The sequence below is a fragment of the Corvus cornix genome, chromosome 4A, assembly GCF_000738735.6.
Source record: "Corvus cornix cornix isolate S_Up_H32 chromosome 4A, ASM73873v5, whole genome shotgun sequence".
Lineage (NCBI taxonomy): Eukaryota > Metazoa > Chordata > Aves > Passeriformes > Corvidae > Corvus > Corvus cornix.
The window spans coordinates 19,838,270-19,970,789 of record NC_047058.1 but is presented as its reverse complement, the minus strand read 5'-3'; the positions used below and the strand labels follow the sequence as shown (position 1 = coordinate 19,970,789).

At 58.4% G+C, this 132,520-nt stretch overlaps 12 protein-coding genes across 18 annotated transcripts; 10 read left to right on the top strand and 2 right to left on the bottom strand.

Annotated features, from left to right (window-relative positions):
* The first annotated feature begins 1,744 nt into the window (after nucleotides 1–1,744).
* UTP14A (UTP14A small subunit processome component) lies at nucleotides 1,745–7,648 on the top strand. Its single transcript, XM_039572284.1, is given in 15 exon segments — nucleotides 1,745–1,804; nucleotides 2,044–2,108; nucleotides 2,307–2,371; nucleotides 2,484–2,626; nucleotides 2,718–2,873; nucleotides 3,775–3,894; nucleotides 4,208–4,302; nucleotides 4,405–4,528; nucleotides 4,611–4,688; nucleotides 5,130–5,472; nucleotides 5,625–6,082; nucleotides 6,463–6,650; nucleotides 6,718–6,817; nucleotides 7,156–7,330; nucleotides 7,333–7,648. Coding segments are annotated over 15 exon segments (2,358 nt in total). The 3' UTR covers nucleotides 7,521–7,648.
* A 28-nt stretch (nucleotides 7,649–7,676) lies between these two features.
* LOC120412044 (basic proline-rich protein-like) lies at nucleotides 7,677–18,598 on the bottom strand. Its single transcript, XM_039572263.1, has 8 exons — nucleotides 17,132–18,598; nucleotides 15,622–16,819; nucleotides 11,357–11,505; nucleotides 10,338–10,508; nucleotides 9,388–9,561; nucleotides 9,085–9,228; nucleotides 8,481–8,670; nucleotides 7,677–7,783 (listed from the first exon to the last, which is right to left on the bottom strand). Exons 1-8 carry the CDS (start codon nucleotides 18,596–18,598, stop codon nucleotides 7,677–7,679), a joined length of 3,600 nt encoding a protein of 1,199 aa, XP_039428197.1.
* Nucleotides 18,599–24,668: 6,070 nt separating this feature from the next.
* BCORL1 (BCL6 corepressor like 1) lies at nucleotides 24,669–42,208 on the top strand. Its single transcript, XM_039572227.1, is given in 15 exon segments — nucleotides 24,669–24,825; nucleotides 27,305–27,395; nucleotides 27,643–29,704; nucleotides 29,707–30,209; nucleotides 30,504–30,678; nucleotides 31,153–31,233; nucleotides 31,389–31,841; nucleotides 33,296–33,525; nucleotides 33,634–33,840; nucleotides 33,919–34,085; nucleotides 34,217–34,362; nucleotides 35,222–35,299; nucleotides 39,544–39,697; nucleotides 40,758–40,857; nucleotides 40,859–42,208. Coding segments are annotated over 15 exon segments (4,710 nt in total). The 5' UTR covers nucleotides 24,669–24,739; the 3' UTR covers nucleotides 41,036–42,208.
* A 2,830-nt stretch (nucleotides 42,209–45,038) lies between these two features.
* AIFM1 (apoptosis inducing factor mitochondria associated 1) lies at nucleotides 45,039–59,666 on the bottom strand. Of its 2 annotated transcripts, none has more exons than XM_039572116.1 (16): nucleotides 59,564–59,666; nucleotides 58,323–58,465; nucleotides 55,607–55,700; nucleotides 54,470–54,582; nucleotides 54,252–54,382; nucleotides 53,595–53,685; nucleotides 52,799–52,883; nucleotides 52,286–52,362; nucleotides 51,317–51,425; nucleotides 50,567–50,674; nucleotides 49,653–49,741; nucleotides 49,432–49,572; nucleotides 48,779–48,921; nucleotides 46,605–46,729; nucleotides 45,897–46,093; nucleotides 45,039–45,252 (listed from the first exon to the last, which is right to left on the bottom strand). In XM_039572116.1, exons 1-16 carry the CDS (start codon nucleotides 59,628–59,630, stop codon nucleotides 45,181–45,183), a joined length of 1,785 nt encoding a protein of 594 aa, XP_039428050.1. In that variant the 5' UTR covers nucleotides 59,631–59,666; the 3' UTR covers nucleotides 45,039–45,180. The 2 variants fall into 2 exon arrangements, with proteins under 2 accessions (XP_039428050.1, XP_039428051.1); XM_039572117.1 differs by lacking the exon at nucleotides 58,323–58,465 and adding an exon at nucleotides 57,401–57,528.
* Nucleotides 59,667–60,042: 376 nt separating this feature from the next.
* MARS2 (methionyl-tRNA synthetase 2, mitochondrial) lies at nucleotides 60,043–64,026 on the top strand. Its single transcript, XM_010403327.4, has 2 exons — nucleotides 60,043–60,475; nucleotides 62,779–64,026. The coding sequence occupies exons 1-2, from the start codon at nucleotides 60,092–60,094 to the stop codon at nucleotides 63,979–63,981; spliced, it is 1,587 nt and encodes a 528-aa protein (XP_010401629.4). The 5' UTR covers nucleotides 60,043–60,091; the 3' UTR covers nucleotides 63,982–64,026.
* A 1,992-nt stretch (nucleotides 64,027–66,018) lies between these two features.
* Nucleotides 66,019–69,630, top strand: RAB33A (RAB33A, member RAS oncogene family). Its single transcript, XM_039572139.1, has 2 exons — nucleotides 66,019–66,557; nucleotides 69,129–69,630. The coding sequence occupies exons 1-2, from the start codon at nucleotides 66,333–66,335 to the stop codon at nucleotides 69,585–69,587; spliced, it is 684 nt and encodes a 227-aa protein (XP_039428073.1). The 5' UTR covers nucleotides 66,019–66,332; the 3' UTR covers nucleotides 69,588–69,630.
* Nucleotides 69,631–69,800: 170 nt separating this feature from the next.
* RBMX2 (RNA binding motif protein X-linked 2) lies at nucleotides 69,801–72,264 on the top strand (the record flags this gene model as incomplete). The annotated part of the gene is made up of 6 exons (XM_039572261.1): nucleotides 69,801–70,024; nucleotides 70,107–70,222; nucleotides 70,303–70,354; nucleotides 70,420–70,549; nucleotides 70,650–70,830; nucleotides 71,381–72,264. Coding segments are annotated over 6 exons (1,110 nt in total), but the record flags the coding sequence as incomplete, so codon positions are not given.
* A 287-nt stretch (nucleotides 72,265–72,551) lies between these two features.
* SLC25A14 (solute carrier family 25 member 14) lies at nucleotides 72,552–79,976 on the top strand. 3 transcript variants are annotated; one of them, XM_039572275.1, is made up of 9 exons: nucleotides 72,552–72,682; nucleotides 72,779–72,926; nucleotides 73,690–73,784; nucleotides 75,836–75,921; nucleotides 76,767–76,862; nucleotides 77,199–77,323; nucleotides 78,398–78,533; nucleotides 78,884–78,964; nucleotides 79,533–79,976. In XM_039572275.1, the coding sequence occupies exons 1-9, from the start codon at nucleotides 72,619–72,621 to the stop codon at nucleotides 79,572–79,574; spliced, it is 873 nt and encodes a 290-aa protein (XP_039428209.1). In that variant the 5' UTR covers nucleotides 72,552–72,618; the 3' UTR covers nucleotides 79,575–79,976. The 3 variants fall into 3 exon arrangements, with proteins under 3 accessions (XP_039428209.1, XP_039428210.1, XP_019143724.1); XM_039572276.1 differs by having other exon boundaries at nucleotides 72,609–72,682; nucleotides 72,779–72,852; XM_019288179.3 differs by lacking the exons at nucleotides 72,552–72,682; nucleotides 72,779–72,926; nucleotides 73,690–73,784 and adding exons at nucleotides 74,203–74,428; nucleotides 74,562–74,691; nucleotides 75,284–75,320.
* A 2,646-nt stretch (nucleotides 79,977–82,622) lies between these two features.
* Nucleotides 82,623–83,602, top strand: GPR119 (G protein-coupled receptor 119). The gene is given in 2 exon segments (XM_010403144.4): nucleotides 82,623–83,258; nucleotides 83,261–83,602. Coding segments are annotated over 2 exon segments (978 nt in total).
* A 2,451-nt stretch (nucleotides 83,603–86,053) lies between these two features.
* Nucleotides 86,054–110,836, top strand: ENOX2 (ecto-NOX disulfide-thiol exchanger 2). Of its 4 annotated transcripts, XM_039572067.1 has the most exons (15): nucleotides 86,054–86,089; nucleotides 93,476–93,607; nucleotides 94,224–94,355; nucleotides 96,379–96,534; nucleotides 97,246–97,452; nucleotides 97,923–98,156; nucleotides 98,972–99,184; nucleotides 100,673–100,779; nucleotides 102,863–102,977; nucleotides 103,985–104,166; nucleotides 104,714–104,821; nucleotides 105,637–105,693; nucleotides 106,662–106,770; nucleotides 107,014–107,099; nucleotides 108,407–110,836. In XM_039572067.1, exons 3-15 carry the CDS (start codon nucleotides 94,259–94,261, stop codon nucleotides 108,536–108,538), a joined length of 1,803 nt encoding a protein of 600 aa, XP_039428001.1. In that variant the 5' UTR covers nucleotides 86,054–86,089; nucleotides 93,476–93,607; nucleotides 94,224–94,258; the 3' UTR covers nucleotides 108,539–110,836. The 4 variants fall into 4 exon arrangements, with proteins under 4 accessions (XP_039428001.1, XP_039428002.1, XP_019143689.1 ...); XM_039572068.1 differs by lacking the exon at nucleotides 105,637–105,693; XM_019288144.2 differs by lacking the exons at nucleotides 86,054–86,089; nucleotides 93,476–93,607 and having other exon boundaries at nucleotides 94,208–94,355.
* A 721-nt stretch (nucleotides 110,837–111,557) lies between these two features.
* Nucleotides 111,558–122,083, top strand: ARHGAP36 (Rho GTPase activating protein 36). Its single transcript, XM_039572335.1, has 11 exons — nucleotides 111,558–112,330; nucleotides 114,554–114,723; nucleotides 116,363–116,425; nucleotides 117,404–117,660; nucleotides 118,197–118,392; nucleotides 118,930–118,985; nucleotides 119,142–119,292; nucleotides 119,768–119,907; nucleotides 120,249–120,419; nucleotides 120,630–120,727; nucleotides 121,530–122,083. Exons 2-11 carry the CDS (start codon nucleotides 114,609–114,611, stop codon nucleotides 121,657–121,659), a joined length of 1,377 nt encoding a protein of 458 aa, XP_039428269.1. The 5' UTR covers nucleotides 111,558–112,330; nucleotides 114,554–114,608; the 3' UTR covers nucleotides 121,660–122,083.
* A 2,455-nt stretch (nucleotides 122,084–124,538) lies between these two features.
* Nucleotides 124,539–127,908, top strand: LOC104691592 (regulator of cell cycle RGCC). Its single transcript, XM_039572327.1, has 5 exons — nucleotides 124,539–124,645; nucleotides 125,229–125,384; nucleotides 125,997–126,077; nucleotides 126,367–126,429; nucleotides 127,371–127,908. Exons 2-5 carry the CDS (start codon nucleotides 125,231–125,233, stop codon nucleotides 127,376–127,378), a joined length of 306 nt encoding a protein of 101 aa, XP_039428261.1. The 5' UTR covers nucleotides 124,539–124,645; nucleotides 125,229–125,230; the 3' UTR covers nucleotides 127,379–127,908.
* Nucleotides 127,909–132,520: the final 4,612 nt, after the last annotated feature.

Here is a 132,520-nt window from a genome sequence, read left to right as displayed (position 1 = left end):
GCTGCGGCTCTGCGGGCGTGCCGGGATCCGGAGGGGAGAGGGCGGAAGGGAAGGGTTAGAGAGGAGACGGGAGAGGACGGGAAGGGAGGGGACGGGAGGGACCCCCGCGCCGCCGCTCACCCGGTGCCGGTGCCGCTCGGGCCGCGCCGGTCGCTCCCTCCGCGCCGGGAGGGGCCGCCACGCCCCGCGCCCCACCGGGGCGGAGCCGCCACCGCCATTGGTCCCGCCGCGCCCCCCGCCCCGCCCCGCCACCTCCCGCCTGCCTATTGGCCGCGCGCGTTGTCACTCGGCGGCAGCTCCTCCTACCCCGCCGCTTCTCGCCTGTCCATTGGTCACCAGCGCTGTCACTTCGCGGCGACTCCTCCCGCCCCGCCGCTTCTCGTAGGCCCATTGGCCAGAGGCGCTGCCACTCCGCGCGGTTGGCCCCGCCCCGGTGCGGACAAGGGAGGGCGGGGCGGAGGCGGGGCGCGGCACGTGGCGGCTCCGGCCCGGCCCCGGCCCGGTTTGGCCCGGCCCGGCCCGGTTTGGCCCGGCCCGGTTTGGCTCGGCTCGGTTTGGCTCGGCTCGGTTTGGCTCGGCTCGGCCCGGCGGCTCCCGCCACACCTCCCGGTGCAGCCCCCGGTGGGGCCCGACCGGCGCCGCCCCCCATTCCCCTTTTCTTTTTCGTTTTCTCGCACCGGGTGCCCACAAGCACCGGGCTGCCGAACCCCAGCGCCGCGGGGAGCGCACGGGTTGCTGCCTCGTGGGTTCCCCGCCCGCCCCATTTCCACATTTTGCACAGCAGTTTTCACAGGGTCTTGCACACGCAGCCCCTGGGGTTGGGTTCGGAGAACCCCCCAGCATCCCATCCCCGGCATCCTGCCATCAGCATCCCATCTATCCCTGGCACTCCGCCTCGGGGCATCCCTCCCTGGCATCCCACCCCCGGCATCCCTCCCTGGCATCCCACCCCCGGCATCCGTCTCCGGCATCCCACGCACGGCGCTCCCCGTGGGCACGTGGCTGCCGGCAAAGGCAGGGCCCGGAGCGTCAAACCCGAGAGGAAAATACGGAACTTTTCCCGCTGTTGTTGCTATGGAGACGCGAGCAGATGGGGAGCAGCTCGTTATCCCTCTCCCTTCGGCGGGCCCCTGCCCTGAGCCCCCCTGTGCGCCCAGTTCGGGATGGAGAACGACAAAGAGGACGAGGAGGATGGATGGATGCTGCGGGCACAGGTGACAGACACCGGCACCTCCCCGTAGCTGAGAACTCCGGGAATTCGCTCCAACGATCCTTTGAATCCCGTAAACCCCAAAAACGCTCCCTGGAGCCGGGGCCGGCCGGGCGGGAGGAGCCGTAGGTGAGGGAGCTCCGTCCCCGAGCCCGCGGCACGTCCCGGGGGAGAACAGCGAATCCCGGAATCAACGGGGCTGGGGGCACGCGCGAGGGTCGCGTACGGAGCGGAGACCCTCAGAGCTGCTCTGGCCCGCGGTGGGCACCGCCGGCTCCCGCTGACCGGCGACCCGGGGGCGTCCCGGGAGGGGCAGAGCTGTCCCGGAGCCCCCTCCGGGGCCGGGCCGGCGGTGCCGGTGCCCCGGTCCCTCCCGGGCCCCCCCCGATCCCCACCGGTGCTCCCGCTCCCGCCCCGCCCGCCGGGCCCGCTGCCATGGCAACCCTGACGTCACGCGGGCGCGCTTCGCGGCAGAGCGCGAGGGCCCGGCGCGACACTCGGTGGCGCTTTGCGGCAGTGCCGGCGTGCGGAGCCATGGCGGAGGAGGACCCGGCAGCGGCGGCGGCCGGGAGCGGCAGCGAGAGCGACGAGGGGGTGAGCGGGGCCGGCAAGAGCGCGACGGGCTCTCCGGGCGGCCTCCACCGCTGTTTGCGGGGCTCCGAGCGCTCTCCTGGCCGGGGTGGACGGCGTGGCCTGGCCGGGGATGCCGGGTCCGGGCCTCGGCCGGGCGGCGCCGTGGGGGCACGGGGGAGCGCCTGGGAGCGGGCGCGGGGGCCGTCCCCGTGGGCGCGCTCTGCCAGGCCGGGCCTGTGACCGCGTGTGCCGTGTGGCAGGAGGATGGCGAGCGGCGGCACCGGCAGCTCCTGGAGGCGATCAGCGCCTTGTCCGGACGGAAACGGTGAGCGGGGAGTACGGGCGTCCCGATGGCTTCGGCCCCGGGGCTCCTGCAGCAGCCGCGCCGGGAGAGGCTGCCCAGGGAGAGGGGCGGGTGTGGCGGTTCTCGGCCCCTGCCCTCGGGCACCGGTTCCAAACCCTGCAGAGCCCCCGAGGGGGACACGAGGCACCTCTGGGGTTTTTTTCTGTCCTTCTCTCGCAGGCGGAAGCTGGCGGAGCGCTCGGAGGCGAGCGGGCAGGTGTCCGAGTTCAATGTCACCTGCAAAGGTGAGGCAGGGAGCTGGGCAGGGCTCGGGAGGCCGGGACGGCGCTGCCCACCGAGCGCTGCTGCGAGGGCTGGGACAGCTCCCTCACCTGGCAGTGCCACACCTGCGCGTAGGTGCTGGGGAAAAGCTGGTTCTGTCGGAGCTGCTGCAGCCCATCCATCCCAAATCCACGCTGGGCAGCGTGAGGAAGGAGCTGGCCAGAGTGAAGCGGAAGGCAGCGGTGGAGCTGCCCCTGAGCAAAGAGGAGGCCAAGAGGGTGAGTGCAGGGAGCCAAGGGGCCCTCGGTACCCCCCTGCCGCTCCCGGGGGCCAGCATGGCCTTTCTCTGCCCGTCCTGTTCCCCTCCAGGTGGTGAGGGAGGCCGCCTACGTCACCACCTCGAAGGACGTGGGGAAGTGGCAGCAGGTGGTGGTGCAGAACCGGCGCGCGGAGCAGCTGGTGTTCCCCCTGCGGCAGGACATCGCCACGGTCACCCCTCTGGAGAGAGTGACCTCGGCCTGGAAGGTGGGCACTGGCGGTCACACAGCTGGGCCGGCTCCGGGGCTTTGGCCAGGGTGCTCCAGGATCAGCTGGGGCAGGTCGATGTCTCCTGGCTGCGCTGGGAGCAGCGGTGGAGGTGAGGAGGGCCCAGCCTGTGGCTGACGTGCTGGGCAGGTGCCCGCTGGGCTGGGAGGGTTAAAAGGGCAGTCAGTGTTCTCACACAGAGCAGGTGTGTCAATTCCATCTGGGACAAGCCAGGTAAGGTATGAGCAAAGGGTTTGGAGCCTGCTCTGTCTCCTCTCCTCCTTGAAGCTTCTCAGGGCCAGGCACGTGGGAGTGTTCCTTGGCCACAAGTGCTGAGATAGAGGGGGTTGGTTTGCCAAATCCTGCACGCCTGGAAACATTCCTTACAAAAGAAGGATGTGTTTGGTTTTGAATGCGAGTTCCTGTGGGGTTGTGCTGCTGGCAGGGAGTCACTGCCATCCCTGGGAGCTGTCAGATGTTCAGGTGAGGGAGGGGCAGCCCCTGCTGAGCTCCCAACAAACCTGTCACTCACATTGATCTGCCCCAAGGTCCCTTCCTGTTTCGGAGGGACGTGGCATTGCGTGGCCTGGAACTCCTGCTCCGTGCTCCCTGTGTGGTGCCGCCTGGTCAGCACTGCCTGGCCACTGGGAGGCCATTTCTCCAATGTGGGAGGAATTCTACCTGCCCTCACCTGGCCACGGGGCTGGGAGAGTGCCCAGGGGCTGTGGTGTGGGACTCCTGAATGGGGCTGTGACCACCCAGTCCCCCAAGGGGAGACAAGGGGGGGACACTTCTCTGGGCCTTCCACAGACCTCCTTGGGGGCAGCAGATGGGGACATCCAGGGGAGCATTGGCCCTTGCAGTTCTCCTCATCCTCTTCCTGTGTCTTCTGTCCCAACAGGCCCGAACTCCACTGGAGCAGGAGATCTTAGGATTGCTCCACAAGACACAGCAGCCCATCACAGACCCGCTGCTGACACAGGAGGAGATGGCCTCGCTGCAGGCCATGAGCTTGGAGGAGGTGAGGCTTCACCCTGCTGGGCCCTGGCTCTGGGGGCTTCTTCCTTGGCCCCAGCCCTCAGTCTGTGCTCCCCATCCCTCACCCCATGTTCCCATCCCTCACCCCGTGTCCCCATGCTCCCATCCCTCACCCCATGTCCTCATGTTCCCATCCCTCACCCCGTGCTCCCCATCCCTCACCCCATGCTCCCATCCCTCACCCCATGTCCTCATGTTCCCATCCCTCACCCCGTGCTCCCCATCCCTCACCCCATGTTCCCATCCCTCACCCCGTGTCCCCATGTTCCCGTCCCTCACCCCGTGCTCCCTGGCAGGCCCGGCGCCGGCGGGCGGAGCTGCAGAAGGCGCGGGCAGTGCAGTCCTACTACGAGGCCAAGGCCCGGCGAGCGAAGCGGATCAAGAGCAAGAAGTGAGGCTGGGCTGGGCACGGTGGCAGGGCTGGGCACGGTGGGAGGGCTGGGCCCTGCCCTGCCCGTGGGCTGCCCAGCCCTGAGCCGCCCCTGTGCCGCAGGTACCACCGCGTGCTCAAGAAGAGCCGGAGGCGCCAGGCCCTGAAGGAGTTTGAGCAGCTGCACAAATCGGACCCCGTGGCAGCCTTGGCACGGCTGGAGGAGCTGGAGCAGCTCAGGATGCAGGTGCTGCCTTGGCACCTCTGCCCCATCCCTCAGGAGGGCCCTGCTCCTTGGGGAACTCTGTGTGATGCTTCTCTTCCCCCAGGAGCGGATGAGCCTTAAGCACCAGAACAAGGGGAAATGGGCCCGATCCAGGGCCATTATGGCTAAGTATGACCTTGAGGTGAGATGGGGCCACAGAAGAGTTTGGTGGGAAGGGATCTTAAAGCTCATCCAGTTCCACCCCCCCGCCATGGGCAGGGACACTTTCCACTATCCCAGCTTGCTCCAAGCCCTGTCCAACCTGGCCTTGGACACTGCCAGGGATGGGGCATTCACAGCTTCTCTGGGAACCTGTGCCAGGGCCTCCCCACCCTCACAGGGAAGAATTTCTTCCCAATATCCCATCTGTCCCTGCCTTTTACCCGTGTGCAGTCACTCTCCCTTGTCCTGTGCCTCCAAACCATGGTATAAAGTCTCTCTATCTCTTATAAGCCCATTTATGCATTGAAATGCCGTGGCAAGGTTCTCAGCACTGCTTGGGGAAGGGGGGGAGGCTGAGGTGGGCAGGGAAGGTTGGGAATGTTGTCTCTGCCCTGGGTTAGAACCTCTCGGTGTCCCCCAGGCCCGCAAGGCCATGCAGGAGCAGCTGGCCAGGAACAAGGAGCTGATGCAGAAGGTGCAGGTGCAGCCACCTGAGGAGGAGCTGTGTGAGGTGCCCGAGGAGGACACCACAGCCCTGCCTGTGCCCACCGGGGCCAGCACAGCTAATCCCTGGATGCTGGGCAAGCCCAGTGGCCCGGCCCCAGAGCCTGAGGCACAAGAGGGTCCCAGAGATGGCACAGTGCCTGGTGCGGTGGAGAGCAAGGATGAGATGGAGGAGGAGGAGGAGCTGTCAGAGGAAGAAGCTCTGCTGCAAGACTTTGAGCAGAAGCGACGGGAGCGGACAGGGAGCCGTGAGGGGCATGGTGAGGAGCTCAGGGCCCTGAGCTGGGTGGGCTGGGAGTGCTGTGGGGCTGGACAAAGGAAGGGGGATTTGGGGACAGTTTCTGGCTGGTTTCACATAGCTGTCCTTACTCTGCTGCCCTGTGGAGTGACCATCTCTGCCCTCAACATGTAGGTGCTGATGAGACTGAGGCCAGTGCTGAGCGGCCCAGGAACAGCCCAGTCCCCCCAGTCTGTGCTGAGGAGCTGGGGGACAGCCCAATCCCTCCAGTCTGTGCTGAGGAGCTGGGCGACAGCCCAGTCCCCCCAGTCTGTGTGGAGGAGCTGGTGGGTGTGGGGCCGGAGCAGCCCCCTCAGGCCCAGGAGCAGCTCCTGCTCTCAGAGCAGCTGCGCCGCGTGCAGACCATGGAGGATGTGGAGAGTCTGGCCAAGGAGGAGCTTGTAGAAGAGCAGGAGAAGGCAGTAGCCCCGAGAGCAGGGAAGCGAGCGCAGCGGCAGGAGGAAGGCAGGGCTGGGGACAGACATAGCAGGAAAACACCAGCCAAGAGGAAGATGATCAGCCTGGAGGCTGTGCTGGATGGGAAGCCCCAGGAGATGGACTGCTCCAGCCTGCCAGTGGTTCTGGAGGAGGAGGTGAGCAGGCCGTGCCTCCCCCGTGCTCCCCAGTACCCAGAACATCCAACCAGTAATGCCCAAACCATTAACTCCCAGTAACCCCAAACCATTAACTCCCAGTAACCCCAAACCCTCTCTTGGTAACCCTGGACTCCCTCCCAGTAACCCCAAACCTCCCTTCAGTAACTCTGGTAACCCCAAACCAGTAACTCTAAACCTCCTCCCAGTAACGAGAAGCCTGAAACTAGTAACTCCCAGTACTCCTAAACCCCCTTACAGTAACCCCAAACCCCACCAGTAACACCCTTCCCACTCTCCCCAGTACCCACAAACCCTCTCCCAGTGCCTCCCAATTCCCCCAGTAACCCTTAAATCCACTCTGCCTTGTCCTTCTGCAGGAGGGGGGCATCGAGCAGCGCGGGATGATCACGGAGGCCTTCGCTGGGGATGATGTGGTCGCCGACTTCCGCCGGGAGAAGCGCAAGGCGGAGGAGGCGGCGAAGCCACAGCCGGTGAATCTGGTGCTGCCAGGCTGGGGCGAGTGGGGCGGCACAGGGCTGAAACCCAGCGCCAGGAAGGTCAAGAGGTGAGTGGGGGAGAGCTCAGGGATGCTCCCAGCCCCGTGCCAGCCCTGACCCCTCACTTGCCCACAGGTTCCTGATTAAGCCGCCGCCAGCGCCTCCGCGGAAGGACAAGCACCTGCCCCACGTCATCATGAGCGAGAAGCGCAACATCCACGCAGCAGCACACCAGGTGGGGACACCCGGTCTCCGTGAGAGCTCCGGCACCTGGGCGAGCCTGCGGCATTCCTGTGATCCCTTCCCAAAATGTTCACAGTCCCTGCCTGTAATCCCTGCCCAATGCTTAGCTTCCAGCTTAAACAGCTCGGAAATGAAGGAGGAGGGATGTACAGGGCTGCTCCCTTGGTGGTGGTGGTTGTTCCAGCCCTGCTGGGCTCTGCTGGCAGCGGAAAGGGAAGCAGCATGTGTGTGGGTCCTGGACAAGTGGGAAGGGGTGGGCATTGGGGGCAGCATGGGCTGGAAGAGCGGGGCTGGGTGGCTCGGGGCCGTTACCCCTGCGTGTCCCCACAGGTCAGCGAGCTGCCCTTCCCCTTCGAGCGGCCCCAGCAGTTCGAGCAGAGCATGCGGACGCCCGTGGGCCCCACGTGGAACACTCAGCGTGCCTTCCAGAAGCTGACGGCCCCTCGCATCATCACCCGCGCCGGCCACATCATCCAGCCCATCTCGGCCGAGGACGTCCCCGACACGGCCCCGGCAGCGGGGCCAGGCTCGGGGCAGAGGCCATGCCCAGGAGGAAGGCTGTGCCCGGGCAGAAGGCTGTGCCCGGGGGGAAGGCTGTGCCCGGGCAGAAGGCTGTGTCCAGGGGGAAGGCTGTGCCCGGGCAGAAGGCTGTGTCCAGGGGGAAGGCGCAGCCCCGGCGCCGCAGAGCGCAGTAGTTCTGTGCCTGGAGCCTGGGGGCTCCAACTGGAGTGAGCAGAGGAGCCAGGAGCAGCTCCTGGTTCTGTCCAGTTCCTTCTACCTCTTTCCCTGCAATAAAACCCAGGGCTGCCCTTTCTGTGCTGTGTGCATGGCTGCCTTGGCAGTGTCTGGGGCTAGGTTGGGCTGGTGCCCTCCATCCTGTCCTTGGGTCCACGCAGGGTCAGGTGCTTTGGCTGAGTTGAGGGTAAGAGCTTGGTCAAGGGCTCATAGTGGGGCAGGTCTGGGAGCATGGTGAGGGACTGGAATAACTGCCAACATCTTGTCCTGTGCCATTGTCTTTCATATCCCCATTTTTGTATCTATATAGATTTTTAAGTCTTGGCCAAAGGGGCTTTCTCCCCACCTTGTCATGCTGAGCCTGGTCTCGGGGGTGTTTCTCAGGTCTACCTGCACTCCCAAAGTACCTGCTCAGCCCTAATGAACCTGATCACCTGGAAATAGCTCTGTAAGGTGCTGCTGCTCTGCACATGCTGGGAGCTGGCTCTGCCCGCGGGCAGCCCTCACTTCTGCTGCCCCCTCCGAGCCCGTGCTCTGTGCCCAGCCACCCCTCGGAGTGTGACAGTGAGATGCTGCCCAGGGGTTGGGTGGTGCACCCAGCACAAGTGGAGGGATGTGCCAGAGCCTTACAGAATGGGCAGGGATCCCCCCAGGCGTCTCCCCGCACTTCCAGCGTGGGCTGTGCTTCGCGCCAGTTGGGGAAGCACTCCCCGGCCCCAGCGCTGGAGCTGGAGCTGTTGCTGGTCCCAGGAAACGTCCCTCGTGTCAAGGACGCCTCCTCCCACCTCGGCCCCGCAGCCCGCCCCGGGCACGGCCTGTCCCCGGGGCCACCCTTCTCCGTTGCCACTGGGTCAGACCAGGAAAGGGGGGCCGTTCTGTGGGGCCGGGGCGCCGGCACCCCCCGTGCCGACTGCGGGTACCCCGTGACTCCCGCAGGGCTCTGGGTGCTGGCTCTTCCTGGGCTGCGCGGGGAGCGGGGGCTGCCGCGGCGCTGGGGCCGTCGGTGCCGTGGCTTTGCCGGGGACCCAGCCCGGGTGTCTCTGGTCCCTGCTGCACCCGGGGCGGGGGGGTCAGAGAGCGCTGGCTCGTGATGGGGCCACGGTTGTGTTGCTTGGGGAAAAAAAAAAAAAAAGGAAAGGAAGCGGAGAGCATTTCCGTGCCGTGACGCCGAGAGCCCCTCGCGAGGCCGGTGGCCCCAGCAGAGCCTGCGTCCCTCTGCCATGGGAAACCTTCGCCCCCGGCGATGTCGTGAAGTGCAGGGGGGGTTCGTGTTCCTGTCGTGAAGTGCAGGGGGGGTTCGTGTTTGTTTTAGTAAAAGGTGAAGCGCCCTGAGCAGGGGGAGGCAGCGTCCCCTGCCTGCAGCCGCCCCAGCCCCCGGGGACTGAGGCCAGCAGATCCCTGCGGCACCGCTGTCCCTGTGCCTCTTGCAGGGGCCCTCCCCGCGCCTGCCCCGGCCAACGGCTCTGCCTTCCTCCTCCCCAGCCCGGATAGTGTTTGGCTGGACACGATGGGCTGCCCCAGTACCCAGCCCACCTCCTCAGCTCCAGCCTCGGCATGCTCAGGGTACTCGGGCTGGAAAGGGTCAGGGGCAGCCAGGACCAGGCAGGCAGAGCAGAGCTGGTTCGGGCTCAGCAGGACCTGCAGAGCGCTGTCCTGCTGTTTGCCTCTCTGCAGGGAGGGGAAACCCCCCACGTGCCTTCAGTCCCCGAATTTGGCCCACCCCACGGCAAAGATGCTGCTGCCGTGCACGGTGCCGCCTGTGTCCCTGAGGAGGGGAGCACAGCCCCGCGAGGTCTGGCCCTGCCCCAGCCTGAACTGGGACCTCACCAGCTCCGACGGGATGCTCCCTGCAGGGCCGGGAAGATGGTGGCACCAGGGTAGTCCTGAGGTGCGGATCCTGCAGAGCACCGAGGACGGCAGGTGCAACACCAGCTCAGGCCTCGGTGGAGCCAGCGGGTCTGCAGCTGTCACAGGCTGGATCACCTGGAGCAGCGACAGGACCTGCCGAGGTGCAGATTCCTGTATGGATCCCTGCCTCACACAGAGCTGGTGGGTCTGGCAACCGGAGTGTGGGTGATGCTCAGCGTGGGAGGGAACAGCTGTAGCCACACAGCTGGATCTGCCTCATCCTGTGAGGAAAAGCAGCACTGGACTGGACTGGACTGGCTTGAACAGTATCCAGAGATGCTTCAAAAATAAACGGGGACAGCTTTAGCATGAGCTGCTGGGTTGAGTGGGAGGGACCCTGGTGCGGGGGGACCGCTGGTGCTGACATCCCGGCCCCTCCAGGCTCCCGCTGCAGCACAGGCTCCTCTGGAGCCCCCACATCGAAGCAACGCTTGTCCCTCTGATTTCTCTGCAAAAATGGATTTACTGGGCCCAGGAGTTTGGGGTTTTTCAATTAATAACCCATTTCAGGTCTGCTGCAGGAAAAGGGGATGCCAGGGATGCATCACCCCCACAGGAAGTGGGGAAGAGCCCTTTGCAAGGGGACAGAAACGGGCCGGGGAACCCTGGCACTGCTGCGGGTTGGGGTGGCTCCCTGCGGGGACTTCCCCGGCCTGATCGTCGCTCTCCCCGTGACAGCAGGGCCGGCCGCAGGCTGGCAGACAGTGTGCGAGTCGGGGAGAACCTGGACAAAGCCCTGTTGTCGGTGGCCACCGCGTCGGCCACGGGAGCCCCGGGGCCGCGGGGCGAACACGCAGCCCTCCCTCGGCCGCCCCAGCGCCGCGTCCCCCGAGAGCCGCGAGCGGCTGCGGTTGCTCTTACTGGCCTACTTTCCGGGCTACGTCAAAGCCGGGCTTACGGAGCCGGGAGCCGCGGCGAGAGCGGCCGAGCTGCTCCCGGTGCCAGCGGGGAGCGGGGACTAATCCCGGCCCGGGGCCGCCCAGCCTGCCTGGCACACGGGCGGTGGGCAGCGGAGCAGGGCCGGCGGCGGTGCCGTGGGGCTGGGGACGAGCACGGCCACCACGAGGTCCCCCGGGGCAGGGACCCACCCGAGAGCGAGGGCCGCTCCAGCGCCGGGGAGCTGCCGGTGCAGCCGGGCTCCTGCACCCGGCGCCCCGGGAGGCCAGCGGGAGCGGGTTGGAGTAAAAGGCAGATTTAAAATCAACAAACAAAAGGCTTTTGGTCCCTGTTTTTGGGGGGGTTGGGGTTTTTTTGTTTCTTTTTTCTTATCTTTTTTTAATGCAGTCTATAAATAACCTGTAAAATATTTCGTCTGGGCTGTTTCTGCAGCTGAAATCTTGTCCCTCTGGCTTCCCAAGCTCAGGATGTGAGTGCGAGCACTGGGGCCATCATGGAGCACCCCTGGATTCCTGGGGTCCTCCTGTACCTTTGCTCATTGGGATCGGGGAATTTCCGTGTCCCTGAGCACCTCCAGCCCCCATGGGCTGGAAACGGTCCTGTCCAGAATGGGCCTGAACTCCACTCTCCTGGGTGGGAGAGGGGCTGAACCCCCCCCGACCGGACAGAGGCGAGAGGCTCAGCCTGACAGTGCGGGACAAACAGGGTAGGGGTGGTAAGTCTGGGGTTGGAACGTCAGGCTCAGAAATGCTCTTCCCAACCTGTCCCGTGCCGGGGACAGGGCTGGTCCCTGCTCTCCGGGTCTCTCAGTCTCCATCGCCCCGCACCAGGGGCGCGCTGACACCCGTCCCTCCCGCCGCGGTACCCCGTGCCCGGCGCATCCCGGCCGCATCCGGGCGCCGCAGCGGTTTCCGTGGAGATGGCATCTCCCAAGCCCGCACCGCCCGAGCCGGGGGTTTCCATGGAGATGCCGTATCCAGCACGGCACAACCTGAGCCGGAGATTCTGCCGAGATGCTGTAGTCGGGACCCTCGCCCCGCAGCGGGGCCATTCCCGGGGACGTGGGTGGCCGGCGCCCGCCGTGGCTCGGGGCTGCCTGTGGTGTCGCCCACCGCTCCTCACACCAGTTCGGTGACAGCGCTGGGACACCGATAGCTGCAGCTCTGAACATCCTGGGGGAGCTATCACCAGTCTTGTCACCCTCCAGAGCGGGAACCCACTCACTCGGGCTGTGTTGTCACATTCAGGGTCTCCAAGAGATGGCGGGTCCCTGCCTGTACCCAGCTGCCTCGAGAGGAAAGGGGGAAATCCCCGTGTCCCCCGATGACTTTGTCCCAGGCGCCACCCTGCAGCTCCCACAGTGACACGTCAGGGTGGGGTGTCAGTGACACCAGGTGGGGAGCACGCACCGTGCTGCACTCCTGCACCGGGGGGTCAGGGGCCCCAGCCCCGAACCAGCAGCATCCCAGAGCTGGGGGACACCTGATCTGTCCCAGCAGCGCCAGCGCGCCAAAAACCTCCCGGGGGAGGACGTGAGGGTCCCCAAAGGGCAGGATTGAGGCCAAGCTGAAGGGTGAGCAGAGGCAGATGTCCTCCTGGCAGGCAGCTGTGTGTATGTGTGCCCTGGCCAGCGTTACAATCGCAGCTTCGTTTGAGCACAGCTACCGCAGAGGTGGCACCTTCCATTCTGCACACAGCAGAGCTCTGGCAAACCCCAAGCTCCCGCTGCAGAGACAGGAGGGAGAAGCACGGGAACACCACTGGGACACACGCTGGGACACATGCTGGGACACACTCCTGCCCACTCGGTGCCTGTGGGAGATATGGGGCCAGTTCAGCCCCCGTGTCCCTCCTTGCCTCAGCCCCCTCCACGCTCCTGCTCCACCTCTGCTCCCGACTGGACCTTCCTTGGCCACCCATGTCCTGCCCAAGCCAAGGCCATCTGGACCCTCCACGGGGGCTTCTCAGCTGGCAGAGCAGCAGCAGCCGGCAGCCTGGGGGTGATGCCTGAGGCTGGGCATTGCTGGCCATTCCAGCCTCCAGCTCCTGGGGGGCCTCAAGCCCCCACACAGCCTGGCCACTGCCAGGACTGCCAGCAGCACTTCCAGCATCCCCAGGCACAGGCTGTCAGATGCAGCACTGCGGTCAGAGTCCAGCTCTTTGTCTGCTATTATAATTAGGAGCCCCCGGTGGCTACCGAGGCCGGACCTGGGGAGCTCAGGGCTGGGGAACTGACACTAAAGGAGCTGGAATCTGGCATGGCAGCCTGGGAGCAGGGGCAGGCCCTGTTCTGCCCACAGCCAGCTACTCTCCGGAGCCTCCTGCTGCATGGAAAAGGGCTGGAGCATAGCCGGCGGTCACCCTTCTCACCCCTGCCAGCCCTGCATGGCTCCTCACCTGCTTTCTGGGGGGCCTCCCCTGGCATCCCAACCTCTGCTCACCCACTGCATCCTCCTCCCCTCCATCACTTTGCCCTTGCCCTCGCCAGCTCCTCCCTTGGCTCCCAGGCACAACATGGTTCCTCCCAGCCTTATCCTGGTGATGCCACATTCCCACCCATCAGTGGTGCCCTCCCAGCCCAGGGCTTCTCCTGGGATGTGGAGGGGGAGGGCAGCAAGAGGCAGTGTGTGCTTGCTGACTCCTGTCTGTGCTGCTCACCATGGGCAATATACACTTCTCCAGCCAGCACGGAGGTCTGGAGTGGATAAAGAGGAAGAGGCCAATCCCAAGCTCCCTTGAATGGTCCAAGAGGAAGCCACCCAGAACCTCAATCCATGAAATTCCCTTCCTGAGGCAGGAGCAGCCTTGTTTTGGCCCCAGCAGCTGGGTTCAAAATGTCAGCCTCTGAGCTCACAACGGATCCAGTTTCTCACGCAGGAGGTGGGACTCTGTCCCATGTCCCTCGTGAGCGCCGGATCCCTTGGGGAGCAGGGGGAAGAGGGGCCGCACAGCAGGACAGCAGGCAGCAGCCTGGCCTGTCATGTGCCCAGCAGGACTCATGGCCTCCCTGGCCCCGAGTGCCAGCAGGGAGGACAAGGCAGCCACTCTGACATTGCCGCCTTCTATCTGCACTGCCAGCCGTGCTGCCAGGGTCTGTGGCTGGAGCGGGGACAGCCCATGGAATGTGGGAGGACGAGGCTGCAGTTAGAGGTGACACCTCTCAGCAGTGCCACTGCACCAGCCAAAACCAGGTGAGCTCTGCCCACCCCAGAGGGAGCAGCCCCGAGGATCCTTCTTCAGAAAAGTCCCAAGAAACCCAGTGAGAAACCTCCAGACCCCACAGCAATGGACACCCTGCTCCTCCCAGTGGGACACCCGTCCCCTGGCTTCTCAGCCACAGCCCCACCTTCCCAGTGGAAGCGGAGGTGTCCAGGGCAGAAGCAGCCCTGCACATGGAGGTGACACGGAGCACATGAGGCATCACCTCATCCATCCCTCTTCTTCTGGTGCCAGGAACTACAAGCCACCTTTGCTGCCACCAGCTGCCACCACCCTGCCAGAGGAGAAGGCTCTGTGATCCCAGCTTGTCCAGAGCCTGCCAGCCTGGCTGCTTGACCACAGCAGGCCCCAGTGTGATTCCCAGAAAGGCCAGGGTCTCCCCATGGCAGCCTGGCAGGAGCAGAGTGTGCCATGCCCAGCTGGGTGCCTGAGCCAACACGTTCTGGTTTCTGGCTCAGGGAGGGGGCGACGATGTGGATTCTGCCCAAAAAACAGCTGGAAGGGGAGAAATAAATAAAAAAGAGACACAAAATGGAGCAGTAATGACAAAAGCAGCAGCAACAGTACTGCAGGCGAGGTCAGAGCTGAGCGCTCAGGCCCTGGTGGCCCAGGGGACCAGAGCAGGCAGGGGACACACGGGTCAGAGGCTGCCCTGAGCACTCGGAGGGCTCATGGGTGCCCTTGGACCTGCGGAGCTTGGCAGAAGCCCTGCTGCCCGGGAAGGTGGTGTGGAGGAAATGCAGAGCTGAGGCTGCCCACAGCTCGGGGGTCCTGGGGATGTGCCCCAGGATGGAGGGGAGGTGAAGGAGCCCCCAGCTCCCCCTGTGGCATAAGGCCCGGCTTGATTCCCTCGAGGAATTACCAATGGGGGCTCCTCGTTGTATTTTTGCTGCAACAGATCATTCCCATTGGCATTTCTTCAAGTTAGTCCATGACTGGTACCTGATCAGCTCCACTCCATGATGGAGAATGCCCCTTATTCCCCAGACTTTCCCACTTCCCTGGAACATGAGAGCCGCAGAATTTTTCACCACCACTTTTTAAAGTTGTTTGGTGCAAATTATCTCATCCTGAAGATTTTAAAGGTTCTAATTAAACAGGGCAGAGCAGTGGTGTGTCAGAGGATGCGATGGTGGGATGCAGAGCTCTCCCAGCCAGCACCATGCAACCCTCAGTGCGATTCCTGCAGGGATGGGGTGAGGCAGCTGCAGGATGAGGCTGTTACTCAAACTGTCTGTTTTTAATTGCACCAGGATGCAAATAAGGCAGGTCTTTATGAACCTGGGGTCATGTGCCTGTCTCAGGCTGTGCCAGCCTGGCTTTCTGACCATCACCCGTCCTGAAATGCCTCTTGGAGCATCTCTTTTGCCCACAGTCTGGCTGGAGGCAACAGTGGGAAAAGGTTCAATATGATGTGGAGAAGTGGAGTAATTCCCCTCTGCAGGAAGAGCTTCCTCCCTCACGGCCTTCCTCAGTGGAGCCCTGGCTCTCTGCCTTCCCACGGTTCTGGCAGCCCCATGTTTCACCCTGCCACCCCTCACGGTGCTGTCTACAATTCCCGAATCTCATGCCCCACAAGCTCAGCACTCTTCTGCCCACAGACCCCTGCCCCAAACCGCTCCTCAAGCCCCCACACCCCCAAAAGGGGGGACAGGCCGTCCCCTGCCCCAGGCTGCTGTGGCCTTTTCTGCAAAAAATAGAGCTCGATCGCTGTGTAAGATGTTTTTTCCTCTCCTTAGGCACTGAAAAGGTTCGGGGCTGAGGCTGCAGAGGACTCTCCCGGCAGGTGACACCAGGGTGTGGCTGCCACCCCAGATGTGCCATCTGGGGGTGGCCACACCCTGGAGCCAATGCCCACCTCCCGGAGGCCCTGGCCATGGCAAGCCCTGAACTAAGAAGAGACTTTGCCATCCGATGGACCAAACCGGGGGAGGAAACCGGTCCTGCAGGGGTGAGGGCAGCACGGACCCCGCGGAAGATCATCAACGGAGCCCACGGGGGTCCGAGCAGCACCCCACGGGCGCGGGACGGTGATACCCGCCAGCCCCCCCGGCGCCCACGCAGGATCGCGGGCCGCGGTCACCACAGCACCGCCCCGTTCCGAGCCCACCCCGCAGCCCTGCGGGGCCCGGCCCCGGGAAGCCCCCGGCCCCTGCCCGCCCCCGGGGCCGCTCCACGCCGGAGCGCGGTGCCAGCGCACGGGGACGGGGGAGACGGTGGCGGCCCCGCGCCCCCCGCCCCGGGACCAGCCCGTCCTGCCCGTCCCCGAGCAGCCCCCGCGCCGCGGGCCGGGGGGGCCGGGTCCCGCCCTCCCCTCCGGGTCGTGCAGGAGCGGGGACCCCCGCGGCCCCCCCCAGCTGCCGGTACACGGGGGCCGGGCGGAGGGGGGCGGCGGGGCCGGGCGGAGGGGCCGCGGGAGAGGAGCGGGCACGGGGCGGTGCTGCGCGGGGCCCGGCACAGCCCGGGGCGGCGTGGCCGGGCAGGGCCGGGCCGGGCAGCCGGTGCCCGCACGGCGGGCCGCGCCAGGGCTCTGCGAGGCCGCCGGTCTCCGAGGCCCGTGCGGGTGCCGGGGGCGGCGCGGCCCCGGGCCGGGCGAGGCTGTCAGCGCCGGGGCGGTGCGGGACGGTGCGGAGCGGGCCTGGCCGGGCACCACGGGGGGTGCGGCGGCCTCCGGGCCTGCGGGCCCCGGTGCCGCGGGCGGGGGCCGGTGACAAACTTGCGGCCGCCGCACCGTGCCGTGCCGCTCGGTGTCCCGCATGGCGCGGGGGAGGCGCCTCGACCCCCGCCCGGGGCCGCCCCCGCCCCGCAGCGCTGCGCGTCCCGCGGGGCATCGAGCCGGGGGGTGGGGGGGGCGGGCCCGGGGGGTCACCCAGCGGCATCGTCGCCGGGATGGGGGCCACACGCCCACCTGGGCTGGGCAGGCGGGTCCGCGTTCTCTCAACCGGCCCGGCCCCGCTGCGCCCGGGGACACCCACCCCCTCCGCGGCCGCGCCCGGCGGTGGGCACCGGGCGGGGGGTACCGGGCGGAGGGCAACGGGGCGGGGGGCAGCGGGGCATCGGGCACCGGGGCTGAGGACTCTAGGGCTGGGGACATCGGGACTGCGGGCACCGGGGCTGCGTGCGCCGCGCTCGCCGTGCGCTGCCCGTCCGGCTCTGCCCGCTGTCGGGCGCCCAGCGCTGCCCGGGCGTGGAGCGAGCGCCCGCCCCCGCTGCCGCCTCCTCCTCCATCCTTCTCCTCCCCCCGGTGCGGAGCGAGCGTCGCTCCCCGGTGCGGGAGCCGGTGCCCCGGCGCGGGGTCGGGCGGGCGTGTGTGTGTGTGCGGGGCGTGTGTGCGTTGGGCTCCCCCCGTGCCGAGCCGCTCCGCTCCGTGCCGTGCCGAACCCCGGGCGCGGCGGCCTCCCGCCCCCCGCCCCTCCCGGGGCCGCGCCGGGCGCGGAGCCCCCTCCCTCCCTCCCCGCGCTCCCTCCCTCGTTCCCTCCCCGCGCCCGCCCGTTCCCTCTCCGGACCGGCCCCCCCTCGCGGGCCGGGGCGCGCGGCACGCCGGGACCCGCAGTCCGCGGGGCGGCTCGGCGGCTCCCGGCCCCGGCGGACGGACTACGGCTCCCGGCAGCCCGCGCGGCCGCGGCTCGCTCTCGCCCTCACACTCCGGCTGCCGCTGCCAGTGTCTCCTCCGCCGCCGCCGCTGCCGCCGAACCGCCGCTCGCAGCGCCCGGGGTCCGACCCGCCGCCTGGGGCAGGGGCCCGCCCCGGCCCGCCGCCCCCCGCCGGCCGCCCGCCTCGGGAAGCAGGTGCGTACCCACCGCCCCGCGCCGCCCCGCGCTGGACCCCGGCCCCCGCTGCCCGGGCACCCCGGGCCCGCGCCGCCCCGCACCCACGGTACACGGGGGCAGGCGGGGGGGAGCGGGTGGCCCGACCCCCCCCTCCCGGCCGTCCGGACGGGATCTCCATGGAAACGGTCCCGGGACACCCCTGGGGGCGGCGGTGGGGCGGCGCGAGGGGGTGTGCGGGCTGGGGGGGACGGCGACGTCCTGCGGCGGGACAGCGGCGGGGGCGCGGCGGGCACTGACAGCGCCGGGCGGGGGGCAGCGGGCGGCGGCGGCGGCGGCTCCGCTCCCCGCCCCGCGACGGCGCGGCGGTGCCGCTGCCCTGCCCGGCACGGCTGCTCCAGCTCCGGCACCGGCGGCACCTGCCGCTGCCGGGGCGGTGCGGGGGTCCCGGGGCGGGGCGGGGCGGCGGCGAAGCGCGGCGCTCCCGGGGCGGTGGTGGGACGGCGGCGCCGGGCGCTCGTGGAGTTTGGCGGCGTGGCCCGAGCCCGCCCCGGCCGCCGCCGTGCCCGGGGCCGGTTCGGCTGCGGGCGCCGACCGGCCGGGTGCCGGGCGGTGGCGGAAGAGCCCTCCCCGGGGGCAGCGCGGCCGCCGCCACCTCCATGTCCGGGGCTGCCCCGGTGCGGCAGCGCGGGGGCCCGGCCGCGGCCGCCGGGGCTTGCGGGACGCTCCACCGGGGAGCGGCCCCGGGGGCAACTGTTGAGCCGGGGGCTGCGGGAGCCGGCGCGGGGCAGCACCGCGGGGCCTGGCCCCCGGCAAGGCTGCGGGGTGCGGGGCGAAGCCCCCGGGAGCGGCCGCGAGGCCGCCGTGTCCCGGGCAGGGGGGGCTGCCCGCCCCGCGGGGCCCCGGCGGCGGCGCGGGCCGTGGGCCGTGCCGTGGCCTCGCGGGGCTCGGGAGCGAGACGTGCCGCGCCTCGGGCGGGGGGCTCGCCGGGGAACCCCCGCGGACCCGGCCCCGGGGCGGGCTGCGGCCGGGGCCGGGCGGTGCCGCTCCGTGCCGACGCCCCCCGGCGCCCGGGGCGGGCGGCGGGGGCGGCCGGTCCCCCGCCCGTGCTCACGGTGATGGCCGGGCAGCGGCAGGACCGGGTGAGGGAGGCGGCGCTTCCTGCCGCCCTCACCGGAGAGGAAACTAACCCTCCCGCGGCAGCGTGTCGGTACCGGGAGGGGTCCTGGCTCCTCGGCGAGCGACATCGGTGCCCTCATCCCAGCCTGGGTGAGGCCGGTTCAGAGCAGCACCGGGAAAAGGTCTACCAGGCTAAAATAGAGACGAAGTGAGTTTCTCCTCTCACAGAGCATCCGCTCTCCGGCATCCTCATCCCCTGGAGTCTGGGGATGAGTGCCAGGGCAGGGCTGGTGCATCCCGTGCCCTTCGCAGCTCCTCTGCATCTTTTTGGCCCTGTCTGCAGCAGCCTTCCCTTCCCTTTCTTCTCTTCCCTTCCTTCCCTTCCATTTCTGCTGTGCTGCTTCCATTGCCCTGGCCACCCTTTGGGTTTAGGCGGTCCCACTGCCAGCACTGGCTGGAGGCTGCGTGGCACCAGTCGAGGACACCGGCTGCATCGTTGTCACCTGGGTCTGAAAGCGCATTCCAGGTGTCAGAGCCCAGGCTCCTGCGGGGTTTGGCCTTCAGAGCTGCCCTTGGGACCTCTGGGCTCTGGAGCACCAGCCTGGCTTCTTGGCGTGGGAGGCTGCGCTCTGCTTTTGGGGTTTTGGATGATGTGCACCTTGTCAGAGACATTTTTGAATGTTATCATCCCTTAATGGCTCTTTTTCAGTCCTTAAAAATTTGTGGGCTTTGGTGTGGACAGCCTGGTTGTTGCAGGCAAGCCAGGGTTTAGTGACACCAGTTGTCCAGCAGCTGGGACCAATTATCACAGCGCTGCCCAGTGTGCAGCAAACTTTTTATTTTTTTCTGAAATAGGGATGGATTTTCTCTTTTTTATTTCCGATTCATCGTGCTGAGGATCTATAATTACGTGTGGTGTTACTGTGTCTTTAAATCAGCTTAAGCAAATGCGTGTAGGCAAAGCCTGGCTCAGCTCCGCAGCGGCCGGGGCGGCTGTGCAGGCAGCGGGGACCAAACCTGGCTCGGGGCCGCCCTCGCCGGGCACCGCTCTGCCCAGACAGCCCCAGAGGTGGCCTGGCCCATCCTTGCTGGATTTTGTGCCACTCTCATCATTCCTGGTCCATTCTTCTACAGTTTCTGACCTCTGCATGAGTGGTAACATAAGATAGACTGTTCTCTTTTTTCTTCCGTTTTCTTGTTTAAATTTTTCCCTCGTTGCATATTGTGCCCACTGCAAGTCCTGTGATAGGGCCGCCATAGGTTTTTTGATTTAATATCTGATTTCAGTTTTAATTTTTTGCCAGCAGTTTACTCCACAAGGTTTTCCAAAACCATGCTTGGAGCCGAGGTGCTGGGGGCAGGTCTTGGGATTCGTGCTCGCTCCGGCCCTCTGCACCTCCAATGGACACCAGACCATCACATATCGAAACAAATAGAATTCCTTGCCTGCGTTACTAATGGCAACGAAGAATTGCCAAAGTGAACAAACTATGGCAAGGGAAGGAGACCTGCCTGTCACTGCAGACCATTCCCTTCTGGCCCACCTGAGCCCCAGGAAGAGCTGCAGGGCACATCCCCCCTCATTCCGCTGCTCCCGCTCCTGTCAAAATGGCCAGCTGTGCTCTGAGCGCTGAATCCCACTCGAGTTTCCAGCAGCTGACCTCATTTTATATTTTGTAGCCATCCAGGGGATAGAACCCCCTTCCTTCCAGGTTTTGCTGCTCTGGGAATGAATGTTTCAAAGGTGTCTCCCGCGGGTGTGTTTCCAGGGTCAAAGTGCATTGCTCCCGGCCTTCCGCAGTGGCCCCTGGCCGCAGGAGCCACACGGTGCTGTGGGAGGGCAACCATGGCATCCTCCCCATCTCCTGCTGCCAAGGGATGTGGGAGCCTTTCTCCTGTTCCATACCCTGAGGCTGGGAAGTCCTTTTCCTTCTTCTGTGCTGCTGGCCCACTCAATGCAGCATGGATGGAGGCAGCGTTTACTGTGTCTATAAAGGCTCTGGAGCAGCTGAGCTGCACCAAGTGACCTGCACTGGGATCCCTGGAGTCAGCTCATGCTGTCGCTGCCACTCATGCAGGGGGAAAGGCAAAGCTGATGCTCTTCCTGGGTGAACTTGGGCCATTGGCTGAGCTCCTGTTGCCAGCAGTGGCGCACGTGCTGCTGGTTGAGTCTTTGCTCGGTGCTCTCCCAACTGTGTTGGGGATGTTGTGCCTGCCCTGAGCCCAGGCAGAGGGAATCCTTGTGTTGGGGCGTTGAGAAGACTGGCTGCTGGTGTTTCAGTACCTGTCACCCCACACCTGCCTCGGCAGGGTGCAGCAGGACAGTGTCCATCTCTTGGTGTGTGGCTCATGTGCTGGGGCTGGCATGGAGGAGAGGAAGGGTAAGCACCTTGAGATCCAAGTGGTTTTAGTACTTGGAAGTGCACAGAGCAGGAAAATACATGGAAAGCCTCTTGTGGGGGATCAAGGCAGCATGGTCCTACAGGGGGATGTGTTTGCACTGTGGAGAAGTGATTGGCACAGGCTGTCTGTGGGAGGAGCAGGGAAAAGCCCCCTTCCTGCACTGGTAGGCCTGGCTCTGCTGCAGGTGCTGTAAGGTGGATGCTGTTGGAGGTCACGGCTCTGGTTAATCTGATCAAAGTGAGTTAGACCAGGTGGCAATGTAGTTGTGACATGTGTGAGGGCAAACACCAACAGCACCAAATTCCCCAGTGTGAAGCAAACCCTTGGCTATCCGTGACTGGCAGGTTGGTGCCAGCCCGAGAAGTTGCTTTATGTGTTTGCCAATGCAAGCACTTGAGGAGCTGAGAGTTGTCAGCTCCGGGATCTGATCAGGCCAAGGGATCGCTGTCACTGGGACAGGAGGGTGGCTTGCAGAGGGTGGCTTCAGAATCCACTTTGCAACCCCTTTGGTGCGTTAACGCTGGGGTGGGAGGTCTGAGCGTGAGGGGCAGCGTTGCTGTGGGAAACAATTAGGCAGCCTCATTTCAGGCAACTCAAGCTGGGATCCCCAAGAGCCAGGGAACAGACAGGGTTTAACCAGGTCAGCGTGGAGATGGCATGGGCTTAATTCTTGTCAGCAGTGGGAGCTGGTAGGTGAAGGCTGCAGGAGCCTGTCCTGGAACCCTTGCTCAGCCTGCCCTGAAATGATGGTTGTCTTGGTGCTGTTGGGTTTTCATTGCAAGGAGGACTCGTCTAGAGATAATGGTTAAAAAATGTCCATTCCTGAAGAATTTCATCTCAGGAAACTTGTTTCCATCACTGTACAGCAGTATTTCAGTAGAGTAATTTCTTGACTTAATCCAAGGGAGCTTCCATGGGTAGCCAAGTCATCGCTAACCTGAGTAAAAGCGCGCTTTCACTGCAAGGAAAACATCTGCTTTGCTTTTCCTGGAGCCTGGAAGAGGCAGGCTTGCAGAGTAGCATCGTTTCCTTTTGCGAAATGATGAGATGTATTGCCTTAATGAACAAAATCCCCTTTTCTTTTAATTCACCATATTAGCTTCATTGCAAACCTCTCCGAGGGCTTGTTGTTGGAGGTGAGCGTGTTCAGCACCTTCCTTGCTCACAGTTCTTAGGGCACGTTTTGTTTCGGGAGGTGAAGGTGCTTTAATACCATGTGAGCTTCCCCGCACAGAACGCCTCGATGTTCTTGCTTCATTCTAAACTCGTTTTCTTTGGCGTTAATTAGAATTGGCTGAGCACCTATTTAGCTAAATCAAAATAAGACTGTGGTTTCGTATACACTTCCTTTGGCAGACGCTGTGGATTAAGTAGAGCCTGTGCCAGGCTCTGCCCTCTCTCCCTCTTGGTGAAGCTGATCTAGGAGCTGGTATGGGTTAAAACCAGTCCAGCCAGGAAAAAAAAAGAAAAAAAAAGTGTTTTAAACAGAGATCAACTCCCTGGTCAAGCTTACTGCGATACTGCAGGGCTTCAGTGACATGACTGAAGGGATGAGGGGAGAGAAGGGCTTCAACAGTTTCTCAACAGCTTCTTCTGCTCGAAGACAGGCATGTGAAGCCATGCCCTAGTTGTGTTCTCCAAGGGTTTCCTACGAGTTTAATTACATCCCTTTAATGTCGCTTCCAGCTGCACCAGTGTAGATGGGAGATCTGCTCGGTTTCCTTGTGCCGACTCGGCTGACAGCGTTCTGACCCAGGGAGGCTGCAGTTGCTCTCCCTGGTTCAGTGTTGCATCCGGAGGCTGCTCATCCCTGCATTTCCCAATAAACTTCCTGGTCTGCCTTTTTAAGGATGCTGTTGCTCCACTGGTTTGTGCTTGAACCCACGTCTGGTGCTTGGCCCCTTCTTTATTCCTTCTCTGAGTTCATATCTGGATTCTTTTTCTTTTCTATTCTTCGTTCCCTGTGAAATGCCTGTCTTTGGCTTGTGTCCCACCTCGTCTGTAGAGGATAGAGGCCAAGAATCCACGAAACAGTGTTGATCTCTGTCGCTGTGTCCTCCCAGCTCTCTTCTTGTGGCCATCGTTCCAGCTCTTTTGACCAGCTCTTACTCGAGCACTCCAAACGTGCTATTTCTCCCAGCTCCTCGCAGCACCCCGTTATCACTTCTCCCTTGGCAGACCTGTTCCAGGGTCACGCCTGATTTCTGCTTGTCCCCAACTCCACGTTGTGCAGCCACACGCATCCCGTTCCCCCGTTGCACAGAACGTCCCTTTTGATTCCTCCTGGAACATCTGTCCTGCTGCCGTGCTTGGGGGGCAGAACCTTCCTCCTCCCCTTCTTTCAGTTTAGCCTAAGATGGTGAAATCCCCGCAGATTGTTTGTTCCCCTATTTCCTTTATGTTGCATTTCTCTCCAAGCATCGAAAGACTCCTCCCCTTCCTGCTCCAAGCCACCTCGTTCTCTTTGGGTATGACCCTGCTCTCTGCCTCGGCGTCTGCCCGTCTCCCCATCGCTACCGAGGATTTCTCCTGTCTCACAGTGTGTGTTTTTAGCAGGTTTCCCCTCTTCCCCTGACCTCTGATTTCCGTGCAGTGTTTGCTCACTTGTGCCCTCGTACGTGCAGATGGGTCCGTCTCTTTCTCTTTGGCACACCAGCTGCCTTGCCCCCGTTTCTCCCGTGTGCCTGGCCCCTTTTTCCTCTCCCGAGGATCCCCCCCGGCACGTTCAGGCTGCAGCGAGGACACCCGGCAGCAGCTGCGTTCGGAGGAGCCTCTCAGTCCTGTGCCTTGTCCCTTGAGCTGTTGGCCGGCAGGTCCCTGTGTGGCTCCTTTCCTGGCACAAGCTGCTGCTTGTCCCGTGCAGAGCCGGTGTCGCCAGGAGTTTGTCAGGGAAAAGACAACTGACAGAGATTTGGGATCACGTGCTGCTTCCAGCTAATTCCCACTCCCACCGCTGCACCGAGAGCGTTGCCGTGGCTCTGTGCCTGCTTTACCTCCAGGGTTTAGTATTTCCCTGAACCTCCTTGACAGCATCTCTCTCCCTTTTGCAGTCAGTCCTGCTTGGTTTGGCTGAGTCCACTTGTTAGCACAGGAGATCCTCTTTTCCTCCTCTGCCTTTTCCCTGGAGCAGCAGAGCTTCTCAATGCTCCAACACCCAGCGCTGCACGATTGGCTGCAGCGCTCTCCCCTGAAAGCTCCACCCAGCTGACAGTGCCTCATGGATGCTCCCGAATCTCTGGATTCCCTCATGTTTTCCACCCATAACTCCAAAGAAAACCAGCACCTTCCTCACAGAAGGAGGGGATAAACCCTTGGCAGCACCTCTGGCAAACCCCTGATCCCTCCAGGGGCCCTCAGTTGAGGAGAGACCCTCCTTGTTCGAGGCTTTGCCTCTAGGACCTGCCATGGGCTGCTTTAGGAGAGTCCTGTTCAGCCTTGAAGTTTCCGTGCTGTAAAAGACCATCACCTTGTACAGCTCTGCTTGTTGTCTTCTGGTGCTGGAGGTTCCTCTGGAGGGAGAAGAAAAGTAGGGGGAATGTTTCAAAGGATGTGTGAGTGTGTGAAGACGCTTGTGTGAAACTCTCAGGGTAGCCAGTGGCTTTTTAATTTTAATAAAACATTGTTTAATGAGAGGATGAGTGGACAGTGGATTCTGTCCAAAGGCACTGCTAATTCCTCCTTTTCCAGACCTGTGGCATCCCTGGACGTTGTTCCCCATCTGCCTGGCAGCAAAGCTGGGGATGAGTTTTCCAGAAGCACGGTTGAATCAATCATCCTGGGGAGAGGTCCCAAGCCTCTGTTTCCCTTTTGCAGGCAGAGTGGCCCCTCGAGCCCCAGCAGGTCCTGGAGGGTGAGGAGCAGCTGTCATGATCTCTACGGCACCTCTGTACAGCGGGGTGCACAACTGGACCAGCACAGAGCGGATTCGCATGTGTGGCCTCAACGAGGAGAGGTGAGGTGCGTGGGCGGCGGGCAGGGGGAAGGAGGGACGAGAAAGCCACTTAGGGATCTGGAGAGGTTGTGGGAAAGGGAGCTGGTGCTGACTCAGCCCCTTTTTACTGGGGTCAAAAATGGCCTGAAGTCCAAATGAGCCACAGGGAGGAGTTGGATGTATTGGATATGTTGGCATTCCGGGAGGGTCCCCACATCCCATGCTCCAGCAAGGAGTGAGCTGGAGGTCTCGCAGAGGATCTGTTGCCCGTGTGTGGTTATGTTGCCTCCATGGCTTTGATGGTGATGAGGCCAAGTTGTCTGCATGTGCTGTTGGCTTTACCAGACCTGTGCTCTCAATGGCCAAGAAAGGGAAAGAGTTTGAACTAAAAGCTTTTAGTGACCCAGGAGGGTTTGTGCCAACCAAATGATCAGATGGGAGAGCTGTGAGATGCCACCAAACAGGAGATTAGGGAGGATTAGTGGCTGGGAGGTAGGATCGATCAAGCCAAGCTCTGTGGCTTTGCATCGCCTGTTCATTCCTGTGGCTCAGGGGTCTTATTCTCAGAACTGACTCGTGTGTGGCTTCCTCAAGGCCACCGTGTCTCTTCCATGCATTTGCCAAAGCCAGGGGAGTTTTACGTGCACAGAGGCAGCGTGTGGCTGTCATTGCTGGCCGTGAGTGCCGAGGGTTTTGGCGGACGTCCCCCGAGGCCGGTGCAGCAGCGGTGGGCAGGACGAGCCCCAGGTCTGGCTCGGGCCGAGCTGATCTGCCGCCCGCAGCACCGCCGGGCGCCCTGTGTCCCGCAGATAAGGGCTGCCATGGCGTTACCCGCCGAGCCTCTCGGCGCTGCTCCGAGCTTACAATAAACGTCAAATTTTGGGATATCTGGGCAGGGCGGGGGGCTGCGTCAGGCGCTCTCGCGCCCACGATCCCCATCTCATTCCTTGGGCCCCGTCTCTGCGGGCGGCATCGCGCACCGCCCCGGGAGGAGCCCCGGGAGGAGCCCCGGGAGGAGCCCCGGCAGGGGCCGGGCGGAGACCACGCACTGCCCTCGGGGCTGCTCCGGGGCAGCCGAGGGGAGCTGGGCAGGGGATCCCGCCGGCCCTGCGGGTAGCGGCGGGCGAGCCGCGGGCCGGGAAGCGCCGGGAATCTCCGGGAAGCGCCGGGAATCGCCGGGAATCTCCGGGAAGCGCCGGGAGCGCCGTGCCCGGGCGGGCCCCGCGGGCGGGCGGCTGCGCTCGGGCGCCCCCTCGCGCTCGGCCCCGGCCCCGCTCTGCGCCGGCCCCGGGACCCCGCGACCCCCGCGACCCCCGCGACCCCCGCCCGCTCCGGCCTCTCGGGCCGCTCGCCCCCCGCCGCCGGCTGCGCTGAGACGGCTCGGCCCCGGCCGCCATCCCCGCCCCGCGTCCTGTGGACGGGTGGGCCGGGGAGCCCTGAGAACGTGGGAGCCCCTGGAGGGAGGGACCGACCGGGCTGTCGCTGACCCGAAGGTCGGTGGGGATGGCACGGAAACAGCGCCAAGCAGAGGCCCGGCACTGGGGTACAGAGCAGCGTCCTGGGGCTAAGGCAGCCCAGAGCGGGGTTCCAGTTACAGGGGAACAGAGCAGTGTCCAGGTGCAGAGGATACGGAGCAGGTTCCTGGCACTGGGGGAACAGAGCAGGGTCCTGCTGCAAGGGGTACAGAGAAGGTTCCTGGCACTGGGGGTACGAAACAGAGTCCCAGGGCTGAGGCAGCCCAGAGTGGGCTGCTGGTGCTAGGGGTATGTAACAGGGCCCCAGCACTGGGAGTACAAAGATGAATAGTGTGCTCACAGCTTGTGTCTGTGACTGCTGTGCAAGCCCAGGGTGTAGGGAGCAAATCCGGCTGAAATGATGTCATCAACAGAATCCAAACTTGATCTGTTTTGTCCTGGCACCAGCAGCTTGTCCCAAGCAAAACACCAGGGAAGTGCTGTCTGGTGAATACCACCAGGGAAGGAGTGTCCTAAGGAGGTCACAGTCCTTGTCCTGAATCCCGGCTTTCCATTGAGAAATCACATTCCAGAGACAAAGGGTCCAGACATGCTGGCCAGCAAGACACGGCACATCGGGATGGCCGTGGACACCCGCTGCTCCTGTCCAGGCCTCCTGAGCCCAGAGTGCTTTGGCACCAGAGGGAGATCCCCACTGGCAGCTAGGCTGGGCTGGGGGTCCCAGGGCAGGGAGGAAGCAGGAGGAATGGGAATGAGGAGGTACCTGTGGAAGAAGAGACAAGCAGGATGAGACTCAGGGGAGGATGGAAAGGTGTGGTGGGACAGAATGGGAAACAGAGGGGACAGGAGCAGGTGTGTGGCACCAGGCTGTGATACTGGGGAAGGCTGGGCTGGCCCATGATGAGGGTGGAAGGTGTACAGGAAGGTGTACAGCTGCTCCACTGTCCCACGCAGGGATGGGGGGGGGGGGGATGCTGAGAGGGTATTTTGGGGTTTCGTAATACTGTGTCTTCTTCCTCACCTAGGAGAGCCCCAATTTCTGATGAGGAGTCTAAAACAAGCAGCTCCCAGCACTTGGGGTCTCAAGAGTTTTGTGTCAGCAGCAGCCTTTCCGAGGTGGGTTCTTTGCCTGCACAGCTGGGTCCAAGAAGGCCATTCCCTCATGGAATAGGCCAAGCAGGAGCATTTTCCCTAATGGATTCCATGGCTTGTTGAGAGGGATGCAGTGAAGCAAAGCGGTGCTCTCCTTTGGGCAGAGCTGTTTGCTGCTTCTGGCTCTGTGTCCTGGGTGGGCAGATCCTTCCTGCTTCCCTGGGTGCCACCTGCACAGCTCCCAGCAGCACCTTCTCCCTTCTTGTTGCAGGTGGAGCTCACAGCAGTCAGCGGTGGTGGCAGCAGTGCCCAGGGGCTGGATGCTGATGGCAAGGTGGAGGAAAAGCTTGGACCCAAACTGGAGGAGCAGCCACCTGATCCCAACCCAAACCTGGAGTGTGTGGGAAAGACTGTGACAGATGACGCCCTGGGCCCTCTGGCAGGTCAGGGGGATGGCAGAGGGCAGGAGCCAGCAACCCCCAGAGCTGTGGAGCAGGAGAGCAGTGGTGCTGACGCTGCCTGGACACCGGCAGATCCTCCCAGCGACAAGCAGGCTGATGCTGCCCCAGTCTGCTCTGTGGCTCCAGAGAGTGAGACTGCTGGGAATGAGAAAGCCCCCCCGAGCACTGCAGCACAAGGGCCAGGCGTGCTCGCAGAAGGGACGTTGTCTGTGGTTGTCTCCAGCTGCAACACCTCTGCCTCCACTCCCGCCACCTTCACATTGAACAGGGTTTGCTTTCCCCCCTCTCAGGCCCCTGCTATGCAAAAGCTGCCCCTGTCCTTCCAGGCTGGGGCTGTGCTGAGCCCGAGCCAGTCACTGGTGTACATCCCCCCGCCCAGCTGCGGGCAGCCGCTCAGCGTGGCCACGCTCCCGGCCACCCTGGGGGTCTCCTCCACACTCACCCTCCCTGTCCTGCCTTCCTACCTGCACGAGCGTTGCCTGCCGGGCATTATTGCTTCCCCAGAGCTGCGTTCCTACCCCTACACCTTCTCCGTCACCAGGCCCTTGGCTTCGGATGCCAAAGTGGTGTCTGTGGAGGTGAATCAGCTCAGCTGCCCCCCACCCTCGGGCGGAAGCAGTGCCCAGGCTGCGGCTGAGAGCACTCCCCTGTCCAGCACCGGCCTGGCCCTGCCCTCCAGCCAGGCTCCGCCGGCAGCATCGGGCGGGAGCGCTGCTCCCTCCTCTGGCACCGCCGTGCAGGCCAGAGCCCCGGCAGCTCCCGAGCCACATGCACCGGGGGCTGCCACTTCCCTGTCTCCTCTGAAGTCCCCTCCCCAGCTGGAGCGTGAGATGGTCTCATCCCCGGAGTGCAGTGAGATGCCTCTTGATCTCTCCTCGAAGTCCAACCGCCAGAAACTGCCTCCGCCCAGCCAGCGCAAGACCCCGCCCATGCCCATCCTCACGCCCGTGCACACCAGTGGCAAAGCGCTGCTCACCACCGTCCTCTCCAAGTCCCAGCGTGCGGCACAGGCCACGGGCAGCAGCGTCACCTCGTGCCTCGGCACCACCCCGCCCTTGGTCATCTTTCCCGAGTTCCTGCGCAACGGTGAGCAGGGCTCCTGGGTGAAGAACACCACGCTCATCAGCACCATTCCCGGCACTTACGTCGGCGTCGCCAACCCGGTGCCAGCCTCGCTGCTGCTCAGCAAGGACGCCAGCGTGAGCCTCAGCAGGGACCCGCGCCACCTGCCCAAGCAGGAGCCCATCTCCATCATCGACCAGGGCGAGCCCCGCAGTGCCGGCATTCCCTGTGGGAAGAAAGCCAACCAGGTCAGCACGGAAGGACAGCAGGATCCTGCCAGGAGACTGCTTCACGGCAGAGTTGCTCCAGGAGCTCCTTTGTGTCAGTCCAAGGACATCGCCACCTGGAATCCCGTCCAGGGAAGTGTGTACCCGCGATGCCCCGTCAATGGAAAACCTTCCAACCCTCAGCTTCTGCCCCTGGGCTGGTCTCCTTATCATCAAACCCCGCTGCTTTCCATCGGCATCTCCACGGCAGGACAGCTGCCCCCGAACCAGAGCAGCCCCTGCAAGCCAGCCGGGGTGGGGGAGCTCCCGGCCTTCCCGAGCGTGCAGCCCGCCGAGCCCAGTGCGGCCGCCCAGAGCCTGCCGGAGGGGCTGCCCCGGCTCCCGCCTCAGGAACAGGATGCTGCGGCCAAGAGCAAGAGCTGCCGGGCCTTGCCCAAGCCCTACGAGGAGCCAGCTAACCCAGCCCCACTGGAGACAGGTCCAGCTCTCCAGACCAGCGCTTTGGATGGGAAGGGGGGGAAAGGGAAGCTGGACAACACTCCGAAGAGTCAGGAGTGCACTCAGCCGGAGGCTGACTCCGGTCAGTGGGCAATGCACAGACTGAGGCTCCCCAGGGGAGCTGTAGCCTCAAGCAGTCGGATGCAAAACCCAAAAACCAAGTGTTGGCGGCATATTTGTCACATGACCTGCCACCGGCTGGGCAGCAGGGCCTGCGGATGGTGCCAGAGGTGCCCACGGATGGCCAGCGCAAGGAGCCGGGCTGTGAGGGCTCCCAGGAGCCACCGGCCACGGAGCCCCTCCCGTGTGTGCAGCAGGTGGATCTGTGCAGGGTCAAGAAGGAGCGAGTGGAGTGTGATGTGTCCTTTCCGTCGGTGACCTGCCTGCGGGCCGGAGCGGCTCCTCAGGGCTTCGCTGATGCCAAGCTCAAAGGAACGGGGCAAATCAAGCAGGAGGGTGGCACACGCTGCAAGGGCAAGCGGCAGCATGACGGGGACGCCAGGCAGAGCCACAAGAGACTGAAGTGCCAAGGCCAGGACAGTGAGGAGTCCCCAAGCAAGTCGGGAAGCAGGAGCGCGCATGGCCGGAAGGTGTGTGGGACGGGTTGGGACATCTCACGGCAAAGGTGGGGCTGGGGGAGAGGAGAGAGCTCTCATGGGGGGACAGCTGAGGGCACAGGGCCTCCTACCTGTGCTCCTGGGCATTGCCTGGCTGTGGGGGAATGTAGCTGTGCTGCAGGTTGTCCAGGGAAAAAATGTATCTGGAGTGTCAAAAAAGCTGGAGGGGCACCAGCATAAGCAGTGGGGATGGAGTTTTGTCCTTTCTGTGCTGCTCCAGCTCAGCCATTGGAAGCTCCAGCTTCAGCCTGTGTCTTCCCTTCACAGTGGCAAAAACACCATGACAATCCACATGAGCTTGGCAAGCAGGAAGGCCGGGAAGGCCGTGGCAGCCTGGGTGCCATCACAGATCACAACAGCCTCAGGGTAAAGCGCAAGCGTAGGAGGCCAGCGAAGACGGAGTGCCCATCTCCGGCTCACCGCGGAGACAGCCACGAGGAAGGTACTCTGGGGAATGGCAGTGGGTTCCTGCAGGGTCAGGCTGCCCTAGGGGCCAAACTGCTGCTCCCCTGAAGCCAAATGGCCTCTGGAGCTGGGTTGGGATCCAAACTAGAGCTGCAGCATGATCAGACTCCCAGAATAGAGGAGGTTGGGAGGGATCTTAAAGCTCATCTTGCTCCACCCTGCCGCCATGGGCAGGGGCACCTTCCACTAGACCAGGTTGCTCCTGGTCGAGCCTGGCCTTGGATGTTTCCAGGGATGGTGCATCCCCCACCTCTCTGGAGAACCTGTGCCAGTGTTTTATCACCCTCATTGTCAAAAACTTCTTCCCTATATCCAATCTAAACCAACCTCTGCTTGTTCAAAGCCATCCCCCTTACACCATTGGAGTAGCCCCTGCTATGGTGACACTGCACTGCCCTTCCCACATCACACGTCTGTGGTCTGTTTCCTCAAGGCTTGGTTTTCCCCACAGGTTACTTGGAGAAGAAGCCCAAGAACAACTTCAGGGATTTCATTCCAGTGGTGCTGAGCAGCCGGACGCGCAGTCAGTCGGGTGAGTTGGTGCCCAGGCTCCCAGTGACAGTCCTGCTTGGACTGGGAGCATTCCCTTTTCACCTGGCCTTGTCCCTGCATTTTGTCCTGCTTTGAGGCTTTGCCTTGTGGATCCTCTTGGCTTTTTTGTCAGCTAGAAATCCCACTTTTTTGCAGGAAGCATTGCTGGCTCTTCTGCTGGTGTGACGGGAGAGTGTGATGTGAGTGGTCAGGAGATTTTACCATTGCTGGAGGAGGATCAGGAAGAAGAGGAGGAGGAGGAGGAAGAGGAGGAGGAGGAGGAGGAGACATCCTTGAAACATCGCAAGCTGCGTAAATCCCACAGGACATCCCGCTGCCACAGCCGCAGGGACAGGGACAGGGACAGGTCTGTGTCTGAGAGGAGCAGCTGTCACACGAGGAGGACCCGGGAGCTGCCCTGGAGAGCGGAATCACCCAGGCAGCTGTGGGAGCCCAACGAGGAGGAGGAGGAGGAGGAGGAGGATGGCCACATCAAAAGGAAGAAAAGGAGACGGCAGAAAAGTCGGAAATACCAGACAGGGGAATACCTGACTGAGCGGGAGGAGGAGCAAGTGGGATATCCCCACCGGAGGCGGAAATCCAAAGCAGGTACAACCTGGGAAGGGCGTTCTGGTACTAAACTGGGGACCAGCATGGGAAGTTTTTGTTTTGTCACGTGTGGAATTTTGGGGATTTGGTTCTCAGGATTTTTTTTGTAATGATGAAACTCCCTCACTTTTAATGACTTGGTGGCTGCAGCACAGGCTGCTTCAATTGATCAGCTCTTCTTTCAAAAACATTTACAGTACATTCCAGAGCAGTAAACAGCAATTTATGTGGCTAATTAGACACTGATCTTACCCTCGCATTAAGACAGAGGGCGTGGGAAAACGACAGTGGGACGAGGTAGCACAGTGGAATATTTGTGGACAAGCAGGGCCCCTGGGAGCCGTGCTCAGCACTCTGGGCTAACGCAGGGGGACGCGGAGCCATCCCGATCCAACTCGGCTGCTCGTGGCTTTGTCTTGCTGGTGAGGGCCACTTACAGACTTGCACCAGGGAGCACAAGGGTGAGAGAATTAGAAAGGGTGGAGTGATGGGGGAACCTGCTCTGTGGTTTGTAGGTGTGAGGAGGAACACGCTGTGCCCACCTGTGCCCACCTCTGTTCTGCCACTGCTCCTGTGCCTTCCCCTGCCACTGCCACACCCTCTGTGAAACCTAAATCCATGATGAGCACGTCCCTGAGGGCAGCAGTCCCTGCGGTCCCCTCTCCCTGTGCAGGGACAGTCGAGGCCATGGGATCCGTCCGGCAGTGCACAGGGCTCAGTGTGTGTGGCAGTGTGCTGGCACTTGGCTGTGGCTCATAGCTGTATCCAGGGTCACACAGCTGACTTTGGGGGCAAAGCTGTCATGGGCAGCACTTGTGCCAGCCCTCTGCGTGTTTGGGCTGTGCCCTTGGAGGGCATGAAGTGGACACGGCCCTGTTGCCTTCTGCCACATCGGAGCTCAGACTGGCACTCCTCAAGAGAGGCGGAGGCGCTGCTGAGATGCTGTGGGGAGCAGAGGTGGCTGCTGCCCTCCCAGCAGCCGGTATCTACTCCAGCATGGTGTTACACTATCCTGCAGTGTCTGGGAGCCTCTGTCAGACCAGGAACAAAGTTTCAAGTCGGCTTCCTGGTGTCTTGGCAACTCAAGGGCACTCTCAAGATGCCTCCTGTTCAGAACAGGAGCCTGGAAGGAGCTTTGAGTGCAGCAGCATTCGGGAGGGTTTGCCCCTGCCCTGGGGCTGGATTTAGAATCATGGAATCCCAGAAAAGTTTGGGTTGGAAGAGACCTTAAAGCTCATCCAGTTCCACCACCTGCTGTTCCACCACTATCCCAGGCTGTTCCAAGCCCCGTCCAACCTGGCCTTGGACACTTCCAGGGATCCTGTGGCAGCCACAGCTTCTCTGATTCCTGTGCAGCTGTCAGAGATGGGCAGTTTGTCTTGCCTGGTGGCAGAGGTCTGGGTGACCTTCGGTGTGGTACCTGAAGAAGCTCCTCATTCACATTTCTCCTTTAGATTGTAGGCACCGGAAGCAGAAGGAGTCTGGGAAGGGCAAAGGCACAGAGCTCCAGCTGAGGAGCAGGCTATCCCCATCCCCCCGGAAATCTCAAGGACGCACGGACTTTCGGAATGGCTTCTTCCTGGAGCACTCCGACAGCTCTCCTGTCCAAGAAGAGCTGGAGAAACCATCAGGAAAACGCAAATGTAAAACCAAACACCTGGCAGGGATCTGTGACGAGGGGAAGGTAAGGCTTGAATGGATGAGGGGAACACATGAGGGGAGAAGAGGGAGAAGGGGACTCCTGTGAGTCGTGGCCACATGTGCCAAGGAGTTGTATTCCTTTCTTTCCCAGGGGAAAGGCTGCTGCAACCAGCCCAAAACGTGCTCTCTGAAGAAGCCCCAGGACTTGTGGACACTTTGTAAGTCCCATCGGGCCAGCCCGGGGAGTTCCCCTGAGTCGCCCCCGGCCCAGAACGTTCCTCCTGGAGCTCGGCGGCTGATTGTGAACAAGAATGCGGGGGAGACGCTCCTGCAGCGAGCAGCTCGCCTGGGCTACAAGGTGAGTCCTGTGTCCTCCTGCGTGTGCCCCTGCTGCCCCACCTGGGCTGCTTGTCACAGCCGTGCTCTTGTTGTGCAGGACGTGGTGCTGTACTGCCTGCAGAAGAAGAGCAGTGACGTGAACCACCACGACAACGCGGGGTACACGGCCCTGCACGAGGCCTGCGCGCGCGGCTGGATCGACATCCTGCACATCCTGCTCCAGCACGGCGCCAACGTCAACTGCAGTGCCCAGGACGGCACCAGGTGAGCCAGGGGCAGGGTGGGGCAGGGAGCGGGGTGGCTTCTCCAGGTTGGTCATCACTAAATTGATCTTAACCCAAACCAGAGCATTTCCTTAGCAAACTCCCGGCCCCCTTCTGCTTCTGCCCTTGCAGGCCTGTCCATGATGCAGTAGCGAATGACAACCTGGAAACCATGTGGCTTCTCCTTTCCTATGGTGCTGATCCCACTCTGGCCACGTATTCTGGGCAGACAGCAGTGAAGTTGGCCACCAGCGATGTGATGAAGCGCTTCCTCTGTGGTAGGTGCCAGGCCTGGGGTCACAGTGCTCCCATCCTTCCCCTCTGGCAGCATACAGGGCCAAGTCTGGGTGTCAAAGGGCTTGAGCAGAACCAGACTCAATCTTTAGCTCTGTCCTGTCACACAAGCATGTTTTTACCACCCAAACTTTAATTGTAGAATTGTATCTGTTTCCTGTATAAGATACAAGTCACTTTTCAGTTTTCAGCGTGCAAGGAGACGGCTGTGCTGTGGTCATACAACTAAAGACAGTGCTCTGCTTGGAGATGCTGTTCCACAGTCCCTGGTTCTACTGCCTCACCTAAGTGAACAGATTTTTGTTGCCAAATAATGCTGCGAAAAGAGCCCTGCCCAAATGCTGCTGCTGCTGGCAGAAGGGGCCATTTTGGATCCCTGTGGCCGCGTTCGGTGCCATTTGTGTACACACAAGACGAGTGTTATGGCTTCTCCACAACAGCAAGGAAGGGACAGCCAGAGGTGGTTCCCAGACAGAGACAAGACAGAAAATCTCCAGTGTTGAAAAAACTCTGTTTGCCTACAGCCTGTGTGAGCTCCTCCAGGCTCAACTACTCACACAGGTTTTGGGGGTGGTGATTTGGAGTTCAGGACTGCTCTAAGAATCTTTCTTTCCAAGCCACTTCACACTGTTGTTTCCCCTAGTCAGCTCCCATTTCCTGGTCGGGGGCCTGGGGTGATGCCCACTCCTGAGTGGGAACACCCTTCCTGCAGCCGTGGTTCAGCTTCTGCTGTAATGCCCAAGTGGGAAAAGCAGCAGGGTGAAGCAGCTCCCCCTGGATCTGTGGGTATGCACACTGGGATGATGCTTTGAGCCGTTAACCCTCTCGATTTCCCCTCTCTAGATTACCTGTCAGACCTGCAGGGCCGCAGTGACGGAGACCCTCGGACAGCCTGGGATTTCTACAGCAGCTCCGTGCTCGGTGAGTGCCGTGTGGGCCGGGTCAGCGGCAGCAGGGCAGGAGGTGGTGCCGTGTAAAACACATCATTCCCTCGGGTTTGGCCACATCCCTCCCCACTCATGCTTTGGTTAGAGACCTTGCCATGCTGATACATGCTGGGAGTTGCTCCTGGAAGGGACTTCTTTGGGAAGCTGAATATGTGCATCCCTTGAAGTGCAGGACTGGGCACCAGGTGCTGCTGGTGACTCCTGAGGGTCTTTGGTTGTCAATCCCGAGCATGTCATTCTTGTAGCAGTTCTTGTTGCTCCCCTGCTAGCCAGTCACCAAGGAAGGTAAAGGACATACTCATTCCTCCAAGGTGTACAACTCTTGAACTCCCAGGTTCCCAGAGCTGCCCATCCCTCTCCTCTGCTTTGGAGGGGAGATGTTCATCCAGGGGAGGTCCTGTTCTTACACCACCAGGCATTTCCCAGTGAAGGGCTGACTTTTGCCTTTACTGTCACTTCCTCAAAACTGTGGTTACAGTGGAAGAAGTTCTGGATCTGGCACGGGCCTGTGGCACACTGGAGTCCCTCCAGCCTCTTCCAAGTTCAGCGCTCCCGAGCCCTCCGTAAGGACTTGGAGTATTTATGCCGGCAGGCTGAGAGGCTGCTTGTTGGTTGTAGTTGCTCACCTCCATAACTTCTAACATCCTTCTAGAAACAAAAAAGATCTGATACATTGAGGAGGGTGCTCTTGGTAGAGGACTTGTCCTTGGAGGACCCTGATGTCTTTCCATTCCAGAACAGGAGAAATTCTGCACTCCTGAGAGCGCTGTTTGTAGGCTGCTGCACCTCAGCCCTGCCAAGGGAACAGTTCAAACCTCAACCTCCTTCCTCAGAATTTCTCACTCTCAAAGCTGTCACAAGCCTTTACAAAGAAAAATAGCTGTTCTTTGTGGTATTTTTAAAGATACTACCCCTTTTGATTTATCACTGATTCCCACTTGGATTTCTCTGATAAACAAGGAAGGAAGATGGTGTGTGAATTTGTGGGTAGACGAGTGTGGCTCTCTTTGGTCACTGCTGAGTTCCTGGTTGCCCAGAGAGCTTTTTGCTTGAGTTCTGGTATCTCCCTGTGTCCCATTTGTCAGTGTCCCTTCCCTCTGGAAGCTCCTGGCTTGGGATGTAGGCTGCTGTCTTCCCACATTTCAGTCCTCCACCCCTACAGGCAAAACCAAAAGGATTGTTTTTTCAGTAAGCAAACCATCACTGACTCTTAGGTGTTCCTTGGGGGTGGAGGGGGACTGGAATGCCACAGTGATGGCAGTTCACTGCTCAAAGGGCCTTACTTGGAGCCTTGGCTAACACGTGGAAAATCTCCATAGGGAGGGCTAAGCATTGCACTTCTTTTCCTGCCCCTGGACCTTAGTTGAGCTTTTCAGAGTATTTCTTCATTTGAGGGTGGTGAAACACCACCACCTCTGTGAAACACATCCAGCCTCTTCCCGTTGAAACACATCTTTCCAGGTGAAACATATCCAGCCTCTTCCCCTTCCACTTCACACTGAGTTCTGGCCACTAGGGATGTGTCTCTGCTGGGTCTCTGTCACTCACATGATACCTTCTGCCAGGTTTTTCTTCTCTCCTGGGCAACCTGAAGCTTTTAACAAGTCAGACAATCCCACACTGATCTTCCTCTACCCTCCCCTGGAAGCATCATTTCATCCTTGCTGTCATGGAAAGTTCCTTCCAGTGTTGGTTGGGCTGATGTTCACACTTCAGGTGCTTTAACAGAGGTTTTTCCAGACATGGAATGATGATCCCTGGAGAAATGTAAGCTGCACAAAAGGTTCTGGAGCCCTGTGGCTTTGATGTTACTTGTGGGATATTTCCAGCTGTGGCTGAGGCGGATCCCAAGTTGAAGCTGCTGTCTGAGGGCTGGGCACGCCATCCCTCCTGCTGCCCCATCCACGGAGCATTCCCAGTGCTACCTTTGGGAGGCAGGAGCTAACCCAGCTGAGAAGGGATCCCTTACCCTGCCAGGTCTGTTTCCAGCAGGCACAGGAAGGGACCCTCCTCCCCATCCTCCTGGGATCAGTTTACAGCAGCAGCAGCTGCCGTGCCAGCCCAGTGCCTGCGCTGTGCCGGACACTGCCAGAGCCACAGAAAAAGCAGGATGCCCAAGCCCAGGACATGGGGCTGGTTTCTTTGCAGCCTGTTTACTCTGTGTCCTGAAATGTCCCTTTCTGGCTTGGGTACCTCGGCAGTCGCCTCGGGTCACCTGGAACAGGCACAGCCCAGGGCAGGAAAGTACCTGGTTCTGCTCTGGAATAACTGAGCTGCTCTCAATCATCACAGGCAGCAAACAACTCTCCTCCTCCGGTGGATCAGTCCTTTGAAATCTCCCTTTCCATCAGCTCCACCAGCTGAAGCACTGTACATCCCTCAGGATACAGGAGAAATCCCAGGCCCTGCTTGAGCTGTTCCTATTCTTTGAGGCAGGAATGCTGTCCACATTTTCCCTGAGGTCTGCAACTCTCTGGGGGCAGAAGGATAATGAAGGAAGCCAGGGTGTGGGATCTCTGTGGTGTGGAAAAGTCATCAGTGTCCTGCACTTGGTGCTGCTGGAGCTCCCTACAAAGTCCCAGTCCGGGGTTTGTCTCCACCTGGGACAGGCATTGTTGTGCCTGATTGTCTCCCTCAGTGGTACAGAATGTTCCTGTCCTTGTCCCAGCCTTTGCACGGGCAGACAGACAGGACTGAGCTTTCAGGACAGACACTGGGCCCTATTTTTGCCACGTTAAATGCATTTAATTATTTTTTTTCTGAGTTGCTCAGGAAATCTGAGGTTTTTCAGTGATGGCATCTGAGCTTTGCCAGCAGCAACAATGGATCAATAACCATGTCACTTATTTTTGTCCTATTCTACAGCAAGTTTTGACAATTACAGCACTCTGTTTCTTAGAGAATTTTTTCCCTTGGCAGCACTAGGAAATAACTATTTTTCCCTGAGACCCTGCCTGCACCAGTGTCTCCTGTCACCTGCTGTTGTTCCTCTGTTGGAATCCCACTCGTGCTGGGTGAGCAGCTGGGTGTGTGAAGCTTCCTCGTGCAGCACACCCGAAGATTTTATTTTTTTCAGTCTTTTCTCTCATGTGTGGGGTTGAACTTTTGCATGATTGGTTTATTTGCTCAGGGGCACACTGGGCCTGGCTGCTCTCTGTAGAATCTGAACTCTCTTACCTGGAAGTTTTTGGAATTCTCCTGTATTATCTCAGAGGGATAAAACCACTCTGCAATAATTCACACCTCTTCATAATAAAATCCAGGCAGCAAGCTTCTCTTCAACAGGAGCTGTTCAGATGGGTAAATAGGAAGATTATCTGGTATTAAATGCTTTTGGATCCAGCCTGCTGTTCTCCATCCCCTCTGGACACAGATCCTGCTGGATCTCAGGTGCCTCCTGGAACAGCCAGGCAAATTCTCTAAGTCATTGAATCATGGAATGGTTTGAGTTGGAAGGGACCTTAAAGACCATCTTATTCCACTCTTCTACCATGGCAGGGACACCTTCCACTATCCCAGGTTGCTCCAAGCCCTGTCCAACCTGGCCTTAAACACTTGCAGGGATGGGGCAGCCACAGGGAAGAACTTCTTCCATATATGCAGCTTAAATCTCCCCTCATGCTTGTAGCTTGCTTGGATTAGTCTCTGGTGGCACAGCCTTGCTGCCCTCACTGGGATGGGTGCTGGCTCCCCTGGGTCACCTGCTGGAGGTTCTGAGGGTGGGATCTGGGTGGAGAAGCTCTTGAGGAGCAGAGTGCTTGCTGTGCCTTCCTTGGTAGGGCCTGTGCAGGCAAAGCCTCTCTACATCCACCTCCCACCTCGCTGTTCCAGGCTCTTCCAGGCTGAGGAGGTCTGTGCTGACATGGGAGAGGGCCCAAGGTCATTTTGGAGAGAGTCTGGGGTCTGCCAGTGGGGTGGCTCATGGTGCAGGCTGTGCCCCATCCCAGCTGTGGGACCAGAGCACACCTGAGCTTCCTGCCATGACTCAGGGTGTTCTCCCCACCTCATCTGGTCAGTGAGCAATCCCTCTGTGCAGAGCAGCAGTGCTTGCTCCATGTTCCTCTGGGACGAGGGGCTGGAGGGGAGCAGGAGGGGTGCGGTTCTCACCTGGCTGCAGGAATGTTGCGGGAACGTGCCCGTGGGGTCGTGGCAGTGGCCAGGGAGTGCCAGCACTGGCTGGTGTGTGACTGAGCAGTGCCAAACTCTGTCCTGTTGCAGAGGGCAAGGACACCATCGGCTGCGACCTGCTGCTCAACCCTCCAGGGAGTTCAGACCAGGAGGAAGAGGAGCAAGAAGCAGATAACTTCATGTTTGAGTTCTCAGACAAGCCGCTGCTTCCCAGCTACAACCTCCAAGTGTCGGTCTCCCGGGGGTGAGTACCTTTCCCTGGAGCAGAGCAGGACCACGGGTGGCTGCGGCCCTGGCACGGGTGGCAGCACGTCGGTCGTTCTGGTGGGGTTAAGAGCTGCTCGTGGATCTCAGGTGGTTTTTTTTCATAGAATCATCACAAAATCCCAGAATGGTTTGGGTTGGGAAGGGCCTTACAGCTCATCCAGTTCCACCCCCTGCCATGGGCAGGGACACCTTCCACTGTCCCAGGCTGCTCCAAGCCCCATCCAGCCTGGCCTTGGACACTTCCAGGGATCCAGGGACAGCCATAGCTGCTCTGGGCAGCAGAGGGGAAGTTGTGGCTGTGGCACAGGGGAAGGTGGGGAAGCAGCACCTGTCTTGGCACAGCCTGGAGTGTTCTTAGGGAGCAGGAAAGGCTCATCAGGGCTCCCCCCACCCTCCATGGCCAGGCACATCCTGCTGCTCTGCATGTCCCTGTGTTGTGCCTGTCAGGGAGCTCCCCTCTCTCATCCCTGTGACCCTGCTCCTAGCCCCATTTTCCTTCAGCAGCAACTCACACTGATGGCTCTGAGAATTGTTTCCCTTCCACTATGGCTAAATCAGTCCCAGCACTGGAACAACCCTGCACCCCCTGTGACATGGTGGCTGTTGTTGGGGCAGAAGGGTGACTTGGAAGAGGCAGCAACCAAAGTACCGCCCCTCTGTTAGCAAATTTCTGTGCCTGCCAGTGTTTGTCCATGCAGAAGGACACATGCAGCATGCCCTCCAGCAATAAACCACACTAGAAGCTCCATTTCCTGACATGTGGCTTATTTCTGGCAGGGAAGCTGCCAGGACCTTGTTGAAGGCAGGACTTTCACACCACTGTCCCTGCCTAGCTGTGAGTGTTTTAAAAAGCTGTGACCTGCGAGGCTTTGATCAAACCCCAGTCCGTGGGCTCCTGAGGGGAAGCAGCACATGGAGAACAGTGCCAGGGGCAGAGGGGAGGGCCAGCATGCCAGGAGGCGGGAGACAGGGGCGTGGGCACGGTGCCTGCAGCCTCCTCCACCCTATAACCCGCTGTGCTCTTGCCATCCTCGCAGGCCCTGCAACTGGTTCCTGTTCTCTGATGTGCTCAAGCGGCTGAAGCTGTCCTCCCGCATATTCCAGGCCCGCTTCCCCCACTTCGAGGTGGCCACGCTGCCCCCGGGCAGAGTTCCAGCGCCAGGTGTCCCTCAGCCAGGTGCTGGCACAGGAGGAGGTGCCGGCAAGCCCTGAGCTGGCGCCGGGCACGGCAGAGACTGTGGAGCTGGTGCACTACGAGCCCGAGCTGCTGCAGCTGCTGGGCTCGGCTGTGGAGTACCAGGCCTGGAGCAGCTGACGGGGACAGGCCACTCCCGGCATCACGAGGCAATAATAAGGACCAAGGGGAAGCAGCTCTCTCAGCGCCAGCAGCAGGGACCCGAGTCTTTGAGCAGCCGCTCCTCCTCTCCTCAGGGTCTCCGCCAGCTGGGGAGGGAGGACCCTCGACTCCAAGGACTTCCCGAGGTCCCTTGGCCACGAGCAGTGGCAGTCTCTGCCGCCGCCTCATCCAGCTCCGGTGGGTGATGGAACCCCGTCCACGGGGCTCAATGGGGCAGCGAGGGGTGGGAGCCGCCGCCCCTTCCCTCCGGACCCTACAGAACTGCGCCTCTCTGTTTGCCCTCCCCCTCCCAATGTCTTCCATAGTATTTATTTAATTAGTATTTAATTTGTAATGTTTTCTTTGTTTTTGCTGAGTCTGTATCACTGTGATGGTGAGCTCCGGGCTATGGGATGAGGCCGTCCCCCGCCCCTCTCCAGCGTGCCCCGAGGCCAGCCAGGCCCAGGGGTTCCCGTCCCTCCCTGGCAACAAGCCAGGGGACAGCCCCTTCCCTTGTCTTTGGAGCTGGCTCCTGCTGCCAGCGCTCAGCCCCAGCCGGGAGCCAGCCCCACTGCTCCATCCTCTCCCGGGCTCCTTCCTCCATCTCATTCGTGCTGCTGCTCCCTGTCCCCGGCGGCTGCCGCCCGGGCAGGCGCAGCCCGCGGCCCCCAGCGCGTCCCCCGCTTCGGCAGCTTGTGCCCCGCCCCAGGCTCTGTCCCCACGGCAGAAGCCCCCTCCTCGCCCCGCCGGTGTCCCGGGAGCAGCTCTCTGTGCGGGAGCGGGAGCGGGTGCGGGCGGGCTGCTCCGCCTCGGGGCCGGTACAGTTTTATTGTACAGGTGCTAACAGGACTGAGGTCGGGACAATCGGGGGATTTCTGGCTCTTCTCGCTCCGCAGCGGGAGCCTTGGGTGGGTTTTTCTGTTGGTTCGTTTTTCTTTGTGTTGTGTTTCTCCCCAGCCAGGGCAGGCGTTTCCCCCCTTGGAGCCCCGCTGCCAGCCTTCCCCCGGGGGCCTGGCAGCACCTTCTTTAAGCCGAGGGTTTTTTGCCTTTGGGTGTGTATTCTGGTTGCTCTTTCTGATTTCTGTTTTATTATATGCAGCAACAGGCTGTGGTGTCAAAAACACTGATGTACAGAAAAAACCTGCATCAGGCTCCCTGGCTCCTGCCTTTTTTTCCGTGTCCAGGCACATTTCCGTGCATGTCAGCCTGAGCCTGTGGCTCAGGGAAGGGAGAGGGGAAGCTGTGTGGCCTGTGGAACCTGCAGGGCCCATGTCTCTGCACAGCTGGAAAAACAGGGAGACTCCACTGCTCCTCCCAGCTTCCTGCCTGACCCTGGTGCTGGGAACTCTGCAGCCAGGCCCAGCCATCCCCAAACACAGATGTCGGGGTAGCCCGGTCTGGTCCCAGCACCCCTCAGCCCGTCCATGGGGCAGCTGGTCCCTGGCTGGCTTTACTCACCCCTGTGGGAGCAGAGGGAGCTCAGGGCAGTGCTGTGGTTTTGTAATTTGTTTCCTTAGAAAGGGCAGCAGGAACGCCCTGATGGCAGGACTAGGAGGAAAACTTTGCCCATGCACCACCAAGAGGAACTCCCCAAAGTGGTACAGGAGCAGCCAAAGCAGGTCTTAAAAAGAGGGGAGAGGGACTCAAGCAGGTGCTCCAACCCCCACACTGGGGAGGTTCCTCTTGAGCCTAAGGAGATGCAGGGAGGAGCAGCCTTAGGGAAAACTCACCGAATTTATGATCTGAAATGGTCACTTGGAGGCAGGGGGGTGGGAGGGAGCTGACGGTTCAGCTGAGGGCTGGCCACCAGCACCAGCCCAGGGATCTGAACCAGAGGAGCTGGAGCAGCTGAAGCCTGGGAGAGGCTGAGGGCACAGGCTCGGCTTGGCTGGAGAAGTACAAGGGCTCTCCTGCTCTGCACAGGCCTTACCTGCAGCTGTCTTTCTCCTGAGGGACCAGGCACAGATGGGCACGATTAGAGAAATGAAATATTTTATTAGAACTGACTCATCTCGATGAGCCATGGCCAACAGTAGGGTGGCAGTGCCATCCATCCCCACTTCTCTGGTGTGCCACGCTCAGGACGCTGTGGGCGCTTGGAGCAGTGGCTGTCCCTGGGATCCCACAGGGCGCTGGCAGCGTGAGGCGCAGTCCCGGGCTGTCCAGCCGGGCAGGAGCACCAGGAGGCCCTGCGGAACAGGGAGAGCTGCTGCCGGCGAGCCAGGGCATCAATGCCTGTCGAGGGGGCAGACCTGTGGGCTTTGGTCTGTGTCCCCCGGTCAGTGGTTTGAGGAGAAGCTGAATTCTCCTCTTGTGTTGGAGTCTCTGTCTCTTGGTCAGCCATGAGGGGAGCAGCTGAATTTTTCTCCTCTTCTGTCACGGTATCTGTCTGTGTCCCCTGCTCAGCATATTGAGCAGCTGAATCTGCCTCTTGTGCCCAGGTCTCAGTCTGGGTTTCCTGCTCGACACAGTGAGAGGCCTCTCTCTGTGGGCCAGGAGATGGTTTCCTCGTGGAGGCCTGGAAGGAGAGTGGAGGATTTGCAGAGGTCACCCGGCTTCCCCCATCAGCAGCTGCTGGGACAGGGGTGCAGAAGATGCCGGGCCTGCAGTGCTGCGGCACAGGGGAAGCTTTGTCCGGCCATCCGGGCTTGGCCCTCACCAGTTCCAGCCCCACCCGGCTGCTGCAGGCCCAGCAGCTTCTCACGGGCCGGTGCTGGCCACGGGCTGCGACTCTGCTGGCCAGGATGGCCGGCTGCGAGGAGCCACCGGGACGGGCCCTGCGGCCCTGGGAGCCTTGGCCCCGCGGCCCCTCGTCCGCTCTCCCGGTGCCCCTGGAGCTGCGGGGCGATGTCAGCCGGGGCAGGGACTGGGGCAGGGACCGGCCCTGGGTGCTGCAGGGCGCTCTCATGCGGGGCATGGACCGGCTCTGGGTGCCCCGAGGCTGCCACTGCCGCAGCTGTGGCGGGAGGAGGAAGAGGTGTGGGGGGCAGGCAGCTGCCCGGGCAGGGTGCTGGTACGCCTGGTGCCATCCTCCCGTTGGCCTCTCCCTCCATCTCTCAGCTGGTGCCTCTCCTCAGGGCTCTGGGGGTTTGGGTTCTGCTCCTCCATGGCTCCTTTCCCACAGGTGTCCTGGGAAGCTGCTGCTTCCTGAGCAAGATGTTCTGCTTGAGTGGGTACCCCAGGGCGGCTTCTTAAATACCCCAGGGGCAGGATGTGGCCCTGCAGTGTCACAATGGCCCCTTGGGGTCGTGAGGCCCTGCAGTGTCACAATGGCCCAAGGGCACCATGAGGCCCCACATCACCCATGGCAGTTGTCAGGTTGTGTTGGGTTTGCATGGCCAGGTTTTGGGAGCGAGGGGGCTACAGGGGTGGCCTCTGTGAGAAGTTGCCAGAACCTTTCCCCACCTCCGGCAGAGCCAACACCACCAGCTCCAGGACACACCCACTGCTGGCCAAGGCTGAGCCCAGCAGAGATGGTGGTGACACCTCGGGGATGAAAGATTAAACTGCAGCCCACAGGAAGGACTCAGGCTGGGGAAGTTCATGGAGAAATAGCTCCTGTGGGAGGGACCCCAGGCTGGAGCAGGGGAAGGACTACGACCCCTCTCCTGGAGCAGGGACAGAAACAAGGTGTGATGAACTGACCATGGCCCTCATTCCCTGTCTCCCTGTGACGATGAGGGAGGGAGGATGGAGAGCCCAGGAAAGAAAGGGGGGGGCGGGAAGTGTTTTTAAGATTTCTACTTCTCATCATCCTGCTCTGATTTTGATTGGTAATTGATTTCCCCAAGTCGAGTCTGTTTCGACAGGCTGGAGAAGGGGCAGAGAGCCTGCAGGCCTGCTCGCTCCCCAGCGGGAATTCCTGCAAGGAAAGAGGGAGTTCTGCAGGCTCCCCCAAGGCTGACACAAGGGAAAACCAACTCCAGTGGGCAGCACGTTCCCCTCTCCTCACCAGCCAGGCAGCGGTGCAGGAGGGAGCAGGTGACTAGAACAATCTGACTTTATTGGTGCAAACACTGGGCTCGGGTGAGTGGAATATTCCCATGTGCTCCCAGGAAGCTCCCAAGGTGAAGGGGTGCACACAGCCAGCAGCCCACTCGCGCCTGCTGTTCCTGCTGCCGAGCTCAGTCTTCGTGGATGTTGAAGAGCTTTGCTACTTCATTGAGGTCCTCGTGCTCCTCCCCGTCTTTGATGATCTGGAGGAAGGAGAACACATTAAATCCTGCACATCCCATAAAGAGCCAGGGCTGCAGGACTGTCACAGCCAATGCCAGGAACTCCTTGGATGCTCTCTGAAGCACCAGACTGAGACAGCCACAACACGACAGCACTTTCTACACCCAAATTCACATGGGAGTCTTAAATGTACCATCACCTGCCTACAGGAACAGCAGGAAAACCAACCTCCCGTCCCTGTGGGATTTGTTTCTGGGTTTCCCTTTACAGCCAGGGAGAGCAAGTGTTTTAAAAAGTGATTCAGCTCTGCAAAGGTGAGCCTGGCACTAACTTGGAGCCAGGATACCTGGCTTGAACCTGCAACTTTTAGACAAGATGAAGAGACCACGGATTTAGGGTAAGGGCTGCTAAGGGAGGGAGGGAGGGAGGGAGGGAGGGAAGGATGGGAGGGAGGAAAGGAGGAAGGCAGGAAGACAGGCAGGGAAGGCGGAAAGGAAGGCAGGAAGGAAGGCCATACCAAAAAGCACAGGGACAGCTCCCCTAATTCACCCAAGCAGTGCTCCCATTGGACATCTGCCTTTATTTATCGTCACTTTGAATTGGCAGATTGATTTTTCCACAAGAAAAGTCCCGCTCTAGCAAACCCCCCTCGCCCTGCACTGACCTTCCGAGCAATGGGCATCCTGTTGAAGATGTTCCACAATACGATTCCCACCACGACTTTATCCCTGAGGTAGAAAATGACACCTTTGCCGTAATCTTCTCCTTGCTGTGGGACTTGAGGCGTTGGTGAAGAGCTTTGAGAGATCTGAACTTCTGAGGCTTCTGCTTCCGTTTCACTCTCAGATCGAATTCCAGTCCCTAAGGCAAAGACAGGAGGAGTCACACACCCAGTGCAGGACGTGATGATGGGAGCAGACTCAAGAGCAGGAGCCTGAGATGTTTCCCTTTGAGTTGTGTTCCCCAAAAGTTAAGTTTCATTAACAAAAGGATGAAACAATCCCAACATGGAGCACAACACTGACAGTTCCCAACTTCCACCCTCAAATGCAAAGGACAGCAGTGTCTGCTTCCTGCAGGCAGCGGATACAAAATAAACATGCTTGGATCCCTGTCTCTGTTATCCCAAACTGACCATTTTATTGCCACAGAGGAGATCAAACTTCCCTGGGAAAGTTTACATGTCAGTAGAGGCGTTCCCTGACATGTTCTTGGAGGAATGTTGTGTTTTAATCACATTTTAATATCAAAGCCAGCCTTTAAAGCTTGCTCTAGAAACGAGACAGCAGATTGCTGTGTCCTCATGCTTTCAGAGGTCAGGGTGACTCTGTGGTCCCCACACCAGCACGTGCAGGAGCTCCCCAGTCCATACCTGACTGTTCTGTTGCACTTTTTGGGGTGTCCTTGGCCGTCGCCTTGGCGAACACTCCCACTGTGGGCAGACTGCTGTCCACAAGGCCAATGGCTTCGTACCCCACATTGGGGCCCAGATCACTCCTAGGAATGAAGTGGGAATAAAATAAATTGGTAGCATTATTGAGACAAATCCAAGGCAATTCCATCCATCCATCCATCCTCCACTCCTTACTCCAGCGTGGCGTGGGCGATGCTGGACACAGGCTGACCCACACACTGACTGATACACGGAGTGTCCTTGGTGCACACAGGTGCAACAAGGAGTCAAGACATGACAAACCCATGGCCCTGAGCTTCAGAAAAACCAGCTCACTGACCAAAACTCTGAAATCCTTCAGGACCACTCCCTGGGAGGCAGCTGGAGACTTCCCAGCTTCTGGCAGTGCTGTTATCCACACCAGGCTTGGCAGCATGGACAATCACTCAGTGAGTATTTCAGAGAGCATTTAAAAAAGACTAAAGAGAAGAACACCTTGCCCTAACACCTCCTTGAACTGGGCACCTGGATCTGAACTGGGGTGCTGATAGGAGACAAAGCAGCTGTGGTTTGGCACCAGTAAGTACCAGGTGTCTGAAGTGTTTCCCAGGATGCTGAGGAAACAGATGCATCACAAACCACTTTGGATCTATGTACAACACGACCTTCCCTGCCAGAATCCTCCAGCACAGACTGGGGTCACTGCAAGGAACACCAGTAACATGCCAGCTGTGATCAGGAGGGATCATGGAGTAATTTGGGTTGGAAGGGACCTCAAAACCTATCTCATTCCACTCTTCTACCACGGGCAGGGACACCTTCCACTATCCCAGATTGCTCCAAGCCCCAATGTCCAGCCTGGCCTTGGACACTTCCAGGGATCCAGGGGCAGCCCCAGCTGCTCTGGGCACCCTGTGCCAGGGCCTGCCCACCCTCCCAGGGAAGGATTTCTTCCATATATTGAACCTAAATGTCCCCTCTGTCAGTTTGGAGCCACTCCCCCTTGTCCTGTCACTCCAGTCCCTCTCTCCTTGCAGCCCCTTCAGACACTGGAAGATGCTGCGAGGTCTCCACACAACCTTCTCTCCAAGAGGATCGGGATCCTGAGCATGCTGACAAAATGCATGAGGAATTCCTGTCATTTCCCAGCTTTTCAGCACGGGGGAAGGAAGTGTCACTCTGTGAGGGCTGGCACAGTGTGACACCTGCCAACAAACACGGGGCTGCAACTCACAGCCCTCCTTCACCTGCATCTGGTCATGGCTGAGAGCATCCCGAGGGAAAGCACCCCTGGGAAATGGGAAATGGCTGTCTCTGTGTCCTTAGCTGCACCTGATGACCTCTGAAGTTTTTCCCAACCTCAAGGATTCTGTGGCTCGGTTTCTTGTTTAAAAGTGAAGTGAGAAATGCTCTGGGCCCCAAGTCCAGGCAGAACAGACCAAGAGCTCAGGTAAATGACAGCAGGTCATAAATAACTATTTCTGAGGAGATTTCCCTGAGAAAACTGGAACTCTTTTACCCATATTTGAAATCCTGTTAACAAACAGGATTTGGAATTTTTAACTGGGCTGAGCTAGCAGCCTTTTGGATTTTTTGTGGGGCTTTTTTTTGTTGTTGTTGTTTTGTTGTTCTGTTTTCATTCATTTTGTTTTAAAAAGAACTTCAGGAAAATATAGCAAAATTGCCTATTTTCCTGATACCTCTCTCTGGAAAACAACTTCTCAGGTACACCTGGATGCAGCAATGCTTTGCTACTAAAGCATCAGCTCAGCAAAGTGCAACACTCAGACCCACACACTGGGCTGGGGAACTTCAGATAACCCTAACAGAAAATCTGCTGCTAGATTCAACCTGTAAATCAGTCTGCTCTGAGGAAAGGGCTGTTCTGTATTGCTCCTTGCTCTGCGGAATGGGACTCGTTCAGGGAGAAACTGGGATCTGCAGGAAGGAAAAACACTTGAGGGAGGTGAGGGCAGAGCAGCAAACGCTCAAACACCTCCCCCGCCCTGAGCTTTAGGAACATGAAGCTGTACAAGGTGTTTGCTGAGGTGGTTTCACTCCTCTTGGGAAACAGACACTTCCCGAGGTGTATCTTGTCCAAGCTCCTGCAACGTGGCCACGCGAGGAACCCCCAAAGAGGAAAGGACCGTTACCAGAACATGGACTGGTGCCAGTAGGGCTTTGCAGCTCCTGTCATGTTTTCTCCAGCCAGTCTCCCGCTCACCACGGCGTGGTCGTGGTGCTCCACGCGCCTCCGGCCCAGTTTGATGTCATAAAAGCAGGCAGCATCCCCTGCCTTGGAGAGAACCATCCCGTGAGCCCCGAGACAGGGACAGCTTCCATTAGTGCCCAAACAAAAAAAAACATCGGGAAGAGACCAAGTGGAACAAGGAACCGAGTTTTTCTGGCAAACCCCCGAACACCACCACTACCTCATCCCACTCCCTGGACTACACAACTCCCAGTTTCTCAGCATTTTGCACCGATCCTTGGAAAAATAAGCCAGCATGAGCTACGTTTTCCAGAGGAATCAAAGTCTCAACGCCCACCAAGGGACTCTTATGCAAGCGAGTGATCCAGGCTATCTTTAGGTTACCCCAACTCCTCTTACACAGCATAAATATTCCAAACTCGCCGTGGTTACCACGGCAACGAGGCGGCTGCAGTGCCTGACCAGGCTCTGGGCCTGCGCTACACCGCTCTCCTTACTCTCCTCACTCGCTCCTGCTCACGCCGGTCACCTCCTCCGTGCCACTCGAGTGTCCCGCTGCAGCAGCAGCAGCAGCAGAGCTGTGCCCACACTCACCACCCAGATGTTGGAGCGCGCCTGCAGCTCCGCGTTCACCCGGAACCCCCCGAAGTTGGAGTCCACCTCCAGCCCCGCTGACTTGGCCAGTTCCACATTAGGCTCCAGCCCCACCGCAGCCACAATGTGATCTGTCTCCACCTGTTTGGGGATGCAGAATTAGGATGTTAATTCCCTGCATGCCCCTGCAAATGTTGCCCTCTCCCTGCTTTTCCATTTACCTTCCGGCCGTCCTTCAGTTTAATCAGCAGCCGGTTGCCGGACACAGAGACGGATTTGACCACAGCATTGGGCAGGACATTGACCCCCTCTGGAAAGGAGCACAGGACACCTCACTGCCTCACTGCCTGCCCAGGACTGGGCAGATCCCACCTGCAGCAGGTGGCTGGTGCAGGCAGATCCAGGTGAGGAACCAAGACAGAGCCCACCCGAGCTTTGCTGCATGTGCTAGTGCAGCTCTGGGGGAAGCACGAGGAGAAACCCAGATACAAAGTCTGAAAGCTGCTTAAATGACAATCCAAAGTACATCTCATGTGATGACAAGGCCACATCCAAAAGAATTCCCTAAAACAGGTGTTCAGGAGCTAAGGACGCTCAATTACCTATTGCTGTGCCACAGCCAGACTCAGAGGTCCAACAAAGCAGCTTCCAAAAAAAGAAATTAACTCAGACCTGTGGGTATCAGGCGCTGCAATCCACACCCAATGACATTCCTCCTCCCTCTCCCCCCTCCACTTCCCAATGCACAGGATTATTTTGCACTTAATGCAGCAAATGGAAAAAGGTGTCTTAGACCTTACTGACATTATCAGCCAAACACTGCAGCACCTGGCCTGACACACCTGGTGTGTGCACGGGCACAGAGATCTTTCCAGGGAAACAGCCACAGGGAAGGAAAGCCTCACTGCCATCAGCAAGCCTGCTTGCTCAGCCTTCCCAGAGGAACTGCCAAGAAGCCAGGGGTTCATGGCAGCCCTGTGCTGCCCAAGCTGCCTGAACTACAACTTCCCCTGTGCTGCACCTGGGCCACTTTGCAGGGCCCAGCCTTCCCAAGGCTGCAGAGACAGAAGGGAACTGGATGTCCCCAGGAGCAGCTGCCCAACAGCAGCAGCCCAAACCCACTCGGCAGCTTCACCTCTTCGGACTTTCTCTGTGGTCCAGTTGCTCAGGTATTCGGGCAGGACTTTGCCCATGTTGCCGTTCTCTGGAAACAGCTGGATCACCTCCAGGCCTCGGGTTCGTGCTGGAAGGGAAGCACAGAGCAGCAGGATAAAGAGCAGCAGCAGATGTCAGGACACACAGGCTTTACTTTACACAAGGAGCTTGACAGAAGTTTCCAAATCTGGGAGTTCTGACTCCCAAGGAGTCACAAAGTGACTGACCACTGCTTCTCATACACCTGCAAACTCTAGGTAACAGACTTTTAGGGTAAATGCTTGGTATTTTGGCAAAAAACTTTTTAAAATTACCATAAAGGCACTACTCACACACTGACAGTCAGAATCCAGCTGCTCACCACCTTTTTGAAATCACAGGATTAAGGAATGCTTTTGGTTGGAAGGGACCTTAAAGATCATCCAGTTCCTACCTCAAAATCAGTTTGAGGGTGGCTTTGAGCACAGAGAACAAATGTGACTTTTCAGAGGGTGGAATGACTTTGCAGCTCACACTGGCCCGCAGAGCTCCCACCTCTGTGGTCAGGGGCTGCTGGGCAGCTAATGAGGGAGAAACTGGGAGAGCCTCAGCCAACAAAACACCCGTGTGTTGTTTCCTTCAGGCAAAGACAGAGGCTGTGCAAAAACTGAGCAGCTGGGGAGTGAAAAGAAGTTTCTGATGTGAGGCTGCTGCCACTCAGTGCCTGTCACAGCTGGGGACACACACTCACCTCTCCTTCCCAGAGCACAGGCCAGCTCGCTGCCGAGGAATCCACCACCAATAATTGTGATGGACTTGACTTCCCTGGAAATCTTCTCCAGCCTTCGGAAGTCCTCGATCTGAAAGAACATTTACCCCCATTTCCAATCCTCTCTAACAGGAATGGCAGCAGAAAGCATTTGTCTCCAGTCTGTCCCTTTGAAATAAGAGTGACTCTCCCCAGCCTGGAAAAGGACATGTGTTGCTCCTTCCTCCTGTTTGCCTGTTGCATAGAAAAACCTCCCTGGATTCCTTAAGTCTGTGCAAGCTCTTCCCTGTCCAGGAAATCTCAAATGCCTGCATTTCCCCCTACATTTCAAGGGCAGCTACAATAAAACTTCTAAACTCAAATGTCCCACAGCACACCCAGTACAAGGATGCCACAGCTCACAGCATCCATCCCTCCCTTCCCCACTGAGCAGACCACAGCTCAGGGCAAGTCCAGCACAGAACACAAGACTCCCATGTGCCTTCTTATTCCCAATCCATTCCCTGAACATGACTAAAGGGAAGGCTGCATGCTTCTTCTTCCAAATCCCACATCTTCAAGAAAAGTAGAGTTTGCCAAAAAAAAAAAAAACCAAACAACTCTGCAGCAAATTCCAGAAGATTTTGGCCACATTCAATGGCTTTTATTCACTTTGGAAGGTGCAGCAAAGTCACACAGGAGGGAAACTTTAAAAAATACCTAAACCCCATAATCCACACACTATTACAGCTCTCGGGCCGAGGCAAGCAGGTGAGTGGTTGAGTAGACTCTACCCTGGTTTCCTGCCTGGGAGAAGGAATAAGCAGCCAATGGATTCCTGGGCACCGTCTGAGGGGGGCACTGCCAAGGCAGGACTGTCCGGACCCAAAGCAGAGGAGTTTAAAAACGGAAAGCAGTGGCAAGTGGCTCTGACTCACTGAGCCTCAGCTGGCTGGCAGCACCTGAGGTTACCTTTCGGAACAGGGTCAGCCTTTTCTGCACGTCCTTTCCTGCTCGTTCAATGGCAGGCAGGTTTCTTGGGGATCCCCCTGGACACAGGGAGGAGAGAAGAGAGACCAATGACACCACGGCCATGGCACTGGATATCCAGACAGTGCAAAGCTGTCTCGGATCTCAACCGTGCTTCCCAAACTGCTCCAGTATGGGAATATCCCAGTATCCCTGCTGCTGTCTGAATGTCCCAGAAAAGCTGATGATGCAAGGCAGGTGAGAAACCCAGCGTGGCTGGCTGCACAACTGTCCTTCACAGGACTGCTCCCCAGCATGTTTGACACTGCAGAAACTTCTTCTCAAACAGAACCAAAGAATCACAGAATGGTTTGGGACCTTAAAGCTGGACCCCCCCAGCTCTCCCAGCTTGGCTCCACAGGGGAGGTACTCCAGAGAATTTATCTCTAGCTAAATGTCACTGAAATAAAAAGCCTGGCACAAGACCAGGAACAAGAGAAAAAACCCAACACTTACCAGTGGCAATGAGACATTTGTCGTAGGATATCTGGGTGCCATCACTGAGCTTCACCGTGTTCCCTCTGACATCCATGTGCACAACCTGCAAGATGAACCCAGCTGAGCTCGAGCTCTTCACTTCATGGACTGCTGATCAGAGATGCAATCTTGGAATTAACATTCTCCCACCTTTAGGTTTAGGGTGGGGGCAGGAGTGGGGAAGTGAGAGGACTGGAAGTGGGAATTGAGGCAACTTCTTTGGGAGTCACCATAGCTCAGGCTGATCTTCCCATGGTCTGAGTGTGAAATGGGCTCAGACAGAGCACAGCTCAGCAGGAAGAGGAATCACTGACATTTATCATAGCAACATACAAAAAACTGAGGATATAAATATGTTAGAAGGTTCACCATAAATTTCTCCACCTTCCTGCTGCTTTGGCACAGTGCTCCTGCTCACCTCATCACCCACTACCTCGATCTCTGTGCTCTCCTCACCTCACCCTCCAGCCCACACAGCCCAGTTCCCACTTGTCACACCCCATCTCTAAGGTCTACATATTTTTGTCCCATGCCCAGACTCCAAACTTATCCACCTCTCTTCCTTATCATCTTCCCTCAGCTCACTTCTATTCCTCTTGCCTTCTCCCAACTTCACTTCAGAGTAGCATAATCTCTGCTCCATCACACTTTTCCCAAACTTATACAAATTCCCTTCCCAGCCAACTCCCCCTCCAACTCCAGTGGTTCAGTACCACCTTGGAATGCAGGCTCTGCTTAGAAGAGCTGTAGGAACAAGAGCCAGTGCTGTACCCACCTTCTTGCCAGGCAGAACTGCCACCCCACCATTTTCCACAGAAGGCAGGTCCTCGACAGGCACATAGAAAGACGGCGGCTGGAAATAGATACTGAGAGAAGCTCCATTACCAAACAGGTTCCACTAGCTCTGGGGCACCAGAAATCCAGCTGTTCAGCAGCTCCAATGAGACAAAGACAACTCTGTGCATCCATAACAAGCTCCACAATTATTTATCTATTTTTAAGAATTAGGGTCTTCACACTGTTGAAGTTCGAGGGTTTGGATCACAGAATCAGAATTGGTCAGGTTGGAAAAGATCATCAAATCCAACCACCAAGAAAGGCTTAATCACAGAAGTCAAAAAAATCAAGTGTGATCCCGTGTCCCTGGACCTCTGCTCTAACCTGTGGAGCTTCACCTTTATTAACTTATTTCAGAGGACTCCTGCCCATAGAGGGATGTGTCTAAGGGGAATCACAGCAAAGTTCAAGAGGTATCGAGTCCTGAGCGAACCCCGGTGGGAAGCAGAATTCTTCAACCCCTGCCAGCACCGACACAGCCTTCCCTGCTCCTCAGTGCTCCACTGGTTGGTGGTTCTCTCCCAAGAACAGTTTGGTCATTGTCACCTCGTCACTAAACACTCTCCTGCGCCCTGTCACCTGCAGTGCCACGTACCTCCTCTCCTTGCCATTCCACTGCTTGAACCGCAACGTTTCTGTCACGTTGGGATCATCGGAAAACCACAGTTCTTTGGAAAGAGGTGGACGCATGTAGGGCAGGTTAGGGTCTTCAGACACAATCAGCACCTTTAATTGGCCAGGAAACACATCAGCTGGAGCAACAGCAGGCAAATGGGAGCACACACAGGGGCTCTGGAGCAGGACAGCTCTTACCCGGGCTCCGGGGTCGCGGGCCCGGATGGATCTGGCAGCAGCGAAAGCAGCGGTTCCTCCACCAATGAGCAGGAAAGGGACGTGGGACGGGACCTTGGGATGAGTGCTCGGAGCTGCAGGTGACAGATGGGACAGCTTACTGCAAATACAGGCAAATGGCCCAGCCCCAGGGCACAGAGTGTGTCACCAGGGGCCTTCCACATCCAGACTTCCTTTGGAAATTGTCCTCCTTCTGCCCCAGCATCCTTCCCAAGAACCCCGCTGCTGCTTCTCCCAAAGCTGCTCCCTGCAGGAATCAGTCAGATTTCAGCAAACTGGTTTTTCTCAGCAAGCCCAAAACTCTGCACTGGCCAACCAGCGTACACTTTGTAAGAAAGGGAAGTTCCCCAAAAGGCCAAGGCACGTTTTTCTGTAATTTTGTTCAAGGAGACAACTTTTGAGTTCCTGCAGAAGGCACCTCCTCCCACAGGCAGGTCCTGTTGCTGAGCAACATGCGGTTAATCCGTAGGCAGGGACTAACCAGGCAGTTCAGTATTAGCACCAGAACTCACCTGCTGCGCCCCCAGGAGCAGCACCTGCACCTGAAATCCGCTTAATTCAGCGAAGTACAGGCTGCAGTTTGGGAGCTGCAGTTCAGGGCTGACTCCAGGATGAACAGGCTCTCCACCAGCCAGGGAAAGAGGCCCTCTGGAATCAGTGTACTTGCTAGACTGTGCAAAGGCAAAAGCCAGAAGCAGGGCTCACTCCTTTCTCTTTTTATCACAGAAGGAGTAAATGACAGAAATCAGCCCCGGGAGACATCCTACTTCATCCTCTGTAAAACAGCCTGTTCTGGGTCATGGAGCCAGCGCTGTCTTCTGTGCTGGGAAGTCACAGAATAACAGAAACCCATGACCTTAAAGCTCATCCAGTTCCACCCCCCTACCATGGGCAGGGACACTTTCCACTAGGCCAGGCTGCTCCAAGTCTCATCCAACCTGGCCTTGAATGGGAATTCTGAAACAACGGCACACACTGAGAGGTACAATCCTCTGCAGGCACGTCTGTGATTCCAGAGAGCCTCTGTTCCCTTTGTTTTGGAGGCCTCAAGCTCACAAAGAACAGAGCCAACCCCAGAACTGGTGGGCTGGTACCCACCGGAGGCAGAGGGCTCATCGTCTTGGGACCGCGTGGTTACCGTCGAGACCCGCCTGGTGAATCGCTCTTTGTTATCCTTCAGTATTTTGTACACCTGCAGACAGACAGCAGACATTTACCTTGTCCACCTTACAGCACCAAGGCACCACCCTGCTGCTGGCCCTGGCAGGCTTTTGTCCACCCCATGTGCTGGGAAAAGCCAGTGACAACATGTGGGGCAAAATACACCTCCCTGGACAAGGCTCCCATCAGGAATGGGCTCAGAAAATGACCTGCTCCACCTGGTGTGATGAGCCTTGGATGTCTGGCTGCTTCCCAGAAGCAATGAACCTTCCTGCAGGTGTCTGGCTGCACACCCCTTCCAAGGAGAACCAGCTCCAATGAAGGAAATGCAGCCAAACCAGCCCCAAGACCACATGCAAGCTGGGCCATGACACAACACAAGGCTGCAGAAATGGAGACAAATCCAAAGAAAAAGCATCTCCCAGCTTCCAAAGCCCAGAGCAGCTGGGCAGAGCCAACAACCTGACTGGCTTGCTCTAGGCCAGGTGGTACAGGCACGGTGGTGGCAGTGGGGACACCCTGACATTAGCAGGGCCTTGAGCCACAGGAGCGGGGCTGCTCCAGGTACTGGCCCTTGGACATGGAATCTCTTCCAGCTGAATGCTGATCTGCTCATCTGACTGTGAAACTCAGGATACAGCATAAGCAGAGCCTGCATGTACAATTTACTGGGACAGACATCTCTTATGTCACTTTAGCTTCCAAGAAAAGCTGGCAATGGACAGGAGCTGAAGACACTGGGAGTGCTGGGAGCAGGTCAGTGTCCCGTATTTTTCCCCAAGGGTAAAAAATTAGAGGGAAACAAACCTTTCTTTAAGGCAATACCCAGCCTTGCTAATAGTCTCTGTCATGTGCATGACATCAAATTTCATTTGCTAATCCTCACAAGTTGGTGTTTTATAGCAAATAGGCTCAAACGAGAATGGAGGAATTTAATGCCAGGCACAAAAAAGAGCACAGGACAAAAGCCTGTCCAGGGAACTGGAGAAATGTCAGAAATATTAGAAACCAGGAACTTGTCAGTGTAGAGAAGAATTAAGATAAAAGTATTTTTAAAGCCTTTTGCTTCGAGACAGAAAAGCCAAGGTTAACAAACAACCTCTGCCTTTACAGGCAGAACCAGGAAGGTTTTAAGCAAGTCCAAAGGGCAGCATACAGCAAATTAAATCTGATCCTTCAGGAAAAAACACTATTATGCACAGGCAAAACATGAGATCAGGCCTTGAGGATAAATATTTCCAATGGGACAATGTCAAGTTATTTCTAGTCAGAAACAGAACTATACTTTGCCAGGACATGGGGTGATGTTTCAGTGCTCTTCCCTGAGGAAATCACCAAGTTGAACAAGTTTTCTTCCCTTCCCTTTAGCACACTTATATTCAGGTATTATTTCCTTTTCTGCATGCCAACATTACTGATATTGGGAGAGGTGCATTAATTAATAATTTGTGCCCTTACACAGACAGAAGCCAAAGATTGCCAGTTTGGGTTCATATTTACTTAATGTGGAAAGATTAATTCTAAGGCAGGTTTCCCCACTAAGAACTGCACCACTTGAGAGTATCCAATTTGTAACCTTAAATTATTTGGCAATGTCCCTTGAAAATGAAATACCTGAGGCCAGGGAGCACGAAGAGGGCTGGAAGTGAAGGGTAACAAGGTGGGAGGTACAGACAGGTGCCCGCCCCCCCCCCCTCCCACCCCACAAACACCTTTAGGGAAGCGTCTTACATAAGCTCCTGTCCCAGTGACTGCTCCTCCCACTATTAAGTATAACAAGAGGTTGCTGCCAGCTTTGCCAGGAACACCTGAAGATGTCAGGGATCTAGAAGGGCATCTTAGCTGATGGCATTGCAAAACTGCAGGGGAAGACAGGCAATGGAAGAGAAGAGGGAAAGAGCTGAATATTAGGAAGGATTCTTGATTAAACAGGTCTTGGGAAAAGCAGAGTGTGCTTTGTAATTTCAGCTACCTTGTCTGCCAGAGAAAAGGACAGCAGGGCACAGGAAATAATTATATTTAAAGGAAATGGGAAAATATTTTTCTTCCATGCACTGTTTTGAATTTTTTTTCCCCTTCCCCAGGAGCTTCCTTAGGAGAAAATTGGGATTTTGAACTTTTAATGAACATGATCCTCCAAGAGAAAGAGCTTGGAAACAAAGATTTGTGTGATTTAAGCCTGGGGTCTATCCACTCCCAGGCAATGCTGATACTCTTCAGCTCTCTGGGAATGTCATTTACTCTTTAAGTCAGGCTGAAAATCTTTATCCTTTTCGAGTAGGACATAAATGCTCCCCAGCTGGGGGTTGATTTGGTATACTTACACCAGTTAAACAAATGTTCTGAACTGAGATTTGGCAAGGAATTGTTTGTCCCATACAAGGCAACAGACAGAGCTGTGGTTGGTCATAACAAAAAAAACCCAAGAGTGCCTTTAAGGTAAAAAAACTTAAAAGGTAACTGAAATTACAGTTAAAACCCAAGTAATCATAAGAAGTTAATTTCCATTTAGGTCCCCTTGAAGTTTTCTGAAGGAGGAAACAGAGATAAAGTTACAGAGATCAAAAGCTGAGTAAAGAGAGCTGGAATACAGCAAATGCTCGACAGGAGAGATGGATTGCGGCTTCTTCCCAGGAACCACCTTTCTACTTACATAGGCACCTGCTCCTAAGGTGGACAAGCCCACAATAAGGACAAAAACCGAATTACTGCCCTTTTGCCCAGGCACGCCTGTGCTAGCCACTTGTCTGCTCAGCTGCAGGTCTGGGGGCACATTCCAGCGCTGCAACAACGTGCCTAAGGAACACAATTTGTTGGAGAAAACAACACAAAAACACTGTCAATACAAAGGTAAGTCTGGAAATTTAGAGACTAAGTCAGTTCTGAACCCAAACAAATTCCTTGTTTGGAAAACCCAGCACCACATCTGAGCGACTTATCCTGAGCCACAACAATGTGCTCCGGGCAGCTGTGGATACCAAAATACCTGTGAGATCAAGGGGTAACTGAACTGATGGAGAGCAGGAGCATCTCTAGGCAGCTGGAAAGGCTGCCTGCAGCTGCCGCCTCCAGCCACGCCGGGCTGGCCGAGCACGGAGATGTGAATTGGTGGTTCCTACACCCTCTCCAGGCCTCTCCTGTCCGACGATGCACCTGGCTCCAGCACAAGCAAGCAGAGGCTGAGCTAACCCGGCCAGGGCCGGCAGCAGGGATGCTTACACCGGAACCAAACTCGCTCTGCTCACACAGCTCATTCCACCGGGATAAATCACCACAGGAACGGGCTTCTGCTGCCAAAAAGGGCATCGCCGGTGGAAATGAGCAGATCCAGGTGCAGGCAGCTCCCGCTGCGCAAGCGGGACAAGGGGCACCCCTGGCTGAGCCGCTGCACAGCGTTTCATTTCTCCATCACCAAATCACAGCCACGGCCGCCCCAACTCATCCCTAAACGGAGCGAGCGATGGCGGGGACGGCTCCGAGCGCTGCTCCCAGCACGGCCGATGCTCCCGGGAGAGGTCTGGGCTCTCTCCACCCCCACCTCCACCTGCTCCCGCCCGGCGAGTGCAGAACCCGCCTCACCCCAGCCTGAAGGCACTTATTTGTGACAAAAACCGCACCAAAGCCACCAGCACCCGAAAAGCGACCAAGGTCTCAAGCAGCTCCGGGTAATTCACGCTTCCCAAACGCGTTCCCGAAGCATCCGCACCTCCCCGCGCCCCCTCCCGCAGCGCCCCGGGCCCCGCACCGATCCCGCGGGGTGACCGCCCGGCCCGGTGCCCTCCGCAAACGGCGCTCCCGGCCGGGATCCGGTCCCGGGCCTGAGCCAGCCCCGGGCCGCGGGACGGAGCGGCGGGAATGGCGCCCGGTGCCCCCCGGCCCCGGCCCCGCACTGACCCGCGTGGGCGCGTCCCCGCGGCGGGGGGCGCAGGGCGCGCGCCAGGGCCGCGCGGCAGCGGATCATGTCGCCGGTCGCTCGCCGGTCGCTCGGTCGCGGCCCCGCCGGCCCGGCCCGGCCCCGCCGCGCACGCGCCTCCCGCCGCTTCCGGGCGGCCGCTCCGCGCCGCCGCATCGATGGTGCCGCCGCCGCCGCCATGTGGCGGCCGCCCCGCCGCCTCCCGCGCCCGCTCCGCCGCCCCGCCGCCACCGCCACCGCCACCGCCACCGCCACCGCCACCGGGCCCGGCCGCCGCCTGCTGCTCTCCACCCCCATCTTCTACGCGAACGGGCCGCCGCACATCGGGCACCTGTACTCGGCGCTGCTGGCCGACGCGCTGCTCCGCCACCGCCGCCTGCGCGCCGCCGGCCCGGCCCGGCTCTGCACGGGTCAGCGAAGCCCCCGCTCCGAGCCCCTTCCCCGGGGCTGACCCCTTCTGCCGGGGCTGACCCCCCTCCCCGGGGCTGACTCCCCTCCCCGGGCTCCCTATGTCCCCCCGGCCTCTCCCCACAGCCCCGCGGGCTCTCTCCGTTTCAGGGACCGACGAGCACGGGCTGAAGATCCAGCAGGCCGCGGCCGCGGCGGGGACGTCGCCCGCGGAGCTCTGCGAGCGGGTCTCGGGGCTCTTCCGCCAGGCCCTGACCCAGGCCGGCGTCGCTTACACCGACTTCACCCGCACCAGCGAGCCCCGGCACCAGCGAGCCGTGCAGCACTTCTGGGGGGCCCTCCGCGATGGCGGGGTGCTCTACAAGGGCTCCTACGAGGGCTGGTACTGCACGCCCGAGGAGAGCTTCCTGCCCGAGAGCCAGCTGGCCGAGCGCACGGACGCCCAGGGCCGCCCCTGCAAGGTGTCCGTGGAGACCGGCCACGAGGTAAGGGCGCTGCAGGAGCGCTGCCCGCTCACCTGCCACTCTGCTCTGGCCAAATTTGGGGTGTTTAATGCTTCCCGTAGCCTTTTGTTAATTTTTGTTGGTTGAGGCTCACCTGTATTTCAATAGAGTGTCACCTGTCAGTCCAGAAACCCCCTGGGTGCTGGGCTGATTCCCCAGCGAGGGCAGCAGGAATGGGGGGGTTCAGCTCCTCTGCCGCACTCAGGTGAGACCCCACCTGCAGAGCTGCCTCCAGCCCTGGGGTCCCGGCACAGGAAGGACCTGGAGCTGTTGGAGCGAGTCTGGAGAAGGCCGCCAAGACGATCAGAGGAATGGAGCAGCTCTGCCCTGAGGAAAGGCTAAAAGAATTGGGATTGTTCAGCCTGGAGAAGAGAAGCTTTGTGATGACCTAATTACCCTCCCTTACCTGAAGGAAGCCAATGAGGAGGATGAAGAGATGCTATTTACAAGGGCCTAGAGTGACAGAACAAGGGGGAATGGATTCAGACTGACAGGGTTATGTAGGATATTGGGCAGAAATTCTTCCCTGTGCAGGTGGAGAGGCCCTGGCACAGGGTGCCCGGAGAAGCTGTGGCTGTCCCATCCCTGGAAGCGTCCAAGGCCAGGTTGGACAGGGCTTGGAGCACCCTGGGGTAGTGGAAGGTGTTTCTGCCCATGGCAGCGGGGTACAAGTGGAACAAGATGGGCTTTGAGGTCCCTCCCAACCCAAACCATTCTGGGATTCTGTGATTCTCTGTGTTACAGTGGTGAATGGGGATCCCAGGGAGAGCTGCCAGACCCCACCTGGCAGGGGCACATTGTAGCTATGTGCCATAGGAAGGATTCAGCCTCTGCTCCACAGGCTGCTGGCCTGGGAATGGTATTCTGCAGGGGTGATGAGAGAAGTTAGCTGGACAGGAGGATATGGGTATATAGTAGCTGAGGCGTTCCTTGGGGGTTCAGAGTTTCAAACCTGTTTTGTGAGACAGTTCAGTTTGGGCTCTGGACACTTACCCATCTCTTAAATGGGTTTTGGTCCTGCCTAAAGCACTGTAACATCACCTGCCTGTGGTCAGCCTAAATGGGTGCGCCCAGGAGTGTGGTACCTGCCCAAGAGTCTCTCTACCACTGCTTTCTACAAAGTGTGGAGTTACGTGATTTAATCCAGCAGCTACAGATAATCCTGCTCAGAGCTCAGCACAGGTCATGCTCCTGTGGTGTTTGTATGAGGCTGGGATGTGGGAGTGTTGGTCCACACAGAAAGGGCTTTATTGGCAAATAGTAACTCTTGAGAAAGCACCTAAGATAATTGGGGAAAAGATAAGTTTCCAAGCGAAGTAATCGTTCTTCAGACCTAAAACAATCAGCAGACTTCAAAGTCAAGCTACCATGAGAACAGTTCCTGGCCTTGCCTGTTGAACTGTCCAAGGAAACAGGAGTGTGCATGGAGCAGAGAAGCTCTTGCAGTGTGGTGGGAAGGGATGGGAAGGTTCATCCCCAGCCTGAAAGAGGCGGTTGGGCAGTTCCTTCCTTGGGAGTTTTGTGAAGGAAAAGGGGGAGTTTGCACATGCCAGACTTCTGGTGAGTGAGTGGGTTCTGGCATCTGGTGGAGCCTGGAGGTGAAGATGTCTTTGAATGATGTTCTTCAGGTCTTCCTTGTACACCGCAAGATTGCTGACCCAGCCACGGATCCCTGAGTGCCTTACACAGCTCACTCGTACCACATCCACCCACCAAGTTTTCACTGGTTTAGCTAAATGTGTCATTTAATGGATTTAACTGTGGGGGAGAAGTGCTGTCAGTGCTGTAAGCAAACAAAGTTAGTGACAGAGGCATTAAAGCATAAACTGAGGAAAAAGAGGAGTACAGCCCCAGGAAAACAAAGGCAGGCACCAGGAGTGGCAGTAGGGCAGGAATTACAATGTCATTTTGTCTTTTTGTGATGTTCCACTATTATTGCAGAACTATGTTGTTAAGAAGGTGTATTCTCATCTCCCTAACTCCTTTCTGATGTCACATCAACCTGGCAGGTGTAAGGGTGTTCCTTCCCAGGAACAAGTGTTTTAAGCAGGATGCTGAACCATCCCAGGTGCCTGAGGCCTCAGGTGTGTTCCTGGGGATCTCAAGGAGGCAGTGTCTTGGGTAAGAAGGTTCCTACTAGTCCTGGAAAGATGCTGAGAGCTTCCCATGGCATGGGAGGACACCCAGACATGGGCAGTGTGCGACAAACTCCGTGCTGAGAACGGTGTGTGCAAATTGTCAGCCTGTTCTTGGGGCCATAATCCTTTCCTCCCCTGCTGTCCCAGGTGCACTGGACCAAGGAAGAGAATTACATGTTCAGGCTCTCAGCATTCCGGGATCCCTTGCAGAACTGGCTCCGGGACAACCCACGTGCGATTTTTCCTGACCCTTTCTACCAGTGCGTGCTCCGCTGGCTGGACGAGGACTTGCCAGACTTGTCGGTGTCCCGCGAGCGAAGCCGGCTGCAGTGGGGCATCCCCGTCCCCAGTGACCCCACACAGACCATCTACGTCTGGGTGGATGCCCTGGTGAACTACCTGAGCGTGGTGGGGTACCCCGAGAGCCACGGCGCGTGGTGGCCGGCCGTGCACCACGTCGTGGGCAAGGACATCCTCAAGTTCCACGCGCTGTACTGGCCGGCGCTGCTGCTGGCGACAGGGCTGGAGCCCCCCGAGCGCATCCTGGTGCACTCCCACTGGACTGTGCGGGGCCAGAAGATGTCCAAGAGCCTGGGCAACGTGGTGGACCCCACTGTGTGCGTGGGGCAGTACGGCGTGGACGGGTTCCGGTACTTCCTGCTGCGGCAGGGCGTCCCGGAGCGGGATTGTGACTATTACGAGGAGAAGGTGGTGAAGTTGGTGAATTCGGAGCTGGCAGATGCACTCGGAGGGCTGCTGAATCGCTCCACAGCCCCCAGCATTAACCCCAGCAACACCTACCCGCGCTTCTCAGAGCCCTGTTTCCCAAAGGTCCCGAATTCCAGGGAGGCAAAATGCACAGGCAGGGCATCTGCTGAGGACTATGAGCTCGTGGCAGCAGTGGCCTCGCTGCCTGCGCAGGTGGACAGTTATTTTGAAGGCTTCCAGATCTACAAGGCTTTGGAATGCATTGCCCAGTGTGTGAGGCAGACCAACGGCTTCTTCCAGAGACACAGGCCTTGGAAACTTGACCGAAGGGATGGTGCGGAGCAGCTCTGGCTGGACACCATCCTCCACGTGACGCTGGAGTGCCTGCGCGTGTACGGGACGCTCCTGCAGCCCGTGGTCCCACACGTGGCAGACAAGCTGCTGTCCCGGCTGGCTGTTGGGCCAGCAGAGAGGGGTCTCTCCGGGCTGACGTTCCTGGCACGCTATGATGGAAAGCCGTGTCCCTTTGAGGGGAGGCAGCTTGGACCTGACACCGGCATCTTGTTCCACAGGCTGGGCAAGCTGGAAACTATGAAGAAGAGAAAGCAAGAAGCTCGAGTCCCTGACAAACAGCTTCTGTGAATAAAAACCTCCAGGAATTCCTGGAAAACATTGTCTCTGTTAAAAGCACTTTCCTCCCATTCGTGGTGGTGGTGTGGAGGGGTGGGAGGCCGGTCTGGGCAGGGCTGCACTGTCAGGATCACACGTGCCTGGGCAAGTGGGGGTGTGAGTGGGGCTGAGGGCTTGGGAAGCTCAGGTAGCACCCTCGGAACATCTGAGTAGCCAAGTCAGTGACTGAACTGAAGGGCACAGCCTCGGGTTTGAACACTGCTGCTTTTATGCCCTGATGTATTTTATGGGATGTAAAAAGCAACTGAGGCAAATATTTATCACCTTAAAACAGGAAATTTCCTGCACAGTCCTGGGGCTCCACTACAATCCCCTTGCCTGTGTCTCTCACTGAACCATAGAATGAATTCCTGTCTGGTTTGGATTGAAAGGAATGTAAAGCCCATCTTGTTCCGCCCCCTGCCATAGGCAGGGACACCTTCCGCTAGACCAGCTTGCTCCAAGCCTCATCCAACCTGGCTTGGAACACTTCCTTCCTTGGCCTTGTCTGGTGTGAGGAGCTGTCAGGTGCTCTGCTGAGGCCATTGTAACCATGGGTGCGGCAGACTGACTGCTCAGCCATCCTTTCCGGAGAGACAGCAGCTCCCACCTTGCTCACACCAGGAACCCTTTCTTGGGTGGACATTGAGGCTGACATCCAGGAGGAGCAAGCAAGCCTTGAGGACAGGGTTGGTCCTGGGCCTCCTTGGTGTTGTCTCCTTGCACAGGGAGACGGATGAGCAGTTGCTCTGCAGTCAATGTCCTCATCTCACTTCTGATCCACAGGTTTTTGGCCAGGTCAGAAGTAGCTGGGGATGGTCAGAAATGGTTCTGTGGGGCTGTGATGCCCATGGATCTATTGGGTCTCTCATCTGAGCTCCCTTTGTGGGCCAAAACAAGTCTGAGTGAGCCTCAATGGGGACAATGCTGTGTGGCTGCTCTTTATTCTGGGGGCAGGACGATGCCATGGTTAGACAGTGGGTCTCATTCAGCGCTGCAGACCTGCAGACGTGACCAGAATGGGAATGGGGGGATGTGTTTCATCAGACTCGGCTTCCTGAGGCTTTTTCACCTGCTGCAAGGCTTAGTGCACCCTGTTTCATGTCCATGCTGCTGGAAGCAGCTGAGCACTGACCCTCTGAGGTGGTGGTGGCCACTGGGGGTCTCTGATAAATCCTTCCCAGCCTCCAGCTCCTCCAGGTCCTATCAGCGCTGGCACTGCAGGAGTCATCTTTCAGAGGCCCATTTTGGGGGGCTATGAGTTCTTCTGGGATTGCCTGGGCTGTGTGAGCAGGAGCAATGCAGCCGCTGGGGCTCTGCCCCATGTTCCCATCGGTCCCCATGGCACCGTTGCTGTGCCACAGCCTGATGCTGTCCCAGGCCAGGCCAGTCCCCTCATCCCCTCCTGCCATGGCTCTCCTCTCCTCCTGCAGATTGCCACCTGCTCCCCCCCCTCCTGCAATCCTTGTGTGCGTCCTTCCTGCTGCAGCCCCCGTGCCCTCGTGCCGTGGGTGCTGGCTCCCCACTGCCCTGTTCCTTGGGGACAGGACGGACACAGCCCCTTCCCGGTCTCTCATGCTGGCACACGGGGGCTGTGGCTGCCCAGCTGGACACGGAGAGGGTCATTCTGGCACCGCTGGTTGTGATCCCGCTGGTTTTGATCCCGCTGACACCTCTTGGCACTGGGAACGTGCGGATGTTGGTGTCCCCCGGTGTCCGGTCCCGCCTCGCTGTGCGCTCTGTCTCTTGCTCCCTCCCGGGAGGGGCCAGGCCCGCTGCCCGCAGCCCTGCCGGTCGCCGCCGCTCCGCTGGGGATGCCCGCGCCGGCCTGGGCTGAAGGCACTCGGTGCCCGGTCTGCGGCTTGGCTCAGGGCTGGCCCGGGGCCGGAGCTCTGAGCCGGGTCGGGGTCGGTGCCGCTGCCAGAGCGGGGAGCGCAGGGCGGAGCCGCGCGGTGCCGGTGCCGCTACGCGGGGCGGGGCCGGGCCGGGCCGTAGCCGGTGCGTGGGGCGGAACCGTGTCGTGCCGGTCCCGGTGCGCGGGGCTGTGCCGGTGCCGGTCCGCGGGGCGGGACCGTACGGTGCCGTAGCCGGTGTGTGGGGCGGGGCTGTGCCGGTGCCGCTGCGCGGGGCTGTGCCGGTGCCGGTGCGTGGGGTGGAGCCGTGTTGTGCCGGTGCCGGTACGCGGGGCGGAGACGAGCTGTGCCGTAGCTGGGGCGTGGGGCGGAGACAAGCGGTGCCGGTGCCGCTATCCGGGGCTGTGCCGGTGCCGGTCCGCGGGGCGACGCTCCCCTATGAGCCCGTGAGGCGGCAGCGGTGCGGGAGGGATGGCGGCGGGCGGCGGCGGGGCGCGACCGCCGGGCCCCGACCCCGCGCTGGAGCCCTACGTGCAGACCCGCATCTTCAAAATCATCGTGATCGGAGACTCCAACGTGGGCAAGACGTGCCTGACCTTCCGCTTCTGCGGAGGCACCTTCCCCGGCAAGACCGAGGCCACCATCGGCGTGGACTTCCGCGAGAAGACGGTGGAGATCGAGGGGGAGCGCATCAAGGTGGGCCCCGCACCGGCTCCGGGCTGGGTGACACCGGCCCCAGAGGGCCCTGCTCAGCCCCCGGTGGGTCCCACACCGGCCCTGGTGGGCCTCGCTCCGCCCTCTGTGGGTTCCACACCGGGCCCCGCTCCATCCTCGGTGAGCCCTGCTCTGTCCCCTCTGGGCCCCGCACCGGCCCCGAGCTGGCCGGCAGCAGCCCCAGCAGCGATGGCAGCCGCTCCTCATCCCTGCCCTGCTCCAGGGCTGCCTCTTGCCAAAGCCCTCCTGGGGGCTTTTCCTTTCATCCCAGTTGGAGGGAGGGAACAGGGCCAGGGAAGAATTCTCGTCCCTGTGTTGCAGAGATGCCCCTGGACCAGTCCCTGCTGCCTTGTCACTATTTCTGGGGTTGGCTTGAGGCTGCAGCGACCAGAAGCGATGGCTCCGGGTGAGTCACCGCCACCCTTCTGATGGGCACAGCTGGATCCTCGAAGCATTGGGGTGGCTCCAGCTCCGGACACTGGACCAGTGGAGGGGTAGAGCTGCGGAGGGATGGGGGACAGAACTCTGTGCCACAGCCAGGGGGTCTGGGGGGGCAGAGGGTGGTGGGCTGGCAGCAGCCACGCTGGAAGGCCGAGAGCTCACACAGGCCAGCAGCAGCAGGCTCGGCTGCTGTGACAGCGCTGCTGGAACCTGCTCCCAGCTGCACCGGGAGCTGCGGTTGCAGCAGGACTGGGGCAGGATGAATTTGCTTATGAAGGCTGGTGTGACACCTGTAAAGAATGATCAGCTCAGACCTGGAGAGCTCTGGCTGGTGTGTCAGAGCAAATCTGCCACTGGTAGGAAACCAGCCGGGAGCAGAGTTTTGGTGGAGCTTGGCCTGCCCGGCTGTGGGGGATCAGCACCCGCAGCCTCCGAGGCTGGTGCTGGAAGAACAAACATGGCCACTGTACTGACAGATGGCTGATCCAAAGTTGAACTCTCAATGAAACCGGAGCTTGTGTCGGTGGGTGAGAGCTTTAGTTGTGCTTCTAGGCTGTCCATGAATGTTTTTCCCTCTCTTCTTTAGAGGTGCTCATTCTCCCTGCCCTCCCCAGCTCTGTCCAGCCCCACGGAGCCGTGCCAGTGTGAGCTGTGGTGCAGGCTGGCATGGAGCCTGTTTGCTGCCACTATCTGGAAAATGTTGCCAGGTTTTCTACCTTTGGATATTATTTGAGCTCCAGTGGGCAGGAGTGGGAGGCAGTGCAGCAAACCGGCCTTTTCCTGGGATATGTATCCAAGAGAGGAGGTGAGAGGTGGGAGAGGGACCCTCCCTCTCTTGCTCTGCCTGGGAGAGACTGGCTCTGAAAGGACTGAGCAGCAGCTCTGCTTTGCCAGCGTTTCTCAATTGGAAAGCCTCCGAGGCATGTGCTGTCTCCATGGGTACAGGGCAATATGGATTAATTTGGAAATTGCCACTTCCAGGCTGCAAAACATTACCAGGAGAACCCAGACTGACCCCGGGGGTACCCTGCTGGTTACCAGTGTTCAGCCAGACCTGGTATCAGTGACCAGCACCGTCTAGGCCCAGACATTCAGCCAGTTCCCAATCCACCTCCCTGTCTGCTTATCCAGCCCAGAGGCCTCTTGGCATCTCTGTCACTTGGGTCAGTTGTCATCGATGGTGTCCTGGAATGTTCTGGATTGCCTGTGCCCTGCTGTGCTGTCCTTCCAGGAGGTGTTGCAGTGGCTGAAGTTCTCTGTGAGAACCAGGGGCTGCAAACACAAGGCTGCTGCTCACTGTCCACGGAGCACCTCATCTGCTTGCTCTTCCTGGCCAGGTGGTCTATAGCAGAGACCCCCTGCAATGTCACCCGTGATGTTCTGTTCTTTAATCCTCCCCCACGAGCTCTGTTGGCTTCTCACCCATCCTCACAGAGCTCCTGGCCCTCTCGTAGTGCTCCTACACAAAGGGTAGCTCCCCCTCCTCATTTTCTCTTTTCCTCTGTGAAATTGTCAGGGTTCTTGTTCATGGCGTAGGATTTTGTGCACAAATAGACATGGATTTGTTGGAATGAGTCCAGAGGAGGCTGCAAAGATGCTCTGAGGGCTGGAGCCCCTCTGCTCTGAAGACAGGCTGGGAAAGCAGGGGTTGTTCACCTGGAGAAGAGAAGGCTTGGGGGAGACCTTAGAGCCCCTTCCAGGGCCTAAAAGGACTCCAAGAGAGCCAGAGAGGGACTTGGGACAAGGGCCTGGAGGGACAGGACAATGGCCTTAAACTGAAGGAGGGCAGGTTTAGATTGGATATTGGGAAAAAATTCTTCCCTGTGAGGGTGGGCAGGCCCTGGCACAGGTTGCCCAGAGCAGCTGTGGCTGCCCCTGGATCCCTGGCAGTGCCCAAGGCCAGGCTGGACGGGGCTTGGAGCAGCCTGGCATAGTGGATGGTGTCCCTGCCCATGGCAGGGGGTTGGACTGAATGTCCTTCCAGTCCAAATCATGCTGGGACTCTCTAAAAGCCGGACAGCTGGAAGCCCTCCTGTAGCCCCCTCCCATGGCCCTGCCAGGGCCATGCTCCACACTCCTGTAGCCTCTTTTCTTGTCTGCTTCACTTCCCAGGTGCAAGTGTGGGACACGGCAGGCCAGGAGAGGTTTCGGAAGAGCATGGTGGAGCACTACTACCGCAACGTGCACGCCGTGGTCTTCGTGTACGACGTGACCAAGATGAGCTCCTTCACCAACCTCAAGACGTGGATCGAGGAGTGCAACGGGCACGCGGTGCCCCCGCTCGTCCCCAGGGTGCTCGTGGGGAACAAGTGTGACTTGAAAGACCTGATCCAGGTGCCATCCAGCCTGGCCCTCAAGTTCGCCGACGCTCACAACATGCTTTTGTTTGAGACCTCGGCCAAGGACCCACAGGAGAGCCAGAACGTGGACGCCATTTTCATGTGCCTGGTGTGCCGGCTGAAGGCGCAGCGCTCGCTGCCCTGCCGGGACACGGAGGGCTGGCCGGCGCAGCCCCAGCCGCATTCCCGGCGGCTGGACGAGGCCAGCGGGAAAGGCTCCTGCCCCTGCTGAGCGGGACCCGCCCGGACCCCAATAAAGGCTCTGAGCCCCCTGCGCTCCGACTCTTGCTTTGCGCCTCAGCCCGGTCGGCCGTAATCGGCCGTAATCGGCTCGGCTCGGCTCGGCCACAATCGGTCCGGTTCGGCCCGCAGAGCTCGCTTACAATCGCTCAGTTCGGCTATAATCGGCCCGGCTCGGCCACGCTCGGTCCGGTTCGGTGTGTAGCGCTCGGCTACAGTCGGTTCGATTCGGATACAATCGGTCCTGTCCGGCCGTGCTTGGGCACTCTCGGTGACTATTGACCTGACTCGGTTACAATCGGCCCGACTCGGCCACGCTCGGCCCAACTCGGCTATAATCGGTCGACTCGGCTGCTCTCGGCTACGTCCGTCTCGGCTCGGGGCGGGGCGGTGCCGCGCAGGCGCAGTGCGCCTCGCCGCCGCCATGAAGTAGGTGTGAGGGCTGTGTGGGGGGAAGGCCGGGCTCAGGTCTGTCCCGCCGGTCCCGATGCTGACGGTGCCTCGCCCGCAGCCCCCTGACCAAAGTGAAGCTGATCAATGAGCTGAACGCGCGGGAAGCGGAGCTAGGCGTGCAGGAGGCGGTGTCGTGGCACGCGGAGTACAAGGACAGTGCTTGGATCTTTGTGGGTACGGAGCGGGCTGGGGGCGCGGCGGGGCCGGTGCTGTTGACCCTTTCCCTCGCTCCCTCCCTTCCCCTCTCCCCGCAGGCGGGCTGCACTACGAGCTGACGGAGGGCGATGTCATCTGCGTGTTCTCTCAGTAAGTGCCGTAGCCCCGGCCCCGCCGCCGCGGGCGCTGCCGCGGGTGCTCACAGTGTGTCACAGGTACGGCGAGGTCGTCAACATCAACCTCGTGCGGGACAAGAAAACCGGAAAGTCCAAGGGCTTCTGCTTCCTGTGCTATGAGGACCAGAGAAGCACCATCCTGGCTGTGGACAACTTCAATGGGATCAAGGTGAGTGGAGCTCGGATGCTGTCGTGGCTCCCTGAGTGCTGCCTCACATGGGCAGCAGCCCCGGGAGCCGGGAGCTGCCTGTGACAGCCCGGCCCTGCAGATCAAGGGACGGACCATCCGCGTGGACCATGTGGCCAACTACCGGCCCCCCAAGGAGTCCGAGGACTGGGATGACGTGACCAGAGCCCTCCATGCCAAGGGCTGCGGGGTCAAAACGCCACCTCACAGCTCATCTGACTCCCTGTCAGAGGATGAGGATGTGCCTGTGAAAAAGCAGAAAGGTGAGGAGTGTTCTTGGCAGGCTGGATCCCACGTGGGGAGTGCCCATGGTAGGGTCTGGGGACTTGAATCTGAGTGGAGAGAAGGCTGGAGGAAGGAAAATGGGCACAAAGCGAGGGTGGGAACAAGGTGTTGCTCCAGAGTGCTGAGGAGATGCTAAAAAATGAGAGAGGAGAAGGAGAGCAAAGAGGGAAAAGAGTCCTTGGGTCTGGAGAGGTAATTTCCACAGAGTGGGTCACACTACTTCTGAGGAAGGGCAATGAAAGGGAGGTTCTTGGCATTCCAAATGGTGTGGAAATGCCCCGCCTTGCTGGAAAGAACATGATGTAAGTGTTAAAGAGGGAAGTGGGATGGCTGCAACTGGAGGAGAAAAAGCCATGGCTGGAAGTGGACAGGGATCTCCCTGAAGGGGAAGCAGGCTGGGAAAGGGGTGGAGAGGGAGAATCCGTAGTGGAAGAGGAGTTGGGATGGCGCCATGGTGGCAGGCAGAGCCCAGGGGAGTGAGGTGCTCCTGGAATTTGGTCCATCCCAAAGTGTGACCCCTCATTCCAGAGAAGCAGCGGAGCAGAGCAGAACGGTCGAAGTCGAGCCCGCAAGCTGGGAAGCGGGCGAGCGCGGAGGAGCCGCATCCCAGGATCAAGATCAAGAAGGAGAAGGAGGACCCTGGGTACGAGCGCTGTGCTGGCGGCAGCGCTGACAGGAGCGCCGGGAGCAGGACGCAGCGGGACGAGGAGCAGCGGCGGCGCCAGCGGCACTCGGACAGGAGGGGGGACAAGAACTGCCACGAGCAGAGGGGCCAGAGCGGCTCCTGGGAAGAGCGGGAGAAGAGGGAACAGGCTGGCAGGAGGGGGGACGGGCACAGCAGTCGGCAAGACGCGTCCCCCAGGGGAGGCAGATCCCGGGAGCCCCATTCCAGGCACAGGGAGCGGGGCTCTGGCAGAGATTCCGGCCGCTGCTGAGCTCTGGGTGAGCGTTTGGGGCGAGGGAGGCCCTGAGCCTGCCCAAACCTGCTCCAAGCTCCCAGGATAACACTGCTGGGCCCTTCCCCTGGGAGCTTCCCTTTGCCTCTCATCCTGCCTGGGCCAGGGCTCTCCACGCTGCCTGTGCTGCTGGCTGGGACGGGTTTGTCCTGCGACCGGGGAGGGTGTCAAGAGGCGGAGGCTGGGAGCAGCAGGATGCTCCCCTTCCCTAAATCCCTGGGACAATGTCCCCCTCTTGCACTGGGGGGAGAGGCTGCTGGGTGTCTTGTCTGGCCTCGTGGGCTGGGTTTGGGCCCTGTGCCCACCTGGCATCTCCTGGATTCCACGATGGAGCCTCAGGGCTGCACCGGTGTGTCGGGGTGATTTACCGTGGATTTGTTTAAAGTTTTCTTAATAAAAATTCTTGTTAGGGAGGAGCTGGTCCCGGGAGCAGCATTCCTGTCCCTGGGCCAGGGAGGAGGTGGCATCTGTTTTTCTTACACTGCTTTTGGGCTTATTTGGCTGGAAAACCGGGAACGCTGGAGTGGGGGAGTCACAGGGCGGAGAAGGGAGGGGCTTTACCTGGATCCGGTTCCTACAACGAGAACGCCCTGCGGGCCGGCTCCGTGCCCGTTCCAGGCGCAAGGGGGGAGTCCTTCCCGGGGACGCCCGGTGTGGGGTGGGGGGGGGGCAGCTCCGGGGCTCCCCCGTCCCGGGGCCGGCAGGGGGCGCGCGCGGCGCGGCGGGGCCGAGCCCTGTTCCGGTCGCGGTTCCGGTTCCGGTCCCGGCCCGGTGGCGGCGGCGCGCGCGGCGGTGTCCGCCCGCCATGCCATGTCCGCGCTCAACTGGAAACCCTTCGTGTATGGCGGGCTCGCCTCCATCGTGGCCGAGTTCGGTGAGGCGCAGGGGCCGGGCGGGCGGGGCCGGGGCCGGGCGGGACCCGTGCGCGTACCGGCGGGCGCTGACGCCGCTGCCGCCGCTGTCCCCGCAGGCACGTTCCCCGTGGACCTCACCAAGACGCGGCTGCAGGTGCAGGGGCAGAGCACCGACGCGCGGTTCCGCGAGGTGCGGTACCGGGGCATGTTCCACGCGCTGTTCCGCATCTGCCGCGAGGAGGGCGGCCGGGCCCTGTACTCGGGGTGAGCACCGGGCCGGGCCCGTCGGGGCCGGGGCCCATCGGCAGCGGCTCCCACGTCCCCCGGGACCCCCATCCATCCGTGCCGGGACACCCACCCATCCGCCACGGCTCCTCCCCGCGGCCCGGCACCTCCTTCCACCCACCCGGGCCGCCCCGCTGCCGGCCCCGTGTCCTTCCCCTCTGGCTCAGGGTCTCCCACCGCCCGTCCTGGGCTCCCGCCTGTCCCGTTCGTCCCCATCAGCCCGTCCCGGGTTCCCCGTCCATCCCGGCATCCCCCTCCGCCCACCCCAGGTCCTCCCCCTGCCCACGCCGGGACCTCCCCCACACCCCGGCATCTTCCCCTGCCTTCCCCGGGTCTCCCCCACCCATCCCGAGTTCTCCTCCGCCCACCCCGGCCCTGCTTCTGTCCTGGCACCCCCTCCCCAGCCCGGGTCCCCTTTTCCACCTTCTGTCACGGCATCCCCCCGCTCCCTGCCCATCCCGGCCCCCCCATTTCCCGCACGCTGCTGCGCTCCCCTGGGATCCCTCTCGGCCTTGAACCCCTGAGCGGAGATTCCCGGTTTTCCCGAGGCGGGGAGCAAGGCCGGGGATGCGTGGGTGCCATCCCCTGGCACTGGGGCTGCGTGGGGCAGTCCCGGGTTATCCCGGGCACGGCTGCGTTTCTCGGAGCCGCCGCAGGGCTGTGCCTGGCCCCGGCAGTTTGCGGGCGGTGGGGAGTGGCCCGTGCTGGCCCGCAGGGATGCTCAGGGTCCATTCCCCCTCAGGATCGCCCCGGCACTGCTGAGACAGGCGTCCTATGGCACCATCAAGATCGGGATCTACCAGAGCCTGAAGCGGCTCTTCGTGGATCGCATGGAAGGTCGGTGCTGGGGAGCAGCTGCACAGGCACCTCCCAGCTCCCCACACTCCGGGCTGTTTGTTTTGCTCGTTCCTTGCTCTGTCCTTCCCACCCCAAGATTCCCACAGGAATGGAGCTCCATTACTGGGCGCCGTGGTTTTGTTTGCCAGTGAGAGCAAGGATTGGTTTCAATCCCGATGGGAACCTCACTGTGCTCTGCACTGCCTGTGGTCCCTGCCCAAATACCTCCCTCCAGCCAGGTTCCTTCCTTTCATGGAATCATAGGAGAATCACAGAATCATTGAGGTTGGAAAAGACCTCCAAGATCACCAAGTCCAGGCTGTGCCTGATGCCCACCTTGTCCCCAGCCCAGAGCTCTGAGTGCCACCTCCAGTCCTTCCTTGGACACCTCCAGGGATGGGCACTCCAAACCTCCCTGGGCAGCCTCTTCCACCCTTTCCATGAAGAAATTCCTCCTGGTGTCCAACCTGAACCTCCCCTGGCACGGCTTGGGGCTTTGTCCTCTTGTGCTGTTGAGACTTTGCACCTCAGAACCAAAAATCCAAGGTGTCGTTCCTCAGGCTCATCTCTTTTTGATTCGTCTCAGGGAGACATCCCCTTCCAGCTGTACAGCAGATGTGTAACAGGGATTGGAAGCTTCAGGAGTGAGTATCTGCTGTCTTCTCTCTGGAGCCTTTGAGTCCTTGTGCTGGGATGCACTTAGAACAACTCCCAGAATGGTTTGGGTTGGAAGGGACCTTAAAGCCCACCCAGTGCCACCACCTTCCACTGTCCCAGGTTGCTCCAAGCCCCATCCAGCCTGGCCTGGAACACTTCCAGGGATCCAAGGGTGGCTACAGCTTCTCTGGACAACCTCTGGATGGGAATTGTGCAGTTCAGATCTGTAGCTTTGGGCCTGACTGTAAAGGTGAGGTTCCACCAGTGCCCTTGACCTGTGCCCTCTGCAGCTCCTGCCTGGGGAGTGGAGCAGCACGAGTCTGGTGGGTGCACCCTGAGGGAGCACCGAGATCTGCAGGTGAGATTTTCATCCCTCGTGTGATAGGAGGGAATGTTGTAACACCATTCCAGCCTGGGAAAGCAGGATGGGCAGGCGAAATGCAGCACACTGATGGTATGGAGCTGTGTCAGGGGAGGTGTAGGTTCAGTATCAGGAAAAGGTTATTTTCCCCAGAGGGTGCTGTGGCACTGCCCAGGCTCCCCAGGGAATGGTTGTGGCCCTAAGGCTGCCAGAGCTCCAGGAGCGTTTGGACAGTGCTCTCAGGCACAGATTGTTGGGGTGCATGTGCCGGGACAGGAGTTGAACTGGATGATCCTTGTGGAACCCTTCCTTCTCAATAGATTCTGTGATTCTGTGACTCCAGAGGTCCTTTCAGGGCTGCTGTCCTGCTCCAATAATGCCTGTCCTTGCCTCGTTCTGTCTGTGTACAGGCCCCACATCTCCCTCGCTGTTCAGCCTTTTCTGCTGTGAGCTCCATGCCTGAATGTTTGTCTCCCTACAGGCCTGGGGCAGCCTGGTGTCCTCTGGGAAGTGTCGTGGTCAGTACCAGCACAGGCCTGTGCCTTTTCCCAATGTAACCATCATCCTAATACTGGGCCTCGAATCTCGGGCTATTCCCTGGCACTAATCACATCTAACTCCCTGCCTGGTCTTGATCCTCAGCTGGCTCCAGGTGGCTGTGTGTAGGCAAATCCAGTTGGTATCAGGGGAAACGCTGGGTTGTCCCTCTCTGCCTCTGTCCTGGCTTGTCCCTGCTGTGAGAAATGTGTCGCTGGACACTGAAATCTCAGATAATTGTTTACAATTTTCACGTGTCCCAATGTTCTCATCAGTCAGACCCTCTGAGAGTGCATTGCTGAGTGTTTCAGCTGCCACCTTCTGTCCCTGGCAGGTGTGGGGACAGACCTGTCAGGGGCTGTGGCACCTGCCCAGGCCCTGCTCCCTCAGCTTCACCGTGTGATTTAAGAACTGAGCTGCTCTGCTCTTCCCAGCCCTTGTTCCCTCCTACTGTGCCCCTTCCCATTAGGGTCTGACCTTCTTTCCTTGGTTGCAGATGAAACGTTGCTCATCAATGTGATCTGTGGGGTGGTCTCGGGGGTCATCTCCTCTGCACTGGCCAATCCCACAGATGTGCTGAAGGTAAGGGCTGCTCCTGGCTGGCTGTGGGACCTGTGGGAGGAGCAGCTCAGTGCTCCCTGAGCCACCAGTCCTGCTCATTTGGGGTTGTTTAATGAATGGGGACCAAAGCCCAGAGTAATTAACAGATGTTTAAAAACAGCTCTTAAAGGTCACAGAATCCTGGAACGGTTTGGGTTGGAAGGGACATGAAAAACCATCTCCTTCCACCTTCTACCATGGGCAAGGGCACCTCCCACTAGACCAGGTTGCTCCAAACCCTGTCCAACTTGGCCTGGAACACTTTCAGGGATGGGGCAGCCACAGCTTCTCTGGGCAACAAAGATCATGACATTTGTCCTGGTGAGGGGTGGAGGCTGTGTTGTCTGACCTGGGCCATGTGGGCGGGTGGCAGCCAGCTGCTCCTGTCCCCTTGGTCACTGTGCTGGCACTGCCCCAGGGGCCTGCCTGTTATGTGGAGTGAGCAGAGCCCAGTGGGGACTGCCTGGGGCCCTGGGCTCAGGGTAGCCCTGCTTGGGGCAGAGAGAGCCTGGAGAACTTCCCCACTCTTCTCCCTGTGTAGATCCTCCTTCAGGGACTGCTTTCAGGGTGGGAAGGCCTTGTCCTCATGTCCCTGTGCTCCCACCCTGCTGCTGTCCCTGCCCCATGCCTGCTGCCAGCGTTGTGTTGTCCATGTGGTTTGCAGGGGGAGGGATGTGGAGAGCAGCGTGTGTTCTGAGCTGCTCTGTTCTCCCAGGAGTTCCATGGAGCTGCTGTCCCTGCTGTCCCCGCCATCCCTGCCCTCTGGGCAGTTGCTGCTGTCAGGACAGGTGTTGATGTCCTCCTGCTGACTCTCCCCTTCCTTTCAGATCCGAATGCAGGCTCAGGGCAGCTTGTTCCAGGGCGGGATGATTGGCAGCTTCATCGACATCTACCAGCAGGAAGGTACCCGAGGCCTCTGGAGGGTGAGCACCAACTCCCAGAATCCCCCACCAGCGTCAGAACTAACAGAAATCTCAAGGAAGCAGGTGCTCTCCTGCTGTTCTGTAGCAGGGAGCACCTGGAGCCCCTCCTGGCTCCTTAAACTGCTGCTTTGGTGGGGCAGAGTCTCTCCCAGTGTTGAAATTGGTGCAGAAGGTGAGGGGGTGACAGCCTGGCTCCCGTGTGCTGCGAGGAGGGAAGCAGTGTGGAGTTAATGCAGTTGGTGTGCCTGCAGGGAGGGTACAGGGACGATTGTCAGGAGAAGGCCCCAGGAGCTGGGGGGTGTGGCTGCAGTTGGTGACAGTGTCCCTTCTCCACAGGGTGTTGTCCCCACAGCCCAGCGAGCTGCAATCGTGGTGGGGGTGGAGCTGCCAGTCTACGACATCACCAAGAAGCATCTGATCCTGTCAGGCCTCATGGGGGACACCATCTTTGCCCACTTCGTGTGAGTCCCTGCTGCAGGCTTGGGGGGGTGTGAAGCGGAGGAGCCTGGTGGGATTGGGAGAGGCCATGGAGCGAGTGCTCTGGAGCTGCAGGGAGCAGGGTTGGTGCTTCCAAAGGACCTGCCCAGTCAACTGGAGCAGCTCAGAGTCAGCAGCAGGTGTGGGATCATTAAGGCTGGGTAAGACCTCAAAGACCATCGAGTCCAGCCAATCCCCCAGCACTGCCAAGGCCACCACTAATCCATCCCCACATCCCAGAGAGACCTCCTCGGGGAAGGACCTGGCAGAAATCCTTTGGTGACATGAAATGCCAGCTTGGTTTCAGCTGGCTGATGACAGAAATGCTGTTGGCCCACATCTGTGCCCTGGTATGAACCAGGCAGGAGATCCCTGTGTGTGGCTACCTGTAACAATCCCTCAAAAGCTGCTCCAGTCCCTAGTCCTCACCTGGCCAGACCCTGTCACCTTGCAGCCCCTGCTGTAAGAGCCTTGAGAGAGGAACAGACATGAAGCTGACAGGACCCAGAGCAGGTGTTGCAGTCAGCCTGCTCTGGGCAGGGCTGGCAGAGAACACCAAAGTCCTTTTCCACCTCATGTTCCCGTTCCTCAGCTGCAGATGCTGCAGTGCTTCCATTGGCTTTGGGGTGAGGGTGGGGAGCACTGGACCCTCCGTGGAGGGAGAGACTGGCAGCTCTGTGATCCCTTCTGGGCCTTTGCTCTTCCTCCCTCCTTCCCAAAGAAGTGTTTGCTCTGGTGGGAAGGCTGTGCGCTCCCAGGGGATGCCTTCAGGTCTGTGTCACCTGGGCAGCACCTGGGACCCTTGCAGGGCTGCCAGTGCCCTGAGGAACCACTGTGGGCTCAGATGAGGGTCTGGATTAGCTGAGCTGAGCATTTCCCTCCCCGGAGCTCTGCAGGCTCCAGGTCTGCCGCTGCCCCTTTCCCAGGTAGGAGCAGGTAGTGCAGCTCACATTCACTGCCAAATGCCTTTGATAAAATCCGGGGGAAGGTATTTAGTGCCTGTCTGAGCAGGAGTGGCCGTGTCCAGGGCTGTCCCTGCCCTGATTTGGTGTGTGCAGTTCCAGCTTCACGTGCGGGCTGGCGGGGGCCATCGCTTCCAACCCCGTGGACGTGGTGCGGACGCGGATGATGAACCAGCGGGCTATCGTGGGCAGCTCGGAGCTCTACAAGGGCACTCTGGATGGCCTCGTCAAGGTGAGGGGAGAGGTGGGCACACCCCTGTCCTGGGAGGCTGGCCCGGCACCAGCAGCATGCTGATGGGAGCAGCGAGATCCTACAGTGACACAGCCTGTCGTCAGTGAGACAGGAGAGGGCCCAGAGTCACTTCCCTGAGGCCATTGTCAGCCTGAGCATCCTCCCAGCCTCCTGGGACAGAATTCAGGCCGTGATGCAGTTAGCTGGGTTCAGAGGCTGTAAGTGGTGCTTCACACACTCGCACGGGCCTGTCTGCTCCCTGCAGCAGCTGGAGTGTCACGCGTGGCACTGGGGGGGTGGGCAGGGCGTGGGCCTGATGTGTCTCCTCATCCACTTGTCTCTCCTCCCAGACGTGGAAGAGCGAGGGCTTCTTTGCACTCTACAAAGGCTTCTGGCCCAACTGGCTTCGTCTGGGTCCCTGGAACATCATCGTATCCTTCCCTGGGACACGGGGAGAACCCAGCTGGGAAGGGCAGGGCAGGGCTGACACCCCGATGGGCTGCACTGGGGACCCTACTGGGCACCTCTGATGGTTCCTGTAGAGCCTCTGGGGGCTTGGCTGAGACCTTCCCTGGCCTGGGCTGCAGGAGGCTCCTGGGTCGGCTCCTGTTTGGGAGGGAATCGTGGGGAACGTTCCGCTGCTGAGGCAGGTGCTGACCCTGTGCACGGCCAGTGCTGCTGTGTGCTGACCCCGACCATGCTGCCTACTGAAACTGGTGGGGAATTGACTGTGAAGAGCTCCCAGTCTGGGCTTGGAGCCACCTCCCTCTCCCAGTGGTCTGGGCAGGGCTGGGTTTGCTCTGGGTCCGTGTCCCTGCTGCTGGCAGCACCTGTGCCCAGCTCTGTCCTGCCTGGGCAGGTCGGGTTGTGCTGCCTGGGCACGGAGCTCCGTGGGTGGGTTTAAGGAGCTCCCTGGGATGTCCAGCCCAGCTGCATGCTCTGCCCACCCTGCCAGGCAGCTGCCTCACATCTGTCCCAATTCCTTGACGTTCCCTTCAGTTTTTTATCACATACGAGCAGTTGAAGCGCCTCCCCTTCTGAGAGCTGCCTTCATCTCACCAGAGTCATCCTCGGGACTGGCAGCTGAGCTGTGCTGCCACCTCCCTCTTCATCCCACCATCCCCATGTCGTGGTGTTTGGTACCTGTGGGCTGGGCTCTCCCCCAATGCATGGTCCCTGCAGCACAAGCTGCTGGGGGCAGCCCGGAGCCGTGCTCCCCACCCGAAGGTGTCCGCGTGCCTGGGCCTGCAGGAATATCTTCTGTGAAGATCTGTGTGTTCCAGTGGCCCTTGGGGCATTCCAGTGGCCCTTGGGGCGCTGTGGCTCATGGTTGGCAGGTGTGGGTGTCCTCCCGTGCCCGCGGGGTGAGGCTGGGGCCCGGGAAGGTGCCATTGTCATGTTTCTTGCAGAACTGTAACTTCATTAAATTATTTATTGACCGGATGGCTTGGGTTTGGGTCTGTGCTCCCTCACTGCAGGGGTGTCTGCCCAGCACAGAAGCTGGTTTTCACCACACTACAGATACCTTCATTCTCCATATATTTATATAAAAGCAATCTGTAGGATTCACTGCAGTAGTGATGTTTCTAAACCCAAGTTTGTTAGTGTCAAAAAATGACCCTGTTGCCCTCTCAGCTCAGTTTTGCCAAACCTCAGTCCCTTAAATCCCTGCTTACATTATTATTACTTACACTATTTTTGCTTAGATCATTTGCAAAGCCAGGTACTGTGCTTTAAAGGTCAGCTCAGCACTTGAAAATGGTGGTTCTGGTGCTGAGCAGGAGATTTTGGTCACCCTCTTCTGTTTTTGGTTATTTTTTAACGTTCATGGCTATGGAAGCAAATAGTTCTTACGTTCCTGCTCCCTTTCCTCTTTGTGGGGTGGCTTTGGTTTGGATGAAGGTCCCTTTGTGACACAGCAGCGTGTCCAGGCTGAGCCTGCTGTGAGCTGAGATTCTGTGCAAGCCACACAAGGAATGTTCAGCCAAATCCCGCTGGGAAAAGTGGGAAGAAATTGATGTTACAAAGTCAGAGCTGCCTGGGGAAGCTGCAGGTGTAGGGAGGGCGACTCTACTGAGCTCTTGGACTGAAATCCTGCGTTGAGCAGGGCTCTCTGCAGCGTCCAGCTCGGCAGGCTGTGCCAGGCAGTGTGCAGGAACACACCTGAGCAGTCTGTACCTGCTCCCCTGCACCCACAGGAAGGTCCAGGGTGTGGAACTCTGACATAGGAGGCTCCATGGAAACCAGTCAGCCCTCCCCAGGTGTTTAAGGCAGAAATACGTGTGGTCCTGATCCATGAAAGCCAGAAATGGCAGTAAAGCAGGACGGGGAGGCACTGGCTCCAGCCTGTACTTGCCGTACTGCCACTTCTCCCTTGTCCTTGATCTCGTTCCGGGGGTTTGGACCCTCTCCAACATCAGGGAAAAGGCTCCCCAAATGTCTCCCTGGGCAAACAGAAATGGTGGGTGTGTAAGGTCACCAGAACCCTTCCTGTGGCCACTTGCATTGTAGAGCCCGGGTGTTCCCGAGGGGCCTCCCGGCTCCAGAGCTGCAGCCAGTGCCCACCATTCCCGAGCCTGCTGCTCCTTCCCTCCCCGGGTGCCCCCTCCCGGCCTCTCCCCAGGTTACTGTTTGACAGAGAAGGCTCAGTCCTGCCCGTTTCCTGGCAGCTGGGATTTTTCCAGCTCACGAGGCAGAAGAGGCTTGTGACACTGTGTAGGGGCTGGAGCTGTCACTGTCAGACCCTGCGGAGGTCAACCCCCCCGGGAGGTGTGAGGGATGTTGTGGGATTCTGTAGCACAAGGATGCAGAGGCTTTAGTGAATTTCTTTGTTAGAGTTACTTCCTAGTCAGGTAAATACACTCATGATTAGCAGAGTGAGCGAGCGTGTATAGAACCATTACCTTTTACTGTTAGTGGCACTTACATAGATTTCATCGGAAGTATCATGGCAAAGATCATTAAACTCTCCCAGGAGTGAGGTCAGTCAATGGAAAAAGTCTCTCTGTGGATATGACCTGGGTCATGGAGCCTGGAGTCAGCCTGGTGCTCCGGGGGGTCTGAGGGCTGTGCAGGGGGAGCTCTGGGACACAGAGAGGCTCTTTTGGGCAGTAGCCAGTTACTTCTGCGTGGATCCATGAGTGGGCAGAGGACACCAGCTGTTGGAGGGCCGTGGCTGCCTTCTGCCTGGATCCGAGGCCCCTCTGCAGGTTGTGGGGGTTTTTTGCCCTGCAGGTTCCAGCAATTCCTTGGTTTCCACCTCCCCAAGGATGCCCTGGGCTCCCCGTTGTGCTTGCCCAGGGCACTGCAGGTTCCCAGCTGTCAGTGCTGGTTTCTCAGGCTGGCAGATGTTTCTCCATCTGTATTTGAGCACACATCCCTTGTCAGTGCTTTTCACCACTGTAACCAGGTCGCCTTCAGAGCTGCTGCTCCAGCAAGGTGTCAGTGCTGTTCCCTTGGTCCCAGCAGGAAGAAACTGTCCCGGGTCTGGCAGTGAGCCCCAGGAGCCCCACGAGCTGTGCTGGACACTGGGAACTCTCTGTGCTTGTCCCCATTCCCAGCCCTGGTGTCTGAGCAGGCACTGCTCTGCTCCAGCCCCTGCTGCCTGGGGGGGACGGCCACCGCCCCATGTGCCACCGTGGCAGCTTCCTGCCCAGGTGCTCCCTGCTCACCCCCTGCTCCAGGGTTGTCTGGAAACGTGGCTGGAGGGGAGGGACCTCCGTGGGCACAGCGGCTGCTGCGAGTCCCACAGTCCCTTCTGCGGGCGGCTGCTGGCAGAGCTCTGCTTCCCTGAGAGACACCCCTGCTCCCCAGGCTCCTGCAGCTCCCTGAGCTCCCACTGCTCCCCAGGCTCCTGCAGCTCCCCAGGCTCCTGCAGCTACCCAGGCTCCCACTGCTCCCCTGGCTCCTGCAGCTCCCCAGGCTCCTGCAGCTACCCAAGCTCCCACTGCTCCCCAGGCTCCTGCTGATCCCCGGGCTCCTGCTGCTCTGGCTGCCAAGCTGCACCTGCTGAGAGGCCCCAGGTGAGCAATGCCTGAGAATCACGTTGGGGATGCACCATCCCTGTGCTGTGTCCCACAGGAGACAGCCATGGCCAGCCAGGCCCTGGGAGCCATCCTCACCGGGCTGGCCTCGCTCATCATCGCTGCCAACGTGCTGGTGGCCATTATCCTGCTCTGCCACATCCAGAAGAGTGGCTCCAAGGGGCTCTGTTTTGTCCTCAATCTTGCCTTGGCAGATGCCATGGTTGGCTTCACAGTCATGGGCGTGGCCATGGATGAGCTTTCCCAGCCCTTTTATCCTTCCCAGAACTTTTGCGTTCTGAGAATGGCTTTCGTGACTTCCTCCTCTGCTGCCTCCATCCTGTCCCTGATCCTGGTTGCGTGTGACAGGCACCTGGCCATCCGGAAGCCTTTCCACTATTTCCAGCTGGTGACAGGCCTGCGGGTTGGGGTGTGCTTGGTGGGGCTCTGGCTGGTTGCTGCCGTCGTCGGCTTCCTCCCAGTCCTCATCCCACGCTTCCAGAAGGTCTCCAACCATTGCAAGTGTTCCTTCTTCAACGTTTTCCAGCCTTCCTACCTGCTCACCATGTTCTGCCTCGGCTTCTTCCCCGCGCTCTTCCTCTTCCTCTACCTCTACTGTGACATGCTGAAAATCGCCTCGGTGCACGTGCAGCACATCCAGGAGGTGGAGCAGGCGGGGCTGGGGGGGGCTGTCCCCCACCCCGTGCCATCAGTGACATGAAGGCCATGCGCACGGTGGCCATGCTCATCGGGTGCTTCACGCTCTCCTGGCTGCCCTTCTTCATCGCCAGCATCGTGCAGATGGTCTGCCCCGAGTGCTTCCCCTACAAAGTCATCGAGAACTTCCTCTGGCTGCTGGGGCTGGGCAACTCCCTCCTGAACCCACTGCTCTATTCCTACTGGCAGAAGGACGTGCAGCTCCAGCTCTCCCAGCTGGCTGCAGGTGTGAAGAGGAGGGTCCTGCTCCACCTGGGCAACGGCCGCTGTTTCCCTGGCAGAGACACCAAGGCTGTTCCCGCTGTGTCCTGCCTGGAGCTCCAGGACTGACTCGGTAAGGAGCAGCTGTCTTCGGCTTTCCAGCTCCCCTCCTGCATTGTGACCACGAGCTCAGGGCCTGCCAGCTGTGAAGGAGATCACAGATGGGTGGGACCAATCTGGATGTTAATTCCCAGACACCACCACGGCCGGATTCCAGCCTGCCCACTGCCCCACAACCCCCAGCACAGCTGGCTTGGCCGCAGCCCCGGGCACCCCAGGTTGCAGGTTGTCCCTGGAGAGCCTCCTCTGAAGCAGCCTCGTGTCTCCTGGACCAAGCTCTCCCACTCACTCCACAGGCAAAGCCCCTTCGCCCATCCCTGCCTGGCTTCCCCTGCCAGGTGTGCACCCCCTGCCCTCCCCTCTGTCCGCAGCACTGGCTCCATGGGCAGCAAACCCCCTGTGCCTGGGGCCGGTGTGGGCACAGGGAGGGCTCCAGCCCCTCAGCCCCAGCAGCAGAGGCCGGGAGGGTGTGAACATCCCCAAGCTCTCCTGGACCACAGGCGCTCCTACTCCCTTCCCAAACCCACCTCTCAGTCCTACACAGGACTTTGTGTTTGTTTTGGGCTTTTGTGCCCACATGAAGCACAGGTGAGGGGTTTGGGCATGGGGAACACAGAGGGCTCAGCAGTGGCCCTGCCTGTGTGGGGGCTGGTGTGACCCAGGGCAGGGGGGGCAGCCCCAGGGCAGGGGGCAGCCTGGGCACTGCCATCACTGTTTACCCAGGCTGTAAAGGGAGTCAATGAGTAACTGGCTGAACAGGGAGAGGGAGGGTCGGCTGCCTCAGAGGTCCCCACGAAGGAGAGCTGCTGTGTCGCACTCAGGATTTGGGACTGGAAGGGTCCCTGCACACCCACTCACCCCATGGGACCCCCCCTTCTGCCCCAGTGGCCAGATGGCTGCCCCTGCCAGAGGCTATGCTGGTATTTAATTGCTTCTCATAAAATCATTTCGTTTCATCTGCACGGCAAGAAAACTTCCCTTAGAAGAGGTTCATTTACTAAAAATGTACCCTCCCCTGAAAATGAGGGTGCTCTGCATGAAACAGCAGCTGTTCCCACCTCTGTTCTTGCCCCACTAGCAGACATGAAGGCTCAGGGCTGTATCCACTCGCATCCAGAACTCGCCATGGAGCTGAGGCCTTCCTGATCCTACAGAAAGAGACAAAAATGAAAGTGTCTTTAAAAGACCCCAAAACAAGAGCCCCTCTGTGGCATCCCCCTCGGCCTGGGAAAGGCCTGGGACCACGTACCACACGGCAGACACTCTTCCTGGCTGTGCCAGACGGACTCAGCCCGGGGGAAGTCTGCCCAGAGCAGTCTGGCTCCGTGGGCCGCTGTGTGTGGATCCAGCCCGGCTCAGCTCTGGGCTCAGCCCGTCACCTCCCCGCATCGGCGATTTGCTGCCTGTTCTTGGTGAGCTCTGCCGGCCGTGGCTTCGATCATCCTCATCCTCGCCGTTCCTCGTCAGGCCATGCCTGCTCCCATCCCTCACCCCAGAGAGGCCCTGCCGCTGTCCGCCTCCAGCCCGCGGTGACCGCGGCACCGAGCAGCGCCCGCGGGAGCGCCCGGACCGGGCTGTGCGCAGGGCGGCCGTGGGGGCACGGCCACGGAGCCATCCTGCCCCACAGGGAGACACGGAGGGCGCTTGCTGAATAAACGCCTTTGTGCTGGGCTGGTCTCTGCTCCGGTAGCGGGGGCTCGGGGCGGCACCGGGGGCATCCGGGCTGCAGCAGGAGGGCGAGCACAGAACCGGGGCGGGGGAAAGGAGGGCGACAGCAGCAGACCCGCGGCTGCGGGGCCGGCCCTGTCCCAGTGAGGTGTTGCCGGTGGGATGTTCCTTCTGGGATGCTCCCGGTCCCGGTGGGATGGTCCCGGTCCCGGTGGAGTGTGGCCGGTCCCGGTGGGATGGTCCTGGTCCCGGTGGGATGATCCCTGTCCCGGTGGGATGATCCCGGTCCCGGTGGGGTGTGGCCGGTCCCGGTAGGATGGTCCCGGTCCCGGTCCTGGTCCCGGTCCCGGTGGGGTGTGGCCTGTCCCGGTGGGGTGGTCCCGGTCCCGGTCCCGGTCCCGGTGGGGTGTGGCCGGTCCCGGTGGGATGGTCCCGGTCCCGGTCCCGGTGGGGTGTGGACGGTCCCGGTGGGATGGCCCCGGTCCCGGTGGGGTATGGCCGGTCCCGGTAGGATGGTCCCGGTCCTGGTCCCGGTGGGGTGTGGCCTGTCCCGGTGGGATGGCCCCGGTCCCGGTGGGGTGTGGCCGGTCCGCCCCGCCGGACGCCTCACGGCCCCGTCCCGGTGCGCGCGCAGCGCCCGTCCCGCCCCTTGCCCCGGGTCAGCCAATGGGCGCGCTCGGCGGGGGCGCGCGGGGCGGGGCGGCAGCGGCGGCAGCGGCGGCGCGTGCGGGAGCGGCCGGGCCGGGCCGGGCCGAGCCGAGCCGAACCGAGCCGAGCCGAGCCGAGCCGAGCCGAGCCGAGCCGAGCCGAGCCGGGCCGGGCCGAGAGGTGAGTGCGGGAATCGGGGGGAGCGGGCCCGGCCCGGCCTCGCCCTGTCCCGGAGCCCCGGCGGGAGAGGCGGAGCGGGCGGCGGCCGCGGCTGGGCCCGGAGCGCTCCCCTGCCGGGGCCCGGGCGTGCGGAGCGGCCGCCCCGCTCTCCATCGCCCTCCGGGCCGCTGCCCGGCCGTCAGCGGGGCTCGCCGGGCAGGACCGGCCTCCTCCGCGGCTCCGGCCGGGCCGAAGCAGCCGGGGAGTTTTGTGGAGGGTCTGAACAACCTCGTGGGAGCCGTCGGGACTTCGGAAGACTGGCGGGGACACCCGCGGGGCTCCGGTCCGTCCGGGTGGTGGGCAGGCTGTGCGGGAAAGTTTATTCCACGCGGGAAGCGTCTGGGTCACTGTTTGGGTTCAGTGGTAGTTAAAATCACTTCAAAAAGAACATGAAAATCGCGTCAGAAAGGATGGAGAGTGTCCAGCGAAAGGTCTGGAGCCGCAGGAGCAGCTGAGGGAGCTGGAAAGGGGCTCAGGCTGGAGCAAAGGAGGCTCAGGGCGGACCTTGTGGCTCTGCACAAGTCCCTGACAGGAGGGGCAGCCGGGGGGCCGGGATCTTGTGCCGTGTCGTGTTTCCCCAAGGTGCGAGGGGTTCGGGTTGGGCATTAGTAGCAATGGTTTCTCTACCAGAGCGGTCAGGCCTTGGAATAAATTGCTCAGGGAGTGGTGGATGCACCACCTCTGGAAGTGTTCAGGAGGCACTTGGGGCTGTGTTTTAGGGGTTATTGTGGTGGTGCTGGTGGGGTGGATGATCTTGAAGGTCTCTTTCACCCCCGATGATCCTGTGAAAGTGGCACAAGGAGAAATTGGTTGCATATAAAGAAATTATTCTGATGCTCCAAGAGCGAGTGGTTTGCAAAAGGGGTGGGGGGTGGAGGTGGCAGCAGCTTCCCCCCGGGGAGGGATGCACCTGGCTGTGCTCTCCCTTCTCCCGGGGCTCACACGTGTATCTGGGCTGTGCTGGATCCGTGGTGCCACAGCAGATGGTCCGTGGGCAGCACAGGGAGCTTTGGGGACGCTCGTGCCGGTGCCCACAGCTGCCGTGGGCTGCAGCTCTCCCACAGCCCTGGACTGTAACTCATATATGCACATGCACTCGTTTGTTTGGTTCCTTGAGCGTTTATATCGAGCTTCTTTAGTTTATGTGCTTCTTACTCTTATTTTCCTCCTGTTTTGGTGCTGTGTGCTGTTACCAGTAACGTCCATCCAGGTCACTCTGCGTGGAGATGTTTTTGTTCTTTAGTGGCATGTGTTTGTTACACAAACATTAATCCTTGGGTAAGCTCCTCATTAGTCTGCACCATTCCTACCTCCCCTGTAGCTACATTTATTAGCCATTGTATTTTTTTGTATTTTCCTGCAGAAAGTTGCAGCAGAGCTGTGAGCTGGTGGGAAAGCATGGAGGTGACCTGGGGTAGGAGTTTGTCCCTCCAACTTGTGTTCCTTCTTACTCCAGCCATCCTCTTCCCTGTGCTGGAAGCCAAGTGGTTGGGTTCTCTGTTTCTTCAAGGCTTATTTGAGGAATTTTGAGGATCTAGTTAAAAAGCGCCTTGAGCAGAGTTGTTGAAAGCTGTGTGGGAGCTGGGGTAAGGTCAGGTTTCCGTGTTGAAGGTCATGTGTTTGGAGCTCGTATCAGGGATGAGGTTCAATCACCGACTCATTTCAAAGATCAGGTGTTGCTACTGAGGAATTCTGTATACCTTCCAAAGATGGTGTGAGATTTCTCCCTTAATCCCCAACTTTTCTGCTGACATTATTCCAGTTCCAGCAGGTCCATCCCGTCCAGCTGCTCCACTCTCAGCCAGCAGTTCCTCATGCTGGTGCTGGCTTTCCACAAGGCTCTCTTGCCCATCAGTCCAGGATTTTGCGCTGGGGTTTTCTGATGATCCTGATTGCTGGCTCTCCTGGAGTTTTATTTGTGTATTCCCCTTTTTTCCCCCCCTCTTTTTCTTCTTCTTCCCCCTTGTTTTCTTCCTCAGTAGCTCTGCGTAGTTAGTCCTGCACCCCTTTGCCCATCAGTTTTCTTCTCCAAGCTTTTCAAAAAGATATTTCTGAAAACAGGAGCTGTTGAGCATTGTTCTGAGGTGGCACGTGCTGGGTGTTGTTCTCCAGGAGCGCTGAGGGGGTCTGGAAGGACAGAAGGGGATGGGGCTGATGAGCTGCCTGCTCTGCACCCCATGGAGCACGAGCAGCTCCCCCCCTGGACATCCCAGCATTAGAGTTCCTAGATGTGTGTGCAGAGGAAGGGTGGTTTGGCAGAGCCTTGTGAGCACCCTGAACACATCCTGTGGAATATTTAATAATTTAGTGTGGTGAGCAGGGCAGGCTCCTCTGTTGGGAAGCACCGAGGGCTGTGTTGGGTCGCTGCTGGTGACATGCATGCGTGTACACACATGCTGGTAAGGAAGTTTTTCCTTTGTTTTGGGTTACAACAGTGAGTGAAGAGCACAGCTCACACAGGACTTGGTTAGCCCCCTATTTTTGCTGCTGTGGCTGTATTTCTGTGAAAACTCTGCAGGCTGGTGTCCCTGACTGGGGTTGCTGACTGCTGTGTTCTCGGCGCAAAGGAGAAAGGGGCTCTTCGTGCCTCTTGGTTTTACAGTGCCCTGCTAGAATAATTAGCTGCCTGAAATTAATATATTTCTTTCAAGTACAAGTTTCCAGAATCAAGGAAAGCGAGCAGTGTGCCTCTTACCATCAGGGATTACCAGGAATTAATCTTTCAGTGCAAAGGCCACTAATCTCGGGCATGCAAACAGGGTTTATTGAGCTGCGTGCCAGTGCTTAGAGCAGTGATGTATGAAATCCCTGGCAAATTCAGATGCTCTGGTTGTTAATTGCCTCCCCACCTGCTCATCCGCCTCCGTCCCCTGCATCCTGGAATCTGCCTATGGGTGTCAGTCACAGGAGACGGATGGTGACACATGGAGCTGCTGGGTGCCAGCCCCATGCTGGCTTGGGCTCTCACGCCTGGGCTGTCCTGCCTGCCCCCGGGCAGTTCTGCTGTCACTAGGTCCCAGCTTTCCTGTTGTGCTGGGAGCAGAGCGAGGGGGCTCAGCCTGGCACTTGGATTTTCAGACCAAAAGCCAAGCTGGGAGCAGTGGGAGAACTGGCTGCACTCCTGCCTTATGACGAGCATCTTGCCATGTTCCTCGTGCAGTTCGCAGGTAATGCGGGGGGGTTCTGGGATTCCCTGCACGGATCCTGCTGCCCTGTAGGATTATCTGGAGCTGACAGAAGTCACTGTCAGAATTGTGCTGCTCTCATCAGCATGCCTGGCCAGCTCCCAGCTCAGGCTGATGATTGTGAAGCCCTACCAGTGATAATTAAGCCAGGAGTGCGGTAGAGGAACATGCACGAGCCCAGCAGTAGTTTTTGAATCTGGGAATTAGTTTTCAAAAGGAAATGATTGGTATCAAAATGTAACTTCAGAGCTTCGGTGTCCCTCTCCCTTCCCTGCTGGTCTCTTTTCTCCTGTACTCTAATTGATTGCTGCAGATGTACTTTGGTGTCTTCTAAAGTGCATTTCTTGAGGGCTTAAAACCAGCACTGTGTAATCAATGGCACAGTGTATCCCGGAATCCAGTTTATTCCCACAAACACAGGCACCCTGCTCAGACTGAGCACTGCTTATTTCCTATATTTACCAATGTTGGCAAAAGGTAAATCCATATTTATAGTAAAGCCTGTGTCAGCCCATTTCTGGAGTTTCCCCAATGCTGGGAAAGAGAAGTCTCATATGTGTTCAGAGGAGCCCAGGGGACCCCAAAATACCACCTGAGGGGCTCAGAGGGACCTGGGGCACCCCAAAGTGTGACCCAGAGTAGTTAAGGGGGTTCCAGGACACCCCAAAATACAACCATACAAGCACCAGCCTGCACAGCCTTTTTGAGTGTATCATTGAAAGGCTTTTAGGTGTGTGACAGTGTCAGAGTACCTGTTCATAGTTGTAATTTGAGTTTTGGGGCAGAGGTTTATGTTCCTGCTGTTTATTAACTGGTTGGATGGCAGGAAAACTGTTCCAGTGCCTGGGCAGAGTGAGGCTGCAGTCGGAGTGTGTGGCTCCAGAGCAGTGCCAGGCTTGTGGCAGAGCTCGTGCCACCCTTCACTGCGTGTTCCTGAACCCAGCAGGGAACATTTCGCCCACATCCCAAGGTGGCAGCCCTGTAGGTGCTGTGTTGTTTCTAGGTGGTTCCAGGAGTGTTGCACAGGAGCTGCACAGTCCCGTGTTTTGGTTGCGATTTCCAGTGTTTCCAGCTCTTGGTAATGGGAATGATTTTAGAACAGGCTTTTCAGTTCACCTCAGGGACTGTTTGGGTTTATTTTCCTCCTGGTCATTAAGGCTAATGGCCAAGCTCAGTTAGCAGGGTTGGAAAACCAAGTCCTGTCCTGGGTCTGGCACGGGACCCAGTGAGGATGGATACTTGCCTTGATTTACGCCTGGAACATTGAGATCTTTGCTCTCTCTCCAGCCCCTTTCTGAAGCTGTGCTGTGAAAGCTGCAGCCATATTTAGCCCCTGGATTGATCCCACCCCAGTGGAATGGGGGGACTTTGCACTGTCAGTGCTCTTAGGCCAGTGGGAAGTGTGGACTCTTCCCATTAGGCACAGCTCAGCACCTATTTCCAGAGGGATAAACCGCCCACAAGGACCCGCTGTGCCGAGGGAGAGGCCTTGCTCAGAGTCGCCTTCTGCTCATCTTTCAGCATCCCCCCTTCTTTCCCTGATCCGTTTTTCTACTGAGGAATCTTCTAGCCCAAGTTTTTATTTTTAAATGTTTAGTCACTGCATTATGGCAGTGCCTCGTGTCTCACTCTCAAAAATTGACTCTTCTGAAAATCCCTGGAGATAGGGATGAGGAGATGAAGGGCACACTGACACCTGTGCCACATATGGCTCTGGAAGTGCTGACACCGGTTCTTACACTTGCTGGAAACCCAAATTTTCTTCTCCCCCCCTTACTTTCTGTGTAGCATTTCCAAGCAAATGCAGAAATCTGATTTTGGCCTTTGCAGGCTGGCTCACTGCAGGAATACTGAGCAAACCCCCGTGGTTTGCTCCTGTGCTGGTCCCTTCCCTCCTGAGCAGAGCAGCTTGGAATGGCCAAGGACACTTCATTGTGGTTGGCACAAAGGACAGAGAGATGCTCCTGTTTGTGCCTCCTGGCTGTACTGGCTGAGCCTGTCAGCTTTTGTCCTGCTCTGTGCCCAGGAGAGAGGATTTTTTGCAGCCTCAGCTTTCTTCTGAGCCCGTTCTCTGTATCCAGTGGGGTGTGGCTGGAGCTCCGGCTGTTCGCTGAGATGACAGGAGAGAGGCAGGCAGGTCTGAAAGTTGGCTGCTGTCCATGGCATTTATCCTGTGTAGGGTGGCAAATCTGACATAATGAGGGTGTTTGGAATCTTATCTCTGGCTTGTTTTAATTTTTGGAGCAAACTCGCTGCTGCAAGAGCAGCAAGCAGGGTCCCTTTTACTGCTTCCATCGCCTACTTTCCATACTGCCCTTTGCTTTCCTGGGGCATTTGCTCTTTCTCCATCCTGGTGAAATGAGAGCAAAGCTTTCCCAAGGAGTTTTGCTCCCCCATGTTTGTTGTTAGGTTCTGGTGGATGGTAGCTGGTCCTGTTTTGGGGAGCCCTGAGGACAAGGCTCGTGCTCCAGGTCACACGGGTGCCTCCACCCAGAGCCTTCCAGGTGATTTGTTTCTGGCTGTCAGCTGGCCCTGGGGACACTTGAGCATCCCAGCTCAACCTGGGGCTGGAAGTGCCTGGAGTGAGTGGCTGCCTGTGTTCCCCAGTGGGCTGGAAAGCAGTGGCTGGAGCAGTGTCCACTGGCATTCAGGTGCTGGTCAGTGCCAGGTGTCTCCACAGCGTTGTCTTCAGCCAGAGCAGGGTGTCTGTCCATCCTGGTGACACCAGTGTCCGGCTGTACTGCTGCTTCTCTCCATCCTTCCCTGTTCCCAAGGATGGGAAAACGTTTGTTTGAGTTCAATTTTGCCTTTTCTGTCACACGGGTAATATCAATGTAAGCTTAGAACTGCTCCTTTTCCTTTCTCCTGCTGTCTTCCCCGTGCACAACCTCTCTATTTTTAACCTACTGCATTCAGATTTGTTTTCCTGAGCCCTCATGACCTCCATGATATTTTGACTTTGGAATATTTAAGACACAGCATTGTAGGCATCCTGCATAGCCGGGCGTGACTATTGTTGTTGCCAGCTGAATAGTCCTTGTTTTTTTGGCTGCTTCTTGCGTTCTCACCTTTCAGTGGCTCAGAGAGGAGCCCTCCAGGCTCCCTGTATCCCCTTGGCTATTTACAGCCAGACCCAGCAGCCACGTTTGTTAAGTTCTTGGAAGTGGAATCCTCTGGAACAGAAACCACAATGCTGCAGAGAGTCTGGGGGAAGGTTTGGTACAAATGCCTCGGCCCATCAGTGCCTTGGGATGGGATAATTATCATTGTTGCTGCTCTGGGAGTTCTGCTGATTCCCCTGGGAACACAGAGTATCTTAGAAATGTGGTTATCTGTATCACTTTATATGGGTCCACAAAAAAGATTTGTTTGGTTTTTTTTCTTTTTTTTTTTTTTCTGTATTGGCTGTTCAGAGTGAATTTGCTGAGACAGAGGTAAATCAAACTCGATATTTTAATGCTCCTTTGGACTTGCATCCCTGCAAGTGCTGATTGTGGCAAGGTGGAGTGAGGAACTCGATGGTCAGTCAGTTCAGGGCGCTGGACCCATCTCTTCAGCCTGGAGAAAAGGAGGCTCATGGGGGACCTTCTTACTCTCCATAGCTCCCTGACAGGAGGGTGCAGCCAGTGGGGGTCTGGAGCTCCCCTTTTTGGGATGTGCATCTCAGAGCCCCTTCCACAGCCATGACCAGAAGCAGCTGTCTGGCAGGCTCTTGGAACAAAAATTCCAGCAGCATCTTCTCGTTTTGAAGATGATCTCAGTTGTGCCTTGTTTTTTGGTAGTAAATGACTCCAGGTAAATTCTCCACTGGTGAAACATAAGTAATTATTAACAGTGTATTCCTGGACTGAAGAAACAGGGAAAAATCCCGTCCTTTGAGTTTCCAGGCTTGAAATGCTGCTCAACCCGGGGAAGATGCACCCCTGGCTTACACTGTCAGGCAGTTTGATTTGTGTGGGTGGTGGAATTGATGCTGGTGAGTAATATTTTATTGTGTAACATTCAGATCAGGTGGAGCTGGGGCCTGTAAGCAGCAGTCAGGATTCCTTCAGGGCCTGGAGTGCTGCTTGTGCCCACAATTGGGCATTTCTCTCACTACTGTGATCCAGAAGCACCACAAACCAGTTTAAGTAAAGCCTCTAAGTGTGCTCTTCTCCTTTAGGTTTAAACCACCTGCCCTTTGATCGTGCCAGCACCGAGTCCCTGGGGCTGGGCAGCGCTGCTGGCCCGCGGGGGTCGGACAGCCCGGCTGAGGATGGAAGTGACCCGAGGAAGAGGAGCAGCGTTCCCCCAGGTGAGCCGAGTGCCAGCTCCATTGCTGGTAGTAGACAGGGGATCCCTGAATCCAGCCTGAGTGCAGCTGCTGTGCTGGGGTGTGGCTGTGCAGGCTGGGCAGGGCAGCTGGGCTCTGGTGCTGCTGCAGCCCCACTGCTGTGCCTGGAGCCAGGCTCCGATTGTGGGATCTCCCCAAGGAGTACATAGTGATAGAACAGGGGGGAATGGCTTCCCAGTGCCAGAGGGCAGGGTTAGATGGGATATTGGGAAGAAATTGTTCCCTGGGAGGGCGGGGAGGCCCTGGCACAGGGTGCCCAGAGAAGCTGTGACTGCTCCATCCCTGGCAATGTCCAAGGCCAGGTTGGACGGGGCTTGGAGCAGCCTGGGATAGTGGAAGGTGTCCCTGCCCATGGCAGAGGGTGGGATGGGATGGTTTTTCATGTGCCGTCGAACCCAAACCCTTCTGTGATTCTCTATACCTGTCCCAATAGATTTATTTTCATAGCTGGACAGAATCTGGCTCTTCCCTGAGAGTGGGTTGAGCTCTGGTTTTGGGTGCTGACACTGCAGAGCCTCACTGGGCAGAGCTGAGATCTGCTCTAAGCCCTTAATCACTTTTATGTTTCTCTCAACAGATGGTGGCAGAAATCTGAGCCTGGACTCCATTCCGATGGGATTGCCAATGTCCGACCCGACCGCCTGGGCCACCGCCATGAACAACCTGGGCATGGCTCCCATGGGCATGACAGGACAGCCCCTCCTGCCTGGTGAGCTGAGCCTGCCACAGCTCTTTGGGAATAGCCTGTTTCGGTGCTCTTGGGCAAACACCCCCACGTACAAACTGAGCTGTGTTTGAAATGCATTCATTCTGCACGTGATTTATTTAGAGACCTGAATTGAGAGGAAGCGAGGATACATGTGTTTTAATGCAAATAATAGTCATTGTGGGGTACCTCTAGATACCCTGCAGAGGAGCAGGAGGAGGAGGGTGCCACACAGGACAGGAAGCCAATGATATCCAGGAACGAGTTACTCTGAGCTAAACTGGAATGGCTTATAAGGAAGGATGGGAGGAAGGTGAAGAGGAAAGCAACAGGACAGCAAAATGGATATAGCAGAAATTAATGGAAGATTCTGCTCCAGAAATGACCGCCTTATAGTCTGAAATACATGTGCATGGGTGAGTCACCTTGTACTGGGTGAAAGAGCTCCTGCAGGAACAGAGCTGAGCTGTGCCTGATTGCCCAGCAGTGCAGGATGCTGGACATCAAAGTCCTGAGTGGAACTGACTGTTCCAGTGCTTTGCTGCACTTAGAAGGATGCTCTCCCCTGCCTCAAGACCAGCCTGCTCACCTGGGGAGGGAAGTCTGTGCTGGCAGCACTCTGCCATCCCATTTCTGCTCTTGTGGCACACAGCAGGTGGGTTGCTGTGCAGCCAGTCCTGTATTTAACACAATCACTTAACTTGCCCTAAGTTTTGCCTCCAGTCTGTGCTCTTGGAATCATGGAATGGTTTGGGTTAGGAGGGACCTTAAAGCTCATCTTATTCACCCCCTGCCACGGGCAGGGACACCTTCCATGAGCCCAGGGTGCTCCAAGCCCTGTCCAGCCTGGCCTTGGACACTGCCAGAGATCCAGGGGCAGCCACAGCTTCTCTGGGCACCCTGTGCCAGGGCCTGCCCACCCTCCCAGGGAACAATTCCTTCCATATATCCCACTTAAATTTCCCTTCTGGCAGTGGGAAGCCATTCCCCCTTGTCCTGTCACTCCAGTTCCTGATGCAGAGTCCTTCTCTGGTTTCCCTGTAGTGCCTTCAGATACTGGGAGGTGTGGTGAGGTCTCCACACAACCTTCTCTTCTCCAGTTTGAACAGCCCCAACTCTCTCAGCAGTAATAGAGAAAGTTCTCTCCTGTCCCCAAGGCCTTGGTTCACATGTGGCTTTGCTGTGGAGATGGTGTTTCCATGTCCTTCTCCTGCTCACATTCTTCTGTGAAGTAAAAATCAAATCTCTCCCATGGATAAGGATACAATTCCCATGTGCTCCTACGTCCATATTTCACAGTTGAAACAGGAAGGTTTCTTGTCCATTCCTCCAAAAGCGCCGGTTGATGGCAGAGGGTTGGCCTCAGATCCGTGTTTTTGCTATGACTGTATTTCAAAATACCAAGGAGATGGCAGGTTCTCTGCTGCTGGAGTTGCTGCACTTGCCTGGTTGGTGAGATGATGCCCTAAATCCCAGAACCATTTAGGCTGGAAAAGACCTCCAGGATCATCGAGTCCAACCTGTGACTGCTCCCCACCTTGTCAACAGCCCAGAGCACTGAGTGCCACATCCAGTCATTCCTTGGACTCCACTGCTTCCAGTGCCTGACAACCTTTCCATGTACAAATTCTTCCTGATGCCCTTAAGCCTGTGTCACAGCTGTCTGTGCTGCTGAACTACTTAATACAACCAAACTGGGTCAGGTTTTCCACTGTTTCCTTATGTCACAGGTGTCTTTTTGTGGACAAACCTCTCTGGGAAGGGTTTGACACTGGATGGGAGCTGGTTTCTACAGAGGAGAGAAGGAAGTAGTTTATTTTAACAGAGAAAAGTTACTTGGCTGTGGCAATGAGCAATGAAATAGTTTTAAAACATTATTTTAAGGGCGCAGATGTAAAGTTTGATGTTGTCACGTTCCCGATTTTCACCGGCAGGCGTGGGAGCGTTCCCTGTTTGCTGTCAGGGCTCACAGTCGCTGTGTGACTCTAGCCCCCCACTTGACTCCCTTGTTCTCTCCCCCACTTAGATTTTGATCCTGCTCTTGGGATGATGACTGGAATCCCTCCGATCAACCCCATGATGCCAGGCCTGGGGATCGTCCCACCTCCCATCCCTCCGGACATGCCGGCCGTGAAGGAGATCATCCACTGCAAGAGCTGCACTCTCTTCCCACCTAACCCACGTAAGTGTCTGCTTGTGCTGTGTCTCTGTAGGAGTATCCCCATGCTCGTGTTTCTATAAACCCCAGGTGTGTGTGAGAAAAGGGCCATTCCCGTGACTCACTGCTGGCAGGAAGGTGACAGAGCAACAGGAAAAGCCTGTTCTTGTCACTGAGTGTTTGCCATCTCCAGAAATAGCCTTTGCAGTTGCTAGATTGGTAAGGACTGGGGAAAAAGCCATTCCAGTTGCTGGGTATTTGAGGTGTTCATGGTTTGATTCTCGTGTGTGGTGTGAGGTGTAGCTCAAGCACACAAGTCTGGAGCGTGTGCAGTTGCAGCACAGAGGATCCCCTGAGCAAGTTTTGTATGTGTTATTTACATTAGGGCACTCTTTTAAGCTGTGATTTTATAGCACCTCCCATGCTAAAGCTGGGAGCTCCTGGTGCTGCTTGTGTTCTTTGACAGCAGCTCAGTGAACCTCCTGCACTTGGGAGAGTGTTCGGAGGGCTCCAGGCTCCCAAGGTCTTTCGGAAACACGCTGGTGAATGTGCTTATTTTTTTATCCAGCACCTCAGCAGTGCTGTGGATCCACTCCATAAATCTGAGTGTGGCATAGCCAGGTGTGTGTTTGGAGGAAGCCAGGAAGGTGTGGTCATCCCTCAGGAGAGAGGAGCAGGTGGAAGGAATGTGTGCCGGCAACCCAAAACCTGACCTGCTCTGCTTTCTCCCTTCAGATCTTCCCCCTCCGGCCACGAGAGAGAGGCCCCCAGGGTGCAAGACAGTGTTTGTTGGAGGCCTGCCAGAAAATGGGACAGAGCAGATCATCATGGAGGTGTTTGAGCAGTGTGGGGAGGTCATAGCTATCCGCAAGAGCAAGAAGAACTTCTGCCACATCCGCTTTGCTGAGGAGTTCATGGTGGACAAGGCACTTTACCTGTCTGGTGGGTGTGTTTGGCTCAGAGGGAAGCTTAAAATTCTGGGGCAGAACTGTGATGGTGCCTTTATAGATGGAACAGTAGGAACTGGGGCAGATTTCTCTGATGCTGTGTCGGTTTGCCTTCTGCTGCTGTTGAATTTCTGCTTAAATACAAGAAAGCAGCTCCTGAGAGGAAAGGCAGCGATGCTTTGTCACCTGAAAACGTATACAAAACATTGGGCTGAGGTACAGAGTCTATCCCCATCTTACATGGATAAGTGCCCAGCTAATTCTATAGATAGTGCCTACAAAAATGGACAGTTGCTCCTAATTTGCTGGCTGGGCTTGACTTCGTGGGGTTTTATTTGGCTGATGGGCTTGGCTTGGTAGGATTTTCTTCCCTGTCAGCCATCAGAGCTGAACCCCGTGGCCTCCTTTTGCCACGGGAGCCCCAGGTAAGCCCCCGTCCTACCTGAGCACCCTCATTCCCGCCAGGCTACCGCATCCGGCTGGGCTCCAGCACGGACAAGAAGGACATGGGGCGGCTGCACGTGGACTTTGCACAGGCGCGGGATGACCTGTACGAGTGGGAGTGCAAGCAGCGCATGCTGGCGCGCGAGGAGCGGCACCGGCGCCGCCTGGCCGAGGAGCGCTTCCGCCCGCCCTCCCCGCCCCCCGTCGTCCACTACTCCGACCATGAGTGCAGCGTGGTGGCCGAGAAGCTCAAAGGTGAGAGGGGCTGGGCAGGCACAGCACTGCGTTCGCCGGGGGTGCAGCAGCTCTCCGCCAGATTCCTTCTTTTTGTCAGAAAAACCCCCTGCGCTTGAATCGTATTTGTAGAAGCTCAGGATGGAGAGGACCTGAAGGCTCGCCTGGCCCAACCTTTCTTGGCAGAGGCACGGTCTAGACCAGATGGCCCAACACTCTGCCCAGCCCAGTCTTGAAAGCCTCTGGTCTTGGGGAACCCAGCACTTCCACAGTGCTGCCATTGTGAAAAGTTGTCCCCAGGAGAACCCATTCCCCCTCATCCTTTCCATCTTCATAGCCCTCCCCAGGATTTAGTGATGAGGTCTCCCCATAATCTTATTTTCCCAAGGCTGAACAAACCTGTTGAGTGCAGCAAACTTGTTCAAATCAAAACTGTTCAGTACAAGTTTCTTCCAGATAATTTTGGTTAAGGTTGAAAGGACTAGTGTAAGACCTTCTTGGAAGCCTGAGATTCATGTGTGACCTGATGATTTTGGAGCTGGAGGACATTTCCTTTCAGGGCCCATCTGAGTAGACATGAAATTTTCCAGTAAGTTTCTAGTGCTCGTTCCTCCTCTTGCTGCACCTCAGCAGGTGATTTGCTCCATCAGCTTGGTGCTAGACTTGCCTTCCTTTGTACAGCCACGTGTTCAGATCCTTCCCTGCTTCCAGGAGTCATGGTCAGTCACCTGAAGGATGCTGACCTTTGAAGGAGCAGTTCAGCTCCAGGAAAAGGACCTGAAAGCTGCCCAGGCCACCCCAGAGCTGCGGTGTAAAGCTGTCCTTTCTTGCTGCAGATGACACCAAGTTCTCGGAAGCCATCCAGACCTTGCTGACCTGGATAGAACGTGGGGAAGTGAACAGGAGAACTGCCAACAACTTCTACTCCATGATCCAGTCGGCCAACAGCCACATCCGCAGGCTCGTCAACGAGAAGGCGGCTCACGAGAAGGAGATGGAAGAAGCTAAAGAGAAGTTCAAACTGGCTCTCTCAGGGATCCTGGTGCAGTGTGAGTGGTGTCTCCATGCTGGATGTTGGTTGTCTGCTGTAGGGAAGACTCTTTAATTTCCAGAGTCTGGAGAGGCCCCGCTAAAAGGGCTCTGGGAAAAGAAGTGGCAATCGCTTCTGTGCAGCTATGGCTGATTTGGAATCATATGGCACTAACCTGGCAAAAATTCCTTGTGGGACTTTTTACTGGAGTAAGAGTCCACATCTGGGGGGAGGAGAGAATGAATTCTGAATTTGTTTCCTCTTAATTATCGTCTGTTATTAGTTCTGTCATCTTTTCAACCCCTCCTGTGCACAGACAAGGTAAGTTCCTGGGAATCTGGTGCCTCAGCCAAGTGTGCAGGATTTGTTCGCCAAAGGTAGGATGCAGCAGAGTGCTTCTGACACCCTGCTGCAGAACCTGGGTCTTTCAAATCCCAGTACTTTAAAAACCAGGAAATCAAGGAAGAGGCGTGGACTGTATTAATTCCAGGATGTGATTTGTAACAGTTCCTCAGACCATTCCTTGCCTCTTACACATCCTTGCTTTAATAAATCTGAATATTTTTACTTCTTTCTGAGTACCTTCTCCACAGTTGTACTAATTCTCCTTGAGCCCCTTGCCTAGCTTGTGAACATTCCTAACTTTTGGTTTTGTATCTAATGATTTTAGCTGTTAGTTGATTTTTTAAATTATTTTTTTTCTTTAAATTCTGTTAATGGTAAAAACTACGGGCACACGGTCCAGAGGGACATACAGTGAGCACTGCAGAGTAAGTAGTAATAGAGACTAGTGTGTAACTCCACTCTCTGAAACCAAGATGGATATCTCAGCCACTCTTAGGTTACTCTAAGGAGCAGGGAGATGTGTTTGTTTTGTGAGAATTATGGGTGCTGCATCACAAGCATAGAAAAAAGTCAAGTGGATGTGCTTTGTGCTGTGGGTGAGCTCTCAGCCAAGGAGAAGCACTTTGTGTATTCCAAATCCTGTGAATTTTCTAGACAAGCAGAAGGCACAAATCCCAGGACCAAGAAAAGGTGATGGCTGGTGCCTTTGCTTTGATCCTGGTGCTTTTCCTGTAGCTCACACAGGCTGTGGCACTGTCCAAGGGCCAGAACTCGTGGTTGTAGCTCATCACCCCCTTTCAGAGGTGAGTCCTGCCCCTCTGAACTTACACTCCCAGCCAGCCTCACACAGCATATTTGGCTATTTTTCAGCACCTGTGCTGCCTTTTTCTCCACGTGTCCTGCCTTTTTCCCAGCTGAGAGCAGAGCCCGTTCCCCAGTTGGTCGTTGCTCTGTGAGCGTTTGGCACTGGCCTGGTGAAGCCCACAGGGCTCTTTCCAGACACTGAGCCCCTTCCCTGAGCGTAGCGTCAGCGCAGGGCAGTGTTATGAGAAAAGGGGAGCCAAACCACCTGCCTGATTCCACTTTTTTACTCCTTTACTCCTCTTGTTCGCCCTCTCTGGATGCTATTCGGGCCCGATTTGCTGCTGATTTGCTACTCCAGTCGAGCAGATAGTGGCCGTGTACCATTCTGCCTCCAAACAAAAGGCTTGGGACCATTTCACGAAAGCTCAGCGTAAGAACATCAGCGTGTGGTGCAAACAAGCAGAGGTTGGTAATCTTTTCTTGTGTTAGATCCTCCAGCACGGTCTCTTGCTTGTCAGGATGTTGATGTTCAGTTTGCACGATGCTCGCGTGGATAACAACACCTTCCTTCACAGTGTGAGGTGGGGATCACTCAGGAGGCTCTTGTGGTACAGGTAATAAATTTTCTCTTGGTATTTGTGTCACCAGTAGCAATACATCGAGACCCGTCTGCTGATTGAAGTTGTGCACAGTAACAGTCATAATAATGATAATAAATATGGATTTTTCTGCTGGTTTTAATATTAAAGCAAGAAGGATTTCTAGAGAGATGTTTAAAAAAGCAACAACAAACCCTAAGTGTCATCAGAATCTGTTTGATCACGTTTTTATGTGATATTTCCACCTTGAGAGGTGGAAATGATTGCAGATGAACAGCCTGGAAAGCTTGAGGGTGGATGTTCTCATGTTTGTGTATTTATCCCATGAAGTGACATGATGAAATGTGTGGTTTAAAGATGGTGATCAGGAAGGAGCTGATGGAAGAAGGCTTGTCACTCCCACTGCTCTTCCTGCAGGAGGAAGAATAGTTCTTAGTCCAATAAGATTTGATCAAATCAGATAAAAGAGTCAGGCAGAATGTCAGAAATAAGGAAGCTGAGGTAAAGAAAGGGTGTCCACTGGGAAGTGATGGGTGGGGAGATGTTTGTCCTGGGGGCTGTGGTGAAATCCGTGCTGCCAGCTGTCACCTTGGGCCTGCAGGACCTTGTACTTGGCCTTGTTGAGTCTCATGAGGTTTAATCCCACTCCTCCACCCTGTCCTGGTCCCTTTGGCTGTCATTCCTTACCTCTGGTGCAAATCTTCCTGTGGTTCTGGGTTTGTCTGGGATATTGAGTTCCTTACAACAAACTTGGAAAGGAAGTCTGTCCCAGCAAAGCCAAGAGCTGCCTTTCACCTTTAAGATTATTTAACAACCAGAGTGAATTTGGGCAAAGCTGAGAGGCTGGTGATCCATGGTCACTGCAGGCCAGGGATGTGCAGGCTTGGGATCCCTGTGGGCTGGAGGTGTCCAGGCCTGTGATCCCCATGGATTGGGGTGTCCAGGCCACCTTGCTGTACAGCTGCAGCCTGAGAAGGCTCTGGATCATGCCCAGCCAGGGCCCTGCTGGTACCAAGCAGGTGGTTGATCCTGCACCATGCTGGAACGCTCTAAATGTCCGTGCTGTCCTGGGAAGTTCCCAGCTGTGATCCCCCCATGAGACTGCACTTGTGGGACTTGTCAGAGCCCACTGAGTCAAACCTTGGTAGCAGCTAAAAGAGGAGCCAAGGTTCCTTTTGCACCTCTGCAATCTGATTTGCACAAGTGCTATCTGATTCAGATTCACTCTGAGCTCAGTGCTCCTGTCCTTCCCTGCCTTCTGATTGCTGGCTGTGGCTGGGGTGGGAGCTCTCTCTCCAGCTGGAGCTGTCTTTTGTTCCAAGGTAAGTTCTCCCAGTGGGAGGAGGCTGTGAGACCACTGGTGAGGCCTCTTTCAGGAGCCCTTCAGCTGCCAGGGCTCAGTCTGCTGCTCTCCCCCAGCTTAGGGACTGCTCTTAAGGGAAAGTGGAAGCCGCAAGATGCAGCTTCTTGGTACAGGTGTTGGCAGATATATTTATAAAAACGTTGTGAGTAGATGATGCATTTTCAGGTGTAATTTAAAATGTCTCTCAGCTCATTGTAGATATCAGATGCTGGCTAAAGGGTCTCTCAGCCTTTTGGGGTCACCTTGAGGAGGTCCCTGTACATGCAGGGGTGAAGCTGTAGCTTACTTTGCTCTGTCCCACCTCAGGTTGGGACTTTTGGCTCCAGAGAATTAGGGCTGACTCCAGTTCCTCACACAGCAAGGCTGACCTGCCTCATCACAAGAGCAGAAGGGAGATGGAAGAGTCAGTAATCCCAGTAGCACTGGCAGAGTGTGCCGGATATTGCCCTTGATCTAATAATCTGTGCCAGTTTTTGAATCGTTTCCTGGAGTTGTGTTTTGCAGACCTAGATTTCAGCAACTTTTCATCCAGCCAACCTGTTCCTCGAAATGTGTATTGAAACCCCCTCTGCTTTCTGAACCCCAGGAAATCCGTAACATCCACAATGATGAGCTGATGGGCATTCGGAGGGAGGAGGAGATGGAGATGTCTGACGAAGAAATAGAAGATCCATCAGAGATGAAAGAAACAGAAGAGTCAGGTAAAATCCCTTTCTGCAGCTCATAACATGCTTCTCTTCAGTGGTTTCTTTCAGGAGTCCCATTCTCAGTGTTTTGTGCCCCAAAGTGGCCACGGGCAGAGCAGAACCAGTGCAGTTCTGGAGCTGTTTCCTCTCGGTGCCTGGGTCTGCAGCCAGGGTCTGTCACTGTTCCCTGCCACACTCAGGGGAACCGAAAGCAGTGTCTGAGCTGCTGTTCCTGGGAGAGGGTTGGGATTCCTGGAGCTGGATGTGGAGGAGCTAGAAGCTCCCTGCCCTGTGCAGGTGGTGTCCAGGGGCAGAGGTTCACCCTGGAGCTGTCCAGTTCCAGTGCACTCCTGAGTCTGCCTCGGGATGCTCTTCCCCTCCTTTTTTTTACCTCTTCCGTCCTAAACATTGCATTGACACTGAGAGGGCCTCTTTGTCCAGAGGAGCTTGTTTACTAAAGAGATGCTGGAATCATGGGATGGGCTGGAAGGGACCTTAAAGCTGATTCAGTGCCACCCCTGCCATGGGCAGGGCCACCTCCCACTGTCCCAGGCTGCTCCAAGCCCCAATGTCCAGCCTGGCCTTGGGCACTGCCAGGGATCCAGGGGCAGCCCCAGCTGCTCTGGGCACCCTGTGCCAGGGCCTGCCCACCCTCCCAGGGAACAATTCCTTCTCAATATCCCATCCATCCCTGCCTCTCTGGCAGTGGGAAGCCATTCCCCTTGTCCTGTCACTCCATCCTTTGTCCAAAGTCCCTCTCCAGCTGTCTTGAGCCATTTTAGGCCCTGGAAGGAGCTTTGAGGTCTCCCCCAGAGCCTTCTCTTCTCCAGGTGAGCACCCCCAGCTCTCCCAGCCTGGCTGCAGAGCAGAGGGGCTCCAGCCCTGTGATATCCCAAACAGCAGAAGCCATTCCTTTGGGTGCTCAGGATTTGTAACTGGGAGCTGCTGAGCCCCTGTGCAGGGTGGGGAGAGCTCCCAGGGGGTTCTTGCTCCCAGCTGTTTGACCCTGGTGCTGTCCCCAGCGCTGGTGTCGCAGGTGGAGGCGCTGAAGGAGGAGAACGACAGCCTGCGCTGGCAGCTGGACGCCTACCGCAACGAGGTGGAGCTGCTCAAGCAGGAGCAGGGCAAGGCCACCAGGGACGAGGACACCACCAAGGAGCAGCAGATGAAGCTCCTCCAGCAGGCTCTGCAGGGCATGCAGAAGGTGGGCCTGGAATTTTCCATAGCTGGGGCCACACTGCAGGGGAAGGGGCTGGGATGGGCGGCAGAAACCTGTGGAAAAACACTCTGGATTTAAGCAGGATCCAAACTGCCAAGGGGGAGCAACTCTGTCGTTTCCAGTGTTGCTGAAAAAAACCCCAAAGCAAATATTGAAACCAGGGATTGTGTGTGAGCTGATAAGTCCCGTGGAAGCAATCCATAGTTAATGGATTCCTCGTGTGCTCTTCACCGTGACTTCCAAAGTGCCCAGTCTGTCCATAACCAGCTGAGTAAGGAAGTGGGAAATCCGTCCAGTGGGGATGGAATTACTGCCCCATGTTTACACAACCGTGCTTTTTTGTATGCTGGTAGGCAAAGGCATCTCTGAGGTAGATCCTTCTTGTTTTATGCTTTGTCTTGTAATGATGGACATGACCGGTCTGGTCTTCATGGAAAAGCCCTTCTAAATTGTATAGTCTTTGAACAATAGTTGGTGGAAGGCAGGTTAAGAAGGTGGCAGGCAGATTAAGAGTTTATCTTGTCTCTTCTAGCATCTTTTGAAAGTCCAAGAGGAGTACAAAAAGAGAGAAGCTGAGTTGGAAAAAGTGAAAGAAGACAAACTGAAAATAGAAACATTACTAGAAAACCTGAAGGAGCAGGTATGTGCCATCCAGGTCTTCCTTGTGCAGTGCTTGGGTTTTCTGGTCGCTCAGGAGCGTGGTGAAGGACTTCTGTCCTGCTGCACTCTTGGTGAGAATGCCCAGCCCTGGTTTGGAGCAGTTGTCCTTGGAAAATGAGGAGAAATTACCTGTCAAATTGCAGGATGTCTGTCAGTAGTGGACCTGCTGATGCTTCATGTACCTGTGAGACAATCTCAGCAACTGTATAAATAAAATATAACTGCCACTGAACAGTGTACAGTGGCATCACAGCTGGAATGGGGTTTTCTGCAACCTGAGCCTTTAAAAGATAAGAAAAAGGTGTCAATTATCAGACTCTGGTATTTACAGTTGTGGTTTAGGAGCATGTTTTGATATGCCCTCCTTTGGAACGGGAAGTTTTTCTGGGTGTTCTAACACTTCTGTGCTCGCTGGGTTTATTCCAAGCAGAAATCCACACAGAATTCCAAGCAGAAATCCATAGTGCTGCTTCTCAGGTGTGATCCACTCTGATTTGATTGTGGATCAGGGCATGAATCTATACTTGCCTGGTCCTTTCCTCTATAGCACAGACACAATTACACAAGAAGCATGAGGCAGCACTCTCCCCTGTGGCCCACACAGCCTGATACTGGGTTTATCTCATTTTCCATCTTTAGTCCCACTTTTTTGTGCCAGGAGCTAAGGAAGATAATAAATGCTATTCTACTAACTAAAAATGGCTTTGTGTATTCCCGTAATCATCAGAGCAGGAGCTTCAAAACAAAAATGACAGATTATCATCAGTAATCTTGCCTTTCCTTGCCCATATATAGCAGAGCATGGCAGATGAAGAGGACAAGGAGGGAGATGCAGCTGACTGCCAAGGGAATGTAAGTCCAAGAGCTGCTTCTCTGGGACGGTGGAAGGTGTCCCTGCCCATGGCAGGGGCTGGAACGGGGTGGGCTGTAAGGCCCCTTCCAACCCAACCCATTCCATGACTCTGTGATCTCCAGGAGAAGGCAGCCTGTGGGTTTGCAGTGCTGATCCAGTCCCTGGATCAGCTTCCACAGGGCAGAGCTCCTCTTTCTCCCCTGGAAGCAAATGTGGGGGCTCAGGCCATTCAGGCACAGCCTCAGCCCTGTGCAGCTGAGAACTGCACTGGTATAAGAATTTGAGCAGACCCAGGGGACCGCTCAAGTCTATCTTCGTCCCTGGCCTCCCTCCAGCCCATCTCACTGGTCACTGGAGCTGTTCCCAGTTATAGCTGTCCACAGCTCTCAGGCCACTGGAATTCCGCATAAAATTAGGGGATAAAAGCGAGTCCTGCTTTTAGTGCAGCCACCGTCTTTGCATTGTTGTGTTTGTGTCAGGGATAATAAATGGTGCCAAATTCTGTTTTAATTCAGTACCACAAGCTCAAGTCAGGAACAGTCTGATCCTAAGCCCTGTGCAGCCCCATTGCACTTGATTAATCACATTTGTCTCAGTTTGGGCATGTGTAAAACAAACCTCTGCAGCTGAATTAGTCATGGCAAGGCCACGGTCTGGTTTGTATTTTGCTGTTTAAATCAAGGCCCTTCTGGAGCAGATGTCATGTCAGAGAGCAGGGCTGGTACAGGGTGCATGGTGACATCTGGTGAACTTCGTGGCCTTTTCATCTCACTTGGTGGCTCAGGCCCAGCAGCACGGACACAGCTGTGCTTTGTTGGGAGCATTTTGGAAAATAGAGAATACAGCAGTGATGGCTGCAGTGACTCAGAAACCAGGAAAACACCCCTGCATGGCCTGTTGAGCCTGCCCAAGGCAGTGCCTGGTGTGCCAGGTTGTCTGGAACGTGCCTTGGGGGTTTGTTTTGCAGGAGGGCAGCACGTCCAGAGTTTGTGCCTGCAGCCAGGAGAAGGAATGTCCAGTGGAGAAGACATTGAGCAACAGCCCTGTGAAATCTGAGCGAGAAGTTCTCTTGGTTGGTGAGTCCTGCTGGGCTTGGTGGTGATGCTGGGGGAACCTGCTTCAAGGTGACCTTGCACTCCTCCTGCCCACCTCTGGCTCCTTTGGTTATCCCAGGGGAGGTGGCAGGCCTGGAACTGAGGAAAACCTTGAGCTTTGCTGGGGTCAGGGTGTGACCTTGTGCTGCCTGCAGTGGCGCAGGGCCGGTGTTCCCAGCTGGCTTTTGTCTCATGACAATGACCTCTGTGGTGTTCCTTTCCCAGGGATAATTTCAACGTTTCTCCACGTGCACCCCTTTGGAGCCAGCATTGAGTACATCTGCTCCTACCTGCAGCGCCTGGACAGCAAGGTGGGTGTGGGGACAGGGGGTGTGGGGACAGCGAGGTGGGTGTGGGGACAGGGGGGGTGTGGGACAGGTGGCTTTTGTGCTCCTTGAGTAAATGGGAGCTGCTGTGCAAAGGCTCCTGTCTGTACAAAGGAATTACAGCTCATTCTCCTCTATCCTGTTCTCCAACTGTCTTCCTTAAAGAGTCCCAGGGACAGGAGGCCCCACAGGCACGGGAATCCTGTCTTGGGATTGGAACTTTTCCAGCTGCTTGTGTTTGTGATTTGCTGAGTGTTTAATTTACCCTTTCCTAAGAAAACACAACTCCCTGGGCTGGCTCACTTCAGCCTTATAAAGACAGAGTTAATAATTCATCTCCTCATTCTAGCTTGGAATTTGTCTGTGGGGCCAACAGCCGCCTTTATTTTGGTTTGGAGCTCCTATAAAACTGCCATCACTGCATTCAGCTGCCTTCTGGAACTTCCTCTCTGGTCTCCACAGTGCAGAGAAGGGCTCCTGGAAGCTTCTGCCTGGGAGAGCCCCTGTGCAGAGCCCACCCTTTAACCTGTGCTATGGCATCAGTCTCCTCGTGTTCACTCATGCTCAGGGCTATTCCCATTGTCCTTTGTGTTCCTTCTGAGCTCTTCTGTCTCCTCCTTGACTCTTGCAGGGGCTCACATTAGTTTGGGATGTTGTTTTTAACCCTGAGCAGATCTTTGGGCCTGAGGTGAGGCGGGAGGAGGGGGAGTACTTGGAAGTACAGCCTGGTTTCTTGAAGCTGCCAACAGGAAAGGAAGGGGAATACCTTTCCCCTGTTCCCTGTCTATCATTCTCGCCAAGAGGGTCAGCAGAGAGCACAAAAATCACGATCCAAGGTGGATTGGAGCCCTTCAGAAGTTGTCTGTAGCCCTGAGTGTGGCTTGGCAGGACCTTGGGGCTGACAAACCCACCTCACCTCAGGTTCCTTCTCCTCAGTGGTGCAACCCCAGTTTTAGCTCTTGGCTCTGTTGGAGCAGCTCCTGCCCCATCAGGGATGTGAGAATTAAACTAAAATAAAGATAAAAGTGCTCCCTGTTCAGTGACTTCAATACCTGGGAGGTTTAAATCCATTCTCTTGCATTCCACATGGGAGAAGTTCAGCCTGTCCCTTTGCCCCGACTCCAGTGTTGGTCCTGCAGCCATCTCACCCCCCAGTGTGACCCAGCATTATCCCCACGAGTTCAGGGAAAACCTGGGTGAACCTCAGCAATGTAACTCCTTGAGTTTGAATGATCCCCAGCCAGCAGGGCTTCCATCTTCGCTTTCAGTGACGCTTTCCTTGTGTTCCCCAGATCTGCACGGCGGAGGTGGAAGTTCTCATGACACGACTGCAGAACACGTTCCGGCAGGAGCTGAGCGGGGTTGGGGCCAGCCTGGAGAAGAGGTGGAAGTTTTGTGGCTTTGATGGGTTGAAAATGACTTGAACTTTGACTTAACACTGGAAACAGTGGGATGGGGATGCCGAGAAAACTCGGGGTGCTCCTCCCTCTGTTCCTGATGATTCCCTCGCACCACGGCCTCGGGGTACAAGGTGTAAAAGTGAAACCAAGTCCACAGCAGCACTGGAAGGAACATTCTGCAACTCCTTTGGTCAGTTATTTGTTAATGGGCAAGTGCTGTTCAATATATTTGGGGAAAAAGCTCCTGCCTGACCCTTTGAAGCACAGCGTGTCGACTCCGTGTTCTGCCAATGTTGTATGTGCTTGTGTGCCCAAATTCCCCCTCCTCAGCCTTCCTTCTGCTGGGAACAGCCATAGACTGTCCTGAAGCAACAACCAAGGGGCATCTTCTGGTTTCTAGATCACCAAAAGGGACAGAAAAAGGCATTTTTTAGATATTTCTATGAGTAAAAACCAAGGTATGTTTAAACAGAAGATTTAGATGGCTCAGGAGCCTCTGAGCCAAGGCATTGGTTCTTTCTGTGCTGTTTTCTCTGGTAGCAGTTAAGCTGAGGTGGGGCAGAGGGGGATTCTGGCAGTGCCACTCGTGCTCTGGGTCAGTCTGTACAGAACCTTTCACGTGGGAAGGGTGTTTAATTTCCTGGGGCTGTGGGTGGAGCAGAGCTACATCAGCCTGGCTTTTGGTGATTTTTACCACCCACTTCCTCCACCTATGTTGCTTTGGAGACCAAGCTCAAGCAGCACAGACTCCTGAACCTTCCCAGCACTGTTCCTCGTGTTCCCAGTGCACGCCAGGCTCTCCCCAGCTGTGCAGAGGTGCAGGGTAGCACAGCTCAGCCCATCGCTCCAGCCTGCCCAGAGCCCTGCGGGGATCCTCCTGCTCCAGCAGCCCCACATCCCTGCCCTGCCTGCTGTCACCTGCAGTGTTCCTGTTCTCACATCCTGACTGTTCCCAGCCCAGCAGCTCTCACTCTTTTTTCTCTCTCGGTTTTCCAGCTGCACTCTTCCAGCCCCTCCTGTTCATTCCCCACGCCCTAGGTGTTGGTGTGCTTCACTTGGGCTGTCGATCCTGCCTCATTTTTGGGGGAGAAGCCCCAGTTCCTACGTTCCTGTTCTCAGGCACTTCCTGAATTTGTGACACATCCCCAGCCCTGGTGTCATTGTGCCAGGTGTTTTGCCACCCTGTGCCATGGCTGAGGTGGTGCCCAGGTGAGCACAGGGACATTTCTGGAGTGTTCCGTGTAGCTGGCACAGACACCTGGTGTTGTGTGAGCCAATTCCTCATCCAAAACCCCAAAATTCCCCTGGTGACACCAGGCCTGGAGCCAGGCATTCACCTGCTGGCTCTGTTTCTCCTCTCACCATTCCCTGCAGGTGGAAGGATAGAGGAGAGCCCTCCCTGTGCTTCTGCTCCCTCATCCATTCGTCCCTAGGCCCTGAGGTCTCTCCAGATTCCCTGGATTTCTTCCTGCACCTTCATCCTCCAGCCCAGATGAACCATCCTCTCCCTGTTGCTCCCACTGGCAGGGCCTGGCACCAGTTCTCCCCAGGCACTGGGGGAGCTGGGATGGTCACAGAGGGGACGCCCCTGCTGTGCCAAGTGGGAATGTGGCACCTGTGCCACCTGTCCCTTGGGGTCAGCCCGGTGGAGAGAGGGCAGTGAGGTGAGACCTCTCCTTGGGAAAATCAGGGAAGAAACTTCAGGAATCAGGACGGTTCCAGAGCCCTGAGAGCAGCCATGGCTGGAGCACACCTGGAGTCAGGGGAGACGTGGGATGAGCGGGGCCGGGGCTGGGCTCCCCAGCGCGGCAGCTCCCGCGGCACAAGGGCTGCGGGGTGGGAGCTGGGATGGGGCCGGGGCACCGTGGGCAGCCAGAGCCCCCTCCCGGGGGGCTGAGGGGGCTGGGGCTGTTGGAGAGACCGGGCAGGTTGTTCCATGGGGCAGCAGGAGGGAGAGGAGCCGGGGCCTGTGGAGCAATGGCTGGTGCTGTGAAAGTGAGTCAGGTCTGGAGCACCCCAGGGTCCTGCTGCTTCCCCTCTCCCAGCTTTCCCTACCAGGGCCTTTCCAGAGGGGCTGAGGTTTCTCCCAGGAGAAATCTGTCCTGCAGATGGGCTGCCGAGGTGACACCCAGGGGTGGGTGACAGAGCCCTTCCCTCGGGACGAGCTGTTCCCGTGGGCTGTTGCTCTCCCTGCTCTCAACACTGAGCGCTTGCCACACTGGGAGCAGATAAAAAACTGTTAAAAAATGTTCTGAATAGTTGTGTCCCTGCAGATGAATGCTGTATTTTTAAGGAATAAACATTTTTTATGGGCAAATCTTGGCCCTGCTGCTTTCTTTGTGTTTGTTGCCTGCCCGGGGGAAGGAGAGGCTCCATCCCATCTCCTCGGCTGTGCTCCTTCCCAGTTCCTCTTCCATGCTCCATCCCAGGTCCTCCAGCTTCCTTGTGAATCTCAAGAGCACTCACAAACACCAGGCCCCAGCTGCTCCCTGCTCCCTCTGCAGCCTCTCCGGTGACCCCAGCCCAGGCAGCGAATTCCTGGTCCATGAGCACCTTCCCCCCGCAGAGCAGCTGGAGTTTGCAGGTTGTGGCAGTGGTGGGGTGGATGTGGCCCAGCAGCACCAGTTTGTACTGGTGACCAGCACGGTCAGGGAGGTGATGCAGAGCAAACAGAACTGAGCAGCCCCCGGGGGTCTGTGCTGGGCTGGGAGGGAGCTGCGAGCGGGGCTGTGGCCCTGGAACGGAGCTGCTGTGGGGAAGGAGGCTGGGGGTGACTGGTGGCTGCTGGACTGGGACAGGCAGAGATCCCCAAACAAGCAGGAGCTGCTGAGGTTAAAGGGGAGCCTGGGGATAGCCCAGGCCCTCCTGAAGGAAAGATGCTCTGGAGATACCGAGCTGGCACAGGGTGCCCAGAGCAGCTGGGGCTGCCCCTGGATCGCTGGCAGTGTCCAAGGCCAGGCTGGACATTGGGGCCTGGAGCACCCTGGGATAGTGGAAGGTGTCCCTGCCTATGGCAGGGGTGGAATGAGATGAACTTAAAGGTCATTCCAACCCAAACCATTCCATGATCATGGGCCAGGAGCCTGGCTGTGGCCCCCAAGGGCTCGTGGATGTGTTAATGGGCAAGGAAGTGCCAATTTTGGGTGTTGGTGGAGGTTTGGGAGGCTCTCCAAGGTCTGTAACCTTCCAGGAACAACCTGAGCTGTAGATCCACCTGATCAGGGCTGTGAGCTCCTCAACACCAGAGCTCTACAGGGAACCTGGATGTGGAGAGCACCCGTGTGCCCAGGCTGTGCCAGCCCCCCGCCAGACACTCAGTCACCGGGAAGATGCCATGAGGGAGCACCAGGAGGGTCTGCACAGAGAGCTGAGGTGGAAACCACCCACTGGCCCTCATCAGCCAGCCCAGGCAGCACGTTCCCAGCACATTCCCAGGGCAGGGTTCACCTGCCAGCACAGCCGATGCTTTGGGGGTGTCCTGGTCACCCTCGGGTGGGAGCGGGGAAGCCGAGGATGGAGGGGATTGAGCAATGGCCGATCCCTGCCAAGGCTCAGTGTCCAGCGTGGGAAGCGCGGCTCCTTCCATCCAACCCTGCCCTCTCTCCACACGCTGTTTCTGGCTCTCATTTCTTTGGCAGAAAATTCACATTCTCATCCCCTCTCTCCTCCCCTCAGCTCTGGCAGCTCCTTTCCATCACTTCCCCACTTCTCCTCCCGCCTGTGGGCTGGGAAGGGCCCCTGGAGCCATTGAGGAGACGCTGCTGTGAAAACCTTCATCCCAAAGGAAGAGCCAGGAGCTGCTGGTCCTGCTGCGAGGTAAATGTGGGCCCTTTGTTCCAGCAGGGAAGAGAGAAACTCTGCTGCTGAAACTGGGGGAGCAGCCACTGCTCCTTGGGAATGGAGGGGGCTGGACTGAGCTTTCCCCATGAGATTTCCTGAAAAAGCACTGGTCCTGTTTTGAGTGAGTGAGATTCCTGCTCTGGCATCCCCTCCAAAGGAGGATTTCTGTGGGGCTCTGGCTTTGCCCCCACTGTGGGCTGGCATTTCCTTCCCTGTGGGGAGCCCCGGGGCCTGTCCAGGCTGGTGAGTTCTCCTGTCCCATGGGATCTGCAGGGATCGCTGATCCCTGTCCCCTGCAGGGACACCCACGTTGCTCTTATGCCTCTGGGTTGGAGGTGCTGGTCCCCATCTCAGCTGTTCCCAGGGATGTAAATCCACACCTGGGGTGAGAAGCAGGGGCAGGTGTTTGGGGTTAACTCCTGGAGGATGAGCTTTGGGAGTGCCAGTGCTGGTGGCACGTCACAGCGCTCTTCGAGTGGTGCCTGTGGTCGGGCAGATAAGCAGCAGCTTGTCCAGGCTTCTTCCTGCCTTTCCTTCCTGCCTTCCCTCTGCTGCTCCCTCTCCTGACTGGGATTCCTCCTCCTCCTCCTCCTCCTCACCCCATGGCAGCTGCGACCCCCAGGGCTCTGCTCAGGCAGGGGCTGTGGCCGTGGGCTCCGCCGGAGAGTGGAGCTTCACCTGCACAAAGGTAATTCCCTGCAGTGTCTGGGGGTTTGTCCGTCCATCCATCCATCCATCCATCCATCCATCCATCCATCCATCCATCCATCCACGGCAGAGCTGCTCCCTCCCTGCTGGGAGCTCCCGGTGCAGCAGAGGCACAGGAGCTGTCTCTGGCATGTGGAGATGCTCTCACCGGGGACAGCCAAGGAGTCACGGGCTCCGGGCTGTCCTGGGGGAGCAGGATGGAAGTTGTAAAATTCCCTGCATTGCGTCTCTTGAAGTTGACAGAGGGTGGGGTTGGATGGGATATTGGGAAGGAATTGTTCCCTGGGAGGCTGTGAGGCCCTGGCACAGGGTGCCCAGAGCAGCTGGGGCTGCCCCTGGATCCCTGGCAGTGTCCAGGGCCAGGCTGGATGGGGCTTGGAGCTCCCCAGGAAGGTGGAAGGTGTCCCTGCCCGGGGCAGGGGTGGCATTGGATGGGCTTTGAGGTCTCTTCCAACCTAAAGCAGTGTGGGATTCTGTGATGTAGCTGAATTCCCTTTTCAGTGTGTCCTTACAGGGAGCTCTGAACAGCTCTTTATATTTGTTTTCTTCTTTAGTCTATGTAATTTCTAAAGACCTTTAGAAACTGGAATTTCAAACCTGGCCGGAAGGAACCAGTCTCAGGAGCTGGAGGGGATGGCAGCCCTGGCTGAGGCTGACAAAGGAGCCCTGTCCCGTTCCTGGGGGTCTCACCCTCATCCCTTGACACTTCCAGGCATTTATTTTTCATTCTTGCCTTAAGCCTCTTCGGGGAGGCTCCTTTCAGAGCCCGTACTCTGACCTCCGTCCTGTCTTCCCTCTGGGCTGCTGCTGCTCTTTGGACCGTGCCGGGCGGTGCCGGTGCTGGGGCGGTGGCACAGGTGGCACCAGGAGGAGGTGGCACCGGCTGGAGGCAGCCAGGTCAGTGTGCGGTGAGGAACCAGCTCCCTGTGCGGGCTCTCCCAGAGCCTGCACACAACAGGGAGGGCTCCCCAAAGCTCTGGGACAGGGGATGGGGTGTCCAGGCTGTGTCCATGGGCTGTGGTCCAGCCTGTGCTGGGGGTAAAGGGCTTTGGCACCTCTGGTCATGTGATTTAAAAGAGATCAATCAGAACTGTGGAACTGCTTGGGTTGGGAGGGACCTTAAAGCTCATCTCGTTCCATGCAGGGACACCTTCCACTATCCCAGGATGCTCCAAGCCCCGTCCAGCCTGGCCATGGACACGTCCAGGGACAGAGCAAACACAGCTGCTCTGGGCACCCTGAGCCGGGGCCTCCCCACCCTCACAGGGAGGAATTCCTTCCCAATATCAAGTCTAAGTCTCTTCTCCTGATGCCTCCAAGGGTTTTGCTCGGAAGGCTGAAGTGAGATGATGTGGTTGGGGCATCTGCAGCCCCACTGGCTCCTTGGAGAGGTGACAGAGGGACAAGTGTCTCCTGCAAAGACCCCCAGGAGTGTTCCCGGCGCTTTCTCTCCTAAAGCCGGTGTCGCTGCCGTGTGTTCCTTTCACACAGGTCTGTTTTCCAGAGGACCTTTGGCTCGGCCCCTGTGCCAGGCCCCGGCCCTGGGATGCAGCCCGTGGCCCTGCAGAGCCTGTCCGAGCTGGAGAGGGCCAGTCTGCAGGAGCTGGCGCTGTTCTGGCTGCAGGAGAGGCTGCTCGTGGGGCACCTCAGTCTGGACAGAGGTACAGGAGGGACACGATGGGACAGGATGGGACAGGATGGGACAGGATGGGACAGGAGGGAGGGGAGGGAGGGGATGGGAGGGGGGCTGAGGCTGAGCCATTCATGCTGCTCACCCCCGCACCACAGCCCGGGGCGATGGTTATGGAAAGACATTTGTGACACTTTTTGGTCCATTTTATTTCTCATTCCTGCTTTGTTCTGAGCCCCGAGGGCCTGATCAGCCTGTGGAGGGGTTTGCATGTCCACAGCAGTGTGAGAACATGACCCTCCAAACCCAAACCAGATGTGACAACTCAGCGAGGGCTCCACTGGGATTGTCTGAGTGCCCTTGGGATGGGATTTGCTGCTCGGATCCACGTCCAGCACTAAGTCCCAGTGCTGGAAAGGGGCATGTGAGACAGTGGGTAATGCACTGGGACATTGAGGGTGGATCAGTTTAGGAGCTGAGTACAGAGGCCCTGTCAGGGTTGCCAGGGCTGCCTGTATCCCCCATCAGCAAACCCAGAGAGCTGCAGTTCCTCAGACTCCTTCCCAAATTCACTTCTTACCCCCTTGATGTGCCTCCTCTGCCCTGGGCCATGTCCCAGCAGGGCAGGGGATGCTACCAGCTCACCAGATCTGGGGCTGGGGGGTGCAGAGGGAGCTTGGGGGTCTCCAGCCCCCCTTCCCCTCACAGCAGCCCCAAGGATGGAGGCCCCAGGTCTCTGGAACCTCTCCCAGGGATGGAGCATCTCCCAAAGCCCAGCCTCACACCGAGCACCAAGTGCCTGAGGGGACGCCTGAGTTTGGTTTCCCCTTAATATTCCGAAGATTTCATGCCATGGAATGGCTTCATGAAGAGTCCAGCACAGCTCCCCTCTCCCTCCCAGAACTCCCAGTTGCTCCAGGGCTGCAGCCCCAGTCCCTGGAGGATTCTGACCACAAACATCCTGATTCCTTTTCTGTTTTATTTCGGGCTGCTGTGATCCCCCTTGCAGTGACACCCTCCAGCAGCAGCTTCTCTAGGGACCAGTGCAGTGCCAAAAACAACCCCAGACCCCAATATTTCCTTCCTGGTTGGTCAGTGTGCTGCTGGATAATTTATGTTGGCTTCCACACTCACGTTCCTAATTCCAGCTGTCAGAGCTTTCCTCTAAGGCTTACAAAATAACCCAAACAAGTAGATATAAGCTGTTCCTAGGAAGAGAATTCCTCAGGAATGAGGAGTATGAGCCAGAATAGGGGGATGTGTCCTGGAAGGATTTAGGGTGGGCAGTGACTGAATTCTCTGTTCACTGCTGCTGGATGTGTGAGGTGGGAGTGCTCCAGAGCAGGATGGGAGTTGTGATGGTGTTCTGTACAACTTTGTGCTCCATAAAACATTCCCCAAAGCCTTTCTGGGCCACACTGCTCGTGTGGTGCCGCGGGGTCCCTCCATCCCTTCACTGGGGGAGGACGGTGCCCATCTCTAGCAATGTCCATCTCCAGGGCTGTTCCCTGGCCAGCTGCTGCCCACCACGTGTCCCGGGGGACTCCTGGACGCCCTCGGGGCTGTGGCTGTCACTGCAGTGTCCCCAGGCTGGAGGCTGCAGAGGGACAGGGAGCCTGTGCTGAACCAGCCCCAAAATGCTGGTGCTGAACCTGCCCTTCTCCTCGCAGATGGCTCCAAAGGCATTAAATCCATCCGGCAGAAGCTGGAGAGCTTCTCAAAGGAGAGGAAAGGTGAGCAGCCTCCCTGTTACCCTGCTTTGGTCCCTGCTCTCAGGGGAACTGGTGATTTTTGGTGAGGTGGGAGGTGCCCGAATCCAGCAGGATGCTTCATCCCAGGTTGTTCTGCTGTTCCTGGGGTGGCACGAGCTCCATCAAGCCTGGAAGGCACAGATGGGTGTGTGGAATACGAACCTGCATTTCCAAGCTGTACACCTGGAAATGTGTCTCTCTGCCCATTTTGCCCCAATCTTGCTGCTTCCAGTCCTATTTTATCGTCCCTTGAAGGACCTCGGTGACAATCCCAGGGCACACAGAGCCCTAGAGCAGAGCCAGGTGGGAATGAGCTTCCCCACACCAGCACGAAGCCCACTCAAGGGAACGACTGACCTTGATGCCTCCTATTTTACCAAATGGATTCGTGGCTCTGCTCCGGGTGTGAAACCCCAGGGCAGTGCAGAGGCTGGGGGTGAGGAGAGCCCTCCTTGCTAGGGGGGTGGACAGGGACAGTTATTTGGGAAAAATGCCACCAATACCGAGACTTTTCTTGAGCAGACGTAGCCGAGGCAAACCCTGTAGAGAATTGGAGGTTAGAATTTGGGAAGGTGATTCATGAAGCTGTTGCTTCATAGACCCCATGGCATCTTCATGGGGCTGTACCCAGTTAAAGAAAGGAGAAACTCCAGGAGAAACTGGGAAAGGCTCCAGCAAGCTCACTGCCGAGAGCAGCTGTCCTTGGTGTCTCCTTCCTCTTCCTCCAGCACCCCATTTCCCACACCGTGCCCTCCCCGCTCGGCTGTTTGGCCCCCGGGGTCCCAGCACACCTTTCCTGCTCTCCAGGAGGAGCAGCTCCCTTCGGGCTTGCCTGGCTCCTTGGGAATGCACCACCGGCTCCAGGTGCTCCCAGGGGCAGGAACGCTGGGCTGCACAGAGCAGCTCCCTCAGCGGCGATGCCTTTCCCTCCCTCCCTCCCTCCCTCCCGTGTTTCCCCAGACTGCTCTCCCCACACCTTCGGGGTCCCACTCCCCCAGGTCATCGCCAATGACCGCGCCTGCCGGCAGCTGCAGGAGGCCGTGGGGAAGAGCCGCCGGCTCTGCCTGGAGGTGGAGGCCACAGTGACGAGATTCCGGGCTCAGAGGCAGCGGAGATTGGGAATGGGCACCAGCTGCATCTGGGCACCCGACGGGGGCTTCCCAGAGGAGCCGCTGTCCCCAGCGCTGCTGGACAAGAGCTCCTGGAGCCAGCGGAGGGTATGGTCCCCAAAATGGGCCGGGATGGTGCTCTGGGATGGGGAGTCTGAATTCAGCGATAAATGGGAATTTCCGGGATCTTTTCTTACTGACTGAGTCGGTTGTGTCCCAGGCTGGGCCGATCCCAGTCTGTCCTCAGGGAAAGGGTGATGCCCCCAGTCCCCTCAGAGATGGACTCTGAGGAGTGGGAGGCCTTCACTAGCGCAGCTCTTATGGAGCTGAGGTTACCAGGGGACATTTAAGGGTCCAGAGGGCAGGGAGAGATGAGACATGGGGAAGGAATTGTTCCCTGGGAGGATGGGAAGGCCCTGGCACAGGGTGCCCAGAGCAGCTGTGGCTGCCCCTGGATCCCTGGCGGTGTCCAAGGCCAGGCTGGACACTGGGGCTTGGAGCTCCCCAGGACGGTGGAAGGTGTCCCTGCCCATGGCAGGGGTGGCACTGGGTGCTGTCCTTTCCCAGAAGCCCCCAAGGTCGTGGCAGTGATGGTTCTGTGGGGTCATTCCTGCCACCTGCAAACCCCCTCTGCCCCATCGCAGGGGGCCATGTCCGTGGATTCCATCACGGACCTGAGTGATGACACGTCCGAGCTGCTGGAGGCACTGCAGCTCTCACACCCGCACGAGCTGGACCCTCGCAGGAGCCGGGGCAAGAAGAAGGCGCTGAGCCTGAACCCCATCAGCTGGCAGGTGCCACGGATCGTGGACAGGTGCTGCACTCACCTTGAGACGCATGGTAAGGGCTGGAAAAGCTCCTGGTGTGGTCACTGGGACATCCTGGCCTGGGCACCCCCAGGGTGGGAGGAGGCGCCTGGTTTAGTGGGCATCGTGGGAGTCACCCGAAGGTTGGACTCGATGGTCTTGGAGGTTTTCCAGCCTTAATGATTCTGTGAGTCCTGGGTAGGGCATCTCCCAAAAAGCCTCCTGTGGGGAGTGCTCTGGGCTGGATGCAGCGCCAGAGGGGAATGTCACTGAGAGGAGAATGTCACTGAGAGGGGAATGTCACTGTGTGTGCCAGTGACCGTATCCTGGGGCCTTAACTCCTGCTGCACATCCAGCCCTCACTCACAGTGACTGGAGGGATGAGATCTCCTCCCTTCCCTCAGACAACCCAAGGAAATCTCACGGCTCCACAGCCTTTCCTTTTCCTCACTGCCTGGAGAAGGGAGAGCCATGCAGGAGGAGCCCTGCCACAGTGCTGAGGTGCTCCCAGGAGCAGTCGGGGTGGCAGGGAGCCGTGGGAAGGCACAGCACTAACCTGTCTGTCCCCCAGGGCTCCAAACAGTCGGCATCTTCCGTGTCGGGAGCTCCAAGAAAAGAGTCCAGCAGGTAAAGGGGACACTCGCTGCATCCTCTGGCTGTGCCTTGTCAGGGACAGAGGTTTGCATGGATGGGGATGGATAGAGCTGACACTGGTGTGGAGAGGTCTAAAACAGACCAGAACCAACTGTGATTTTCCTCCTCCTCATTTCTTCCGTCTCCAAGCTGAGGGAAGAGTTTGACCGAGGGCTGGATGTTTTCTTGGATGAACATCAAAGTGTTCATGATGTGGCTGCCCTGCTCAAAGAGTTTCTGCGGGATATGCCGGATCCCCTGATCCCCAGGGAGCTCTACAGCGCCTTCCTCAGCACAGCCAGTGAGTACCTGTGGGGCAGAGCCTGCACAGTCGCAGGAGGATTTGTGCTGGGGGCACCTTAAATCTTGTGGGCACCTCTCACTAGGTCAGGTTGCTCCCAGTCCTGTCCAACCTGACTTTGGACACTGCCAGGAACGGATCCTTCCTCACCACCCTTCTTTTCCAAAGCCTCTGGACAGCGATGGGGTGGGTGTTGTGTTGTCTGGCACTGGCACCTGCAGTTACTGTCACCTGTGGGTTCGGTGGGGGCTTGGTTTGGTTTCTTAAAAACTGAGTTATAAAAATCCCTCTGGTCCAGGACAATCTGACTGGGGCTGTGCAATATCCAATATCCTCAGCCCTTGCTGGGTTCCCCATCCCGTGGGATGAAGGGTGGGACAGCAGCCTGGCTCATTCCCACACACGTGGAGGAGGGCTGGAGGTGCCTGCTGGGCTGGGATCCCCACTGACCACTGCCCTCTGCCCAGCCATGGAGGGCCGGCGCAGCTGGACACGCTGCAGCTGCTGCTGTTCCTGCTGCCCCCGTGCCACAGTGACACCCTGCTCCGGCTCCTGCGCTTCCTGGGCGAGGTGGCCCGGCATGCTGAGAGCTCCCGGGACCCCGAGGGCCGCGAGGTAAGGCTGATCCAGGGCGAGCTGCACGGGGAAGGGGCGCTCGGGCTGCTGCGGCTGGAACCAAGCAGCTGCAAGCCTGGGTGAAGCCTTTGGGAAAAAACAAATCTTTCAGGGAATCCCGGGATCCCTGAGGTTGGAAAAGGTGGGAGGGTGAGGCAGGTGGGAATGGGACCCTTTGTGCTGGCCCTGCCACCAGCTCAGAGAGGACCTAACTGGACCCAGACCAACATCTCGCCCTCAGCTTGCCCTTGTGTTCCTGCCCTGGGGTGCGTGAGGGTATCCTGGGACATCCCATGCCAGTACATCCGCAGTCCACAGGTTCCTGTTGTGCTTCCCTGTAGATCCCTGGGAATAAAATGACAGCTTCCAACCTGGCTACAGTCTTCGGTCCCAACATCCTGCAGAAGGAGAAGCCTGGAGAGAAAGATGCCGGTGCCCTGAACTTTGAGGACAGTGCTGCCATAATCCTGGTGCTCCAGAGGCTCATCGAGCACCACCACTCCCTGTTCATGGTACGTGAGGCTCCTCAGGGCGGCTCCTCTGGGCCCTCCTTCCCTCTGAACTCTTCCAAGAGTAGCAGGGGAGAGGTGTGTGGGGTGTGACACCAACACGCTGGGCCTGTGACCACATCTCATCCTGGAGCCCCTCCAGTGCCCTCGGCTGTCTCTGCTCAGCCTCCTGCCAAGAGGAGCTCCTCGAGTGACGTGGCTGTGTCTCCCCAGGTCTCTCCAGAAATGCAGTGTGACGTCCTGAGGAGGCTGTTCCAGACAGACCCCGATGTCATCGAGTACTTGCTGCGCAGGAAGTTCCCCGATGTGCCGTAAGTGCCCCAGGGGCTCCTCGGGGCGCGGGGACAAGGACAGCGCACCCTGCTCATCGTCCTGCAGATTTCTCCTTCCTACACTGCTTCTGGCCAGGAGCTCCCCAGCAAAAGCCCTTCCCACCCCAGCATGCCCATTCCTCCGAGCTCCCAGTTCTCGCTGTTTCCTCCCCAGCCTGTGCCAGCTCTCTCCAGAGCTTTCGGTATCCACACGGCTCCTGTCCAACCCCTCCCCTGCTGCTGCCTCTCGCTGTCACACACTGATGCCTGCTCCATCACCGGCCTTCTCCTCCATCCTCCATGTCCACATTCCCACGCAGTTTTTGCCTGCCCCGTGTGTCTATGGGTGGCTGCCAGCTCTGTCCATATGTCCACATTTCGGGTGCAAGGTGGGACAGTCCCATCGGGGCTCAGAATTGGAGCTCGTGCCCTTCCCTGTGGTTGGGTGGCTAAAAGGACCTCGTGTCCCATGAGCTGGGTCCACCACGGCACCTTCAGCAAGCATGAATTGTCCCGTGGGAAGGGTTTTCCTGGACCACAGGCCACTTCCATACCAGTTTGGATGGGGCTTGGAGTAACCTGGTCTAGTGGAAGGTGTCCCTGCCCATGGACTAGATGGTCTTCAAAGTCCCTTCCAACCCATCTGTGCCACAGCTTCTTGTCTGCCTTCACCTTCCTTTCGGGGCTGTCTGGAGATGGCAGCCTTTGGGACCTTTGGGATCACTGCTGGAGCCCGTTTGGGAGTGCAGCAGGCAATAGAAGCATTTGCAGACAGCATCTCTGCCTCTTTTTGCTTCCTTAGGAGCCCAGAGCATGAGGATCCTGGGGAGGACCCTGCTCCGTCCGGCTGGACGCGCAGCATGGAGCGAGGCTCGGTCTCCTCGGAGCTGTACAGCAACGTCTCCTTCCTAAACCTGGATGTTGGCATCTAGCGAGCCCTGGCCAGCCCCTCTGGACAAAACCAGGCAGCTTTTCCCAGCAAAACCCAGTCCCTGCCTCGCTTTGGGGGCAGCCCCTGCGCCTGTGCTGTGGGGGCAGAGCTGTGCTCGGGGCTCTCCTGCCAGGCCGTCACCTCCTCCCTGCAGGCCCAAAGGCCACCGTGCCCTCAGCACAGCCCTCCCTGCCCCCTCCTTCCTCACAGGACCTTGGGGACTGGGTTTCCATCCCTAGAGCTGGGGGCACTGGAGCATCCCTCTTGGGAGGAAAGGCTGAGGGAGCTGGGACTGTTCAGCCTGGAGAAGGCTGAGAGGGACCTTATCAATGTACCCACATGCTTTTGTAAGGGCCTGGAGGGACAGGACACAGGGAGCGGCTGCCCACTGCCAGAGGGCAGGGCTAGATGGGATACTGGGAGAAATTCTTCCCCGTGAGGGCGGAGAGGCCCTGGCACAGGCAGGGACACCTTCCACTGGACCAGGCTGCTCCGAGCCCCATCCAGCCCAGCCCTCTGGCCTTGGACATTTCCAGGGATGAGGCAGCCACAGCAGGGCACTTTTGGGGGTAAAACAGCACTTCTGCAAACACACCCAGGCTGGAATGATTGGCAGAACCACAGCACAGGGAGGGAGGGGGATGTTTAAAGGGCTGAAGCTCCATCACTTGTTCACTCCATGCAGGTTTTCCTATATTCACATCCAGAGCTCGTGCATGGATCATATCCCATGGTTGTAGATGATCTTTAAGGTCCCTTCCAACCCAAATCCTTCTGTGAGGGGCAGAACAGGGAATTGCAGCTGGAGCCAGCGCCCCAGGAAGCTTTGGGCTGCTGGAATGGTCCCATCACAGAGCCATGGCTTTGGGCACATCTGGTAGCTCTGAGGGGATCATGAAGGACTGGATGAGCCTTTCCATGTTGCTGGCCTGAGAGGGAGGAGAGATTCCATGTTCCACATTCCACCACAGCCTGCACCCAGCCCTGGTCTGAAGGCACCCAGACCTTCTCAGGCACCCTGCTCAGGGCTGGGCTCTTTTTCTGCAAAGGTCCCTTCCCTGTGGATGGGTACAGTTGGGATGGGTGGGGAAGCATTTCCCGGAGGAGCTTGTGCTCTGAGATAGCTGGTGAGACCCCCTGGGAGCTGATAAGCTCCAGAGAGCAGCAGAGCTGTTGAGTCTGGAGGAACAGATAAATTTGGGACACCATGAGGCCACAGATGGTTCCAGAGGCCACCGGCACAGTCGAGTGTCATCTGTGAAACCAACACTGTGTCCAGCCACTGCTCAGGGTGGGACTGTGCCTGCTGCAAGAGCAGCCCCCAGCCTTTCAAATTCCTTCCTAGGGTGGGCAGGCCCTGGCACAGGGTGCCCAGAGCAGCTGGGGCTGCCCCTGGATCCCTGGCAGTGCCCAAGGCCAGGCTGGACATTGGGGCTGGGAGCAGCCTGGGACAGTGGGAGGTGTCCCTGCCCGGGGCAGGGGGTGGAACTGGATGGACTTTAAGGTCCCTTCCCACTCAAGCTGTTCTGTGATTCCATGACTCTAGGACGGGGCAGGGGCGCTGACACAGGAGGCAGCTCTTTGCAGGAAAAGTCCTGTTGAATTTCACGTTCCCAGCACCGGCGCGGGGGCACGGGGAGCTCGCTGGGAAGCGCCAGCTTCCTCTGTTCACTGCCGACCCACAAACGTGTCCGCAGGGTGTTTATCCCCGGCAGTGCGTGTGGGACATTGCTGGAAACTCCGCTTGAGGGCAGCCCGGCACCGGCCTGGCCGCGGCCTCCTCCCGCCGCCTCAGAGCCTCCGCCTGCCCCGGAGCGGCCCCGGCGCTGCTGGACACGCAGGGCTGGCTCGGAGCTGTTCTGTTCCAGCCTCACGAAATAAACCCCCTCCCCAGTCGGTGGCAAAGCTCATTCATGGAGCCCTGGCTCCGCTCCCGTTGGCTTTTGTCACGCTCCGGGTTCTGTTCTCCGGGGCTCTTTGCCCCTGCGGGCTTTGGGGTTCACCTCAGAAACAATCGGGGAGTTTCTGTCTTGGTCTTTCCTGATCCCCAGTGTGGGCACAGGAGGGGCTGCTGCTGTTGGGGGTGGTGAATGCTGGGGGTGTCTGCTGTTGTTTGGGCTGGTGGCTCTCGGGAGCTGGTCCCCGTTTGGGGGTGGTTAATATTTGGGGGTCACTGCTGTTCGGGGAGTGGTTTTTAGCACCAGCCCTACCTTGAGCGCCTCAGCATCGGTGGGGATTCACAGGCAGAGCCAGGCCTAGGGCTTGTGCGAGGGGTACAGCAGGGGATCTGCAGGAGTGGGATCGGCTGCTCCAATTCCTGAGTGAGTTTAGAGCCAACAGCAAAGAAAGCAGAGCTCCTGCTCATCTTTTTATAAACCCCTGTGTCTCCCTCACGCTGCTGACCAGGATCCAGGGCAGTGCCCAGACACAGCTCTGGGCTTGACAGCTCTCTGGGAAACCGGTGGGAGAGAATCGTGGAATCACTGAGGTTGGAAAAGCCCCCCAAGACCACCAAGTCCAACCCCAGCACCTACAGTCCACCACAGTCCACCCTAACCCCTGTCCCCAGGTGCTACATCCACGCAGCTTTTAAATCCCTCCAGGGTTGGTGACTCCACCCCTGCCCTGGGCAGCTGTGCCAGGGCTGGACAGCCCTTTCCACGAAGGAATTTTTCCCAATACCCAACCCGACCCTCGCCTGGCACAACTTGAGCCCGTTCGTCGCTTGTTCCCCGGGAGCCGAGCCCGGGCCGCGTGTGCCAGCTCCTGTGCGGGGTTTGTGGGGAGCGGGCAGGGTCCCGCTGGGCCGGAGGGGAGGTTTGGGGTCAGGGGGGTGACCCCGGGACTCCCCGGGACCCCCGGACCGCGCGGCCGCTGGCGGGCGGAGCCTCCTGAGCCCCGCCCCCGGTGCGGGGCCAAAACCCCCGGCACCGGCACCGGGAGCTGCTGCTGCCGCCGGGACCGGAGCGCAGGGAGCCGAGCAGCCGGTGAGTACCGAACCGAACCGAACCGAACCAGGGCCGCCGCCTCCTCGGAACCCCCCGCCCGCAGGGGCTCCGCTCCTGTGTCCCCCGCAACCTCCGGGCACCCCGGGAGCGGGATGGAGCCGCGGCTCCCGCACTGTCCCGGCCGGGGGTTGTACCCTCCTTCGCTCCCTCCGTGTGCCGCCAGGCTGTGGCTGTGGCTGCCCCTGGATCCCTGGGAATGTTCCAGACGAGGTTGGACAGGGGCTGGGGCAGCCTGGGACAGTGGAAGGTGTCCCTGCCTGTGGCAGGGGTGGGATGGGATGAACTTTAAGATCCCTTCCCACCCAAACCATTCTGGGATTCTATCAAGCCTGTGTAGGACCAGCTCTTACTGGGTCGGGCCCCAGGCTCAGCTGTGGGGTGAGGTGGAGGAAAGGCTGAGCTGTCCGAGGAGCTGGATGTGCTCGGACCAGAGCTGGCCACTGCCTGCAGAGACGGGACCTGGAGCCTGGCTCTGTCCCATTCCAGCCTGGGCTGCTCCCAGGAGGCTCTTGCTGGCCCTGCCTGCCCGGTGGGCACCACAACATCCCTGTGTTGCCCCCAGCGATGGCTGAGGAGCTCAGTGAGCTGCTGAGGGAGTTTGACGAGGTCATGGAAGACTTTGACCGGGGCCCTGCAAGTCAGTACCAGCAGCACCTGGAGGAGCTGAAGAGGAAAGCGGGACAGAGCGTGTACGACAGCGGCATCGACGAGCTGGAGAGTGAGTCCAGGGCTGGGGGATGGCATTGGTGAGCTGGAGAGGGAGTCCAGGGCTGGGGGATGGCATTGGTGAGCTGGAGAGGGAGTCTGGGGCTGGGGGATGGCATCCATGAGCTGGAGAGGGACTCCAGGAGTAGGGGATGAGGAGTCCTGGGGGAGGATGGTGGCTGTCAGGGTGGGAGCTCTGTGGTTTCTCCATGAAAAAATCTTCCTGCTGATGCTGCCTGACTCATCCGTGGTGGGCTGGATGAGCAATCCGGGGGGATGACCGCAGGATACTTGCCCAGGACCTGCTGGTATCTGCCAGGGCTCCTTATGCCAGGCTGGCTGCTGCAGGACCATGAGAAGCTTGGGATAACCAGGAGCTTGGAGGGACCCAGTTCCCTGTAACAACCCTGTCCTCGTAACTGTGCCCAGACAACCTCTGGTGCTCTTTGACCTGACAAAGAAACTCAGTTCCATTTTTCCAAGCATTCCCAGAAGCAGGGGAGGAACAGATGGGGTCTCCAAGAGTGTGCCACCCTGTGCCATGGGCATGATTGGGCCCTGTTCCTGCAAAGTGTTCATCAGGTGCCTGTGCCCAGGGCCAGGGACTGATGCTCTGTGTCCGCAGGTGCCAGCACATCCCCAGGAAGCAGCCTCAACTCCAGTGAGGAGCACCTCAACACCCCAGCTGACACCTATCCCACCAAAGGTGAGCCTGGCCCCATCCAGAAGGGTTTGCAGGGCTTCCTTCTCCGTGCTCAGCTTGCCTTGGCAGTGACAGGCAGCCCTGGATAGGGAGGTGCCAGTGGGGCCCTACAGGCTGGGAATGAGCCCGGCTGTCCTGGGGGGAACCTGGAAGAGGCAGAAGTTGGATTGGGATTTTCCCAGTCAAGGCTGGACTGGCTGGGACAGAAACAGCTGGAGCAGCTGTGTCAGGTTGGGGTCTTTCCTCAGGGAGAGGGGCAATGGGAAGAGCTGACTGTGTTTTTCCCCACTAGCAAAGCTTGGAGACACGCAGGAGCTGGAGGAGTTCATCGCAGACCTGGATAAAGCCTTGGAGGGTACGTGCCCAGCCTTGACCCCTGCACATCCCACGGGTGGGACACCTGGGCTGGCACAGCCTGGCCAGCACCTCCTCTGCCTGGGGGTCCCTGCAGGGGGCTTGGGACTTGATTTTGGCTGCAAAACCCTTCCATCTTTTCTTCTGGGGAGGGGCTCGTGGATGTCACCTCCCTCTTCAAGCTCTTTCAGCTTGGGAAGAAATTCCATGGCTTAAGTGTCTTCCCCCTCTGCTGCCTCAGTTTCCCCAGATGAGGTGGAGTGCTGGTGCCTGGGAGAGGGGACTGGGGACATGGAGGCCAGGTTGGTCCTGGCGGTGAAGCCCAACAGCACAACCTGCAGAGCTGCTGATGTTTTTGGGAAGATGCATGGGGACCTGTGGCCCTCTGCCCACAGCCTCCCTCCAGCTGCTGCTCAGAGGCTGCTCTTTACTTGGGGGGTATATCCTAACCCTATGGGAACACCCCATGAGGAGGGAGGAGAGTGGGTCTGTGTGGTGGCAGAGAGGGCAGTCCCAGCCTGTGGGTCGTGCTCGCCTCCTCCAGTTGTTTCCCTCCTGATAAGAGCCTGGGGGTGTCCCTGGGAGAGGGGGTGAAGCTGTGCTCGGTGTCTCTGGCAGCAGCTCTGGAGAGTTTGGCTGCTTTGCTGGGGAAACCAAGGCAGAAGCCACTTCCTCTCACAGGGGCCCTGCGTGACAGGCTGGAGGCAGAGAGAACCCGATTAAAAAGTACTTCCCCCCACGCAGACTGTGAAGGCACAGTTCTGGTATCTGTTCCCATCCCTTGTGCCCCAAATGAGGTGGCTGGTGGGAGGTGTTCCTCTGCAGGCTCCAGCCATGCTGGGAGGGAGGGAGGGAGGCAGACAGGGCACCAGAGCTGACCCCCTGCCCAAAATTCCTGCTGCAACCCTGCAGAGTGTCACCATCTTCTGTACTGTCTTGCAGAGATGTGAGCCGTGCCTTGGAGTCTGGCGAGGAGCAGCCCCAGCCCTGAGTCTCCCTGATGCTGCCTCTGCTTCTGCACCCCTGGCTGGGGTGGGGATGGCTCCTGGGCCGCACCGGGGACAGGGACGGGCACTGGGGATGGATCTGGCCGTGGGACGATGGTGGCCAAGCCCTGCCAGCGCCAAGAGAGCACAGCCCTGGGCGGGCAGCGGGCCCTGCCCTGCGCGGGGGTCTGGCGGCTCCTGGGACCGAGGGGTTTGGGGGGAGTCTGGGCCACTGTTGAAGCCCCTGGAGTGATTTTGGGGAAGATCAGCTTGCAGGACATCAGCGTGACCTCGGTGTCCCCCCAGGCCGGGAAGCCCTGTTCCTTGGTGGCATCTGCCACTGCTGACCCTTTGCTTTGCATGGGGAGCCCCAAATCGGGCCCCTCCCTGTCCCCCCCATGCCTCTGCCCCACTGCTGCTGTAAATACTGTAAAAAAGATGTTCTGTGCTGTACAGAGGGGACGTGTTTCTGTGAACAGGATTTTAAACCTCTGCTTGTCTGTGTCCGTCTTTCTCCCTTGGGCAGGGGTGGGAGCAGGGATGCCCGGGGCTGCCAGCTGGTGGGGCTGGCGCTGGAGAAGGGGGAGACCTCAGGGAAGCAAGCTCAGCAGCACATGCCTGGCTGAGGAGGAATATCAGGAATCCCTCATCCTCCCTTCCCCCTGGCGCTGAGACAGTGTGGGGTGGGAGAGGTGCAGAGTCCGTCCCTTTCTCCACGTGCTCAGGGAGAGGGGCCGTCCTGCTGGAGTGGATGACACTGCTCCGGGGGTCCTGCTCCCACAGGGAGCTGCCCTGGCACCCCTTCCTCTGGATACTGCCCCTGGCAGCGGCCCCAGGAACCAGGCCCCCGGGATGTGGATTTGCAGCCCTCTGCCATCCGGGCTCGGAGTGAGCTTTGGCTGTTGAGTGGTTTGATGGGTCCCGCCGGGATTCCCCTCCTGTCTTTCCCCCGGGGGTTTCCCAGCCCCGGGAGGTGCCACCGTGAGCACCGGGATAACAGAAGAGGAACCTGGGGCTCTGCTCGTCGCCCCTCTCCCTGTGCTCTGCTCGTGGAGCAGGATCACGTGCGGCTCTGTTGCAACTTGTCCGAGCAGGAAATGGCCAGTTCCAGGCTCTTCCCTCGGCCCTGGGGGTGCTGACAGGAGGATGTTGGGCACCCCGCTGCCAGCCCCAGGGCTCGGTGCTGCCGCAGCAGGCTCTGGGCACACGCGGATCCCAGACCCAGAAGGAGGGTGGCAGCCCAGAACGCTGGGCAGGGCAGGCGAGGGACGCTTTGGGCTGTTGCTGTCCCCTTGCCGTGTGATGTGACCACTGATGCCCGTCCCTAGCGGACCCCGAGGGGCAGCCCGGAGATGGAGGTGAGTGTGTGCCGAGGTGGTGACGCTCAGGGATGTCTGTGGCACTCAGAGATGTTTGTGACACTCAGGGATCTGCCCGTGACGCTCTGTGGGACACACAGCCCCCATCCCTGGGGCCAGGGTAGTGCGGGGACTGTCCCCGCTGTGCTGATGGCAGCAACCCCCCTGTCACCCAGGGCGTTTTTCCCCTCTGAGTCACCGCACTCAGCGTTTTGCCCTCGCTGTCTTGCTCTGACTCTGCTGTTTGTTCCACCCACGGTCCCGTTCTGCCCCCGTGGGAAGGGGCTTTAAACCCACCACACGCAGCACAGTCCCGACGGGTCACAGCGATGCTCGGGCTGTCACTGTCCCCAGGTCACCTTCGCCCCCTTCCACCCCCACAGCAATGGCAAATGTTGCCAAGCTACAGAAAGAAATATTTTCCAGCCCCAAATCTGCGGAGGCCGATAACCCCCGCAGCCACAGCACAGCTCTGGTGACGCTGCGGGGCTTTGTTTGTTGTGGGGGTTGCCAGGAGCAGGTTGGGGTGTCACCCCGGGCTCCTCGGGATCGGGCTGGCTGCGTGGGAGCTGCCCGTGTCCCAGGGCTGAGCTGTCCCCTCAGCGCAGGAGCCTCTCCCGCCCCAGTGACACAGATCTCAGCATCTGCTTGGGTCGGGGCTGGGCGGTTCAGGGAGTGTCACTGGGCACTCCACAGTGCCAGTTCAGTGTGTGGGCTGACAGAGGACCGAGTGCCAGCCCTGTCCTGCCCAGCCTGTGCTGACAGCAGATCATCCCAAACCTCCATGCTGGGCTTCCCAGGGCAGTGGTGGAATCCCCACCCCTGGAAATGTTCAAAAACCATGTGGATGTGGCATTTGGGGACATGGATTAGTGGTGGCTTTGGCAGTGCTGGGGGAACAGTTGGACTTGATGGTCTTGGAGGGCTTTTCCCACCTAAATGATCCCACGGTTCTGTGGCTTCTGCACATTGCTGAAGCAGCTCCCTGGGGGCACAGGGGTTCTTCTGCAGGGACAGGGGATGGATTTTTTTTCCCTGGGAACCCCAGGAAGAGCTTGGGGACACACCAGGGTGGCACTGAGATGGAGGTTGTGACATCCACTGGCCCATGCAGGGACAGTTGTCCAAGGGCTGTTGTGCAGCCTGGGAGGACCCCTGACCTCCCTCCACACTCAGGGGGATATGAGGCTGAGGGGAGTGGGGGGCTGAGGAGTCTGTGGGTCGCAGGATCCGTGGGTTGCAGGCTCTGTGGGTCAGAGGCTCTGTGGGTTGCAGGCTCTGTGGGTTGCAGGATCCGTGGGTCAGAGGCTCTGTGGGTCAGAGGCTCTGTGGGTTGCAGGCTCTGTGGGTCAGAGGCTCTGTGGGTTGCAGGCTCCATGGGTTGCAGGGTCTGTGGCCCTGCACGTGCCGTGGAGCTGCTGCAAAATCCATCAGCGTGAACATGCACGTCCTGCAGCACAGGCAGTTCCTCCCCAAGGCCCTGCTCCCCACAGCAGGAAAAGCATCCCAGCCCAGCCCTGGCCAGGCTGGAGTGGGGCTGTGGTGCTGCACGGGGCCACCAGCGAGGCTGTCACTGCTCCCTGCTGCGGTCCCCAGCGGCCCCGAGTGTTTTCTGGGAAGCGCCGGCAGCGGGAAGTGGGTAACCCGAGCGGGGCGGCTGCACGAGCCTGCCACAAACCGGGCTCTTTTGGGGCCCACGTGGGCGCTGGGTCCCACACACTTTCTCCCACGGTCTCCAGTGAGCCCCTCTCCCCGGCTGGGGGATGCAGCTCCGGCTTGGGGCAGATCTCCTGGGGACCCAGAGGGACGTGCTGGGACAGGGAGGTGACAGCTTTAGTGGAGGTGGCCCTGGCTGGCAGCCAGTCACCTCCTTCCCGTACTGCATGGTGGGCACCACTGTAGGGACCACCTCTGGGCAGGGTTGCCCGTATCTCCCTGCCTTTCCCTCTCTCATATCCCCAGGAAAGAGGGACGGAGGAGGGTCCCTCAAGGCAGGACCTCCGTGCAATGCCAGGGCCTCTGCCTGTGCCTGGGGCTGATGGAGCTGGAGGAGCTCCTCACCCTGCCCAGGTGTGATGTTCCTCAGTGAAGCTGCTCCCCCCGGAAGGATCTCCCCAGCCACTGAGGGGGCAGGAAGAGTCACCAGAGCTCCCCTAGAAGAAGCTGTTGCCACTCTGATTTGGAGAGGGACCTCTGGGGAAGTCCCCAGCTGCCCAGACAGTCTGGTTGTGATGGCGGAAGAGGCTGTAACTATTTTGGGAGACAGCCTAACCCCAGGGATGTCACAGGCTTTCTGTGCTGTAAAGCCCCCTCACATGTTTTTGTGGGATTGTAGAATAGTTTAGGTTAAAAGGGACATTAAAGCCCATCCCATCTCACCCCTGCCAGGGGCAGGGACACCTTCCACTGTCCCAGGCTGCTCCAAGCCCCATCCAACCTGGCCTGGGACATTCCCAGGGATCCAGGGGCAGCTGCAGCTGCTCTGGGAATTCCATCCCAGCTGCTCCCCACCTTCCCAGGGAACAATTCCTTCCCAATCTCCCATCCATCCCTGCCCTCTGGCACTGGGAAGCCATTCCCTGTGTCCTGTCCCTCCAGCCCTTGTCCCCAGTCCCTCTCCAGCTCTCCTGGAGCCCCTTTAGGCCCTGCAAGGGGCTCTGAGCTCTCCCTGGAACTTCCTTTTCTCCAGGTGAACACCCCCAGCTCTCCCAGCCTGGCTCCAGCCCTGGGAGCGTGGAGGGATCCTTCCACGTTTACAGGAAATGGAGAATTTGGGCCCTTTTGGGTTTGCCAGGGGCTGCTGCTGCACCCCGGGGCTGGCAGGATCCTCAGCAGTGCTGGGACTTCACCGAGTCCTGATGTCCCTGGGGAGTGTCCGTGTGCCCTCCAGCTGCCCAGGGGACAGGAGAGTTCCCCCTCCCAGGGATACCAGCCCCCATGGATGGGACACAGCCTCCCCCAGCCCTCGGTGAGGCTCAGAGCGTGGCAGGCACCTGTGATCAGGGGTTTGGTGTTTTCTTCTGGCCGCTGCTCCCTGCTCAGCCTCTGACTTCATCCCACAGGTATCCAAAGAGACAATGCCGGTGGCGGTGGCCAGCACAGCATCCTGTCCCCTCGTGTCCCCCCCTGCCCGGTCACTTCCCGGGATTGTTCTGCTCCCCTGGCCGTGTCCCTCGGGAGCGGGCAGGGATGAGCCGCACGTGCCGCGGGGCCGAAGGAGCTTGGCTCAGCGCTGGGGCACGGGATGGAGCAAGGAGAAGTCATCCTGCCCCTGAGCTTTCTCCTGCACCCTCTGCCCCATCAGGAGCTGTCCTAACAGCTCGAGCCCCATTCCCATCCCAGACAAAACCCTTGGACTGATGTTCCCAAGCCTGGGCCAGATCGGGGGGAGCTCAGGAGCAGCGGCTGAAGCGGGCCAGGCTCCCTGCTGGCTTAGGCAGCATTAACCTCAGAACTGAACTAATTAATCCAATACCAGGAGAATCCAGCCCTGTGTCACCATTCCCTGGCTCCAGCCTCCATTCAGGCAGGGTCTAAGCCTGCAAATACCCTCCTTGCCATAATCCCCTGATTTCTGTGCCCAGAGGTCAGCAGCTTGCTCCGGCAGCGATCTTTGGACCTGGAATATCGGTTTTCCCGTGTAATTCTTTGTGTTTGGGAGCACGATGCCCAGCCCCAGGCTCCTTCCTCGCTGTGTCCCACAGGTCTCTGTGTCCTGCCTGTCCAACTGCTGTGGGGAATGTTTCCA

What these genes read in the sequence shown, in the direction of transcription:
- LOC120412044 (XM_039572263.1), bottom strand. Translation starts at nt 18,598, where the DNA reads ATGTCGCTCGCCGAGGAGCCAGGACCCCTCCCGGTACCGACACGCTGC. An exon ending in GCTTTGACGTAGCCCGGAAA is followed by an intron (nt 9,562 to 10,337) that starts GTAGGCCAGTAA and finishes GCACCTCGGCAG; the next exon opens with GTCCTGTCGCTGCTCCAGGT. An exon ending in GGAGCATCCCGTCGGAGCTG is followed by an intron (nt 9,229 to 9,387) that starts GTGAGGTCCCAG and finishes CCCTCCCTGCAG; the next exon opens with AGAGGCAAACAGCAGGACAG.
- ARHGAP36 (XM_039572335.1), top strand. Translation starts at nt 114,609, where the DNA reads ATGCAGCCCGTGGCCCTGCAGAGCCTGTCCGAGCTGGAGAGGGCCAGT. An exon ending in CGCCTTCCTCAGCACAGCCA is followed by an intron (nt 119,293 to 119,767) that starts GTGAGTACCTGT and finishes CCAGCCATGGAG; the next exon opens with GGCCGGCGCAGCTGGACACG. An exon ending in GGGACCCCGAGGGCCGCGAG is followed by an intron (nt 119,908 to 120,248) that starts GTAAGGCTGATC and finishes GCTTCCCTGTAG; the next exon opens with ATCCCTGGGAATAAAATGAC.
- LOC104691592 (XM_039572327.1), top strand. Translation starts at nt 125,231, where the DNA reads ATGGCTGAGGAGCTCAGTGAGCTGCTGAGGGAGTTTGACGAGGTCATG. An exon ending in CGGCATCGACGAGCTGGAGA is followed by an intron (nt 125,385 to 125,996) that starts GTGAGTCCAGGG and finishes CTGTGTCCGCAG; the next exon opens with GTGCCAGCACATCCCCAGGA. An exon ending in TGACACCTATCCCACCAAAG is followed by an intron (nt 126,078 to 126,366) that starts GTGAGCCTGGCC and finishes TTTCCCCACTAG; the next exon opens with CAAAGCTTGGAGACACGCAG.
- MARS2 (XM_010403327.4), top strand. Translation starts at nt 60,092, where the DNA reads ATGTCCCCCCGGCCTCTCCCCACAGCCCCGCGGGCTCTCTCCGTTTCA. An exon ending in CCGTGGAGACCGGCCACGAG is followed by an intron (nt 60,476 to 62,778) that starts GTAAGGGCGCTG and finishes CTGCTGTCCCAG; the next exon opens with GTGCACTGGACCAAGGAAGA.
- ENOX2 (XM_019288144.2), top strand. Translation starts at nt 94,208, where the DNA reads ATGTTTCTCTCAACAGATGGTGGCAGAAATCTGAGCCTGGACTCCATT. An exon ending in TGTGGTGCAAACAAGCAGAG is followed by an intron (nt 100,780 to 102,862) that starts GTTGGTAATCTT and finishes TCTGAACCCCAG; the next exon opens with GAAATCCGTAACATCCACAA. An exon ending in TAGAAAACCTGAAGGAGCAG is followed by an intron (nt 104,822 to 105,636) that starts GTATGTGCCATC and finishes GCCCATATATAG; the next exon opens with CAGAGCATGGCAGATGAAGA.
- AIFM1 (XM_039572116.1), bottom strand. Translation starts at nt 59,630, where the DNA reads ATGATCCGCTGCCGCGCGGCCCTGGCGCGCGCCCTGCGCCCCCCGCCG. An exon ending in GCGGGGACGCGCCCACGCGG is followed by an intron (nt 58,466 to 59,563) that starts GTCAGTGCGGGG and finishes TGTGTTCCTTAG; the next exon opens with GCACGTTGTTGCAGCGCTGG. An exon ending in CTGTGCTCTGGGAAGGAGAG is followed by an intron (nt 50,675 to 51,316) that starts GTGAGTGTGTGT and finishes CTTCCCTTCCAG; the next exon opens with CACGAACCCGAGGCCTGGAG.
- RAB33A (XM_039572139.1), top strand. Translation starts at nt 66,333, where the DNA reads ATGGCGGCGGGCGGCGGCGGGGCGCGACCGCCGGGCCCCGACCCCGCG. An exon ending in TCGAGGGGGAGCGCATCAAG is followed by an intron (nt 66,558 to 69,128) that starts GTGGGCCCCGCA and finishes TTCACTTCCCAG; the next exon opens with GTGCAAGTGTGGGACACGGC.
- SLC25A14 (XM_039572275.1), top strand. Translation starts at nt 72,619, where the DNA reads ATGTCCGCGCTCAACTGGAAACCCTTCGTGTATGGCGGGCTCGCCTCC. An exon ending in CTCCATCGTGGCCGAGTTCG is followed by an intron (nt 72,683 to 72,778) that starts GTGAGGCGCAGG and finishes CTGTCCCCGCAG; the next exon opens with GCACGTTCCCCGTGGACCTC. An exon ending in CTTCGTGGATCGCATGGAAG is followed by an intron (nt 73,785 to 75,835) that starts GTCGGTGCTGGG and finishes CCTTGGTTGCAG; the next exon opens with ATGAAACGTTGCTCATCAAT.